General features: G+C 45.7%; 2 protein-coding genes across 2 annotated transcripts; one reads left to right on the plus strand and one right to left on the minus strand.

The window, feature by feature from the left end:
• Positions 1-17,569: 17,569 nt before the first annotated feature.
• On the minus strand, positions 17,570-84,370 carry oprl1 (opiate receptor-like 1). The gene is made up of 5 exons (XM_085343876.1): positions 84,183-84,370; positions 35,951-36,038; positions 35,636-35,818; positions 35,087-35,171; positions 17,570-18,117 (listed from the first exon to the last, which is right to left on the minus strand). The coding sequence occupies exons 1-5, from the start codon at positions 84,368-84,370 to the stop codon at positions 17,570-17,572; spliced, it is 1,092 nt and encodes a 363-aa protein (XP_085200002.1).
• A 40,516-nt stretch (positions 84,371-124,886) lies between these two features.
• On the plus strand, positions 124,887-125,543 carry LOC146611496 (mitochondrial import inner membrane translocase subunit Tim22-like). The gene is made up of 2 exons (XM_085345189.1): positions 124,887-125,109; positions 125,335-125,543. Exons 1-2 carry the CDS (start codon positions 124,908-124,910, stop codon positions 125,541-125,543), a joined length of 411 nt encoding a protein of 136 aa, XP_085201315.1. The 5' UTR covers positions 124,887-124,907.
• The last annotated feature ends 18,636 nt before the right edge of the window (positions 125,544-144,179 follow it).

The following is a 144,179-nucleotide window of genomic DNA, read 5'->3' on the forward strand; positions in this document are numbered from 1 at the left end:
TAAGGAAGACCTGAGGACCTTGCAGTGTGAGTGCAGGCCGGCACATTACACCTCTTCTCTGGTCTGAGTGCAGTCATGCTGTTTATTCTCGCAGTATGCACGGGCCTCCCAGCTGCTCCTCCTGCTGTTTGCGACTCTGAGCTCTAAGTTTCTTCAGTGCAGATCCATATTTGTGTGTGAGAGCTATTTTTCCCTCTGTTGGCTTAAAGATTATCAATCTGCTGCTGTTTTCTTTACACAGAGTTTTCTTGTATTGTGTAGCGCTGTTTTTGGTTGTGTTGCTTTATCTGTTTAATACTTCATGTTTAGTATTGGGAGCTGCTCTGATGTTTCTCATTTATCACATATCAGTTAGATAACTAACAGACATGGACCAGGAACACCTGGATCAGCACTGCGGTATGGTCCATGCTACACATCGAGTCCAGCAGGTTGCAGAGGTCTTTAAAAGGTAAACCTAAGCAAACTTGTTTGTTTGTGGGCCTTTCTGTCTGACTCCAAGCAGTGAAACGCTCAGTTGGGCTAAGATCAGCTGACTGACTTGGCCCTTGAAGAATCTCCCACTCCTTTGCTTGAATAAACTCCTGGCTGTGTGTTTCGGGTCATCTGTATTATGAAACACACTGACACACACACACAGACATATATACACATGCAGATGTACACTCATCCCCCCTCCAAACGCCTTCGACGCTTATTCCCCTCCAATGCTGAGAGATTAAGAGTGTTTTCATGTGCAGAGGTGTTTTTTCTGTTCTCAAACTGATCTCCCTGTTGGAGCTCAGTCTGGGGGGAGTTATTTTTTTCTCCTTATCTTTCCTCATGTGGTGCATTTCCCATTGTTATACCTCTCTGACCTGTCTTCCCCATGTGATGTTTGTGTAATGTATGTGTGGTCGGAGGGTAAGATGGCGCCGCCATTGCGTGCAATAGGTCGGCAGCCTTATGAAATTTCCAAATTGTGGGACTAATAAAGGTATATCTCATCTTATCTTATCTTAACACCTCAGAGTTCGTTCTGCTGCTTCGGTCACATCATCATAAACACTCATGTCTAGGGATGGGTATTGATAAGATTTTCACGATTCCGATTCCATTTTCGATTCTGTTTAACGATTCGATTCTTTATCGATTCTTTTTAAAAAGGAGGACACTAAGGTCGACTAGCTTAGAACTTTGTTTTATATCTTCTCTTTGAACAAGATAGAAATTTAGGAGTAACATGGCCTTACAAACCCAACAGTGAGATCTTAAGAGATCCAGCCTGCGGCTCTTCAATGGGGTGTCACAGGGTCCCCAGGAAAAAACATTGTAAATGTGAAATAATAAAATAAATATTCTTCTGTAGCAATAACAAAGTTTAACATAAATTATTCTGTAGCAATTACACAAGAATATCCAGTAATGTCCCTGCCTACAATTACACACATTCACTTACTGAAAATCATCTGCTGTGGCAAACGGGTGCAAGCCTTTGACCACAAACTGAGTCACTGCTCGGTGACGTTCGTCTATCCTGGCCTGAAAGGAGACGCTACCGGCAGACTGCAGCGAGAACTGCCAGCATCTGAGCCAGACTCTGTCTCTCATCATGGTCACTAAATGCACAGTAATGGCAGGTTTGTAATAAGGCAGATCGCGCTAACATAATATGCACTGTTAGTTGATTATTTACCTGCCGCATTAACGGGAGAGGACGTGCAAACGTTACCGCTGCTGCTGGTTGAGATTCACGAGTCCAGAATTAAAAACACGACATTCATTTAAGGTCATCACGTGTTTTGTGAGCAAATGCTTTTGCATATTCGTAGTGTTTCCTCCCTTAAATGAAATATTTACTTTGCAAGTATTGCAAGTTGCCCTGTCGTCATCCGTTCTCGTAAAGTATAACCAAACTTTTGACCGTTTGAGCCGCCGTGTTTCCTGCCAGGTAAATGACGCTCCACAACGTGGTGACGTCATTCGGGGCGACTGGAATCGATAAGGGAATCGTTTGCAAAAATGGCAAACTATTCCAAGGAACTGAAACAGTGGGAACCGGTTCTCAACAAGAACCGGGTTTCGATACCCATCCCTACTCGTATCCCAGTGCCACTGGCAGCCATGCACGTCCAAACCATCACACTACCTCCACCGTGTGTTACAGATGATGCTGTATGCTTTGGATCACGAGCTGTTCCACGCCTTCTCCATACTTTTCTCTTGATCTTGGCCTCATCTGTCCAAAGAATGTTTTCCCAGAGCTGTGCCGGCGTTTTTAGACGTTTGTAGCCGATCGAGCCTTTCTATTCTCGGGGCTTATGAATGGTTGCACCCTGCAGTGAACCCTCTGTGCTTTCTGTCATACAGTCTGCTCTTTATGCTGCACTTGGGTATCGACACGCCTTCCTCCTGGAGAGTGTTGTTCCCTTGGCTGACGTTGTGAAGAGGTTTCTCTGCACCGTGATTCTGCAAGCATCCACCACTGTTGTCTTCCATGGACGTCCAGGTCTTTTTGCCTTGCTGAGTTCACCAGTGCTCGCTTTCTTTCTCAGGATGATTTTGTCACTCCTAATATTGCAGCAATTTCTCAGACGGTTTGTCTTTGTTTGTTTCAGAGCTGCATTGACTGCATGATGTCTGTTCACAGCAAAATCTTCCAAATGCAAGAACCAAACATCAAATCAAATCTTTAATCTTCTTCACTGATGATGACATGACGAAGGAATTGCCCACACCATCAAACAGCCTTTCAGTCGATTGTCCAATTACTTTTGGTCCCGTTAAATAGAGGGCGGCACATGTTAAAGAGCAGAAACTCTTAAATCCTTCAAGTTTCAAGTTGTATTGTCATGTACAGATAAACAGTGTAGCCACGTTTACCCATAATGAAATTCATTAGTGCTCCTCAGCTTTACATGAGCATATAGAATTTTGGTGATTTTAACATCCATGTAGATGCTAAAAATGACAGCCTCAACATGGCATTTAATCTGTTATTAGACTCAATTGGTTTCTCTCAAAATGTAAAAGAACCCACCCACCACTTTAATCACACTCTAGATCTTGTTTTAACATATGGCATAGAAACTGAACATTTAACAGTGTTTCCTGAAAACCCTCTGCTGTCTGATCATTTCCTGATAACATTTACATTTACAATAATTGATTACACAGCAGTGGAGAGTAGACTTTATCAAAGTAGATGTCTTTCTGAAAGTGCTGTAACTAAGTTTAAGAATGTAATCCACCCACTGTTATCATCTTCAATGCACTGTACCAACATAGAGCAGAGCAGCTATCTGAACGCTACTCCAACAAAGGTCGATTATCTTGTTAATAATTTCACCTCCTCACTACGTACGACTCTGGATACTGTAGCTCCAGTGAAAACTAAGGTCTCTAATCAGAAGTACCTGACTCCGTGGTATAATTCTCAAACACGTAGCCTAAAGCAGATGACTCGTAATCTGGAGAGGAAATGGCGTGTCACAAATTTAGAGGATCATCATTTAGCCTGGAGAAATAGTTTGCTGCTTTATAAGAAAGCCCTCCACAAAGCCAGAACATCTTACTACTCATCACTGATTGAAGAAAATAAGAACAACCCCAGGTTTCTCTTCAGCTCTGTAGCCAGGCTGACAAACAGTCAGAGCTCTGTTGAGCCAACCATCCCTTTAACGTTAACTAGTAATGACTTCATGAACTTCTTCACAGATAAAATTTTTATCATTAGAGAAAAAATTACCAGTAATCGTCCCACAGATGTAATATTATCTACAGCTACTCTTAGTACCATTGATGTTAAGTTAGACTCTTTTTCTCTAATTGATCTTTCTGAGTTAACTTCAATAATTACTTCCTCCAAACCATCAACGTGTCTTTTAGACCCCATTCCTACAAAACTGCTCAAAGAAGTCCTGCCATTAATTAATGCTTCGATCTTAAATATGATCAACCTATCTCTAATGATCGGCTATGTACCACAGGCCTTCAAGCTGGCTGTAGTTAAACCTTTACTCAAAAAGCATCTCTAGACCCAGCAGTCTTAGCTAATTATAGGCCAATCTCCAACCTTCCTTTCATATCAAACATCCTTGAAAGAGTAGTTGTCGAACAGCTAACAGATCATCTGCAGAGGTTTATTTGAAGAGTTTCAGTCAGGTTTCAGAGCTCAGCACAGCACAGAAACAGCTTTAGTGAAGGTTACAAATGATCTTCTTATGGCCTCTGACAGTGGACTCATCTCTGTGCTTGTCCTGCTAGACCTCAGTGCAGCGTTCGATACTGTCGACCATAATATCCTATTAGAGCGATTAGAACATGCTGTAGGTATTACAGGTACTGCACTCCAGTGTTTTGTATCATATCTATCTAATAGACTCCAGTTTGTGCATGTAAATGGAGAGTCCTCTTCACACACTGAGGTTAATTATGGAGTTCCACAGGGTTCAGTGCTAGGACCAATTCTGTTTACATTATACATGCTTCCCTTAGGCAGCATCATTAGAAGACATAGCATACATTTACACTGCTATGCTGATGACACCAGCTCTATCTGTCCATGAAGCCAGATAACACACACCAATGAGTTAAACTGCAGGAATGTCTTAAAGACATAAAGACCTGGATGGCCGCTAACTTTCTGCTTCTTAATTCAGATAAAACTGAGGTTATTGTACTCGACCCTGAAAAGCTTAGAAATATGGTATCTAACCAGATTCTTACTCTGGATGGCATTACCTTGGCCTCCAGTAACACTGTGAGGAACCTTGGAGTCATTTTTGACCAGGACATGTCCTTCAAAGCACATATTAAACAAATATGTAAGACTGCGTTCTTCCATTTGCGCAACATCTCTAAAATTAGAAATATCCTGTCTCAGTGTGACGCTGAAAAACTAGTTCATGCATTTATTACTTCCAGGCTGGACGACTGTAATTCATTGTTATCAGGATCTCCAAAAAACTCACTGAAAAGCCTTCAGCTAATCCAAAATGCTGCAGCAAGAGTCCTGACAGGGACTAGAAAGAGAGAGCATATTTCTCCGGTTTTGGCTTCCCTTCATTGGCTTCCTGTTAAATCCAGAATTGAATTCAAAATCCTGCTCCTCACATACAAGGTCTTAAATAATCAGGCCCCATCTTATCTTAATGACCTTGTAGTACCATATCACCCTATTAGAGCACTTCGCTCTCGCTCTGCAGGCCTACTTGTTGTTCCTAGAGTATTTAAAAGTAGAATGGGAGGCAGAGCCTTCAGTTTTCAGGCCCCTCTTCTGTGGAACCAGCTTCCAGTTTGGATTCAGGAGACAGACACTATCTCTACTTTCAAGATTAGGCTTCAAACTTTCCTTTTTGCTAAAGCATATAGTTAGGGCTGGACCAGGTGACCCTGAATCCTCCCTTAGTTATGCTGCAATAGACGTAGGCTGCCGGGGGATTCCCATGATGCATTGAGTTTTTCCTTTCCAGTCACCTTCTTCACTCACTATGTATTAACAGACCTCTCTGCATTGAATCATATCTGTTATTAACCTCTGTCTCTCTTCCACAGCATGTCTTTTATCCGGTCTTCCTTCTCTCACCCCACCCCCAAGCAGATGGCCCCGCCCCTCCCTGAGCCTGGTTCTGCCGGAGGTTTCTTCCTGTTAAAAGGGAGTTTTTCCTTCCCACTTTTGCCAAAGTGCTTGCTCATAGGGGGTCATATGATTGTTGGGTTTTTCTCTGTATCTATGAAGCGCCTTGAGGCGACTTATGTTGTGATTTGGCGCTATATAAATAAAATTGAATTGAATTGAATAGAAGTGTGCAGTTAAATTAGGAAGACAATAACAGAAAATTGCAGCAATAATAATGATAAAGAGAAAAAAGACAAAAAGTATTGAATATTTCGAGAATTTAAGACTAGTATTCATAGTTTGTGCAAGAGTATTTATTATTTTTCATCCAGTTTGAATGTAGATACCCTCGAATGACAGCTGAGAGTGTGCACATGTATATGGAGCTAACAGAGAGACAGGGGTGGAGAGGAGGAAACCTCAGCTGGTCTAACAACACTCACAGCAGAGGCTGCTCCTCCTACGATTCCTGAGCACATCTGGCACATCACCAAAGACCTCAATCATTTTTACGGAGCCTTGTGTGGAAGCTGCAATGTTCAGAATCCACCGGGGTCATCATGAGGGCCCGTGGCACACACCCACAGCACCACCTGTTCACACCCCTGTCCTCAGGCGAAAACTGTCTGAATCACAGACAAAAATGAGCCTCAAACAGCTTCACAGGCCATCAGACTCCCGAATCAGAGACTCCCGAATTCTCCTGAACATCAGGACCATTACGGCTGCTGTGCAAATACTAGGTCACTTCTCCCAGTGGGGACAAAACGGCCCACTGGAGACATAATCCTCAGACATCGGAAAGTCATTCTTTCATGAGCTTTGCACTGGGTGGCAGTGCTTACGGAAGATGCATCGTTTGAGTGTCATAATAAGTCAGTGAGACACCCTGATGTCCCTGCGGATGCCTCGGTCTCAGGTCCTGTTGGTTTACAGTAAATATTTGCAGACGTGTGCTGCAGAGGAATGAACAGACTGAAGGCCAGCAGATGATTGGGTCCATTATTGAAAGCCCACACACAGAAACACAATCAGCAGGTAGCAGAAATGTCATTTGGGTAAAGGTCAGCAGGCTTTTTCCTCGGCGGCAGCTCTTTGTTTGTCTCTTTTCATCTTGTTGTTCTGACTGCACACCAATGAAGACCCTCATTAAGATTCCCCGGGTAGCGATCAAACAGAGGAAACAGTGCTCACTCGGCAGCTCCACCCACACTGGGATGGATTCATTGTGAGAAACAGACATGAAGCTCTGCACGTATCTGCTGCTGGTTTCTCTCTGAATGCTGATGAAGGTAATGCTCAAGCCCGTTCCTCCTCACGCTGACCCTCCACCTGCCTGGAAATGATGTTGGTGTAATTGTTGTGCACTTATTATCTGGTGGTGTCAGGCTGCGGTTTCCATTATGGATGGTTTTTGATCTGTGCTGGCAAACACGCACACACGACAGACCGGCAGGACCCAGGGTTCAAAGACTTCCAAGACACAACAAGATTTTTAAAGAAGAGTTTAAAACACAAGGAAACCAGGAAGGTGAAGACAGGCGAGACAATCCTTCACAGGAAAGGAAAACAGAAATGTGTGCTTAGACACTGGGAATCATGACAATGTGTTCACCTTCCTCATCTGCCTTTGTCGTTGCAGCATATGTCATCGTCTAAAAGGATGTGTTTCCTGATTGGATGTATGAGGGTGGTGGGCGGGGCGCATGGCGGCGTCCTCCCACAGATTTGTGCTCAGGATTCTTTGAGCGTCTCCTGCGTTCAGCCTGTGATTATATGAAAGACACAGATTGAACCTTTCCACAGTGTCTGCAGCAGCAGTGCTGCGACGTTCGACGCACACCGAGGACGCTGAAAGGTTCGTCACTGTCTCGTCATAAAGTCATGGCTGGCAGCGTTTCACACGATCCTCCATCGTGCTGTCACGGCGGGGATAAGAAAAGATTTCCTGCCCCAGAGTCGCTCCCCCGCTGCAGTGATTGAATGAGGCTGTTACCGAGTGGACGTCCGTGTCATAAATCAGTGGCGAGTACACAGTGCTGCTGGCTCACAAAGGCCCATCTCAGTCACTGATCCGTCCAAGGCTTATTTCTGGTTTGTAAACTGATTCATGGGACTAATTTTATTTTAAAGGTTCAAACTCGAGCAGAGCGGCCACACAAAACTGCAGCTTCTTCAGCCCGTAGACACGAACCACGTCAGGGCTGGTGCTGTCCAACTCTTCATGCTGGAGACACTTTAATGTTTGCCTCAGTGATGCTGATCAGATCCTGTTGGTCTGGTCTTAGCTCCACTAGCCCCTGAGCATTGTTGTCCTCTGTTGCGTCTTTCCCCATATGCTCTTCCAGTATTCCTCCACCTGCGGTCTTGGTGGGGCTGTTCTCACGTTGTTCCCGTGTCACTAAGAGTACATGTTGGATGGTTCAGTGCAGAACATCCTGTTTATCTTTGTGCAGTGGCTCCCGGCTTGCTGTCCTGTCCCTGCTCTGGTTCCTGATGTGATCTCAGTTCAATAAATCACCTTTAGCTGTCGTCAGTTCCGTGGACCCTGACGATGCTCTTCTTATTCCACTGTACTACAGTCTATTAATCAATTCATTTATTTTAAGATCAAAGAAAATTAACCAGCAAAATGTTTTGATAATCAATGAGCTATCTTCCAATTTAACAAATGCACGATGTTACGACCTTTCCAGGAGAACACAGGAAGGATCAGATCTGAAACTTGGGTTCAAAAACCGAATGAACAACTTTTCAGTGTGTGCAGGACGGATGATCGTCCTTTAACAGTCATTCAGCACACGGCAGTCACTCACTTATACACCCGTCAGCACAAACACACCCGTCAGCACAAACGTGCTCATCAGCCTTCAGCTCCGGAGCGAAACAGACTCCTGGGTGAGAAATGCTGAAGGCCAAGAAAGAGGCCAAGCGGATCATCATGGCCTTGCCATATTGGTCCATTTGATTGGCCTTTATTATAATTATGTATTTATTTTATTTTATTTTCAGTTGTTACAGACGGGACAGACATGACTGGGAGAAAGAATGTAAGAAAGAGACGGAGAGAAAGAACAACAGAGGGGAGAAGAGAGTGAGAAAGGGGGAAGAAAACAAACAAAAACAAACAAAAGTAGCAGAGACATATTTTAATAAAAAGCCACCTTCTCAGGGCTGGACTCGTCTTTGTGGTTCTGGTCATATCCACCCATCAGCAGGCAAATAGGTGAGGAGGTCAAAGGTCTTAGCTGACTTAGTCACAGAGTCAAAAACTGTCAGCCTCTTTGACCTCTCTGAAGGTCGGAGGTCAGCATGTCATGGAAGCAAATAAATATGATGGAACTTAAGCATGGGGGGAGGGGCACAGGTGGTGTGAGCTGATAACGACCTTTAGTTCACACTTATCGGCACGACCTTCCCCCATCAGGTCCATCGGCTCTCAGCCACTCGCTTGGTAACGTTAGGCTGCTTTTCTCAGCTAATGTTAGCTTGTGTTGCTAACTGCTGATGCTGGGAGCCGAAGGAGGCACCGAGGTCCAAAGAGCTCAACCAGAGGAATCAGCCCATGGGTTGTTAGAGGGATGCTGGGATTGTCACTGTTTAACTGCAGAGAGTTTTTCGCTGCAGCATCTTTGACCTTCCTCCACGTGAGCAGAGCACAGCGGAGCAGCCTGCACATACATGCTGGATATACGAACTCTTCTCACCTAAGAGGCATATGCACTATGCGTAACCTAAGCAGCGGGTCGATGAAAGCAGATGCAGGTCAGAGTGCAGATAGGATGAGGGTGAAAGACGAGCTGAGTGGTCTGAGGGCAGGAAGAAGAGGATGAAAGCAAGCCCACATGCACACACACAGACGTCACACTCTGCACAGGTGAAGTGACGTCTGAAACAGATTCTCTAACACGTGCCTGACGTTTCCTTTGCCGTTTATCTCTCCTCAGCGGCGAGCTGGAAATCAGAGATCAGTGAATTTATCAGCAGAGTGAAATCTCTTCGATTCCACGTCTTTCCTTTCTGTTTGGAAACCAGAGTGGGATCATAATGCGATTTATTTTTCTGTGAGTGTTTCCAGCAGTGTGACACGAGCACGGATCAGCGACTGCTCCGACACGAAGGTGACGAACGCTCTGAGAGAGGCTGCCGCTCGTGCACACGGAGGCCGTCGTGCTCGGTGACCTGCTGCTGCTCGCTGCGCCTGCCACACTACAACAATGTGTGAAAGAGAAGAAGTCTTTTGTAGTTCATGTATATTCAGCTCCAGTGAAATCATTTAACACAGTGCAGTGGGCTGAATATAAACCCAGCACAGACATTCTGGAAGTTTGTATTTGGATGATTTCCTTGTTGTAACGATGCTTCTTGGCAATAAATCTCACAATGTTGGAAAGGCTGTTTATTCCCCCATAAAAGGCGGCACATTTGTAAGGAAAAAATGGGCTGTGCATGACAAACTTGCCAAATCTTCTCTGCCAACAGCTTTTTCTGCTACTGCTAATCGAGTGCAGCATTATTTGGAGTGAGCCCCAGTTTCCTTTTCAGATAGAAGGCCAAGTTTCATATAACGATGTCAGAGACAGGCTGTGAAGTAGATGACAGCACAAGAAGACCGTTTCCTGGGCAGCCTTTAGTGCAAAGAAACTGTTACATCGAAGAAATCATTCAAACACAACTTCCTTTGCTCTTTGAGCCACGTTTATAATTTATGGTGATAAAGGAAGAAGGGAAAACTCTGCACGTCCATTTGCTGGGCAGACCTCTGATTATCCACGTGCTCGTTACTGATTGACTTTATTTCAGAGCTTCTGTCTGCAGAGCTGCTTTGAAAACATGTCCGATGTGTTTCTATTAACATTTCCCACTGATGGATTATGGAGGTGTTTGGGGGAAGGGCTTCTTACTGCTCCAGTGAGGTCCTCATCACCTGCCAGTGTGCAGCGATGAAGGCCGAGAGTTCACGCTCTAAGCATTTACTGACGAGCTGAATAAGAAAGGAGTGCACGCCGTAGGCTCGGAGCTCATCCAGCTAACTTCAGTTTCAACTTGCTGTTCTCACTGATATCAAAGTGTTGCACTTCTTAGCAGGCTATGTTGCCATGGTAACTGTTGCTTTGGAGCAGGTTATGCTCCTGATAGGAAATCAGCAGGGATGAAATCACTGCTGACTGACCAATTAGATCACTGGAAAACAGCAGACGCTCAGACAGTCACAGGGTCTGAAGGTTCGTCTTTATCTGGGGAGCCAGGAGTACCCTTCAGAGAGAGCTGGAGACTGCTGCAATCACAGCATTGTAAGAGGGTGTAACGTTATCCTTCTTCTATCCTGGATCGCCCCGAGTCTTCCCAGCTTTGACAAATATCCTGGGGTACCTGCATTTACTCAGAGCCTCTCTGATATGTAAATGTAGTGTTTGTAACGTGGGGAAACCTGAGAGACAAGATGTTTAACCCACCGAGAACACAATGTCCAGATGAATAGGACTTCCTTACCTGGATGAGCAACTTTTATCTTCCTTTAGAAAATGTTGTCACTATATGTCCATGTCTCTGATTGGTCAGCAGCTGCAAACTCTGTTATGTCAGTGTGCCATAGCTGGACTGATAAACCAAGTTGATAACAACCTTTATGTGACCTGTTAGCCTCACTGATGATGTCTGACAAGCCAGATAAACAGAAGATATCCTGGATAAATATATGGATATGTTGAAGTGGACTGAGATGAAAGGAACCGGCCCCAACGAGGCGTTCATTATTGAATGAAACTGAACCGAGATCAGCAGCTGCCTGTTTAAATCTGAACCTGCACTGTGACTGCTTCCTGAACGATGAGCTGACAGAATGATGAGCTCAGACCAACTTAATCATCATATCTTTATTCATTTAATAAGCACTGAAAATATACAGTTTAAAATTCAAGCTGAAGCAGAAGGTCTGTCTGCACTGACGACAAGCGAGCGAGCGTAAAGTTCGGTCTGTGAGTGCAGAACGCTAATATGGCTGCAGCCTGGGTCACATGACTCAAACCGCTCCAACGTATTTACGATATGACCAAATATGTGCGATTAAAGCACAGCATCGTCATCATCAGGACGTTTTTCCTGCAGCTGTGTCGTGTGAGCGGCGTGGGGCGGTGTGGGTCAGTCACTCGGGTGCTGAGCTAAGTGCAGTCCACAGTAAAACACAGAGTACATTTATAGATATCTATATATATATATATATAACAGACTCTGCCCACCCCACACATTAGAAAGAGTAACAACAGAAACAACAGAAACACCAATGAAACACTTTTTTCCTCTGTTCATAAAGATATAGAAGAACAACAGCAACACGTTAGTTTTCTCTTTGTCAGGTCAAACATTCATGTGGTCTGTAAATGTAAACTAACACGAACTGTTACAGCTGGTGACGAAGAACAACCAGAGAGGTCACATGATCGTGTTTTACATGTTCAAACAGAAAGCTGTACACGCTCCTCTCTACGTGCTACGAAAGAACGGCGAACAGGAGGAGAACGTCACGGACAAAGAGCTCGCGGCAGCGTTAAAGCTCCAGAAACGGAGCCCTCGATGCTCCTACACACAGTCTGCTAGGTTTGTACGAAAGGTGACCTGTGCTCAGAAACCACCTGAGAGCAGCACACGTCCACGGAGAATGCTTTCAACCACGCCTCAGACAGACGTTTACGCCGATGACTCTGGGTCCTGCTTTGGACCTCCAAACCAGCCTTCAGCTGGAAGGAGTCCTGGAGGTGCTACTGCATTACAGTCACACTGATGCAGCATGTTAAATACACTTCACATTCTGATTCATGCTGTGGACCTGACTTCATGATGGAGATGTTTGGAAAACAGCAAACAAACTCGCTTCAGTTTGAGCTGTGGGTGGAGGTCACAGACTACCTTCATCAGTCCAGAGTAGCAGGTATACAACCACCTGTGGCTGAAGGCACCGCTGCAACCGTTCTCTGAAGGCTGATCAGTGTTCTGCATCGGCACCGGGGCCACGAAGGCAGACATGAAGCCTCATTTCTTGTCATACCAGAAGACACTTTTATCCAGTTTACTGATGACCTGAATCGTGCTGCTTAAAACCAGACAGCTTTGTTGACATAAAGCAGTTCGACACATTGCTCCCTGAGCCCGGATGTGCGAGAAGTTTCTTCTTGTTAAAAGGGAGGTTTTCCTTCCCACGGTTACCAAGTGCCTGCTCAGAGGCAGTCGTCTGATTGTTGCTGCTGTTGTTGTGATTTTGAAATGAATATTTGTGAGTAAACCGGTGTACCGTGTGTGCATCACAAACATTATTGTAAGTTTCATTGCATATTATGTATTTGGATGATATGGGGCAGGAATTACTCTGTTTTTCCATCACGTCTGGTTTTATCATGTGATCTGAGACAGTGAATCCAGATGCACAGGGCTCAATAATGAATGTAAGACTACATATTGTGTAGAACTGGAAATTTTTCATAAATATTAAGTATTAGTACTAAATATGTGATTTAAATGTACTGAAAAAAATCTAAACTGGATTGAGATCCACATATTTTCAGTTTCTTACACTGGTTTCAGGATCGACCTGTTATACAAATAAGAAAAGATATTCGTCTCCCTTCAGATGAGAGATTGGCCATTTCTGAAGATGTCATATCTTCCGCGAGAACGAGTGCTGTCCACAGACGGTTTCAGAGTACAGGTCTGAACTAGTATAACTAAGAGCAAAGCACCATAAAACACATTGAATCCAGCCAGAGAGCGAGGTTTAGTGACAGACTTCACTTCGTATTTAAGGCAATGTAAGTTAATTGAAATGTTTCTCTCATAACGAAAGCAAAAGTAAACCAACAGAAGCAATTAAGGTGCTGCTAAGAGTGGCTGCACCTAACGAAACCAGGCAAAACCAAACTGTCATGCTCGTTCTGAAAAACCTGTCTATGAAAAGCGCTTAATAAATAAGCTTTACTTTACTTTACTTAAACAGACCTGTTTTAGTCTTAACGAAACGAGCAAACCCAACTTCATAGAGAGACACAAATATAAAAGCAAAGAGGATACTGAGGCGCGAACAGAACACGCAAGTTCTCAAAGGCCGCACAGTTTACAGAACAACCAGCATCCAGCTAAACGTAGAACCCATCTCATACAGATGAGTCTCAACGTCTCTGATTCATCCTCGCACTTCTGTTAGATAAACTTCAGGAGACCAAGGACCCTTTAATCAGATTTAGTGACAGCGAATAGAAATGAAAGTTCGATTTAAAGCATCACAGTAACACTGATCAGAGTACAAACACCAACCGATGAGCGTTTCATAGGGTTTGTTCTGTTTTTGTCAGTGGTACCCGAACGTCACACCAACATGCTCTGTGCAGTCCAGTGCTGTCTGAAACTGTGCAGGATGGTAGGAATGCTCATGTGTTCCTGTTTCACAGCTAGTTTCCTCTTTAAGAGACCAAGAAGAAAGAGAGAGAGAGCCCCTTTGTCCCTTGGATTGGGGTCGGGGCACTGCAACCCTGTCCCCATGCTCCGCCCCTGTGGGGCTGGTAACACCCCCATTGTTTAAAGACCCACAGTTCAACTCTCCCGAACCCGACCTGCCTCTATATCCAAAAACCTGACAGCAGTTGCAGTTCAGTGTCCAGAGGTGGCATTTCCTGAACATCTGGGGTCATCTGACCCCTGTCAGGCCCACTCTGATTGCACCTGTGAGGTGTTTGAAGAGGACTGCTTTTGTGAGGGGGCGCTATTTTATGGCTTCAGTAAAACTACGTTTTCCCTGTTTCCACCTCGGTCCGTATGTACAAGGACGGCTGTAGCTCAAAGTCTGAAAAATGAAGCCAGCGCTGAAGTACCTCAAACCTGCATTGCCTTTAAAGTCCAGCAGGGGTTGACTGTTTGGTCTATAAAAGTCTATGAGAAAATGAACATCTTGTTCAGTTGATCTCTGAGCTCAGTGAACTCTTTAGTGATGAGTTTATGGTCTCAGTCGCTACTCAGGTCTGACTAGATAAAGCACAATGTTCGTTTTGGGAATAGCGGCCCCAGTAGAGTCACGAAGAACCGGGACATCGGGGTTGGGCTGCTACTCTGAGTGACCAGTGTACCTGGTGTTCAGAGTCAGATCCAACCCTCGCTCATGACTTCGTCTCAGAATGAAGAAAGATAATGAAAAGTCAAGATTGATCTTCACATCATCCATCTTTTATATTAAATCTGTGACCAGTGGCACAGGGTTAGATTTACTGAGCTGCAGAACTCAGGGGCACACACAAACGTTTACAGGGATCATTTTCAGTGTTTATGAAACAGAACCTTTACCTTTTAACTTTTGTCCTTGTGTTGTGAGGTATCATATGCCTAACCCTTAGAGATCGAAGTCGTTGTTGCCGATTACCCTCATTAACCCTACATTAGCAAAACATGTCATTAAAAAAATGTTCCTCTAAGTCTTGGCTGAAGACAAGAAAATAATTCAACTTTTTTTCAAGTTTTTTTCTTTTTTCTAAAACACAGGGTAAGTGTAGGAGTCGGGGTCATGGATGGAGTCGGGGGCAGGGTAGGAGTCGAGGGCAGGTTAGCAGTCGAGGTCAGGGTAGGAGTCGGGGGCAGGGTAGCAGTCGGGGGGAAGGGTAGGAGTCAGGGTAGGAGTCAGGGGAAGGGTAGCAGTCGAGGTCAGGGTAGGAGTCAGGGGCAGGGTAGCAGTCGGGGGAAGGGTAGGAGTCGGGGCAGGCTAGGAGTCGAGGTCAGGGTAGGAGTCGGGGGCAGGGCAGGAGTCTGGGGCAGGGTAGGAGTCGAGGGCAGGGTAGCAGTTGGGGTCAGGGTAGCAGTCGGGGGCAGGGTAGCAGTCGGGGGCAGGGTAGGAGTCGGGGGCAGGTTAGCAGTCGGGGCAGGGTAGGAGTCAGGGTAGGATTTGGGGGCAGGGTAGCAGTTGGGGTCAGGGTAGGAGTCGGGGGCACGGTAGGAGTCAGGGGAAGGGTAGCAGTCGAGGTCAGGGTAGGAGTCGGGGGCAGGGTAGCAGTCGGGGGAAGGGTAGGAGTCGGGGCAGGCTAGGAGTCGAGGTCAGGGTAGGAGTCGGGGGAAGGGCAGGAGTCTGGGGCAGGGTAGGAGTCGGGGGCAGGATAGCAGTCGGGGGCAGGGCAGGAGTAGCAGTCGAGATAAGGGTAGGAGTCGGGGGGAGGGCAGGAGTAGGGGGCAGGGTAGGAGTCTGGGGCAGGGTAGGGGTCAGGGTAGGATTTGGGGGCAGGGTAGCAGTCGGGGCAGGGTAGGAGTAGCAGTCGAGATAAGGGTAGGAGTCGGGGGGAGGGCAGGAGTAGCAGTCGAGATAAGGGTAGGAGTCGGGGGGAGGGCAGGAGTAGGGGGCAGGGTAGGAGTCTGGGGCAGGGTAGGGGTCAGGGTAGGATTTGGGGGCAGGGTAGCAGTCGGGGTCAGGGTAGGAGTAGGGGCAGGGTAGGAGATGGTGTCAGGGCCAGAGTCGGGGGCAGGAGTTGGTGCCAGGGCAGGAGTCGGGGGAAGGGTAGGAGTTGGGGTTAGGATTGAGATTATTTAGACCTCACACTGTTGAAGTGTTGAAACAGCATTCACAGATGCTCAGGTAAGGCTGTTTATGTCCCACTTCAAGTGTGAGCTGCAGTTTTGAGTCTTTAACCTCAGATCAAACAGGTATGTATTTCACTTTATATCTGCCAGTAAAAGTCCATCTGAAAGGCAGCGTTGTCTGAACGCTGAATCTCAGTTGTGATTTTTTTCCATCGGGAGCCAAACAAAGTCATTTTGTCAAAGCTGCTGGTGAGTCTGTTACACACATGTTGTCCTTTGGTTTCCAACTCCTGATTTTCATCACAAAGGCTCACGAGTCTGGTGGACACATTTTAATCTAAACCACAGTCAACAATCCTAAACCAAAATGATTTTTAGCGCCTAAACACTGAACAAAATGAACAAATGGCATCTCCGAACACAAAAGGTCATTAAACCTCGACGCGTTTCTCCACCACAGATCCCAAACAACACCTTATCTAACTGTGAGATGCATCTGGCAACACGGTGCAGTGTAAACCCCCAACCCCCCCGCACACAAGCACCATGTAGAAAGTCAAAGGAAACGTGTCCTTCCATGGGTGTCTTAGGTTTGTTGAGTCTCAGCTGAGAAATGTCACTCAAATAAGAAATGACATTCACCTGACCCCCATATTTAACAGAATCTCGTCTTGCTCTTTTACTTCTACAAGCTGCAGATTTCACATCAGTCCAGTCACACTTCTGGCCCAGTAAAATGCTGGCAGCAGCATATTACATTATGTGGCCTCCATTTACCAAAACCATCACAGCAAAAATGTCCTAGTTCTCCAGACTGAAAGCATTTCAAACTTTAGGAATGATCTGCTCCTTCTCTGCATGTCTTCGTGGTCCAGAGTTTCCGATGTTCTATTTATTTATTGTAAAAGCATCAGAGTTTCTGATTTGGCATCGGCAGCTCCTGTTTAACTCCTCCTGATTTTCATACATTCACTTCACCTCCTGCCTTCTCGTCACAGAGTCATCTCTCCAGGGACGCCACAGATCCAGTTTCTTTTCACAAGGCTGTTGTTTTGGAGCTCGAATGAATATTCATCAGCTCTCTTGAAGCTGGATGAGAGTTTTTCCAGAGGCATTTTAGTATTTTATGTGTCCGTCTTATCGCATAAAGTTTCAAAACACGAGTCTGGGCATCGGACATCTCTGCTACTCTTCACTCTAAACTTGTCCCCACATCCCCTCTTTCCATCCCTAAATCCTTTTCCTTTCAAACTCATCCTCCTTGTCGCCCTCCCCCCCGCCCCAGGCCAGTCTCCTCATTGGGGGGCGGGAGGGCTCGTGCCGCTAGAGAGCTGTAATCTGAGTCAATTCTGTGTTGGAGTTCCCAGTTCCATGGGTCTCTCCCCTCTGTGGGGGGTCCACCCCCACCAAGGGGAGCTCCACGCCTAGTCATGCTGGATTCGGCATCCCTCCCCCTAGCCCCCCGCCGTCTCCGGCTTTGCAGCTGTAGGCAGCCGCCACCTCCCTGGCGATGCTCCTCATTCTGCCAGACTGCTGGGGGTCGAGGCGGAATGGAGACGGGTGGCAGAACTCTCGGAAGCAGCGCTTGAAGTTTTCATCGAGGAAGGCATATAGCACGGGATTCAAGCTGCTGTTGACGTAGCCTAGTGCGATGCAGAAGTGCATGAGGACCACTGTGAATAGGCTACTCAGGTTGAAGCCCAGAAACTGAGCCAGGACCATGATTTGGATCGGGGTCCAACACACCACAAATGCCGCCACCACGACCAGAACCATCCTGGTGATGCGCCGCAGGTTTCGGTCCTTTTCCTTGGAGCCAGACAGGATGCGGACGCTGCGCAGGCGTTTGACCATCAGGCTGTAGCAGATGCTGATGATGGCCACAGGAATGAGGAAGGAGAAGACGAAGACACAGGTACCAAAGACGGGATCCCAGTGGCTCTTTGGCTCGGGCAGAGCCACTATGCACTCCGAACCTATAAGTTCAAAAGAGAAATAAAGAAGAAGTATTAAATACGGGAGAAAAAGGGGGAGGGCAGGGGGAGATGTAGGTTGGTCGGTGTATGTGTTGTTGGCATGAATGTCAAGGACAGCGGCTGATGTTCTATTAAAGGTGGAATATGTTAGTGTGACGAGTTACACTTTCAAACAGAGAAGTACGCGGCAGGGTTTGTTTTGAATAACGTGATTTTATGAGTTCACAGTGAGAGATCTGCTCTTGCTCTTGACGAAGGCGGTCGCACTTTTCTCCTCCTCCTCCTCTCCCTTAGCTTCCCTGCTTAGCCTCTTATGTCCTTGTCTAGTCTCGTGTTTTTTGTATTACTTTCCCTGGAACACTCTCTCACAGTCTGTACTCTAAAACCTAAAAGAGAATTATGGAATGGATCAACTGGTCCCTAAATGCAATTGACACCCCTTTCTCAATGAGAAGTCTGGGCTTGAGTGAGCCTGAGTGCTGAAGATATCTACCTATTCGGAACCATGATAACAGGGTTCTGGCTGATCGGAGCTGGCTTGGCCCTGACTTATCGAAGAATTAAGGAAGCGGAACCGGCTGTTCAAACCCCCACAAGGCTGCCCGCTGGGATTGAAATGATGGGACGAGGCGTGAGTTTCTCAAAATGGGCTCATTGAGTGCAGCACGGAGAAGATCTTGGAGAACGCACGGCTGCCGTGAATACTCAGAACAAGACCTCTGAGTGAAAAACTGGATTACATCTGGGGCTAGCTCGAACAACAACTGTGAGCGCAAATTCGATCACATCTTGGGGGAGTGTACTGTGGTCGTGAGTTCTCAGAACCTGCTCTTAGAGCAAAAAGGACGACAACATCACGGAACGTAAGTTTGGATAACATCATAGAAAGCTCACGGCTCTCCAACGGCAGATTGAGCGACCAGTGTTGGACTGTAGAACTGCTTTGAAATTTATATGAGTTGTTCGCACTAAAGTACAGGGAGTGCAGAATTATTAGGCAAGTTGTATTTTTGAGGAATAATTTTATTATTGAATAACAACCATGTTCTCAATGAACCCAAAAAACTCATTAATATCAAAGCTGAATGTCTTTGGAAGTAGTTTTTAGTTTGTTTTTAGTTTTAGCTATTTTAGGGGGATATCTGTGTGTGAAGGTGACTATTACTGTGCATAATTATTAGGCAACTTAGGCAACAACAAAAAACAAATATATACCCATTTCAATTATTTATTTTTACCAGTGAAACCAATATAACATCTCCACATTCACAAATATACATTTCTGACATTCAAAAACAAAACAAAAACAAATCAGCGACCAATATAGCCACCTTTCTTTGCAAGGACACTCAAAAGCCTGCCATCCATGGATTCTGTCAGTGTTTTGATCTGTTCACCATCAACATTGCGTGCAGCAGCAACCACAGCCTCCCAGACACTGTTCAGAGAGGTGTACTGTTTTCCCTCCTTGTAAATCTCACATTTGATGATGGACCACAGGTTCTCAATGGGGTTCAGATCAGGTGAACAAGGAGGCCATGTCATTAGTTTTTCTTCTTTTATACCCTTTCTTGCAGCCACGCTGTGGAGTACTTGGACGCGTGTGATGGAGCATTGTCCTGCATGAAAATCATGTTTTTCTTGAAGGATGCAGACTTCTTCCTGTACCACTGCTTGAAGAAGGTGTCTTCCAGAAACTGGCAGTAGGACTGGGAGTTGAGCTTGACTCCATCCTCAACCCGAAAAGGCCCCACAAGCTCATCTTTGATGATACCAGCCCAAACCAGTACTCCACCTCCACCTTGCTGGCGTCTGAGTCGGACTGGAGCTCTCTGCCCTTTACCAATCCAGCCACGGGCCCATCCATCTGGCCCATCAAGACTCACTCTCATTTCATCAGTCCATAAAACCTTAGAAAAACCAGTCTTGAGATATTTCTTGGCCCAGTCTTGACGTTTCAGCTTGCGTGTCTTGTTCAGTGGTGGTCGTCTTTCAGCCTTTCTTACCTTGGCCATGTCTCTGAGTATTGCACACCTTGTGCTTTTGGGCACTCCAGTGATGTTGCAGCTCTGAAATATGGCCAAACTGGTGGCAAGTGGCATCTTGGCAGCTGCACGCTTGACTTTTCTCAGTTCATGGGCAGTTATTTTGCGCCTTGGTTTTTCCACACGCTTCTTGCGACCCTGTTGACTATTTTGAATGAGACTGCTGCATCCCTCTGCAAGATATCTCACTATTTTTGACTTTTCTGAGCCTGTCAAGTCCTTCTTTTGACCTATTTTGCCAAAGGAAAGGACGTTGCCTAATAATTATGCACACCTGATATAGGGTGTTGATGTCATTAGACCACACCCCTTCTCATTACAGCGATGCACATCACCTAATATGCTTAATTGGTAGTAGGCTTTCCAGCCTATACAGCTTGGAGTAAGACAACATGCATGAAGAGGATGATGTGGACAAAATACTCATTTGCCTAATAATTCTGCACTCCCTGTAAAAACCACCATCACTTCATGCGGATACCCTCTCGGCGCCAGCTGTGGTCTCAAGGCTGGAGCCGAACAACAACACCCTGATAACGACTGTGTTTAGTCTGTCCCTTCCCATTCATGCAAGGCCACCTGGGTTGGCTGGAAGACTGTTTACTTAGCCTAGCAGGGTGAAGGAGACTGTCTCAGCTGAACTCTGGACACACACACACATACATATTCTGATATACACACACTCATCCCCCCTCCCTTTCCAAACGCCTTCGACGTTTATTCCCCTCCGATGCTGACGGTGGATCAAGGAGACCAGCGCACGCACGCCTGGATGTGCTGTCTAAATCGGCTGTCTCTCACCCTTTACCCCCCTGCTGCTTGTCATGTGTTTCTTTGGTGTATTTAGAGTTTTTTCATGTGCAGAGGTGTTTTTTCTGTTCTCAAACTGATCTCCCTGTTGGAGCTCAGTCTGGGGGGAGTTATTTTTTTCTCCTTATCTTTCCTCATGTGGTGCATCTTCCATTGTTATACCTCTCTGACCTGTCTTCCCCATGTGATGTTTGTGTAATGTATGTATGGTCAGAAGGGTAAGTCGGCGCTGGCAAACGTCGGCAGCCTTAACCCAATTTCCTTCGGGGTCAACCTTCAGGATCAATAAAGTTTTATTGAATTGAATTGACGTCGAGTGTACGGCAGCGCTTTGTCCTCATGAGTTCCTGGTGGAGAATCGTGTGTGTTAGACTGCTTTTGATTGGATGTATGCTCCAGTTTTAGTTCAAGGATCCACAGTCCTGCACTCAGAGAGGAGTAAACCTCCAGCTACTCATTTGCAATGCAGCCGGCAGGATGGAAGAGAACCTACAGGGAACAACGTCCCTGATATCTGCATATTAATGTGCTTATTAAAAATGCTAATTAGTATGCTAATAACAGAAACAGGCACATAAAAGCGAAAAGAAAAATGGGAGGTGCAAAGGATAAAAGGTATGAATGTATGAATGAGCAGTGACAGGAGAGTCAGCTGGTTTAATCAGTTTAATCATAATACAGTCTGCAGCTGGAGAAGGCAGACAGGAAGATAAATGTGTCTGAGCCCATGGAGAGATAAGAAAGTAATGACTGCAGAGTTATGCCACAACCCAACGGAGGAGACACCAGAAGGAAAAAGAACAAAAGTTCACCGCAAACACCTGGAAATCCAAAACCAACACACTTCCAAATCAAACACAGGCATGTCAGTGGGACATCACAGCGAGAAACAGCCACGGTTCACAACTGCACCTTAAAACAGCTCCGACCTTCTTCAGCAGGTCAGATACCTGATTGCAGCGCACCCTCATCAGTTCACCTTCATCACCTGCATTCACTAAATAACTGAAAACTGCACCTTAAAGACTCAACTTAGACCTGAGCTCACATACTAGTCTTTTAAGTCCAGCACTGAGAACGATGACCACAGCTCATCCTTCATTTGGAGGAAGAGCCCAAACTCACAAAGATCGGAAAAAATTCCTTCCAGAAACGCAACGTTTCATACCGGAATCGAGTCATGTGACCCCAGTTACCAATCAACCTCGATTAACTGACCTGTCCATTAAATAAAGGTCCACCTTCATCCTCCACCCTCCCTCCTCCACACATGTGCAAACCATCTCAGCCTCTCTGAGCTGTTCCTCTGATGGACTCGTCCTACTCGCACCCTGTGAAGGTCTTTACTGAGATTAAGATGCTCAGACCAACGGTCATGTTCATCTAGAACTTTGACAGGGTTTAGTGTTAAAGTGCTGGGAGGAGTCAGGGGCAGCGCCTGACTCTGTTCCTGCTCAGACGAGCTCCGAGCCTGCCATCGATTCGCCAAAGACGCCACAAACGGGCCTAAAAATGATTGATTACCTGTTGGCAGGTAAGTTTGCTGACATTAGCTGGATTTGATGTTTTATTAATATGCTTGAAGAATGCAGATTACAGGCAGATCTTTTTATTCCTGAGGCCTGAGTGCAGGAGCACGAGCCACGGCCGAGCTCTGCACCAATCAGACGGGTCCTGATCCAACAAGTGTGTTTGTAATGAATTAAGAGCATTTTACAGTCCGCGGAGACTTCACACTAATTACAGCCTACTTTTAACTACAGGGTCAGCACTTTGTTTCTAATTTCTAACCATTTTCACACTGCACAGTTAGCACAAACACTTCCTGTCACCATTAATTCAGCCTTCCCTGAGAAAATGTCCTATGAAAAAGTCACAGCAAACTCTGCAAAGCCATGACAGCGATTCAGCCAGCGAGAGCAATAACCACACACACTTCCAAATATGTCCCACTGCAGCCTCTGCTTAACCGTCTACATGATGTTAAAGCTGTTAACACAGAGTTTTCTCACCCTAAACAAAAACCAGACTGAACTGATTGTTTTTGGAGGCCACGCCCCTTTGGATGAGCTAACTCAGAGCCTCGGTCCTCTCGCTTGTCATCATTCTCAGACTGTTAGAAACCTCAGAGTGTCTTTAGTCGGATCTTTAAATGAGAGAACCAAGCTGTGAAAAACAGTTTTCATCAGTTCGGTGAAATTGCCAAAGCGATGTCTCATCTTCCTCCTAAAGACCTGGACAAACGTATCGATCACCACTAGACTGGACTACTGCAGTTCTCTCTGTTTGGGTCTCCAACACTCGTCTCTCCGTCGCCTGCAGTTAGTCCAAAATGTTGCTGCACGTCTTTTAACAGGTGTTAGAAGACAAACTTACACCAGCTCCCTGTCCATTATCGTGTTGGTTTTAAGATTTTTAAAGTGTTAAATGGTGGCAACCTCCTCCACATATTTAACCTGAAAACAGCACTGAGATCATCCAACAGATGCTCTTAGTACAGCCGAGGTTAAAGCGTAGAGGAGATTGGGCCTGGACTCTGGAGTAACTTGATATTCGTACTTCAGAGTCTGTGTTTTACATTTAGTTTGACTACTATCAGGTTTTTTATCAAAGTATCTGCTTCTTCATTTCTAAACCCGACGTGAATGTGTCTCAGTAAAAATGAAGCGCTGCAGTGAGCAGAGGAGAGCACTGATCACTTACACAGGTGTGTGAGTTCTGCACACAGGAAAAGGTTTAAACGACGGAGGGTCAAAGTTCATTCACACTGGAAGACCATAAATTAATGACCACGTCCTCACGCACGAGGACAGTGCAGCCTTAGAGACCCACGACTGGGGCACTACACAGGGATGATTTTCCATCATGCCCACATCTGTGAGTCTCCCAGATGTGTGTGTCAGTTACTAAGACAACGTGCCAACAGTAGTGCAGAACAAGCCGAGTGTGCTCAGAGGTCATGTGACGGTGGACAGATCTACTTTTCAGTCTGTGATTGGTGGAAATCAGAGACACCGCTGCAGTGTGTCGCAGTTCTGGAAAAGGTCAGCCTGCACTCACTCAGTAACGGCTCTTTGTTACTAAGTGACGGATCTTTGGACACGTCTCACATTTTTACAGTAAATGTGACGTAGTGGGTTGACCCCGCCCACCCCAGTTTGGACCTCAAGAGACGGAGACAGAAGATTGACTCTGAGGTGCTTTAGAGTAGAGAGGGTCTGCGTCTGCTCGAGCGTTCACCCATCAGTGCATCACACAACAGTCTCAGCACTTTATGTCGCTGACAAGACTATGGAGATTTTTAACCCTATATAATGCTGAGTTTAAACACACCACTCTAGCTCCGCCCACAAACCACCCTACAATCTCCTTCACGTCACCTCTTCTGTTTCTGTCTGCAGCGCCTCACGTCTGATCCTGATTCTTTCACTATTTCTGTCAATTTTAATTTAAGAGATATATTGATATCGTCGTGACAACCGCTGATTGTCTCTCGCTCAGAGTGAAAAAGCCTTCCTCATCGCTTTCTCCTTTCTTTGTTACACAGTACGGGACGTGTAGCTTTGCTGTGATTGGCTCTTGATGTGCTGCCACCTGAACACGCGAGGGCAGTTAAATTCCCACCTGTGCAGCTCGGTCCAAACCTCCGCGTGTCGATGTTTGACAGGTGGAAGCTTGATCACTGTTCAGTCTTTGGTCCAAACCTGCCACGTGTTAGGACTCAGATAATTCCACGTCATCCCAGTTTTTCTCCTTTAGTGCCGTAAAAAAGCAAAAGTCAGGTTAAACTATCAAAGTGGAAAGCTGTGATCTTCATAGAGAGCAGCATCAGTGTCAGGTCTGAAGATCCAGATGTTGCGATCTGTTTGTCTCTCTACTCTGTACCAGATACAGATCTGCAGGTAGCACGTCCTCAGTAAACCCTCTCCACTGGTCACGTTGGGTCTGCAACATCATCACACGGTCACTTCTATTTATGCTCGCTGTTAAGGTGCTGCAGTATTCTCCTGAACCACAGGTGTCGCCATTCAGTCACAACCGCAGCCAATACTTGCTCAAGTTTTCTCGTCTTTCATCGGGACCGCGGTCCTCCTCAGGAGACGAACAAATGTGCCGTGATGTTTCGTATCATCCATGTCATAGAAACTTGTTGGTTGGTTTCCGGAAAACAACGCCACGCAGAAGCACCTCTGCCAAAATCCTATCTGATGGCCACCAGATGGCGATAAGTCTTCCTGTAGAAGTGTATGTGAAACAGAACCTCCGTAATCAGTGCTGATGACTTCACGCTCAGTCATCATGGATTGGCGGTATGAAACTGCATGCTGATTGGCTAACACCGTGTTGCTCTTTTCGTATCTGAACCAAGATGGTGGCAGCAGTAAAACATCACAAACCAGCGGGGCATGTCACTGAAGCTCCACCCACCTTTCTGTGCTTGTGGATGCTGCGATAACTCCACCCTCTGAAGAGTCTGCAGCACCTGTCGCCGTGTTGTTTTGGACAGATCGGTCTGACAGCAGGGAGCTGCTGATTCTGGCCTCCATCCTGCCGCCCTGTCCTTGTGCAAGGCTTTTGACCCCAATTACTGTGAGCAGCGAGCTGTGACGGTGCCTGCAGCCGTCAGCTTTGAGGCTGCTCGACCCTTTGTTTGTTTGGAGGAGACAGAAGAGGAAGAGGAGCACAGCGAAGCTCCAAGAGCAGGTCAACGAGGTGGAATTACACAGGAAGAAGGAGAGCAGATGGAGAAGGAGGATGGGAACGAAGATGTGAGACAGGAGGAGTTTGAAATTAAATGCAGCAGGGGATAAAGACAAAGCTCTAAACTGGAAGTAAAACTAAACAGATGAGAATAAAGAAGAATAAACTCACGAGAGATGAAAGAGAGACGGGAAGGAGAAATGTGTAGTGATTGAAGCCGACAGGTGAGGAAGAGGATGAAAAGAGGACGAAAACAAATCAGAGCAAAGCTGAACAGAGGAGGAGAAACAGGCAATGAAGAGGAGAAGGAGGCAGCAGAGGAGGCGGTGCACATGTAGCTTAGACTAATAAAAGCGATGATGGGATTAGGCCGTCGCTGCAGGCCGATCAATAAGGAGCTGCCGCACTCCGGATCTCTCTGCTGCAGCACATCGCTCCATTCAGCAGCTAATAAGTGTGCTGCGTGCGGCCACGTGTCCCAACGATTAGTTCAGCGCAGAAATAAATGTCAGAAAAGTTCCAGCATCGATTCGAATCAGCGAGTCACGGCGAACAAAGAGAGCGGCGTGCACAGAAACTGTTTTAAGGATGGATTTTATGAGGCTGAACGCCTTTCATCAGCTCACCCTGCAAACACGCCAAAACCAACTGCAGAAAAATCCATTTTTGGGGGGGAGGGGCAACCTCGCTCTCACCTGTAACCACGAGCTTTGGGCAGCGATCTGGGAGCAGAAATCCTGAATGGGGACAGCACCTCCTCAGACAGCACACTGTGTCTGAGGAGGATGTGCGGAGGTGCTTCAGGAAGGTGAACGCACGCAAAGCTACTGGTCCGGACGGGATTCCCGGCCGCGTCCTCAAGTCATGCGCGGCTCAGCTGGCTGGAGTGTTCACGCACATCTTCAACCTTTCCCTCTCTCTGTCTGTAGTCCCAGCCTGCTTCAAAATGGCCACCATCGTCCCTGTACCCAAATCCTCCACCACCTCCTCATTGAACGACTGGCGACCTGTAGCCCTGACCCCCATCGTGAGCAAATGCTTCGAGAAGCTGGTCAGGGACTTCATCTGCTCTGCACTACCCGACTCACTGGTCACCCCAGCCATAAACTGTTCAGACTGCTTCCATCAGGAAGGAGGTTCTGCAGCATCCGGTCCCGTACCAGCAGACTGAGAGACAGCTTCTTCCACCAGGCCATCAGACTGCTGAACACGTCATAGACACCTCAGCTTCACTACTGGAACTTTAACATTATGCACTCCATACTGTACAGTAATGCCACTGTTTTGCACATGTATCAACTCTGTATATTTTTATATATTTTATTTATTGTTTACTCTATTTAATCTGTAAAATATGTGTACACACACACACACACACACACACACACACACACACACACAGGTAGAAAAATATTTAGTATACACATCCAGAAATGCATATACTATTATATATTGTACATATATTTATTAGTTTCAGATGTAGCCATTCTTGTATTTTGCTTGTTTACGTTCTTGTATTTTGCACAACTCTGTTGCTTGTGAAGCTCGCACACAAGAATTTCACTCACATGTGCTGTACCAATGTACCTGCACATGTGATGTGACAATAAAAGTGATTTGATTTGATTTGATTTGATTTGATGTTATCGACATGGAACACAAACAGGAAGTGAAAGACACACAGGTGAGTACAGGTGAGCCGAAAGAGTCTGTGTGAGTCTGTGTGTCTGTGTGAGTCTCTGTTGGTCTGTGTGAGTCTGTGTTGGACTCTGTGAGTCTGTGTTGGACTCTGTGAGTCTGTGTGAGTCTGTGTTGGTCTCTGTTGGTCTCTGTTGGTCTGTGTGAGTCTGTGTTGGTCTGTGTGAGTCTCTGTTGGTCTGTGTGGGTCTCTGTTGGTCTGTGTGAGTATGTGTGAGTCTATGTGAGTCTGTGTTGGTCTGTGTGAGTCTGTGTTGGACTCTGTGAGTCTGTGTGAGTCTGTGTTGATCTCTGTTGGTCTCTGTTGGTCTGTGTGAGTCTGTGTTGGTCTGTGTGGGTCTCTGTTGGTCTGTGTGAGTATGTGTGAGTCTATGTGAGTCAGTGTTGGTCTCTGTTGGTCTGTGTGAGTCTGTGTGAGTCGTGTTGGTCTGTGTTGGTCTGTGTTGGTCTGTGTTGGTCTGTGTGAGTCTGTGTTGGTCTGTGTGAGTCTGTGTTTGTCTGTGTGAGTCTGTGTTGGTCTCTGTGAGTCTGTGTGAGTATGTGTTGGTCTGTGTGAGTCTGTGTTGGTCTGTGTGAGTCTGTGTTGGTCTGTGTTGGTCTGTGTGAGTCTGTGTTGGTCTGTGTTGGTCTGTGTGAGTCTGTGTGAGTATGTGTTGGTCTGTGTGAGTCTGTGTGAGTATGTGTTGGTCTGTGTGAGTCTGTGTTGGTCTGTGTGAGTCTGTGTTGGTCTGTGTGAGTCTGTGTGAGTCTGGGTTGGTCTGAGTGAGTCTGTGATGGTCTGTGTTGCTCTCTGTTGGTCTGTGTGAGTCTGTGTTGGTCTGTGTTGGTCTGTGTGAGTCTGTGTTGGTCTGTGTGAGTCTGTGTGAGTCTGTGTTGGTCTGTGTTGGTCTCTGTGAGTCTGTGTGAGTCTGTGTTTGTCTGTGTTGGTCTGTGTTGGTCTGTGTGAGTAGGGTTGATCTGTGTTGGTCTGTGTGAGGCTGTGTTGGTCTCTGTGAGTCTGTGTTTGTCTGTGTGAGTCAGTGTTGGTCTGTGTTGGTCTGTGTTGGTCTGTGTGAGTCTGTGTTGGTCTGTGTGAATCTGTGTTGGTCTGTGTTGGTCTGTGTGAGTCTGTGTTGGTCTGTGTTGGTCTGTGTGGGTCTGTGTTGGTCTGTGTTGGTCTGTGTGAGTCTGTGTTGGTCTGTGCTGGTCTGTGTGAGTCTGTGTTGGTCTGTGTGAGTCTCTGTGAATCTGTGTGAGTCTGTGTTGGTCTGTGTTGGTCTGTGTGAATCTGTGTGAGTCTGTTTTGGTCTGTGTGAATCTGTGTGAGTCTGTGTTGGTCTGTGTGAGTCTGTGTTGGTCTGTGTTGGTCTGTGTGAGTCTGTGTTGGTCTGTGCTGGTCTGTGTGAGTCTGTGTGAGTCTGTGTTCGTCTGTGTTGGTCTGTGTGAGTCTCTGTGAATCTGTGTGAGTCTGTGTTTGTCTGTGTTTTAGTCTGTGTGAATCTGTGTGAGTCTGTGTTGGTCTGTGTGAGTCTGTGTTGGTCTGTGCTGGTCTGTGTGAGTCTGTGTGAGTCTGTGTTGGTCTGTGTGAGTCTCTTTGAATCTGTGTGAGTCTGTGTTGGTCTGTTTTGGTCTGTGTGAATCTGTGTGAGTCTGTGTTGGTCTGTTCTGGTCTGTGTGAATCTGTGCGAGTCTGTGTTGGTCAGTGTTGGTCTGTGTTGGTCTGTGTGAGTCTGTGTTGGTCTGTGTTGGTCTGTGTGAGTAGGGTTGGTCTGTGTTGGTCTGTGTGAGTCTGTGTTGGTCTGTGTAAGTCTGTGTTGGTCTGTGCTGGTCTGTGTGAGTCTGTGTGAGTCTGTGTTGGTCTGTGTGAGTCTCTGTGAATCTGTGTGAGTCTGTGTTGGTCTGTGTGAGTAGGGTTGGTCTGTGTTGGTCTGTGTTGGTCTGTGTGAGTCTGTGTTGGTCTGTGTAAGTCTGTGTTGGTCTGTGTGAGTCTGTGTGAGTCTGTGTTGGTCTGTTTTGGTCTGTGTGAATCTGTGTGAGTCTGTGTTGGTCTGTGTTGGTCTGTGTGAGTCTGTGTTGGTCTGTGTTGGTCTGTGTGAGTCTGTGTTGGTCTGTGCTGGTCTGTGTGAGTCTGTGTGAGTCTGTGTTGGTCTGTGTTGGTCTGTGTGAGTCTCTGTGAATCTGTGTGAGTCTGTGTTGGTCTGTGTTGGTCTGTGTTGGTCTGTGTGAGTCTGTGTTGGTCTGTGCTGGTCTGTGTGAGTCTCTGTGAATCTGTGTGAGTCTGTGTTGGTCTGTGTTGGTCTGCGTTCAGGGTTGGTGTGTAGATGCCTTTAGATGGAGAAAAGCTTCTTTTTGTGCGTGCGACTGAACTGAGCAGCATTCTCTGGATATTTTGACCTTTTTAGGAGACAAACGTTTATGTTTGAGCTTCAGCTCCACTCTTCCCTCTCACACAGGCCTGCAGGGTTGTTCATTTATATGAGTTCATAAATATCAACGCGTGTGACTTACATCACCAGATATGAGTGCCTGAGTGGGCTCAGAGTGCAGAGAAGGAGCAGGTGGAGGCATTTAGCAGAAACCGCCGGGTCTATACGGAGAGGAATGAAGAGCAGCGTCTGAGAGCAGATGTGGCAAACACGTAAACTTTCCAACCATTTCATACCTTTGAACATCTGGAGCAGAAACAAGGCTTCATGTCCTGGTTTGTGATTCAAAGCCAGGACCTGCTGACAAGAACAGAAAGGTTGACGACGATGTTTTAACTGTGCTACAGGCTGCTTCAGCGGCGGCCCGTTGGCGCTCTGCTGTAAATGGGTAAATGGAGTCTGTGCACCAATAAGAGCAGAGCTCTGTCCTCTAGCACGTGCTCAGTGGCTCTTGTTGCACTTTTTCAGCTCATTTGCAGAATCTGTTCACACCCCAGTCACCTTTCTCACTCACTATGTGTTAACAGACCTCTCTGCATTGAATCATATCTGTTATTAATCTCTGTCTCTCTTCCACAGCATGTCTTTATCTGGTCTTCATTCTCTCACCACAACTGGTCACAGCAGATGGCCCCGCCCTGAACCGGAGGTTTCTTCCTGTTAAAAGGGAGTTTTTCCTTCCCACTGTCGCCAAAGTGCTTGCTCATAGGGGGTCATATGACTGTTGGGTTTTTCTCTGTATCTATGAAGCACCTTGAGGTGACTGCTGTTGTGATTTGGTGCTATATAAATAAAATTGAATTGAATCGCTCACGCTCAGCCAGAGCCTCTGATCAGAATTCCTGCCATCAGACTGGGATTTCCTTTAAAGCTTTCCAACGAGCTGTTTTAGAGTTCACACAATAAACATAAATAAAGTAAATGCTCATTCAACGCTTTCTGCATTTGTTTGGATGTTTGCAAGACTCAGAGGTAACTCATCAGCCCAGTAACCAATCAACCTGCGGTTTGAATTCATGTCATTTTAATATAAACCGTCGCCTGTTTCTAAGACTGTCTCACAAGTTTTTATGATGAAACAAATCAACAGGAATCATTAGCCCGACACATCAACCCTCCAGAACTTCCAGAACTTCTCTTCTTGCACACATGAATGAGCTAATATGTCATGAACTGTGTGTGGAGCAGGCAGGATTGGACCCAAATGTCAGGCAGGACTTGACACAAACACACAACTTTATTGTTGGAACGTCAAAGAAAAACAAAATTAACCTAAACTAACCCAAATGGAGACAGAAACCTAAACAGCAGTGACGTTTGTGGGTTACTGAAGTTGGGCTAGCTGGTATATAATGATGTGCTACGTGGTAGCTAGCTACACAGCTATGTTAGCATAGCATATACACAGTGAAGCTGGAGTATGAACGCTAACTTTTTTCCACTTGATAAAAGTTAACGTGAAGGTTCCTGATGGTTAAACAAATGCAATCGCATAGCAGGATGCTGTAAACGGACCAAACTTCAGTCAGGAGAACAACTGAGATAATCCATCCACAATACAAGGTTAGTCATTAACAGTGTTGGGCAAGTTACTTTGAAAAAGTAATTAATTATAGTTACTATTTACTAGAGGGCCCGGTGGCGCCAGTGTCCGGCAGCCTCGCCTCTGTCAGTGCGCCCCAGGGTGGCTGTGGCTACAAATACAGGCCATTTATTCCCATTAGTGGTCATTAATATACTGCAACAACACGGGAACAGAGCAGCTGTGAGAGAATTCAACATTATTGAATCAATGTTACGGAAGTGGAGGAAGCGCAGTTTTTGGCTTTCCCCATATTCCAAAACGTGCTTCGTCTCTTCACTGTTACTGTCGCGCAACATAATTTGCAGATGATGTTGTTTAACCCTAACCCCTAATGCTTTTGACCAAGACAAACAAACCATCAATATGCGCTATCGTGGTAGAGCGGTACAGTCAAAATCTCTACTGTTGGCCAATTTCATACCGTTTCTATTGCCCACCCCTACTTAGACATAAACCATAATACAAAATGACATCAAAACAGTGGGTCAACTGACCCAGGACATGACAAAATATGAGACTAGATTCAAAATAATTGTGTTCATGTCCAGAAAAACAAATAAATTCAGTTTCATGAACATTTTAAAACCTTTGCTGAAGGCTCCCTACAGAGAGCATGTCAGATGTCACCAAACGAGCCGTGTTAGTGATTAAAGTCCGTCTGAGCCTCACCAGTGCCCAACATTTGCAATTTGTTGCTTGTGTTTTTGGGAGGGGATCAGAGCTCTTCTGACAGATCCTGCCGATATGTTGGAGTGCTGTTGTGTGCTCCAGGTCTTTACGCCAGACGATAAATAATGATGAGAATTTCCATCGAAGCTTAAGCAGCCAGTCAAAACGCCAAACGCTGAAGGACAAAGTGAGGTAAACGCCGCTGAAACACATTATTAATGACGAGCAGCAGAGAGCAGGTTAAAGAGCACAGACATGCTCAGCATCAACAAAGAGGCTTCAGAGTACGTCCTGGGAGCGAGCGCAGTGGGTTTCATAATTACGGATGTTTGTGCACAGACTTCAGAGAGAGACACAGCCAAGCAAAAACAGCTGAGAAAAGTGAAACAAAGTTTGTTTTACCAGCCCAGTCGGGCCTTCACACCAGGTCAGCACTCATCAACACTCCAGTCATGAGGAAACGGCAAGCCTGATAACATCCCGCTTTGCTCGGCCATTCGCTGTCTGAAGACTCACCTCAGCAGTCCTGAGACGTCTCACGCAGAGAGACGAATTTGAGTTGACTCTAACGCGCCTGCAGTTGATCTGCAGCCATGCCTCAGCTTTTAATAAAATGGCCTGCATTTGTATAGCGCTTTACACTACATCCAGTCATCCACCCATTCACACACTGGTGATGGCAGCTACACTGTAGCCACAGTCACCCTGGGGCGCACTGACAGAGGCGAGGCTGCCGGACACTGGTGCCACCGGGCCCTCTGACCACCACCTGTAGGCAAACGTGGGGTTACTTTCTTGCCCAAGGATATTTGGCATGCAGCCAGCAGGCAGCCTGGGATCGAACCACCGACCTTCTGATTGGTGGCTGACCGGCTCTGCCACCTGAGCTACAGCCAAAATGAAAAGCTTGTCAGGGCTGAGCTCAGCACAGTTGACGGGAACAGAACCTGATCCGGCCTGACTGAAGCAAAGCCGTGCACGTGGCTTCCCGCAGTGCTGCGACGAAGCAGGTTTATGGTCTCGCTCCCAGCCCGTCACAGGTGGATGCTCTATTGACGATGGCGAGCCGCGCTGACCCAGACAGACCTAAAGCAGCACGCGGCCACATGTTCCTGATGGAGTGAGTTCTAATGCTAAACACAGCGTTCAACTCCCTTCTTGGAAAGTTTAACACGTCTGCAGACAGGCTGCACTGATCTGCACACCTTATTGCTCAGAGTCTAACAAGTTCCTCCTCTGGGAGTGATCGCTGATTAGTCTGTGCTGATTGGTTGAGGGTAAACTCTTCAGAGATGCTGCTGAATCTTCTTGCAGCCCGGTGAGCATCAAAAACTTGCTCCTGCTCGATGTGTACATAGCAGGGCCGTGCACCAGCTTCCTTCTTCTTATCCAAAGCGAAGTTGTACTGGCAACAGGGTAGGCTGGGCTCCTCCCGTGCAGTATTTTCCACTATCCAGGTTTTTACAGCCAGACAAGACAGAGATGAGGTCTCTCCAGTGAGTTCTGGGTCTGCTTAGAAAACTTCTAAGAGGAGGCGTCCAAGAGGCCTTCCTGAGCACCCGCCTCCCTTTGAAGGGGCGCAGTAATGGCTCTGGCACCTGTATCCTCAGTCTGCTGGTGTCCTGCCAGAGCTCGCGGTGACGTTAGGACCACAGTCTGCCTGAAAAGCTACTCCTGTCTTCAATGTCTTCTATTATACTATTACAGTGATCATCTGAGGATGAAATTATTATATAACCTGGTGAATTTTAAGAGTTTAGGTATAAAAACTTAGTGGAATCCCTGTGACTGTGAAAAGCAACCACAAAGCTCCGTGGGCCTCCCGGCTGACAAACCTGTGATTAATGAGTTTACCCCAAGATGCAGGGCTGTGGTGCAGAGCTGCTGCTGCAGTGCATTCATGAATAAAACACGATGCAGCGTCTTTCGTGATCTGCACCGGTACGGCGACACTGACCTGCACGTGTGCAGGCTCCTTTTAAATGAAAGCCTCGTGTCACTTTAGTTTAGTTCTGCATTATTTGCTTTATTATTCAGTCAAAGTGGTGATAAAGACATGCTGACATTGGTTAACAGCATTAGTCAGACAGCGCGCAGTGACAGCAGTAAGGAGCAGATACTGATCAGCTGCACGTTACTGTATTTAATTAGGGTTTCATCTTTATGGAAGTATCTGAAGGTGCAGTCTGTGCAGGGACGCTCTGTGTTGAAGGTTCAGATCAGTGCACGGCCACGTCTCGCTGCGAAGTACAGCCTTCTAATTCAGCCTCTGCCTCACTTCAGGTTCTTCTTTGTTCCACCCACTAACGTGTCCTCAGGAGAGATAAGAGACTGAGGATCTTTACGCTCCAAGGAGGCGGGACATGCTTAGGGTAATAGCTAACCCGATCGTGCCTCAAGAGTTGGCAGTTTGTCTTGTAATCAGAAGGTTGCCGGTTCGAGCCCCAGTCTCGCTCGTTGTGTCCTTGGGCAAGACACTTCACCCGTTGCCTACTGGTGGTGGTCAGAGGGCCCGGTGGCGCCAGTGTCCGGCAGCCTCGCCTCTGTCAGTGCGCCCCAGGGTGGCTGTGGCTACAAGGTAGCTGCCATTACCAGTGTGTGAATGGGTGGATGACTGGATGTGTAAAGCGCTTTGGGGTCCTTAGGGACGAGTAAAGCGCTATACAGATACATTATAACAGCAGTCTGCATGTTCTAGCGTTAAAGTCTGTCTATCTGCTGTAAGCAGGAAACAGACATCACAGAGTCAGAGCTTCTCACTGGAACAGAGAGGAGTGAGGGCGCTGTGCTACAGCGTTAACAGCCATGTTTCACTCGTAGTTGTCATTAGGATTAAATTCCCCTACAGCCCGAAGCTGTGATTAAATTCAATGCTCTACGGTGCAGGCAGATGAAGTGCTCGTGGGAACAGGTCGCTGCAGCTGATGATGATAATGGTTTTATGTAGACGTGGAGCTGTGCAGGACGTACACGTCAGATCTGCAGCCTGTGGTCCTCGGTGACACTGAGATGTGTGCGTGCGCGTGCGTGCGTGTGTGTGTGTGCGCGTGGCGTACTGTTCTCGTGCTCTTCCACATTTCCCAGGAACGTCGCTGGAACTCCGAAGGCGGACGCCAGCACCCACACACAGATGTTCACCACCTGAACACATGAAGACATGAACAGTTTAATGTTTTTAAGGCTTCCACATCATCATTTTTACACAAATTAAGAGTCATACACGGAAATTAAAATTTGAAAACAAATTTGTCAGATGGATCAATAAACTCTCCATTTCGAGAAAACTGGAATTTTATATTTCAGCCTTTAAGGGGTTTACAGCCAATCAGGGCTTTATATTTTAAGGTCCTGATACGTCTATAAAAAGAGTCAAAATAACGTAGAAAACCTCTGAAAAGTTCTTTAAACCTGCATTCTACACAATGACCAGCAGGAGGCAACTCCTCTGGCTGAAGACAGCTTATTGTCAGAAAGGTCAGGGAAGCTGCTCACTGGTTCATAACGTTTCACTAATTTAGACTAAACAAACACAAGGTTTCCCTCTGATAGGAGCGAGACGGTGATGTCACAGCGGCGGCTTTTTATGACAGCAGGATAAAACGTACCTTGGCCTTGTGAGGAGTCCTCATGTCCAGCGCTTTGACAGGGTGGCACACAGCCACGTACCTGTCCATGCTCATCACCGTCAGCGTGAAGGTGCTGGTGAACATGTTGTAGTAGTCGATGGACACCATCACTTTGCACAGAGTGTTCCCGAATGGCCAGAAGCCCAGATACAAATCAGTGCCCTGGAAACATCCAGAAAGCAGAGTCTGAGCGTGAATCACACAACTTATCCTGCTCAGGGTCACAGAGCCGGAGCTCCTAGAGGAACAGGTGGTTAACCTACAGAGTTTGCACGCGTGCAGATGATGTCGTACCTGGAAAGGTAGCGTAGCCAGAAAGAGCGAGTCGGCCAGTGCCAGGTTAAAGATGTAGATGTTGGTGGCTGTTTTCATCTTGGTGTACCTGAGCGAGAAGAATCAGTTCAGTCAGACACACAAACACACACCTCAGTGAAGCACCTGACAACAGCAGATAACCACCGGCCCCGCTGACCACTCTCAGTTCATCACTGTCACCAACCAATCAAAATCAAGAAGGGGAGGGACTTGTGGCAAATTTGTAAAAACATTTTTTTTAGTTTGTTTGATTTTTATTGTGGCAGATGAGGAGGAGCACTCGTTCCAGCTGTTCAGCAACCAGACTGCAAGAGGCACGCGTAGCCCTGTGACCTCCCACGGAGGCCGCGTGAACGCGAGCTTCAGTTTCAATGCGACATTTTCAAACTTGAACCGTCACGTGACGCACTTTAGTCACGTATGTGATTTTAGAGACAGCAGGAGGCGCTGTCAACACAGCCACGCCTAGAAGACAGGTTTGTAACCTAGCAACCCGCCTGAGCCTGTAAACAGCGCCCGCCGTAAGCCTGAGCCGAGCCTAAATCTAAAACCAGGTCTAAGGCGGCAGAAGAAGCAGTCGGGTGAGGAGCAAGCTCTGCTTTTTTAACCTTAATTTAGGAACCACGGGGAGGATGGCAGACATCTGGGGTGTAGAAGGAAACACGAACAGAAGCACGCAGCGGAGAGTCATGTGACCTGCGTCTTATCCGAGCGCATCGGCTGCTGCAACTTTGAACCAAGTGTAGAAAACGCAGTGCAGTCAAACCTCCTCCCTGCCCCCAGCCGGTTTCACCCTCGCTCTCTCTCCTCAGCACATCCCCTTCTTTCTTCCACTCTTCCTCTCGTCTCCTCCTCTGCCTCCTTTCCTCTTCAGTCCTCTTATTGTTTCTCCAGCTTCGGTTTTATGTTCCTCGCTTCCTTTACATCCCAACATCTGTGTCTTTCACTCTTTTATGCTTTCGTGCCTCTCGTTGCCTCCCTCTGATGTATCCCTGCTGTACTCAGCCCTCTGACTCCGTCTCCACCTGCAGCTCACAGGAAGCCGCCTTTATTAAGTTAAAATCAGGTCTTAAAGGTCAAAACTGAGAGATGAAGATTCATAGAGAGCGGCTGAGAGAGGCAAAGGAGCGGCGACGTTCAGCCGTCACAATATTAATCCAGGGAAATCTTAATTTCTATTTATGTGCTTCTGAATTATTTCACCCTAAAAAAATGAATTTACTGCTCCACTTAAACACCGGCAGCCTCCGCAGCCAGAGAGGTGGAGGAAGCAGCTGCAGGTGCGTCAGGCAGGAGGTCAAACTTCCTGTTTTTGACTCTCACCATGGTCACGTTCGGTCTGCTATTATCATTATCATTTATTTTCTCCTCCACCTTTCCACTCTTGCTGCTCTTCACTGCTCCACCTCCCAGCTCCAATCAGCTGCTTTCATCTCTCGCCCGGTTCTTTCCTTCCTTCGGTCCTTCCTTTCTGTCTTTCCTTGCTGCCTCCTTCCCTGTGCATGCTGGAGTCTTGCCGGGAGCTCGGGAGTCTTCACACAGAATATTTTATGGTGTTCAGCTGAGCTCTCCGCCCATTTTCACATCGGGACCACATCTCCCCTCCTCTCCACCTCCACCTCCTCTCTCTTCTGTTGCTCTGTTGCTGTAGTTAAAAAACCCTGAAATGCTGATTATGAGTTCAGTGCTCGTGGGCACAAAGGAAGAGGAGAGTGACCGGTGAGGCCGGAGCTCAGAGAAGCGTCGGGCAGTCGTGTCTTCTCACAAACACACACGAACCTTTTTACAGCGTTTGCACCGAGTTTCATCAGCTCTGCTGCTTTGATGATTTACCGCAGGATTGTGTGCTTCACTGCAAAAGCACGCCGACAGTAAGAAACACAAGCACTGAAGACAAACGAGTCCTTCGTGCAGCGGATGCTTAAAGAGCGTCCCAAGACAAGATCCTCAGGAAGAAACAGATCCATCCTCTGCGTGCTGCGCAGAAATGATTCTTCATGAAAACCCTTCAGAATCAGGATGAAGGACAAAGATCATCATTCAGTCAGTCTGCCTGTCAGCAACACAACAAACTGCATCTCTCCATCACAGCTGGAAACTGACCAGAATTCCTCCCGGTTTCTCTTCATTTCTTTTGGTGCGTACATCTGAAGGTACCGGACGTCTGTAAAGGGATCCAAGCCCGACCCCTGAGGACGTCTCTGATGTGTTTAACAGTAATCCTGCTAACATCATGGTCCCGCGTCTGCCGGCCGGCCCTGCAAGGCTACATGTGTTTTTGATTACGCTCTCCCCCTTTTTCTCGCCACTCCGCCTGGGTGGAGCTTACTGCTCCCGCCCTTGGCCCACACACCTGTTGGCCTGCATTTAAGGCTGGGACGCAGGCAGTCTCATCGCTGGATGATTGTGCGACTGAGTGAGCCTTCAGTGAAGTTTTCTTGTGTTAATCTGTGCTTCTGTGTAACCGATGTCTTTTGTGTATAGTTTTCCCGGACCTGTGACCTACCGCCGTGTGGACGTGTGTTAGTTGTAGTGTGAAGTTGAGAGTGAGTGTGAGAGAGCTTCCCCTACCTGGATTTCCACCACCGTATATATTCTGCACCTGGTGACTGTGTAAATAAACTGTGGAACTGAACCCTGCTCTGCGCTTGAGTCCCTGCCATCACTTGTGACAACACAGCGACACACAGTCAGGTCAAATAAAGACCTGAAGAGGGTGAACACGAACCCTGCGACCTCAGTCGCTATCATCCATGACTGCTAATCTCTCACATCTAATTTGTCTATATGATACCGAAAAACGGTGAAAAGCTGTGACATTTCCACGAACCTGTCTTCAGTCCAAAAGCGTGACCCTGCTTTACGTGAAGCCTGTGCAGCAGCAAATGTGCAGCAGCCTCCTCGCCATGACGGCGCCCTTCTCCTGCCTCTCTGAGGTCCAGCTGAAGCTTCTGTGTGATAAATGAAGCGCTCACACAGACACTGCTGCTGTGTGTATCCCTCATAATCCTGAAACGAACACTTGATCCTGTTAGCGTTCTCTGTGCGTCTGCACTTAAGGAATCTCCAAAACAAGCATGAAATATTTAAGCATCCATCACCAGAGGTGGGACCAAGTCATTGTTTTGCAAGTCTCAAGTAAGTCTCAAGTCTTTATCCTCAAGTCTCAAGTCAAGTCTCAAGTAATGTCAGGCAAGTCAGAGTCGAGTCTCAAGTCACTGGTGTAAAAGTCCGAGTCAAGTCACAAGTCTGAAACTTTGAATTTCAAGTCCTTTCGAGTCTTTAAAAAAACCCCGAAAAAAATAATGTTGCAGTTATGCTAAATGTAAATATTAGACCATGTAATTTTTTAATCTGTGTTTTTCTCAACACATGACAAAATAGTGAACTTAGAAAATATACACAAATTGTGAAATTGCACCTCTTTAAAATGCAGCTCAATTAAACTTAGCTCCAAGAATAATTTTCACCGACAGTTCTGAGATAAGCTGCATGTTATTCTTGGATGCGGTTGTAGGACCGGCTTTGAAATCGCATGACAAAAATATCATACATAAATAAATGATATTTTTTTTTAAAATATCATTTAAAAAAAAAACTGCATCACCAACGTAGCCTGGAAAACATTTGCTAGTTAGATGAAGTCAGCTATCTCATCGTAGCATATTTATATGCATATTTATAATCATACGGTTCTTGGAGTGAGTGCATACACTCATGAAGTTTAGTAACTTCCGGTCACTGCAACAAGCCCAGGTACAGTTTACCGACGGATGGGTGCAGGACCTTGAAATGCACGTGTAGAACGAAAGACCATCGTACACATCATAAGTTTACCAGTCTCACAAATCGTCGTCATAAATACACATTCGTTAACCGTTTATTAATAGGACCTTTGAGCTCAACGGTAATTAATTAGTAGTGGAAATAATTTCTGGTAGCATCACAGAAATGTAGCAGTGACAATAATATTGTATGCTGTAATCGTACTGGGCAATTAGTGATACAAAAAACCTGTTTTATCCTGTGAATAAAAGTATATGTTTTTGTCAATGTACCATAATAACAGAAGCGAAACGCAATATTGTGTCAGGACAATTCACTATTTATGCACAATAAATAAAGGAGCATAGCGCGACAATTTCTGTTCAGCGCCAGACTTGCTTGTAACCTATATCACCAATTATGTTATGAAAATGACGTATTAACTACAACAGCAGACTGACCTTCGTGTAAATGCTTGGAGCAGACTAACCTGTGAGCTGGAGTGTTCTGGGACGTTATATTTGATCTTTGAATGGCTGCAATCCAGGCCACCCGTCGCGTCTTTGTCACTTCGGAAACATGGCTCGAACAATTTCTCTTCAACGACGTAATCCGATAACAACCGATCTCTTTACCCGTCGGCTTCCCGTGGCTGTCATGCGACCGGCTATTGCAGTTAATCATACAACAGCTTCTTGACATTTTTGTGTTTCTTTTTATCGCTGTGTGACTGATTTCAATTGAAAGCCTGCGTGCGCTAGTACCTCTTGCCACGAGTTCCCAGAATCCTTTGCGGTTCTACCCGTGAATGACGTCACATTTTCAATCTCTATATAATATGCATGTTAAATTTTATATTTGGGGTAAAATATCAAGTCTTTTCAAGTAAACCGGTTCAAGTCCAATTCAAGTCCCAAGTCATTGGTGTAAAAGTCCAAGTCAAGTCACAAGTCTTAGAACATTTTTTCAAGTCAAGTCTAAAGTCATAAAATTAATGACTCGAGTCTGACTCGAGTCCAAGTCATGTGACTCGAGTCCACACCTCTGTCCATCACAGAGGCTTTACTGCCTCACGCCTCCTCTCAGCTAATTCCTCAGCTCTCACTCTAATTGTCTCCTCACCACTTCTGTGCTCCTCGGAGCCAAGCTAATCCAGCACGCCGCCTCTCACAGCTCCGACCGCGGAGGTCACTCAGGGCGGGTTGGATTCCTGCTGCACGCCCATCCACCACCCCAAACTCCACCTCCTGACTGGAGGTGGAGTTTGGATGCAAACTAGAGAAATGCATTTAAATAAACGATCTGACACTTCTGTTAGGAAATTACCTCATTTGTGCTTTATCGATGATTACACATCTGTGTTGTTTAAACTTCTCCCCAACTCTTTAACTGGTCACGTCCTGTTTGTGCCACTTTTTTTTAATCGGCAGCTTTTCTTTGTCTCGACTACTGGGCAGAGGGAGGTCTTTGGTACTGACCTTCAACCGTTTAATACATTTTGAACATTTATAATGTGAGTTTGTGTATCTTCTGTGCTGGTGACCCACCTTCTTTCTCTACGACAGCTACGAGCACAGGCAGAGGCTCTCTCAGCTTTCTGCAGACGATATGTCTGCAATGGTTTATCCAGTGATCCAGATCAGCATTCAGCCGAGAGTGAAGCACCACAGATGAGAACTAACACCTCCAATCATGGTGACGGCTCCATCACAGTTCATGAAAAAGGGGTCAGGAGGAGTGGGCGAGTTCAGGTATCTCAGGTTAATGAGCGAGAGGAAAGAGAGGTGTCTGCTTAGACCACTGAGGCAGAAGATGGATGAGAAAGTGCCAACTCAGGGTGGGATCACACCTGAACGCTTCCTTATAAACATTCAAAGCTTCTCTTAGGCTACACTAATCCGAATACATTTGAAAACAGCGTTTTCATCTAAAAACGCTCCACACTATTGTTTTTAATCATTTCCAAACACTTGTTCATCCACAATGAAACGGTCGAAAACGTTGCAGTCCTGCGCATGCGTACAACGCAAGAAGATTCGGCCTGCCTCATTTCTGTCTGCCGCTTATTTACTTTCCGGCTCGTTGAAACGTCGCGGAAGAAAATTGAGGAAAAGCACCGAGTTTGTTAAATGGACTAACGATGAGGTGGAGTCGTTGCTGCGAGTAACACAAAAGTACAAAGTTGCAAAAGCGAGTGAGAATTAAAGAATTTGACAAAGAGCTGTCTGCAGCACGTACAGACTGCCCTATTAATCTTTAATAGGGCTGTCAAACAAAACAACTGCTGTGTAATGCCATCTTAGTTTAATTGGTCACATGACTGCATCACATGATAAAATGTGTTATCGTTTCCATTTCAAAAGTATCTGCTTTCCTTGACCGAAAACGCCGTCTCAGTGTGGACGGAAGACATGGCCTTATCCAGAGGGTGGGGGGTACACCTGGACAGGTCACCAGCAGCAGACACAGAAAACCATTCACCTCTATGTTTTTTAAATGTCACTGAATGAAACTGTGGCCTCGGTGCTGTGATTGATGACAGTCTTTCCTTTAAGTCACCAGCTATTAAACTGAGGCTGAAGTTCATCATGTTTCTCTTTCACTTCAACAAAAGACTCGTTGCTGCCACTTTTTGACCTTTCCTGGATCGCGGTGACATCATTTACACGAAAGCCTATTTCTGGTTGACTGCCCTCTGATTTATCAGAGTACATGTCACACAGTTTGGTGACAGAGTGCACTCTCAAGACATCATCACGTTCGTCGTTCCATCGGTTCGTGCAGAGCTCAGGAAGAAGGCGTTGTCCTTCTCTGCTCCGTCTTCATGGAAGACGTTACAGAAGCACCTGAAGCTCCTCGATTTCACAGACTTCCAACGACGTACAAATGTTTTTGTGAAAAACTTGTCTTTGATACGACTGTGTACATTTTATTGTTGTCTGTTTGTGTGGAACAAGTCTCTCTGGTACATGACACACTGAGTCTCAATGGGACTCAGTTAAGCTAACCCCATTAAGTGCATGTGTTTGGACAGTGGGAGGAGCCTGGTGTACCTGAAGAGAACATAAACTCCACCCAGAAAGCCAAGATGGAGGACGACCAACAGTACTAACCACCGCGGTTAAACCACGTGGTTAGTACGTGCTGTTGGCTGACTTGTGACTGGACGATAATCAGTGATCAGCTTTGGTTTTCAGGTGTTCTTTAGACTGCCCCAGTCTGTTCTTCATTGTGCTGAAGACCGCCAGGCGGAGGGACCCGCCTCCTCGCTCCTGTTGCTTTGGCTGCTCATTGTTGTACTAATAATAAAGGAGACTTCTTCTGCGGTGCCATCGGAGACAGAAAACATCACACAGCCATAAAGCTGATGGAAGTGTGACGAGCATCCTGCCTTCTGCTCTATTAATAATTCACGTCGAGTCAAATTAGAGCAGCTGGAATAATTCAAACCTCTGTGTTTTTGTTGGTTTCCTCTCTTTGATTGCTCGGTTCTCTCTCGCTGCTCACCTTCATATTTCCTCTTCACCTTTCTCCTTTATTTGCATGAGCCCATTATCTTATAATTAATAAATGCAATTAGACCTGTGAACCTTTCAGCAGACACACTCGCAGCAGATAATGAAATGTGCTGCTGCGCGGCGAATAAATGACGACGATGATCGGATCTGCACACAGAAGATGGAGCCCGACCTGTCGTGGTGCGAGACGCTCTTCCTGTAGATGTCCCTGCGGTGGTTCAGCTGGAGGACGAGGCTTTGCCCGAAGCTCCGATTCAAAGCCTCGGCCAGCTGAGGGTTGATGGTACTCAACCCCAGTCTGCTTCACCTCCACTCCCATCATGAGTCACGAGTGCACGCAGACACGAAGGGCTGCAGTGAGTCATCGAGCAATTCCAATAATTCAATTAGAAAACACAAATTCTTTGCTTCGTTTAACACGCGGCTCTGTAGCGCTACTGTCACCGTGGAAACGTGAGCGTTTCACAGACTGACCTGCAGAGAAATGTTTTCAGGAGCAGTGCACGCATGAAACGATTACGCCCACGCACACCGGCGCGTTAGCATGGAGGCAAAGAGGCGGAGCATCCCCATGACGCTTAGCTCAAGTTCCTGTGACCAACATTAAACCTTCACTGCGGTAAAGCTAGCAGGAGTCAGCAAACTGTGCCGTGAAAAAAAGCAAACTCTGTGGCTCCGCCTCTAAGGTTGGCTGATAGTAAACACTTTCCAACCGACGACAGGCGATATATTCACACAGGTGACTTTTTGATGGGCGGGGCGATGTAATCATGCACGGACTGATTTGTGCGTTTAAAATTTATACATTTTGTTTGGAGGGAATTTTTGACCTTCTTTTCTTGTTTGTTTCCATAGTGATGTAGATACTTACTGGATTATTTATTTATTTATTTGAGATGTGAAAAACATAACTTTAAATCAGAGGGTTTTTTTATGTTCGCCCGAAGATACATTTTGATTTTTAACTGAATTTTTGTTGAATTGTGTATTTGTTCTTTGGTTGAGTGTGTAAGACAAACACAGTTAGAGTGGAAATAAGAAGCCAGTTTCTCTTTGCCTCCCTCCACATCACTGTGGGTTTTTATCCAAATCAAATGCAGCCCTAATTTCATCACGTAAAGGCACCGTCTAGACCTTAGACTCAACAACACTCTGACCCAGTGACAGTCAGCAACAGCACTTGGACCTAATGATAGTCGGACCTTCATCATGTTTGCTTCCTGTTTCTGAAACTTGCTTCTGGGCAGGAGGACATTGATTTATTGATTTTATTGATTAACATTCAAATTCAAATCTCAGTGAAAACAGTGAAAAAAAAACAACAACAAACAAACAGTGAAAACAGAACAAAAATCTACCATAAAGAAAGAAAGCATGAGACAAGGCTAATCAAAAGGTATTGGCTGAAGCATTTGCTTATTACGCCAACCCTTTTCACAAAATATTCTTTTTGTATGCAGCTCCTGTACACAGGGCTTGAAGAAAATAATAAAACAAAGCAAAAACCAAACAAACAAACAAAACAAAAAAAAAAAAAAAAAACAAAGAAAAAAAAAAACTTTCCACCTTAGATAAGTAACTACATCAAAGCAAAAGAATCAAGAGGTTGGTTTTTTTTCTCCTTTTTGCTCTTTTCATTCTTGATTTCTATATTTTTCTATTACTCTATTTTTAAACATGTTTTTAAACAAGGAAAATGAACTACACCTTTTTAAATCACTGTCATAACTATTCCACAGGTTAACTCCTCTAACAGAAACACATATCTGCTTTATATTTGTCCTTATCTTGTTTTTTTTAAAGAAATCTGTTCCCCTTAAGTCATATTGACTCTCTCTGACTTTGAACAGCTTCTGAGTACTGGGGCAAAGCAAGTTATTTTGTGCTTTATAATTATCTGTGCCATTTTATATTCAACTAAATCATAAAATTTCAGGGTATTCAGATTAATAAACAAAATGTTAGTTGGTTCTATATAGTTTGATTGGTTTATAATTCTTATAGCTTTTTTTTGTAACTTGAAAATATGAAGAGTGTTCGTTTTATATGCATTACCCCATATCTCCAGACAGTAAGTCATATATGGAAGCAACAGAGAACAATAAAGTGTGTATAATGATTTTTTGTTCAGGACATGCTTTGTTTTATAGAGGATATCGATGGTTTTTGACATTTTTGTTTTCACGTGGTTTATATGAGACTTCCAACTCAGCTTATCATCAATTATCACTCCAAGAAATTTATTTTCGTACACTCTTTCAATTTCAATTCCATTAACCCTTATTTTAGATACATTTTTCATTTGTCTAGTGCCAAAAATAATCAATTTTGTTTTCTTTATATTTAATGATAACTTATTTACATCAAACCAGTTTTTTAATATATTTAACTCCTTTTCCGCTGTAGTCAGAAGCTGTTCTAAGTTTTTACCTGAGCAGTACAGAGTGGTATCATCAGCAAACAATACACATTTTAACAGTTTGGAAACACTACATATGTCATTTATATATAATATAAATAATTTAGGGCCCAGCACAGAGCCCTGAGGAACACCACAAGTTACCTTCAACTGCTTAGATTTTACATTATTGAATTCGACATATTGATATCTTTCATCCAGGTAACTTTTCATCCACTTGTATGCTATCCCTCTTATGCCATATCTCTCTAGTTTATTCATTAATATAGAATGATCAATTGTATCAAACGCCTTTTTTAAGTCTATAAAAACACCAACAGTATATTCCTTATTATCTATTGCATTAGATATCCCTTCAACAAGTTCCATCACTGCCATTGAAGTGGACCTTTTCACTCTAAAGCCATATTGGTTACCACTTAGGAGATTATGCTTCTCAATATATTTATCAAGTCTATTAACAAATAACTTTTCTAAAATTTTTGAGAACTGTGGGAGTAGTGATATTGGCCTATAATTGGTAAACTGACATCTCTCTCCGTTTTTATGGATTGGAATAACTTTTGCTATTTTCATTTGTGAGGGAAACACACCAGTTTGAAAGGACAGATTACAAATGTATGCGAAAGGTTGCACTATATATTCTATAATATATAGTGCGACTTCTACTGCCGTTTTGACGAGCCATCAGGCAGCCTTCACACCTCCAACGGCCCCAACAATAGAGGCACTTTGGACACTAATTCCCCCACCTCTCCCCCCTCCATAGAGCCATCACCACCTTCAAACCGTTCACCTACAACACCCCCCTCCTCACCCCACACAAAAGAGGATTTCACACCACCTCCTCCCACCACAACTCTTCATATTCATGAAGCAGATGTGAGGAAGCAGTTTAAGAGTCTGAATGCTCGGAAAGCTCCCGGCCCAGACGGTGTGTCTCCTGCCACCCTCAGACACTGTGCAAACGAGCTGGCCCCAGTGTTTTCTGGCATTTTCAACTCCTCACTGCAGGCATGTCATGTGCCTGCCTGCTTCAAGTCCTCTACCATAATCCCTGTCCCCAAGAAACCTAGGATCACTGGACTAAATGACTACAGACCCGTGGCTCTGACATCTGTGGTCATGAAGTCTTTTGAGCGCCTAGTTCTCTCCCATCTCAGGACCCTCACGGCCCCCCTCCTGGACCCCCTGCAGTTTGCATATAGAGCCAACAGGTCTGTAGACGACGCCATCAACATGGCCCTACACTTCATCCTGCAGCATCTGGACTCCCCAGGAACCTACGCCAGGATCCTGTTTGTGGACTTCAGCTCTGCCTTCAACACCATCCTTCCAGACCATCTCCGAGGCAAGCTTTCCCAGATGAATGTGCCTGATCCCATCTGCCGGTGGATCACTGACTTCCTGACGGACAGGAAGCAGCATGTGAGGCTGGGAAAGAATGTCTCGGACTCCCGGACCATCAGCACCGGCTCCCCTCAGGGCTGTGTTCTTTCTCCTCTGCTCTTCTCCCTGTACACCAACTGCTGCACCTCCACCCACCAGTCTGTCAAGCTAATCAAGTTTGCAGATGACACCACCGTTATTGGACTCATCTCGGACGGGGACGAGTCTGCCTACAGGAGGGAGGTTGAACGTCTGGTGTCTTGGTGCAGCCACAACAACCTGGTGCTGAATGCCCAGAAGACAGTGGAGATTATTGTGGACTTCAGGAAGCACACGGCCCCACTCCCCCCCATCATCCTGACTGACACCCCCATCACCTCTGTGGACTCATTCTGCTTCCTGGGTACCACTATCACCCAGGACCTGAAGTGGGAGCCCACCATCACCTCCGTCATCAAGAAAGCCCAGCAGAGGATGTACTTCCTGAGGCAGCTGAAGAAATTCAACCTGCCAACACGGACGATGATGCAATTCTACACTGCAATCATCGAGTCCATCCTCACCTCCTCCATCACCGTGTGGTACGCTGGAGCCACTATCAGGGACAAACAGAGACTGCAGCGTGTTGTGCGCTCTGCTGGGAAGGTGATTGGCTGCAGACTCCCATCTTTGCAGGACCTGTACACCTCCAGGACACTGGGGCGTGCAGCTCGGATCTCAGCTGACCCTTCTCACCCTGGACACAGTCTGTTTGACCTGCTCCCCTCAGGCAGGAGGCTCCGGTCCATTCGCACCAGAACCTCTCGCCATAAGAACAGTTTCTTCCCCTCTGCTGTTGGACACATGAACAATAACCATATGACTGTCCCCGCCACTAACACATGACCCTACGCTGTGTCACTGCATCATTTCATGTCTGGCACTGATCACCACCTGCACTCATGTATATATCTTTCTACGTAGCACTCTTAATTCTTATTCTCATGTATATATCTCATGTATATCTCATGCACATATCTTTCCACGTAGCACTTTTAATTCTTATCCCTACTTTTATTTTTTTCCATGTCTATTTAAGTGCTATTTATGACACTATGTTTGCACTGAAGCACCGCAGCAATTTCCTAATGTTGTAAACCTGCTCAACATTTGGCAATAAACCCCATTCTGATTCTGATTCTGATTCTGATAATACTTTTAACTAATATCATGTCAATACCAAAACAGTCAGTGGACTTTTTATTTTTAAATGTCTTCACAATGTTAATTATTTCTCTATGAGTTACAGCACCAATAAATATGGAGGACACATTCTGAGTAATATGTTTATTTAGGTCGTTATTATTTCTTGACTCTGGAATTTCTTTTGCTAAATTAAAGCCAACATTTACAAAGAAATCATTAAATTCATTTGCAATGTCTTTAGTTTTATCAAGCACAATATCTTTATCTTTTTTAAAATAATCTGGATAATTCTTATTTTTTGAGCCCTTTTTGATTATACTGTTTAATATCCTCCATGTTTCTTGTGTGTTACTTCTACTTTGCTCCAATAATTTGTGGTAATATTCTTTCTTACTTGTTCTTATAATATTTACTAATCTATTTTTATATAACTTGTACTTTATTTCAGCATCTTTTGTCCTCTGTTTTATGAATCTCTTATATAGATTATTTTTCTTTTTACATGCATCTTCTATCCCCTTTGTGATCCATGGCTTATTTGATCTGTGATGCTTTCTAGTGATTTTCATTAAAGGACAATGTTTTTCATATAGTGAAATTACAGTTGATAAGAATGCATCATATGCACTATTTGAATCTTCATTTGCAAAAACCTCATTCCAATTGTGTTCCTTTAAGTCCACCTGGAGGGCAGCAATGGCTCTTGTTGCTCTATGTCGTATCATATCAAATATTTGATTCTTTTGTTTAGTTTTAATCCCAAAATAATTTTGAAAAATTGCAAAAACAGGAAGATGATCGCTTATATCAGTTATAAGAAGTCCACCTACTATTTCATGGTCAATTTTATTTGTGAATATATTATCTATCAATGTAGCTGTATCAATTGTTATTCTACTTGGTTTTATAATTACAGGGGAAAGGGAGTTACTATACATTGTATTTATGAAATCTGTTGTTTTCTGATGTCCATTTGGGTTTAGCAAATCTATATTAAAATCACCACAAATTATTTGCACTTTTTTATCATTTAGGTTGCTAAACATAGCAGCAAGTTTTTCATTGAATATCTCAAGGCATGAACCTGGTGTCCTATAGATGCAACTTATAATTATATTGTTAGCCTTTTCAACATGGATTTCAATAGTGACACATTCCAATATGTTATCTATGGTGCTTGACATACATTCAATCAGACTACATTTCAAAACTTTATCTACATATAAAGCAACACCGCCTCCTTTTTTATTCACCCTGTTCATTGTAAATAATTCGTATCCTTCCAGTCCCATTTCACTAACTTTCTCATTATCGAGCCATGTTTCTGATATTGCAATTATATTAAACTTTTTTAACTTACTTAAACATTCTGTAATTTTAGAAATTTTTTTATACAGGCTTCTACTATTGAAATGTATGACCGACAATGCATTTGCCATTTTAATATTCACATTGAATTGGTCATCTGTATAGTACTCACAAGTATTATTGGTGTTATTGTAGAAGTGGGTATCTGGGTCAATGTTACTTTCAGGGTCATGCATGTTGTGCTCTGCATAGTTAAACGTTTTGAAGTTCGTTTTCTCAGCGTGTGTGGCAAAATAACCACCTTGACAGTCCTTTTCATAATCAAATTCTTTCTCTTCAATATCTCCGAATGGAAACCTATAATCTGTGTCCAAACTTGTCATTTATGTGTTTTTGTTTTTGTTGTTGTTGTTTCCATTGTTTTTGAGCCATAAGGCCAGAAACACTTTCCATACCCATTGTTCATTATCCAATCGTCACTTTTCCAATAGATTCCATAGCAGATTCCTGATTATTTATATTGCTCTAAGTCTTTGAGTTCTCTTATCATCACAACTTTCGCTTCTTCGGGATTGCCATTTAGTCTTATCATTACTTTGCAGTTCCTCGTCCATGTCGCTTGTATCTTATTTTGTTTTCTCAGGCTGCGTGCCTGTCTTGCAATTTCAGCAGTCTTTTTCGTTAAATGTTCATTTAAATACACACCAGTCCCTTTTAGCTTCTTACCCTGTTTCAGTAACTCAATCTTTGTTTTGCGACTCACAAACCGAAGAATGATTGCTGGCTTTGTTTTACTGTCTTTTCTGGGAAGCGTGTGGCATGCTGCAATATGATGGCTCTGAATACTTACATTCTTCGTTTGAAGGAATTTTATCACTTGCTGTTCAAGCGTTTGCAGCTCCTCTACCGGGGCATCTTCACCGTCTTTACCTCCGCCAGCTGTTACTCTGGCGTAGGTTCGGTGTTGCGTCTCCAGACCACTTATGACTAAATCATCCATTCTTGTGTATTGTTCAAGGTCCTCGATTCGCCGTTCCAAGTCGTCTATTTTCTTGTCCTTGTCCTTTATGAGGTTTTTTAGTTGTTTTCTTTCATCCATTAGGTCATGTAGCATACCTTGTTGTTTAGCCACTTTGCTCAGTTCATCAGACATGAAATTAAGCGATTTCCTAATCTCCTCCAACTCCTCTTCAACTCCTGGGTTAGCTTTTTTAGGTGGCATTTTGAAAATGGTGAGATTAGTATTTCCTTGTGATGGCCCGTTGAAGTCACTGTTGATTTACTTGTTGGTGCCTTGCTAGAGGAGCCTGGGCCCAGTGGCTGCTGGAGGATCCTGGGCCTGGTGGAGCAGGAGGATCCTGGGCCTAGTGACTGCTGGAAGAGCCTGGGCCTGGTGGCTGCTGGAGGATCCTGGGCCTGGTGGCTGCTGGAGGATCCTGGGCCTGGTGGCTGCTGGAAGAGCCTGGGCCTGGTGGCTGCTGGAGGATCCTGGGCCTGGTGGCTGCTGGAAGAGCCTGGGCCTGGTGGCTGCTGGAGGATCCTGGGCCTGGTGGCTGCTGGAAGAGCCTGGGCCTGGTGGCTGCTGCAGGATCCTGGGCCTGGTGGCTGCTGGAGGATCCTGGGCCTGGTGGCTGCTGGAAGAGCCTGGGCCTGTGGCTGCTGGAGGATCCTGGGCCTGGTGGCTGCTGGAAGAGCCTGGGCCTGGTGGCTGCTGCAGGATCCTGGGCCTGGTGGCTGCTGGAAGAGCCTGGGCCTGGTGGCTGCTGGAAGAGCCTGGGCCTGGTGGCTGCTGCAGGATCCTGGGCCTGGTGGCTGCTGGAGGATCCTGGGCCTGGTGGCTGCTGGAAGAGCCTGGGCATTGATGCTAGTCTTTGGTTAAAGTCCACCATCAAAGCTTTCTGACTGAAGGCTGAGCAGCTGATGGCCCGAGCTCTGCTGATGGTGAGTGGCCAGTGAAGCAGCAGCTCTTAATGTATGACAGGACGATTCAAAGTGATTTGATGTTTGAACAAGTAAAGGTAAACGGAAACAATGAACGGTTTGATGGTGCTTGTTCTTCGAAGGCTGTCCTCGTCTCTGTGGTTCTCTCAGACTTCATTTCTCTCTCTGCTTCCTCTGATGATTCTTTAATCCACTGAGCCGTTTGGCTTCAAATATTAATAATCACTGAATTATTCACACTACCACTGTGTGTGTGCACAGCAAATCCAGCATGTCCAAATTAACACTGTCGGATTTGATTTCAACACTATTAAAGTGTCTATATGGGTCCACACCAGAGAGTGTTAATTTAACTCTTTTTGGAGAGTTGGTACGTTAACTCTCATTTAGTGCTAAACACCAAATCTGTCTGGAGTTGATAATTTAACACTTGGTGTTAAGAGTTTATATATTAACTCTCAAAGAGTATTTTAGTTTAACTACATAAGAGTTATCTTCTAATTCATTCTAAAAAGCGGGAATTTTACTGTTCTGAACTTCTAGAAATTTCTTTTGGAAATAAACATTTACTAAAAAGATGCAATGGTTTTTGAAAAACATTTATTCTGAACTGTGCACCAAGATTTCAAAACATTTTCTGAAAGATGTAACAGTATACATGTTCTCACTTTCATTAGAATTTTGTTTATCAAAAGGTCTGACATGGTAAATGCAAATAACAGCATTCTCATCACTTATTTCTTCAATACAATATGCATGTCCTTCATTCATCACTTTGTGGAACTGCAACGCACTTCTGCTCTCCCCCATATTCCATCTTCACAAGCATATCCTGTGTGGAGATTGAATAAAAATTAGTTGACACTAATTAATGGCACAAATAATCCAGTAAACAATTGCAGCACAGTAAAAAAAAAAAAAAAGGAATCCTCTTTGAGCCATTACTTGTGTAAAGTATTTTCCCAAAAGACAAAGACACAGGCAACAGGTAATACTGAACTAAATGTAAAACCTCAACCTTTTTCATTTTTACCTAAACCGTGTGCACAAAACTCTGGAGGGATCTATGCTAACGTAGAATCCAGTCAGGACGTCTGCTACTGCTGTTTGCTCGCTTTTTTTTTAAATTTTTTTTATGGGCGATCGTTTTCAGGCTTCAAGTAGCACCATTATACCAACATTTCACATTCTACACATTGTTTTAGGTGTATTTGACCAAAAGTTTGACTGAAAATTCACATGCAAGCCTTTTTTCAAGGCTGTGGTATTTGCCCGCAAACAATACCTTTCAGCTAGCTAAAACAGAATATTATGCTATCAGCGAGCAACATGGCTAATGCCTTTCACACAGCTTTGTCTCAACTCCAAAGAGCCACAGAAGTAAAAGCTCATAATAATAATTGAAACAATCTTTGAAAGAATGACTTACCAAGCATGGCAAACAACTCAAATATGTAGAGCAAAATGTTCTGAAACGGCTTCACTTCAGCTTCGATTGGAGCCGTGCTGGGGGCGGAGTCTGTGAATTTACTCTGTTGGTGTCATAGCCCCTCTAGGAGTTCAGAGTTAAGAGGTCAAGAGTTAATGTTTCCATTGTAACACCTCCAGATTTGACAGAGAAACACTCATTTTTAACACTCGATTTTAACTACTATCATTTTACACCTCAGAGTTACATTAAAAGAATGTGACTCTGCTTAGAGTAAAATTAACTCTACTTTTGCAAGAAGACCATTAACACCAAAACATTTAACACTTTTGAATTTGCTGTGTGTGTGTGTGTGTGAGGAAACCACAGAGACTGAAACGCTCTTGAAGAAACTTTGATTCTAAATGTTTTGTGAGTTTTTCTCTCTGTTCTCAGCTGCTCAGACTCCACCAGCAGGTGTTCCAGTTATCAGTCATGGATGTGATTACATATGATCACAAATCATTCTTCCAATACTCACATGGCATGCTCCACTTCTGTTTCCTTTGGATAAAAGTAAGGAAAGAAAGCAGCACTCTTACATTTATCTTCTATTGACAAACTCAGGGTTACGGACTGGAGGAGGGTGTAGTTAACATCCACCTGCTTCTAAAGAAAGGAGACCTGTCAACAGTACAGCCTCCCCGTCACCCCAAGTGCTGGCCTGGTGGTGTCACCCACCGGTGGTGTCACCTGGTTCTGACTTGGTGGTGTCACTCGGTGGTGTCACGCGGTGGTGTTACCCACCCGGTGGTGTCACCTGGTGCTGACTTGGTGGTGTCACCCGGTGGTGTCACGTGGTGGTGTTACCCACCCGGTGGTGTCACCTGGTGCTGACTTGGTGGTGTCACGCGGTGGTGTCACCCACCTGGTTGTGTTACTTTGACACGTTGTGACTCACCCGGTGGTATCACCCGATGGTCTCACTCCGTGGTGTCACCCAGTGGTGTCACGCGGTGGTGTTACCCACCCGGTGGTGTCACCTGGTTCTGACTTGGTGGTGTCACCCGGTGGTGTCACCTGGTTCTGACTTGGTGGTGTCACTCGGTGGTGTCACGCGGTGGTGTTACCCACCCGGTGGTGTCACCTGGTTCTGACTTGGTGGTGTCACTCGGTGGTGTCACGCGGTGGTGTTACCCACCCGGTGGTGTCACCTGGTGCTGACTTGGTGGTGTCACCCGGTGGTGTCACTCGGTGGTGTTACCCACCCGGTGGTGTCACCTGGTTCTGACTTGGTGGTGTCACCCACCCGGTGGTGTCACCCGGTTACAGCACATTCTGTTGCATTTGTGCCGATGGCTCTGTGCCGACGAGCCGCTCTCACACATTGTGCCGTGTGCTGAAGCAAGCCTGAGGCTGATCCACGCTCACAGGAACAAAGTGCTCACGTTCAGAGGAGTTTACAGGAGGTAACGCTGCCTCCGAGAAGCTGCTGCATAAACAGCACTGTGCAGTCTCTGCTTTAATAGCACAGCTCATAAAGACACATTTATCTGCGCCCTGACTCACTCGAAGCTTTTTTATATGCCTGTGTATCTTCAGAGGAAAGAGCTGTTGAAGGAAAGCCTCTCTCAGCGACAATCACAGCCTAATTCACTGCTGGCAGCTGCTGCAGAGGTTCGCAGTATTATCATCCCTCTTCTCGGGTCACAGCATCACCAGCCATGTTCTCAAAGAAAGCCATGCAAAGCATCTACAATTATCTCCACCCTGCTGGATGGAGAGAGAGGGATTACTGAAGCATGTCCCACAGCAGAGGAAGGCTTTTCCTTGTACTCTGAGGATTACACTGCTCCTTTTGAGACTTTAGGACCTCTCCCACTCATTTCTACACAGCTGCTCTCTGTGCAAAACACTAATAGTATTAGACCAAGCAGCCAGCGTGCATCACAGTGACATAAAACAGATGCCTTTAATGCCTCTCAACACTCTCTGCTTGTAGCAGCACAAACATTTTATCCATCCTCACAATGTTCCCGATGGATTCAGCGATCCCAGGTCGTACACGGCCTCTCCACAGACCTCTGGATCTGCTCCTGTTGGCCTGTCCAGAAGAACACACGTGTCCTCTCAGGGTGGAGGAGCTCCTGCCTGAGCCAGGACACCCGTCAGAGGAAACTCCTTCCTGTCACTCTCATTCCTTCTGCCCTGCCCACAGCTGTGCTCACAGCACAGGGGTGAATGAAGACGGCTCAGTAACTCCACAGCTGAAGGCCACAACCTGCTGAGGCCAGCAGCTGTATCGCGTGCAGGAAATGAGGAGGAGACGGGCTCCTCGCAAATCCTGCAATATTACAGATTTTAATATGGAAACTTCTTCACACGAGTTTACCTGTGAAACCTGCGTCTGAGCTCAGAAGCGAGGTGAGTAGTGATGTCTCGGTCGCGAACGAAACGGCTCTTAGAGCCGGGTCTTTGAAGTGAACGACGCGAGCCGGCTCCTTATTGGGAGCCATGGTTTGTTTTCTTTCTCTCGCCCTCTCTCTCGCACTTTTTCCCCTTTTATTATTGTTAATAATAAATTAATTAAAGCAACAAAACAACCTGAAGAGCTGGTTGGGTCTTTTTAGTGAGCTGAGCCGAAAGAGCCAGTTCTCTAAAAAGAGCCGGAAATCCCATCACTAGAGGTGAGTGTGGCGTGACTCCAGAGGTCCTGCCATTTTTAAAAATGTCCACTCACCCGTGAACTCCACAGTGGTGATGGGAATTCTGGCTCTTTTTAGAGAACCGGCTCTTTCGGCTCCCAACCGGCTCTTCAGGTTGTTTTGTTGCTTTAATTAATTTATTATCAACAACAATATAAAATTATGCAATGTAAAAAAAAAATTGGTTTTATTTATATATGTTTATATATAAATATATGCGGTGGCCGCTAGAGACAAAGCACGTGCAAACTAAAACACATTGCTAGCGTTAAGTGAACTTCAAAACAGCAGCATGTGCAGCATGCTGAAGCAGTGTGTCTTCTGTCTGCCATCAGGCGTCAAACTGCAGCTCTTAGTGCACATTTATACCGTGGACACATCTCTACAAGCCGACAGTCCACTGTTATAACAGTTCATGTGACCACAGTTAGTCTCACTGAGTATTTATCACAGTTGTGTCTTTGTATAATGTGGTGAAAATTGTACTTTTTAACAATAATATGGAGACTTCACATTCAGCACGTTCTGGTAAAAGTGGGACGTTCTTCCAGCGCCGACGCCTGAGCAACAAAGTTGGACGAACCCTGAATCACTGTTCATTACCATCGTCTTTTTTCAAATGAAATTCATCTCTCTCACTGCCACAAAATGTGCAAGCTGCAATGGGCACCATGTTCAGAAGAAAGCTAGGGTGTTTTGTTAACCACGCCCCCACAAATGCGGTATCACCAGAAAGGCCAAACAGATGCTCGACGTACAGGTCTCAGACTGGTGGATAAGAGAGAACGTAACGCTTTACTAACCGAACAAGAGGAGGTGAAAGGAAAATGATCCCGAGCTGAACCTGCAAGGCGCAGACCAGAGGAAATGCCAGCAGACTCTCAGACACACACACGTCCCAGCTGAGTGTGAGAAGAGGTCCTTATCTCTGATCGTGATGATGTCGTCACTAAGCTAACGTTGTTAACTCACAGGGAATATGACGTGTTTACTTACACAGAGAAAAAAGAGTAATCAGACTTCTTCAGACGGTCTGACTTCTGTTTCTGTTGCAGATGAGCAAACCTGCTAAATATTCCTGATGCACACAGTATCGCAAACACTGGCTGCTCTGAGGTGTTGTGTAGATTTTCTGCCTGCAGAGGTGCAAACGGTGATTTTGGTTCATTTCCATTCAGACTTGGTTGTTTCCCATGAGCGCGATGAGCTCAGACTCCATCTGTCAAACGTCTGTTCTGTCTGATCAGGGCTGGTTTTTTTCACATTCAGCCGTAAGTTCCACCGCTCGAGGGCCGGATATTTGACCTCATCAGTTTAATGCCCGTCTGGTAGACACAGGCTGTCCTCTCTAGGGTTTAAAACAACGATGTTCACATCAGGGTTGGAGATGTGTACTTTTGCTTTGCATCACCATTGGCAGCAGCAGCCCTGAAAGCTGCACCACCAAAGCTCATTCTGCTTTGACAAGATGAGAACAGGCTGTCTCTGCTCATTATCAGTACCACAGTGGAGGACGACAGAGCGACTCGAGCAGGCTGAAGGACGGGAAAATGCACAAAGTGTTTCTGTGCAAAATAAAACGCTCTTCGTAAAGAGAATTTCTCCTTGAAGAAGCATTTACCCTTTGCACACACACAAAGTCTAAAAGACCTGAAAGCATCTGTGTCGGAGGCAGGCATCAAACACATCACGACATCAGTCCACAGAAGGTGGAAAAGCTTCGGTGATGAGATTCTCACAGACCACAATCCAACACACACGGCTCGGACAGAAAATCAGTGGGTTAATGATCCATCAGGGTTAAACCATCTGCTCCCTTCACACTTCTCCTCAGAAAAACATAAAGGAACGAACTGAAAACTGCAGAATTTATTTTAAAATCTAGTTCACACGACGATATCAGCATTACAGCAGCGGCACGAACAGCTCAACATGCTTTCAACATCTTTCGCCTGCAGGTTCTAAATTCATCCGTCAGCAGACCTGAATCTGCTCACCCTGTTTAACATGTCAAAGGCAGGCACGGAGCACACGTGCTTCCCTCTGCAGAGGCTGCAGAAGGTAATTCAGCTGCAAATTAGCCACAAATCACAGGCTGAGAGGATGTGCTTTAACCTTTTAATGTGTCCTCGAGTCAGCGTGTTACGCAACAACAAATTTAAGAAGTCATTTACCTGTTTCATTGCTGCTTTTATCCAGAGAGCATGCAGACTTAATGGCAGTCTTTTAAGAGCCACTCAGGAAATTAAAACTACGACGATGACAACCCGAGGACTCACCTGCCACTAAAGGAGACGCAGGTGAAGTCGGCTACACGGCGAGCGCTTCAGCATAACTGCCAACCATGAAACAGCAACAGTGGAGCGAAGGCTCCGAATGATTTACATCATCTCACTGAACACATGGAAGGTCGACCAAACCGTACGCGAGTTTGTGACGGTTTCAGACCTCACCGTGTTTGTAGCATCATACGATTATAAACTTGACAGAAACCGACTGCACGCCGCCCTCTGACCAATCGGGCCTGCGTCCTTCACCACATCTGTGATGTCATCACGAAGGTAACCATTTCCAGGAAAGCACGCAAGCTGGGACTCGAAGCCATGTGACTGTTAGTGACACTGGTCCTGCGCAACGCAACCTCTTTAGTTTACTGCCAGAAACCTCTGGCAGAAGGCGGGACAAAGACACAGCGTGTCTGCAAAAACAACAACAAAAAAAGATCTGCGCTGTGTCACATGAAGCCAGAACAGGGCAGAGCCGGAGGCAGCTGTGGACTTCAACATGCGTCCTTCCTCCCGTTTCCTCACAGCTCAAAGGCTTCCTGTGCTTAGTCCTGACCCGAGCATGCACTCACAGTTGCATCTGCAGGAGTCGTCAACAGACCTGTATGAAGACCTGCAGACACGTGCAGAGCGCAGAGATGTGACGACGTGCGTTTGTCAGAGCCTCACAGCAGCGCTCACTCTGTACCTGCACCCTGAATAATGGATGTGGAAAAGGAAGTGCTGTGCGTGCTCAGACAGCCGACAGCTCTGCCATCACGCCGCCGGCCTCAGCATGGCCGACTGATGACAGACGCCGTCATAAAACCAGCTGACAGAGCTCATTCATCCTCTTTGGAGCTGCAGATGAGGAGCAGCTTCACTCGTGTTCCTTCATTCAGGTCCAGCTGAGCACTCAGATTAGCTTCATCCTTTTCTTCAGATTTCACTCCTCTGTCCTTTCTTCAGAGAGTCCTAGAAGTGATTTAGGAGCTGGGAAAAACTTAGCATAGATTTGCTTTTATCCATGATGTTTCCAGGAGACTACAAACTGCAGCGGTTCAATTACAGAGTCAGAGGGTGGAAGGAAATCCCACAATTGGCTCAGTTCGTGTATTTATTAGGTCTGAATAAACAGAAGTGAGAGGCGACCGGCACAGCAGCAGCACTCGGGCATCGAGTTTACTCATGCTTTGTGTTTGGAGGAAAGTTCAGCTTGGCTGTCGGTCCTGTTAGCATGTATGTGGTAAACAGCACCTGTCTAACAGTTTGAAGGATCACAACATTAATTACAAGTGTTTAATAAAGAGAAGCCAGCTGCCCCCCCAGAGCCGCCCGCAGCTTCTTCTTTAACCCGATCGTACGCTCGTCCATCACGGATGTAATCCTACCGCCTGCTGCCCGCTGCACTTGTATGATTCCCAAAGCAGGAAGACAAACAGAAAGCAGGTGAGTGTGTTTGCCTCACAGACTGCCTTTGTGCGAGCTGGCCGTGCGTCTAAACCAAACGTTGCCATCTCCTCTCCAAGATCATTGTCAAGAGGGCGCGGCCGTCATCATGTGTGAAATTAGTTTGGATGGGATTCGATGGGGCTCTGTGGGCACATTCAAAGCTGCTCTAATTAGCATGTGGAGCAGCAGAGGAGATAACCGAGGCTGAGCAGGAAACCGTCGGATGCACATTTACTGCACGTCCTGCAGACTCGGGGACTGATCTGTGCTGTTGGGATTTACGAAAGCCAGTCACAGGCGAGGGCACGTCTGACTGCGAATGTGGGAGCTTCTGTTATTTCAGTGAATCCCAAAAACGCCTGTTCACCACCCTGTTACCCTCAGCCGTCTCTCTGGGGGACTGCAGCGGTGGGTGTAGTAACACGTTCTGGCGTAGCTCAGGCCCAGACTTCCGAGTGGATTTACGGATGTAAAATCGAGGCTACTTTAATCTGGAGAGCACAGTCGGAGACTCTTCATTCCCTCCATCAGATCCTGTGATGAAACATCTCACACCTCCCTCCTCTTATTGTAGTTCTTTGCTCCTCTTCATCATTCCTTCACCATCCTCCAGTCTCAGCCCTGCTTTCTGGTTCCTGCTTTAGTCCTTCTTCATCATCAACGCGTTTCTTCATCAAACCAATCAAATTTATTGATCGGTGCACACAGGCAAGAATCGATCGAGGTCTCCTCGATTTAAAGGGCCAGCACTCCAACTGTGGAGGCCGGAGTCCTACAGTAAACCCACCACTCTGCTGCCTTAGTTTTAGGTAAGCAGCAGCACCGTCCTCGGTTACCAGGTGAGCGGCCTCGGCGCCGAGCTGTAGCTTTCGTTGTTGGGGCTGAAACAGGGCAGTGTTTTCTTCTGCATGTGCTGCGAGCTGTGCCGTGACAGAAATCACGTACTCGACAAATAGATCCCATTTTCAGGTTTGTCCACGATGCCGGAGGATCTGCCCGACACTCTTCCTCTTTTTAAATACAAATTGATTTCATAATAGCTTTCTTGATAAACATCACAGTGCTCTTCTTCTTCCTCTCGTCTTCCTCTTCACATCACCCTCCACCTGTCCCTTAACTTTTCTGTTTCTGTTTTTTTCTTCAGTAAGTGCTGTAAATGCAGGTTTTAGAGGCACATCACTCATTTTTACCTCTAAATGGCCTAGAGCTCTTCATGCTCCTCTTCTTCCCCCCTCCCTCCCGCCTCCACCCACTCTCCTCCTTAATTAACAATTCAATTCCCAGCATGCTTCATGGGCACATTCCTGCTTTCTCAGCCCATCTTTTCATTTTCCTCTCTGACTGTTATCTACATATGAATCCACATTTGCTCTGCTGTTCATGGGGCTCACACACACATACGAGAGGATAACCTGCTGGCCAAAAACCTCGTCTGCGCTTTATTAACAACAGCTCAGCTGTGAACATGACCTGTGCTGCTCTTTGTTAACACTGCACATGATTTATTTTAGGGATCTATGTGATTCTTTGATGGCTGCAATCAATACAACAATAAGTCCCAGAAAAGCCATGTGTGATGACACCAAGTTAAATACAGCTTATTAAAAAAGAGGAATATTTATGACCTGCAGCTTGTGATGGAACAGACACAGAGCTCAATAACAGTCAGATTACTGCGCTCGTTTAGAAGCTGCTGCGATGCGTTCACTGTACGCTCACACATAATGGGTTTGCTTTCTGCAGTCTTCTCTGCCTCTCACACCAACTGCTTTTAAGCACACACTCACACACACACCATTAATTATTAATTAATCAGCTCGTTTTCATTCAGCAACAGAGCCGGCGCGCACACGTAGGTGAGGAGGAGAAAGATAGAACAGACTAAACGTTTCAGAAGTGCACACTACCTTTATTTATACTGAACAAAGGGAAAACAAATGCAAACTGCATCCAGGGCAAAAACATCTGCATTACACTGCTAACATCTGCAAGACAGCATGCTAATGCTAAGCTAGTCAAGAATGTTAAAGCTGAGTGTGCAGACTCCAGCCCAGCAGCCAGAGCCTGAACTCCAACAGGTAACAAACTGAAGAGCAATCGGGCTGTTTCTACCTGTTCATGTTTCTATAGCAGCATCACCTTGACGACCGTAAATACTGCGAGAACATTCATGTGTGTCATCATTAGGGACAGCGATTTGTGTTGGTGTGTGTGTGAAAGTAGCCTCAGGTTTATATGTTAATTGTAATTATGTAACAGTGTTTCAGGTCATTTTACACAGTGATGCCACAAATTACTCCCTTTGGCAAGTAATTAAGTAACATATTTTTAACAAAAGTAATGTGTAATAGATTACTTATTTTGAGTAATGACACCACCACACTTTCACAGCCTCTCTCTCTTCAGGATTAATTTCTCTTTCTCACCGTTCTCGTCAAACACGCTACTGCAGGTCTGACCCAAAAGCCGCACAATTAACTCAGCTTATCCTCCTCTGCCTCCTCCTCCTCCGCCTTGCTCTGTCGTCTTTGCTTCCTTCAGGATTACACTGCATGGCAGTGACAGACACACAAACACAGTGATGGGACTTTAATGGATTGTGGTGTTTTAAAATTGCTCTCAGTACCGCAGTTCTGCAGAGAAACTTGAAATGAGGTGGACCTGTGAGGGTGTTTCAGACTCAAACGTGTGACAAAGGCTTTATTTGAACAATATTCGGACCAAATCGAGGCTCTTTGGGTTTTATAAGGTCGCGCCATATCAGTTCGGCTGTGACGCTTAGAGCCTGCGATGGCGCCACTCAGCATGATGCGTTCACAGAAGTTGAAAAAAAAAAAATCACAGCTGTCCATTCACACTCCATCTGTCCGCACATTGCTTCCTACTGTAATGCAAATGAAGCACTCCCCGGTCAGAAATCATGCCGGCCCTGCATTGTTAGGAATCAGGAGCAGGTCCTGCAGATGTGGGGCCATGTTTGGGCAGAGCCGAGCACAAATTGGCCGTGCTGATGGTAAATGGCCTGGCTCTGCTTCACCATCTGAGGTCCTCATTAAGGGAAATGCCTCGCAGAGGTCCAGAGTGGGGATGATTGCACACGTCATTAACCAGCCAACACCATGCAGTCTGTGTGTGTGTGCGCGCCTGTGAGTGTGTGTTTTTGAGTCTGTGTGCGTGCAGAGACAATCTCGTGGCGTAGAGAGGAAATGATATGACTGAGCCAAGCTGCATGTTCAACACCAGACGAGCCACCTGCGTTTGGCTAGACGCTGCCACCTTCTCACTTCAGCCTCCATGTCTGCTGAAACTATGAACTCGTTTCTCCACAGATGAAAGAAAACAGCGCCCTTTAGAACAGCACGCAGCAACACTACATATGAGCGGGCGTAGGGAGGTTTGGGGTCTTCACTCACCCCCGTTCTGTTAGCCGTCAGGGCGGGGGGGCTGGGAGGAGGTGCTGGCCGTCGGATTGGGGTCTGGGATGCGGGGCTCCCTGCTACTGCAGATAAGGAGGTGGTCTGGTTTCCTCCACCCCAGAGAGAAGGGTTACATCTCCTGGGTCCGGGTACGGTTTCCCCCTCTGGGGGCGGGGTTACCTGGACCTGGGGTATAGAGTATGTTTGGGGAGTGTGATTGTGTAACAGTGTCTATTTGTGTCTGTCTCCAAGTCGGGTGAGTGCCGAGTGTTTGTTTGTGTATATGGGGGTGGGAATGCACGTTTGTGTCTGCGTGCGCCTGTTCATCGGTGTCTATATGTCAGGTTGGGTCTTAGACTCCACCTCTCTGGGAACATCTCAAGCTCTCCAAAGGCCTATCTCCCCTCACCACACTCCCTGCCAGTGGCCGATGCCCTCAGACGTTGGTGTGTTGGTGATTCTTGGTGTCTGGGGCTGGGCGCTCATGTATGTACCGACTCACTCCTGGTGGCCGATTGGCGGGGCCTGGCGCCTGTGGGCCGGCTGGGACCCTTCCTGGGGGTGGGGTGCCGGCCCGGTCCTCTCTGGCACAGCTGGCAGAGCCGCGGGCACGTCACTGCAGCCCCCTCTGGCCTCTGCTCCGTGGCTGCTGGGTGACCTCTCGTTTGGGGCTCTCCTCAGCTCTTCCCAGGAGGGTGGCACGGTTCCCCCCCTTTGGTGGTCCTCCTTGGGTCCTTGTATTCTGGGGCCTCTGGATGTCTGGAGCCTGGATCTCCTCCATACCTGCTTCATGCCCTGGGGGGCGGGGCTATGGCTCCCCACACCCTCTAGCAGATCATTACATGAAGGAACCTTTTAAATACAAGCATGCTGATCCACACAGGTGTGCCCACAGGTGTACACAGACACAAACTACAGCTTTCTTGGCTGCTGCCTCAAAGCACATTGTGCGCTGTCTATCTTGCGTGCTGCACAATATCGTTTATTATTTAGTATCTACTGATATCTACTGCTAGCTAGTTTATTGTGATGGTGCTGTTTTTTTTATTATGTTGCTCTTTGTTGTTTGCTTTCTCTTCTGTTTTTTTCTCCATACAGGTGATCCAGGTGTTTTGTTTGTTTTTCTTTCTTTCTTCCCCCCCTTTCTCACCATCTCTTCTCCCCTCTATTTTTCTTTCTCTCACTCTCTTTCATTCTTTCTCCCTGTCCTATCCCCCAGTCATGTTAATGGCTGGTTGAGCCAATCTTAGCAGCAACAAGTGCAATCAAGCATTTGTGATAACTGGCAATGAGCCTGTTTCAGCACCATGGAGGAAGTTCGGCCCACTCTTCTTTGCAGAATTGTTTTGGATCATTGTCCTGCTGCAGAACCCAACCGTGCTTCAACTCGAACAGATGGCCGGATGTTTTGGTAGACGGCAAAATTCATGGTTCCATTTACCACAGCAAGTCTTCCAAATCATGAGGCAGCAAAACAGCTCCAGACCATCACTCTACTACCAACACACTTTACTGCTGGTATGATGTTGCTTTTCAGAAAGTCTGTGTCCTATTACATGTGGCTGGGACACACACCATTACAAGTTCAACGTTTGTCTCGTCAGTCCACAGAGTACTTTCCCTAAAGTCTTGGAGCTCATCGAGACCATTCCAGGCAGACTCTTTGTTCCTTCTGCTCAGCAGTGGTTTTCTCCTTGAACCACGGACCCCATTGTTGCCCAGTCTCTTTCTTGTGGTGGAGTCATGAACACCAACCTTGACTGAGGCAAGTGAGGCCTGCGGTCCTTTGGATGTTGTTCTGGGGTCTTTTGTGACCTCTTGGGATTATTTTGGTCAGCCGGGCATTCTTAACCCTATTTCACTCACATGTGCTGCACCAGTGTACCAGTAATGTCATGTGACGATAAAAGTGATTAGATTTGATTATTTTGTTTGTCATTTGTTTATCTCAGTTTTTCCTCCTTAATAATAAACACCTTCATCTAAAAACTATATTTTGTTTTTAATTGTGTTATCTTTGTCTAATGTTTAAGTTTGTTTGATGATCTGAAACATTTAAATGTGACAAACATAGAAAAAAATAGAAAATCAAGAAGGGTACAAACACTTTTTCACACACCTGTATCATCAGGTGACCCTGAATCCTCCCTTAGTTATGCTGCAATAGACGTAGGCTGTTTTCCTTTCCAGTCACCTTTCTCACTCACTATGTGTTAACAGACCTCTCTGCATTGAATCATATCTGTTATTAACCTCTGTCTCTCTTCCACAGCATGTCTTTATCCTGTCTTCCTTCTCTCATCCCAACCAATCACAGCAGATGGCCCCGCCCCTCCCTGAGCCTGGTTCTGCTGGAGGTTTCTTCCTGTTAAAAGGGAGTTTTTCCTTCCCACTGTCGCCAAAGTGCTGCTCATAGGGGGTCATATGATTGTTGGGCTTTTCTCTGTATCTATTATTGTACGATCTACTGTACAATATAAAGCGCCTTGAGGCGACTGTTGTTGTCATGGCTGTGTGAAGGTAGGCAGGAATGGTGGACCCAAGAGCTGGACTTGCAGAGGCAAAGTGAACTCAAAACATGCGGTGTTATTGTGGGGTAGCAGACAGAACAGAAAACTAGCTAAACTGGGAAAGAAAAAAATAACAGGCAGGCTGGCAAACAGAACACACAGTGAAGTATGAGGGACAATGCGACAACGAGCTGGGGCAGACACTAAATACAAGAGGTGACAGGACTGAGAAGAAACAGCTGGGAGACACGGACGAGACAGGGAGAGTACAAAACTGAAGGCACTGACCTACAAAGTAAAACAGGAAGTACACGACAGACACAGCGATCCAGACGAGACACAGAACTTAACAGACGCCGACTCATGAGCAGACATAACAACATCATGGACAGACAGAGGGAACAGAGAGAAGTGGGACCAGGGCAGCACAGAAGCCTAACAAATGGCAAATCATAATGGAAAACACAATCAGAATAAACAAGAACATAAAATACGATAAAACAACACAAAACCCTGAGTCGTCAGACTCAGGACCACGACAGTTGTCATTTGGCACTGTATAAATAAAACTGAAATTGAATTAAAAGTCGGGTCCATGCCAGGAAACCAACAAATTTAAACCAACAAACGGGGAGAGTCATGATAAATCCAACAGAAAACAAACCTGAGAAGGACTGCACTTTGCATCTTTCAAAATAAACCACAAAGTATCGAACGGTCACAGGAGGCACCCAAAGACAGACGGATTCGTCCCCGAATCTCAGATAACGACCGTCGTTTGTTCTTCAGAGCTCTCTGTTCGGATCCAGCTCATTAAATGAATATGAAGAAAAAACGGGAGCAGACAGATGATGAAGATAATCAGAGATGAAAGCATAAAAACAGATAATGAGGGACACAAGCAGAAGAAAGGACCGAGGGCTTCTCCTGCCTCTCCTCGTCCTTTTCTTCTCACTTCTTCAGCTGCTCCGTGATTGAAATGTTCGGCTGATTGGCTGTTCAAAGCCACTCTTCTTCTTCTTTGACAGTGAGAGATGAGCACAAAGTGCACAGATACCAGACATGAAGCAAAGGGAAGAAGAACCAGAGGAAATTAATATTTAACATAAACACAAACATAAAACTAACCTGATGGTACTTCAATTAAAAGCCAGTGTAAAAAAGTGACACCGTATAGAGTGTTGGAGACCCAAACAGAGAGAACTGCAGTAGTCCAGTCTAGTGGTGATCGATACGTTTGTCCAGGTCTTTAGGAGGAAGATGAGACATCGCTTTGGCAATTTCACCGAACTGATGAAAACTGTTTTTCACAGCTTGGTTCTCTCATTTAAAGATCCGACTAAAGACACTCTGAGGTTTCTAACAGTCTGAGAATGATGACAAGCGAGAGGACCGAGGCTCTGAGTTAGCTCATCCAAAGGGGCGTGGCCTCCAAAAACAATCAGTTCAGCCTGGTTTTTGTTTAGGGTGAGAAAACTCTGTGTTAACAGCTTTAACATCATGTAGACGGTTAAGCAGAGGCTGCAGTGGGACAGAGACGTCCAGTTTCAAGGGGAAGTACATTTGGATGTCATCAGCATAACAGTGTTTTCTGAAAATAGATCCCAAAGACAGCATGTATAAGGAGAAGAGACTTGGACTGAAAACAGACCCCTGTGTCACACCACAACTAACAGCGGCAGAGGAAGAGGAGTGTTTCCCAGAAACATACCTCTGTGACGGCTATGAGTTAAACCATGATAAAACTGAGCCTCTGAGACCAACAATGTGTTCAAGTCTGGATGAAAAATGTTCTGATCAAAGGTGGCAGTCAAATCTAAAAGGACTAAAACAGCAGAACAACCCGAGTCGACAGTTAAAAGAAGAAGATTAAAAAGCGTCGTCTCAGCACTGTGACGAGATTCAAAACCAGACCGGAACACTTCACGAACGCTTTGAGGGTCTAAAAATCTCTGAAGGTGCTTAAACACAACTATTTGGACATATAACAGAGTTTAGAGGCCGGCCTGTAGTTAGAATTTGGATCTTTGTTTTTAATAATGGGCTGCACAACTGCATGTTTGAAAGCAGCTGGTACACAACCTGATGACAAGGAAGCATTTAATAAAAATGAAACACTAGGCCCAATAACATGAAGAGCGTTCTTTCGGCTCCCAACCGGCTCTTCAGGTTGTTTTGTTGCTTTAATTAATTTATTATCAACAACAATATAAAATTATGCACAAAAGAAATTACTAATGTAAAAAAAACCGGGGTTTTAATTATATATGTTTATATATAAAAATATGCGGTGGCCCCTAGAGACAAAGCACGTACAAACTCCAAAACACATTTCTAGCATTAACTGAACTTCAAAACAGAGCTACTAGATCACTTAAATTACACAATTGAAAGCATGTGTGTATTGTTTGTGTATTTATACACAAGCACTCATATATATTTAAATAATTTAAAAAAAATGTTCATTTACCTGTTACTGCCACACAACAAATCTGGTCGTTGGTACTTCCTGGCTTGTGTAGCCACTCGGTAACAAAAGCTCAACACTGCCCCCTAGCATCCTGGAGCACTTCTGTTGTGTTTTGTACGTGTTTTGGAGTTTGTACGTGTTTTTTCTCTAGGGGCCACCGTAAATATACTTTTATTTACTCACTCCACATAAAATGTATTAAATAAATCATATGATACAAAAAACAAAAGCTTTAAAAGCTTTTCACAAAGTGCAGAGGAAGCCTCCATAGAAACGGTGGCAAAGGGGTTAATCACACAATGAGAAATATTCAAAAAAACTCGGGGTTTGTGACTGATGACGCTGGACAGAAAAGCAAATTTTGCAGCTCTAACAGTGGTCTATAGTAGGACGCCCAAAGACACCTGGAGTTTGTCCTTTTTCCACTTTGTCTCTGCACGTCGACATTTGCATCTGAGAGCACGAGTGGTTTCATGCAGCCAAGGGTGACGTGAAGATTTAGCGTTTAGTCCTGACATCAGCGACAGAGTACCAGAGCATGTAGAGTTAAAAAGGTCAGCCGGACCTTTAACAGACAGTTCCACGCTGAGGTCGGCATCGTAGAGGACAGAGTTTGGAAAAGTGGAGGCAAAGTGAATTTCTCATAAATGAAAAAACACTGAAGTGTCAAAGTTTAAAGATGGGCACATGCTAGGTCTCTCTAAAAACACAGTATCAATACACACTGTGCTAAGTCATTACTGTGTTTCTGTCAAACATGCCGACACAGTGCTCATTACATGAGTGTCATTTATAGGTTAAAGGTTTTGCTAACACTGTTGCTTCACAGCACTCGAGTCCAACCTCACAACTTTCAATGTGCACAATGTAACAAAAGCCCTGACATAAATATAGCCCAGTACAGCCACTGCACTTCTTTCACTCAACCTGAGCTCAGTCTCCACCTCTTTGCTGTCCCTGTGTGTAAACAGACTCCGCCTCCACTGCTTGGAGGCGTGGGCTTGATGTGGTCAGACTTTTGATTCGCATGTACTGCAGGTATGTGTTCAGTCGAAACGCTTGTGTTTACATCGTTTGAAACATCGGCGTGTATTAAACGAAGCATCGATGCACAAAGAATCTGAGTAGACAAATCTAATCTAATCTAATAGTTCGAGTTACTTGATGAACGGTTGCGGCCCTGGTTCAGTCTTTTCCCTCTCAGCAGGGGAGCTTCAGCCGCTCGCCTGGCTCTCCTCCTCTGTTAGACATGCACAGGTGATACCTTCAGGTGATTTCTCTTCAGTGTTTCCTCTCACTGCAGCCTCACATTTGCATTATTGTATAGTTTCGTGTTCCCAAGCGCACTGCGGGCTCCTGTAGCTGGTTAGGTTTAGACTTCAGCGTGTTGGAACAAGCGTGCAAAGTCTGGTTGATGGGAACAGATCCAGGACGGTAAAACATTTTGTTTGATTTAGGAGACTTCTGGCCAAAAGAACGCTGGCAATAAAAAAGCTGAGCCAGAGTGAGCGCAGCGTGGATGACTGATGAGCTTTGGTTGAAGTGCAGACGTGGAGCATCAGTCATTGGTCCTATGGCTCAGTTTAACCTCATCACTGCTCTCCTATAAAAGAAATACCTCCAGAGCGCCCAGGCCGGCCTGCAGACGTCAGACTCTGAGGGGAAAACAGCGAGCGTGAAGCCAAACAGCTTCTGTCCCTCTGAGAGTCAGTCGGTCAGAACCAAGCCTCCTCCACAAAAACAGACAGCACTGATGGTCTGGACGCCTCATGGGTGGCGTTTAGCCGTCACCATCTTGTTTTCCTGGCACCACTAGTAACTATATGTTATCAGCTGATGCTAACTACCTATGTTATCAGACTGTATGGGAGCATCGCACAGACTCAGACACCTGGAAATCAGTATCATCCAATCAAAACAATAGAATTTTACTCATTAAACCTGGAGCTCCACTTTCTTGGATGCTCTGTTAATACAGTGACCTCACAGCAGCCATGTTATTGGTCACATGATCCAGCTCAGCCTAGCAGACAGCTAGCAGCTTCATCTGCCTGTGTCACCATCCACCTGTCAGTCAAAGAGGCAGCACCCCTATTATTGCAAACAGGTGAGATCTAAAACCATCATCCCTCCACACATGTGCTATGAAGGGCCAGAATACTAACGGAGACCAGACAGTTTATTTCTGCAGGTGTAAAGATGAACGACCCACCTCTTCCTCCCACAGTACAAGAATAATAATTCACACTGTCCTGTCACCTGGACATTTGACACAGAGACCATCAATAACAGGTTCATGCAAAGCTCCAGTTAATAACACAGACAGGTTATACACATCAGGCTTTGCTGGGAGCCCAGTAAAACTGAGGGTGAAGAAAGGACGGCCGTCTGAGTTTAAAAACATGTAATGTTTATTATAAACTGACACACACAGACACAGACGTCTCCTTCCTCTTCAGCTGTCTTTCTGTCATTCACTCTGGAAACCTGTGAGCCGGTGTTAGACGGGCAGACAGGAACACTGACAGCGTTTTCAGTGCTGTGTGTTTCGTCTGCAGTCAGTACTGTGTTACTGCTGCTGAGAACCACGAACACTCAGTTTACAGTGTTTCTGTTCATGCAAGTGAGAACAGGGGCAGGGACCTGCTTCTGTTTAATAATCAGCTGTGCACAGCAGCTGAAGAAGAGTCTGGCCTGCTCCTCGCACAGTATGATACCGATCATGACCGTACGGACACAGTCAAGGACACTGTCACGGACACGGTCACTGACACGGTCATGGACACAGTCACGGACACAGTCACTGACACGGTTATGGACATGGTCACGGTCACTGACACGGTCACTGACACGATCACGGACACAGTCACGGACACAGTCACTGACATGGTCATTGACACGGTCACTGACACGGACACAGCCACTGACACGGTCACTGACACGGTTATGGACACGGTCACGGTCACTGACACGATCACGGACACAGTCACGGACACAGTCACTGACACGGTCACTGACACGGTCACTGACACGGACACAGTCACTGACACGGTCACTGACACGGTCACGGACACAGTCACTGACACGGACACAGTCACTGACACGGACACAGTCACGGACACAGTCACTGACACGGTTATGGACACGGTCACGGACACGGTCACGGACACGGTCACTGACACGGTCACGGACACAGTCACTGACACGGTTATGGACACGGTCACGGACACGGTCACGGACACGGTCACTGACACAGTCACGGACACAGTCACTGACACGGTTATGGACACGGTCACGGACACAGTCACTGACACGGACACAGTCACTGACACGGACACAGTCACGGTCACTGACACGGACACAGCCACTGACACGGTCACTGACACGGTTATGGACACGGTCACGGTCACTGACACAGTCACGGACACAGTCACGGACACAGTCACTGACACGGTCACTGACACGGTCACTGACACGGACACAGTCACTGACACGGTCACTGACACGGTCACGGACACAGTCACTGACACGGACACAGTCACTGACACGGACACAGTCACGGACACAGTCACTGACACGGTTATGGACACGGTCACGGACACGGTCACGGACACGGTCACTGACACGGTCACGGACACAGTCACTGACACGGTTATGGACACGGTCACGGACACGGTCACGGACACGGTCACTGACACAGTCACGGACACAGTCACTGACACGGTTATGGACACGGTCACGGACACAGTCACTGACACGGACACAGTCACTGACACGGACACAGTCACGGTCACTGACACGGACACAGCCACTGACACGGTCACTGACACGGTTATGGACACGGTCACGGTCACTGACACAGTCATGGACACAGTCACGGACACAGTCACTGACACGGTCACTGACACGGTCACTGACACGGACACAGTCACTGACACGGTCACTGACACGGTCACGGACACAGTCACTGACACGGACACAGTCACTGACACGGACACAGTCACGGACACAGTCACTGACACGGTTATGGACACGGTCACGGACACGGTCACGGACACGGTCACTGACACGGTCACGGACACAGTCACTGACACGGTTATGGACACGGTCACGGACACGGTCACGGACACGGTCACTGACACAGTCACGGACACAGTCACTGACACGGTTATGGACACGGTCACGGACACAGTCACTGACACGGACACAGTCACTGACACGGACACAGTCACGGACACAGTCACTGACACGGTTATGGACACGGTCACGGTCACGGACACGGTCACGGACACGGTCACTGACACAGTCACGGACACAGTCACTGACACGGTTATGGACACGGTCATGGACACGGTCACGGACACGGTCACTGACACAGTCACGGACACAGTCACTGACACGGTTATGGACACGGTCACGGACACAGTCACGGACACGGTCACTGACACGGTCACGGACACAGTCACTGACACGGACACAGTCACAGACACAGTCACTGACACGGTTATGGACACGGTCACGGACACGGTCACGGTCACTGACACGGTCACTGACACGGTTATGGACACGGTCACGGTCACTGACACGGTCACGGACACGGTCATGGACACAGTCACTGACACGGACACAGTCACTGACACGGTTATGGACACGGTCACTGACACGGTCACTGACACGGTCATGGACACAGTCACCGACACAGTCATGGACAGTCACTGACACAGTCACCGACAGTCACTGGCACAGTCATGGACAGTCACTGACACAGTCACCGACAGTCACTGGCACAGTCATGGACAGTCACCGGCACAGTCACCGACAGTCACTGACACAGTCATGGACAGTCATGTCAGTGAGCAAGCAGGCAGCAGTACCTGCTGCACACCTGACGTCTGAACCGTAGCACCGACTTTATCGAACATTCAAACACAACAGAGCGATTTCTTATTCAAGGTGAATTAATTCATGTGCACTGATTATTCTCTAAGAGGAAAACATCACAGCCACCAAAAACCACACTGCTTATCTTAGCTTAGAAAGTTCATTACTTTTAGCAATTAATCAGCATAGAAATTGCAAATCTTTACATTTCTAATAGAAGCAGTGCGGTGAGTCCAGGTTAGAGCGCATCACACTGGCACTTTGAAACTGGTCGGTCGAGGTTTTGTAAGTGCCGGAACTCCTCCCAGCGTCTCTGCTTTATCTGTCACACCTGAACAGAGACACGCAAGTTTCTCTGCAGCAGCCATCAAAGGCGTCACTGTGATGTCACTTCACACAGCAGCAAGTTAGTAATTCAAATCAAACTTCTGAGAAAGCAAACCACTGGCCTGTCTTTTCTAGCCTGAATCCCCCCTCCCCCCGCCCCCCCACCAACAGGAAGGGGGCTGGTTTATGAGCCGAGTGCAGCCAGACACCTGGGGGTAATACACCAGAATCCGATACACCAGGGCGCAATGTCCGGTCATCCGTGTTTTCTACACTCACTGCTGGAGCCTCATGTGGACATTAGAGGAACTGCAGCTTATGGTGCTTCAGTGTTTTTCAGTGAATCCAAATAAAAAAGTGGAATGAATAAACAGATTTCATGAACAAAGGTAGATTACGTGTCCTTCATTGTGTGGAGGAGAGCAAGCCATCCTGTAATGCAGCATTACAGATTTCCTAAACTTTCCTCTTTGTGCTTTTTCCTGTTTCAGTCTATTTTCTGTAAAAACTTCAAAAAAACAGCCGTGAGCTTGACCTCCACCTCCACACACCACCATCCCACTGCTGCACAGACTTTCCCTCAGATGATTGAAAACACAGACAAAGTGTTGGTTTTGGCCTTTGTGATGATAACGGTGAATGTAATCTGACAGAATGAAGCGCCGACTAATGGAGGTCAGACTCGACACAATGCGTGTGAATGCGTTTTCGTTTTTCTACGACTCTCAACGCAGAAAATCACACTTGGACCATCTGTGTGTAATTATCTATTCAGTCGGCTCCAAGCCTCCGAGCCAAAGCACGAACGTTTGATGTCTCTCTCCCTGCACGGACACTTTTGGATGTTATCCACAAACCACCAACCGACAGACACCTGCAGCCTGAAACCTTTCCAATCGTGGCTCACGATGAGTCTTTCTTCATTCGAATCACCTTTTCTTAGCTCACATTGTTTAATGGGTTTCCGTGAAGATGCTTAAACAGTTGTTAACACTGTTACAGATTGCATCGTCTGATCATTGCAGATGTACGAACCTCTGCTGGGCGTCAGGTCAGCTGAGAGAGCAACAATTATTCTCCATACCTGAGGCGACACATGCTGTGTAGGTGGTTACAACTAGCCCGCTAACTTACTCTGTGTTGGCTGGTACTGCAGAAAGTGAGCTCCTCATCTTTGCTCTGTGCCAGTGGAGGATTTACTGATGGATGGTTTCGCAGGAAGTTTGTATGGACTGTTGATACACAGACATTTTCAGAGCTTCAGGATTAACTGGACAAGAAGCAGATAACAGAAACGGTGTTGAACTGTTCAGCTTGTATTTGGCTGCCCATGACCACACTCAGCATGGAAACTAGAAGACCGTCCGAACAACACACACACACACACACACACACACACACACACACACACACACACACACACACACACACACACACACACACACACACACATAGCAAGAGGTCCAAAGAGATGTAAGTAATGGCGGCCATCATTAGGCTGAAAACAAAAATAAGCCAATCAGAGCGGAGAAAGTTTAAAAGTGTCCAGATCATTGTTAAAAAGACGGGCCGCACTGAGCCGACCACAGAAGATATGATGTGCTTCTAAGTGAAGTCAGCTCTCACTCATACAGCAGCTGGACCTGTAGCTAGCAACACACTGTGCACACACTCAGACTGTGTGTTTGCTGGAGTTTGCTGAGCTAACAGAGACATCCTTGCTCACTAAGACTGGCTGTAGGGACATGGAACATCACTTCTCTGTTGGGAAAGGAGCCAAAGCTACTGCAGACCACAGAAGACGGCCATGAAAACAAACTTCACAGCAGCTAACTAGGTCAGAGACAGCCAGATCACTGTAAACATCTACGATCCAGAGTCGCCCTCATAGATGGAGATACAGAGCGTTTACAACCAAGTGCAAACCTCTGGTTACACTCCAGGATGGAACGCCTTGCAGAGGCTCGAGGAACCGAGGGGATGAATGACCCGACACGACCGTCTCACATACAGATGTGTTCAACAAGCGCAAAAGGATACAAGGTTCCAGTTATGATCTGGGAATCACTTCGAAGCCTGACTGCGTGTTCATCTGGGCGGTCTGGATCCATCAGCGCAGCTCAACCTACAGACTGGGACTAATCAGAGTCTGTGGTACCAAAGGCTCAGTCCACCACAGCAGACGAGCTGACAGACTGACCGCATGCTTTGTAAAGCTGGCTGGTAAATTCTTTCCACTTACACAAACGAAGGAGATCCACGATCCATTAGAATAATTATGGGTGCTCCACACCAACTGTGCAGGAATAAATAACTAACAGTAGAAATACATACGAAACAACAAAGAACAAAGGACCTGGTCTGAGTAGCCCTCACTCACATATGGACCCTACTCAGACCGCGCCTCAGGTTGGTGGACGTGGGTGTGGGGGGTAGTGTTTGGGGGAAGAAGCCCTAACCCCTGTGAGACAGGAGGATGTGGCGATGGCCTCCAGGGGTATCCTGGGTGGTGTTAATGACCTCTGTGCAGTACCAAACACCATAGCATGCTCTCCTCCACCCTGTGAGGATTCTCTCCTGTAAGTTTTCTGGAAATAAAACTGCAGTCTTGTAAAGTCTGACTGCAGACTGAGTAATGCCAGCGTTGTGTGTGGGCTCAAAGGAAAAGCAGCAGCAGGCTGACTCTTTGCACATAGTTAGGCTGGTGAGCCTCAATCCTCCATTACTGCAGGATCACTGTTAACGTTGCTGTAATTTGATGTATAAATAAAATTGAACTGAACTGTCTTTAAACCTGAAACAATACTGAAATACTTTGATTACATGAAATGTGTTCTGTCATCACACCCACTACAGTAAAGCTCCCACAGACACTGAAAACATCTCATTATGTTCCTTTGAACACATCGTCCTGCGTTCAGGGTGCTGTCAGAGTGAAAACATGTCACAGCACTCCCCCGGAGCAGCTCCGTCACCATGAAGGCAGCACACACACATGCGCTGGAAATGACTCTACATGAAGTTATTGGAATAAATGTTTGAGAACGAGGAGCGAGGTTCTGTTCATGGTTATCAGACCAGCCTGAGCGATTCTCTGCCTGTGGCGCTCAGTCACTGCTGTCATGGCATTTAGCGATTTTCTACACTTTTTCTTACGTCTCGTCTCATGTTCAGCCGTAACGCACAGCAGCACGTTTGAAGGAAACCAGATGGCTCATACCACCTGTCAGCACGCGGATGACGTGAGGGGACCACCGACTCCTCTGTGTACCAAAGTGAAAGAAAAGACTCTGCTGCAACGGTCAGAGCGCAGAGCTGAGCCAACAAAAGGACCGTCCAGCTGGAGCTACAGGACTGCAGAAGCACTGCTTCTAAATGATGGTTTCACTTTTCATGAATAAACAGTGACATAGTGCTTCTTTTACCTGATTATAAGAATAGGCATCGTTTTAAGTGACAAATTTCAGTGTGGCGTCCTTCATCGTCTTTGTTAGTTTTGTGTCTGATGGTCAGCTTTCGTCTGAAAGCACGCCGCAATCTGGAGCTCTGATAGGAGGTTTGGTGCTTCTGGGTCACCTGACACCTGCGAAGCCCGTACCTTCCTTCAGACTGACAGTCCTCTCATCGTTTGAGGTTTCCTCCGAGGAGCATCGCCACGCTTACGTCTCTGAAGTGATGCAGCGGGCCGACAATGTCCTCGCTGTACAACACAGATCGGCCTGTTGTTATGGAAACAGGCTTCTTTTTTCCTACTAAAATCCCTTCGGGTAACACACAAGTAAAGAATAAAAGTGTTTGGTGTGAACACAGCTCCAGCCTGTCATCGCCAGGCTCCCTCTGCTCTCTGTCTGCAGGCAGGACGCCTTCCCTGCGGTCCTCTGCCTTTTCAGGCTGTGCAGCCAGCAGATGCTCGCAGGAATCTCTGCTCGTGGCCAAAAACACGTCTGACGCTGGAGTTAAAGCTCTGTTTCCACCTTTGTCTGACAGCACAGAGGGCTCAAAACAAAAAGCACCGTTTCCCGACAGACACAAAAGCTCATTTAATGCTGCTCGACGGCTCTTCCTCTGTGCCTTTTATCCTTTTATGTTTTTGTTTACAAGGAAGAGCTAAATTAGATGCCGCTGGCTGCTTCCATCTGTCATTAACCCCACCATTTAAATGATCAAATGTTAGCTTTTTCTTCCACCTCCTTGCCATTAAAAAGGTTGCTGTTGGAGCAAACCTCCACCTCTCTATTACATCTGCATATCACATATTCCTCACACAGTTTTAGGTTTTCTCTGACTCTGATCAGAGACAGATCCTTAAGTAGAGCAACCTTGGTTTATTTGCTACTGCCAAAGGACAAGGATCAGCACCAGACCTGATGACAGACAAATAAATATTCAGCAGATGAGTTTGGATGTCCTTGACTTGGTAAAAGGCAGCACAGGGCTGCTGCTCTTATTTCTGTAGTGTTCATGTGCACAAAACCCAGAAGACCTCAAATTCAGTATATTCAGCATTCAGACAGGAAGCCTTAACTGTTCTGATTTTTTAAATATTTCTAAAATGAACAGGGAGCCAATAACGAGAGGTTATAAAGACTTTAACTGATCAAGCACACACATCCATACATATGCAATAATACTAAGTGCAATAATCCTTTCTGTCATCGTTGTATTTTTACTCAGTTGTATATAGTATTTGTATTTGTATTCTATTTTTATCTTATTGTATATTTATTTTATTTTATTCTACTGTATATAGTATTTTATTTTATTCTATTCTGTACAGCTGTGTACTGTATTTATTCTTATTGTATTCTAATTTTTGCCTCATAACTTTTGCACTGTCCACTTCCTGCTGTGACAAAACAAATTTCCCACGTGTGGGACTAATAAAGGTTATCTTATCTTATCTTATTTACAGGAATGATGTCATTCGAGCATCGAGCCTTATCAGCAGACTCTGTTTTCACTGATATCCAATCAGCTTGAGCCTGGTTTCCTGAGACACACTGTGTCCTTTATACAAACAAACGGACATCTGAGGCCATTAACGCTCGGACAGGAGGCAATATCAATGGCTGCCATGTGAGTTTTATAAAAAGATTCCATGTTGGTCCTCCTTTCTTCTCGAGGTGTTCCAGCAAAAACACTCCTCATTGATCTCGCTGCTCACTGACGTTTCATGTTCACAAAGTATTTATATTTCTCTAACAAAGTCCTTTCTGCTCGTCTCTGACCCACGGGGTGAGGCTGGTAACCTCCTGGAGTTCATGCACACATGACTAACTTTGTTACCTCAAGGTCAAAGTGAAGACTGGCTTTTAATTTCAAAATAAATCTTCACTTTTAATGCATATTGTGGAAGGTCCAAAACTAATCATGCAGATATTGGATTTATAGAGGCGTGCATATTTTATGAATATGCCAACATAGCATCCATTTTCTAAAGCTCTCTGGGTCAGGGCAGCAGTCAAAGCACAGACCTCCCTCTCTCCGGGTACCTACTCCACCTCTTCCCAAGTCATCTAATATAATAGTGTGCTCAGGGTATGCCCTGGGGCTCCTCACAGTAAATATCCCTGAAACACTTCCTGGTCAGATGCCTGAACCACCTCTGCTGGCTCCTGTCAATGTGGAGGAGTAGTGGCTCCACTTTGAGCTTGAGCTCCTCACCCCATCTCTGACCTAGACTACCAGCAGAGGAACCTCACGCCTGCAGTTTCTACCATCAGCTAATTCTTCAGACACTACCCACAGGAAAGGGTGGGAATGCAGGTCAACTGGAAAAGCAATCTTTCACACCCGGCTTTCACACACAGCTCTTTGGAGAAGAGTGCCTGGTTAAAGAACACAGGGTTGTTGCTGTAGACCAGGGGTGTCAAACCCCAGCCCTCGAGGGCCGTTGTTCTGGACCTTTTACATGTGTCCCTGCTGCAACACACCTGGTTACAATTAGTAGGTCATTAGCAAGACCTGACTGCATACTGAGGTGCCAAACCCTACCCATACACGAGTAAACTTGGAAAAATGTAACTAAATGTAAGTGTTCTGAAAAAAAGAGTACTTTTATTGGACCATGCTGATTGTGAGCTGCTGTAACATGAATCAAATGGCAGCCACCTCGGCATGCAGTCAGGTCTTGCTGAAGCAGCAGGGACACATAGAAAAGTTTCAGGACACCGGCCCTCGAGGACACTCCTGCTGTAGAAGATCAGTGCTCTGCAGGTCAGGCAGCAGTCAACCCTCGCTTAGTAGAACTGGCTTTAGGGATGTGCATGAGGTCCCCAGTAGATATAATTGGAACCAGTCTTCTGGAGAGGACATGGACTATCCAGAAGACTGGTTCCACTCTGGAGTTACCCTCGGAGAGTATCCCTATGGCTCTGTGTCAGTATGTCGGGGTTTTCCCACAGTGGACGAGAGGATGGCCTTTGTTCAGAGTGCCCAGACTTCTTGGAGTCCCTGAGTGGGTCCTGGAAAAAGCCCCATAAGGCAATGGCACCAGGACACTCAGGTGAAGATAGGAGCAGAGCTGATCACCACCTGGTGGTGACACTTGGTACACCCATAAATCAAAGGCATCACCTCCAACCAGCTGCAGGCTGGTTGTGCTGGACATTTCTTCCTGCTAAGAGGGAGTTTTTCCCTCCTCACTGTCACCGAGTGTTTACTCACAGGGGCTCATATAATTGTTATTTTTTCTGTACTACTGTAGGGTCTGTAAACAAAAATAAGCTGTGATAAGCTCTTGATATATAAATAAAACTGAAGTGGATGTGATTGTTTGTCATTGTTGTCCATTGTTGGTTTTTCACTGCTGCATTTTGTATTTGTTGTGTTTAAATCTGTTGCAGGCAGAGAGGGTACAAATCCACAGTTTGGAGGTGTCTCTAGTAAACCACCTCTTTGTGTTTTCAGTACTGATGTCGGTTCTGCCTTTGGAGCTTCGATTTCCTTTATCTGTAGCGGTGGGGTTGCTCCAGCTGATGGAATCCATCTGTCTCTCTCTGTTTGGGAATAAATAACAAAGGGAGCAACACACAGTACAAATCCCCCTGACCCCCCACCCACACCCCCACAGCCGCCCTGTTTCAAAAACCTACCGTTCATCAGCGGGGAGACTGTGGACCATTGGCTGGTCAAACTGCTCAGTTAGGTTATAGAGTAGGTTTGAGAGTAATGGTCTTTTAGCTTAATACAGAACAGTAACCCTCATCAGTCTTGTTTGGGAGTGATGAACTCTACTCACCGATGCCATAAACCGGGCACGGACGCCAAACGACATCTCGAGCATAAACGAGCAATGCGACTGATGCCCCAGGCAGAAAACGAGCCAGAGGATCGGAACGTCTCTGCACATGCCTTAAACAATGTCAAAGGTATGAACTGCCACCACCTCAAGGGAGACAACAGAAACTAAGGCTACGTCCACACGTACATGGGTTTTCCGTTTTCGTTTTAAAAAATAATCCCGTCCACACGTAAACGCAGAAAAGAAGGAAAACGCTGCTAGGAACATGCCAAAGCAACAGGTGGCAATATATTCCTAACCGTGTAGAAATGTTGGCCAATCAGAAGTCTAGAAGCCTTGGTGGGAAATAGTAAACAAGGATGGGGCATAGAAGCAGAACCGAGTCGTATGTGTGGAGGGACAGTAACTGTGTGTATATGTAAGCATTTAAACACTGCAGAGAGAACAATTAACAGTAACAGTATTGTAGAAATTCATTTCACCGAAACAACGTGGCGCACAGTGTGACCTCAAAAAAGGCGCACATATTTGACGCTGCGTTTTCTCCGTTTTCTCGTCCACACGTAAATGCAAAAACTGAGTTTTCAAAAATATCCACCCTGGCCGGAGTTTTTAAAAATCTCCGTTTTCAGTGACCCAAAACGCCATTTACGTGTGGACGGGAGGTGCAAACGCATAGAAAAATCTGCGTTTTCAAAAATACCCGGGTACGTGTGGAAGTAGCCCAAGTTTTGCTGTTTTTATCTTCACTGCAGATCCAATGAGCCCCCTGAAATGTTGTCCATTTCCTGGATCAGGTGCTGCTTTGCGTCCTCCAGTGAAACCAGTGTAAGGAAAAGCATGTGGGAGCACAACACCAGAGGACTGGGATCCACGTCTGTTTACACCAGCAACCTAAAAGATTACTGATCCACAAAGAACTCCTCCAATGCTAACCCGTCCTCAGTATCAGAGCACCACCTTCAGGGGAAGCAGGGACAGCAGGTCCAAACCTGGACCAGAACGGGACTGCACGTGGATCATCTCCAGGCAGGAGTGGAAGAAACTACCTGCAGTGGTGCTTTACAGCATTTACAGCCTGCTCATCATTAATGTTTTGTAATTCATCTTATTTTCAATTACATGAAATTATTTTTCAAATGTTTTGTTTTTCCTCATGTTTGAAACGTGAAACGCATGACAGGAAACTCTGTGGTAAATAACCCGGATTATTTTCTCTCATCAATTACACAACTTCATACATGAGTGCTGCTTTGCTGCAGGGTAAACTTGCACACACACATCAGAAACACAAACAAACAGCAGCTGCCCGGTGGGCAGATACGCCAACCGTCAGAACGTCTGTGAGTCCACCTACGCCACATTCAGTCAAATCACACACACACACACACACAGTGCATGCTGATAGTGCAGATTAGGGCTAGGAGCGATATGGCCTAAAATCCATATCGCGGTATAATTTCAAGCACGTGCGGTAACAATATACATCACGATATATTCCTTTCTTCTGTCTACTGTAAGGCACACTTAAAATCCTTTAATTTTCTCAAAAATCGAGAGTGTGCCTTATGTATGAATTCTGGTTGTGCTTACTGACCTCGAACCGATTTGGGCAGAAATCTGTTAAAAATGTTTTGGTACAACTTTGGTAAGCCACACTGCTTGATGGATTGTCAGAGCATTACGGCTGCCGTAGGGAGGAGCTTCGCGGAGTAATCTGGGTCCGAAACTCCGTCCACTTCAGGTCCCAAAGTCAAACGAACACAGAGTTAAAAACGGTCTAAATTCTTTCATCTTTAATAAAATCATCAGCGTTGCTGCTTTATCGGGTGTAACAATTAAGTTTAACATCCATGAAAACAGAATTTATTAAATTTAACGGAGTTAGAAGTTAACAGGAAGTTAGCAAGCTAGCTTCCACCTAAACATTTCATACCATGTTCTGACTGGCTGTAGCTCAGGTGGCAGAGCAGGTCAGCCACTAATCAGAAGGTCGGTGGTTCGATCCCAGGCTGCCTCCTGGCTGCATGCCAAATATCCTTGGGCAAGATACTAACCCCATGTTTGCCTACTGGTGGTGGTCAGAGGGCCCGGTGGCGCCAGTGTCCGGCAGCCTCGCCTCTGTCAGTGCGCCCCAGGGCAGCTGTGGCTACAATGTAGCTTGCCATCGCCAGTGTGTGAATGTGTGTGTGAATGGGTGAATGACTGAATGTAGTGTAAAGCGCTTTGGGGTCCTATGGACTAGAAAAGCGCTATACAAATGCAGGCCATTTACCATTTACCATTTCTGAAACTAATTCAAACGTACAGCTCTGTTATCACTTCCAACATAAATGAAGACAGAAAACTAAACAGCAGTGGCGTATGCAGGGTTACTGAAGTTGGGCTAGCTGGTACATAATGTTGTGCTACGTGATTGCTAGCGACACAGCTATGTTAGCATAACATTAGCACAGTGAAGCTGGAGGATGAACACTAACTTTTTTTTCCACTTGATAAAAGTTAACGTGAGGGATTCTGGTGGTTAAGGACAAATGCAATCGCATAGCAGGATGCTATACACGGGCCAAACTTCAGTCAGGAGAACAACTGAGATTATTCATCCACAATACGAGGTTAGTTATTAATATACTGCAACAACATGGGAATAGAGCAGCTGCGAGAGAATTCAACATTAATGAATCAATGTTACCTAAGTGGAGGAAGCGCAGTTTTTGGCTTTCCCCATATTTCAAAAGTGCTTCAAGTCTTTGCTGTGACTGTCGCCCGCCATAATTTGCAGATGATAATGGTTGTAGCCGCTGAGATGCTTTCGATCAAAACAGGCGCAGCTTGATGACATCATCAACATGCGGTAGAGCGGTAGAGTCAAAATCTCTATCGTTGGCCAAATTTATATAGTTTCTATCGTATATCGTTTATATCGCCCACCCCTAGTGCAGATCTCCTGCAGCAGTTCAGTGTGATGCTTCTAAATGACTGTAATCTCTGGTTACCCAGTTATGCTCAGTCACTCACAGAAAACAAGGCCTGATTGGAGCTTTAGAGGTACAGCAGCCTCAGAGGATCTACGGTTGTGCCTCTGACAGGAACTACTCACGTCACAGAGGCCGGTCTGAACCTTGGCTTTACTGCTTTAATACAAAACTGGAGAAAAAGTGCAAAATGAAGTAGAGTCTGATGCTGGTGTAGGACGTCATTAAACACAGCATGGTGTTACGGAGCGCTCAGAGCTTTTATCTATGTCGTGTTTGCTCCTTGGGCTAACTCAGAGACTGATACTGAGACTGGATCCAGATCAGTTAGTGACTCTTTATTGGAGACGTCGAGATGAGCCTTTTATAATTTCATGATACGGTGGTGTTTTTATTTGTCACACTGAAATGTTTCAGCTCATCCAACAAATTCAAATATTCGACAAAGATAACACAAGGGAACACAAAATGCAGTTTCTAAATAAAGATATTTATTATTGAAGGAAAACACATCCAAACCTACACAGCCCTGTGTGAAAACGTACATAGTCCTACACCTAATGAGTGGTTGAGACGCCCTTATCAGCAATCACAGCTGGATGTGTCATGTAAACCTGTCCAGATCACCAACAAAGCGAGCCAATCATCTCCACGGCAGTGAAGCCAAAGGAAAAGACAGCTCTTACTTTATAAACCTGCCTTTTAAATCTCTCATCATGTAAAAGTATTCTCTAATAAAAACTGTTTTAGCTTATCTGCGCAGCTTTGTAGTACTCGGGTCCAAAAGTTTCTCAAAAGTACGAAGGACTCCAGCTCAGAAAGGATGAAAGAGATTTTATTAAATGAGTGTTAAAACTGAAAATGAATAAAACATCTCCCAGCCAGCACACTGATGAATAACCCTCGAGGACAACCTTTTCTTTGTTGAAGCTGAATTATTTCTGTCAAAGCATCAGATCATAGAAGAAGTATCTGACTGCACTGCTATAGAGTCATATCCACCACAGCTTCAGTGTGAGGAGGTGTGTATCTTACCTTATGATGACATACATGACGAGGAAGTTTCCCACCAGACCAATGATGCACACGATCATGTAGACGACCACGATGGTGACCTTCACCCCCATTGGCAGGTAGTCGGTGTCATTTTGAGGGTAACTGAAGTTGTTCAGAAAGAATGATAAATTGTATGGCGGCAGCGCGAAGTCTTCAGGGTAGTCCATGTTTAGCTGAGATCGAAGAAATTTTTACGCTCACTGTAAAGGAAAAAAGAAATGTGGTTAAACACTGTAACATACAAAAATGTGATGGAGCATTTTTACGAGCTCTCACTTTTTAAGTTTACTCAAAAACGCCAAAACAATCATTAAAAAATGTGTTTGCCGGTCCTGTACAAAGGTTTGTAGTTACTGATTTATAAAATCAATAGATCAATCGCCCCATTTTAATTTGATTTCGAAGTGGGGTGACACGTGTGGTTGGAAAAAGACATTGATTGGCCATTTCAACCAGTCGTGTACACTAAAAAGTGTATTGTTCCTCTGCCCACTCTATCGAGGATGCAGCAGGTGGTGCCAAGGATCCCAGAGAAAATGGCCTGTATTTGTATAGCGCTTTACTAGTCCTTACAGACCCCAAAGCGCTTTACACAACCAGTCATCCACACATTCACACACTGATGATGGCAGCCACATTGCAGGCACAGCCACCCTGGGGCGCACTGACAGAGGCGAGAACAGGTGTTTGCGTCACAAAATAAATGCAGGTTTTTACGCAGGAATCTAGTGGATCTATCAACATACTGCCTTCCTGCAAAAGAGCACCATTGCTGGCCTAGATTCTGGTCTCAGTGAAGATTAAAGATAAGAAATACTTTCCAATGTTTACTTTAAGTCAGTGTTTTGTTTGTTATGGAGCAAATTGGCTGAGATTTCAAACTGAGCTTCATTATTTTATTTCACTTTAATGTTTTGCTCTATCCGTTGATAGACGTGAAAATAAACGTTTATTACAATCATGACCCCCTATGAGCAAGCACGTTGGCGACAGTGGGAAGGAAAAACTCCCTTTTAACAAGAAGAAACCTCCAGCAGAAACAGGCTCAGGGAGGGGCAGGACCATCTGCTGCGAGCCGGGTGAGAGAACATGAAGGCACTGAAATGTGAGAAAGGGCGTGGCAGTAAGGCAAAGATGGATGAACCAGAGGGCGAAGACATCGATCTTTCTGGATCAGTGCAGTGGCAAGAGAAAGCAGAGGTTTCTACTGCAGTTCTACAGGAGAACGGGTTTCTGCATTTACGGGAAAAGTCGATGTTGTTCTGTAGTGTTTAAAAACCCATGCACCCACGCAGACATCCTGTCTTCTCCACAACGCCCCCCCTGTTGAAACAGCTCACCTCGGAGGGTCCAGCAGGGAAGCGGTCTTGCTCAGCCGGCTCCTTTTGAAGTCTGCCACTTAAGGCACAAACAAAGATGATCCTCAGCAGAGAGTTTCTGGGCTAATTAGCACGATTCGTCTCAACTTTTATCCTCATCAGATGATGATGATGATGACGTATGGTCCTTGATCCCACTTCTAACTGATCTAACAGCAGGTATGTGGTAAGCAGCGATTACTTAGAGCGCCACCAGACTGACTTTGCCTCGCCTCTGTCAGTGCACCCCAGGGCAGCTGTGGCTACAATGTAGCTTGCTATCACCAGTGTGTGAATGTGTGTGTGAATGGGTGAATGACTGAATGTAGTGTAAAGCGCTTTGGGGTCCTATGGACTAGAAAAGCGCTATACAAATGCAGGCCATTTACCATTTACTTTGAGCTGTTGAGCTGAGCACAGGGCATTCGCTGCTTCATCAAACTGAGACTGCAGCGACGCAGCTGCAGGCCTAAAGGTCTGAGGCTGCAACCCGGAGAGCCGCTCCGCCTGGTCTGGGAGAAAAATCGCTGATGGCGGCCTTTGGTGCTGAGCAGTGAGTCGCTACATGTAACGGAAATATACCTGCATGCACACGGACAGCTGAAACACCCACTTGGGCTTCAAACCTCGCGGCGCTGTGGAGCGCAGCGATAGGGGACCTCTGTTAACTGCCTTCATACTAACTTTCTAATATGATCCGAATATGACAACAATTACCTCCAAATGTATGTTTGAATCTTCAGCGACAGGCTGTTCAACCCACAGCTGAACATCACACTGCTGCAATACAATCTGTTACTTATCAAGAATGTAGGTTTATATGCAAATCAATCTCTATAAGAAAAAACTATCAAATGATCAAAGTGAGTTTAAGGCTCTCCATAATTCAGTTTGCATTTGTCCTGCTGTGTTGTGTTGCAGCCTTTATGGTGATCATGAATGACATCTATGAGCCAGTCCACAGGAAGCCTGAATGACAGAGGACTCATCTCTGCAGCAACGAGACCAAAGATCAGTGAAAGTGAGTGTTTTATAAAGTATGAGCCAGCTCTTTGTCCACATGTGAGTTTGCTTTAACATTTGTGATGAGGTCAAGTAACACAGGATGATACTGTTTTAGTCCACCATCACATTATGACTGTTAGGATGGGTGCAGAGGAGGGCACAAATCTGCATGTGTGCAACAATGAAAACAGGAAATACGACACAATCATGTAACAAGGTTGGAGGGAAAAAAGACCAAGTATACACAAGAACATGTCTCAACTCTGTATATTTTTATATATTTTTATTTATTGCTTACTCTATTTAATTTGTAAAATATGTGTACACACACACACACACACACACGTAGAAAAATATTTAGTATACACATCCAGGAATGCATATACCATTATATATTGGACATATATTTATTAGTTTCAGATGTAGCCATTCTTGTATTTTGCTTGTTTACATTATTGTATTTTGCACAACTCTGTTGCTTGTGAAGCTCGCACACAAGAATTTCACTCACATGTGCTGTACCAATGTACCTGCACATGTGATGTGACAATAAAAGTGATTTGATTTGATTTGAATGTGTATGAAACACTAAAAACCTAAAAACCTTAGAAATAGGAACCATCTTATCTTAATGACCTTGTAGTACCATATCACCCTATTAGAGCACTTCGCTCTCGCTCTGCAGGCCTACTTGTTGTTCCTAGAGTATTTAAAAGTAGAATGGGAGGCAGAGCCTTCAGTTTTCAGGCCCCTCTTCTGTGGAACCAGCTTCCAGTTTGGATTCAGGAGACAGACACTATCTCTACTTTCAAGATCAGGCTTCAAACTTTCCTTTTTGCTAAAGCATATAGTTAGGGCTGGACCAGGTGGGTCACCAGGTCCAGCCCTAACTATATGCTCCCTTAGTTATGCTGCAATAGACAGAGGCTGCCGGGGGTTTCCCATGATGCATTGTGTTTTTCCTTTCCAGTCACCTTTCTCACTCTCTAAGGTTACGTTCACGCTGCAGGTCTTAATGCTCAATTCCAATTTTTTAATCAAATCTGATTTTTTTGTCTGCTCGTTCACACTACAAATAAAATGCGACAGCAAACGCGCTCTAGTGTGAACGCTCAAAGCGGCCGCATGCGCAAAAGAAGACGTCACACACAACGCGCTCTGTTTAGACCCAGACCAACAGTATTGTTTGACTGATGGCCCTTAATATAAAGACTTAGGACTTTACATTTCCCAATTTTTGCTTTAAGTTATTTTGTTATTTACATAATAATGTAAATAACCTAAAAATGATCCTTACTGCTGTTTTAGAGGAGCGGTGCTTCAAAGGATAGCTGCAGATTTCTGTCAGAATCTGCAGATTATACAGCACAAAGAAAATGTTCATGTTGTCTTCCCAACAGTTTCACTGACATCTACACTGGATGGCCAGGAAGCGTTCACGATGTCTTCTTGGGCGCTTCTCCGGCGCTGATAATTGGCGTCTGTCTTGTGTCAGTGACGTAAAAGACAGATTTAATGCGACGTGACCATCAAACAGCAGTCGCTTTCTAAAACATCAGATATGTATAGGATTCAGGACCACATACGAAAGTGACCCAGGTCGGATTTGAAAATATCGGATTTGTGCCGTTCACACTGTCAGACCGTGATCGGATATGGGTCGCAGAGGGTCAAAAAAGTCGGATTTGATGCACTTTCGCCTGCAGTGTGAACGTAGCCTATGTGTTAACAGACCTCTCTGCATTGAATCATATCTGTTATTAATCTTTGTCTCTCTTCCACAGCATGTCTTTATCCTGTCTTCCTTCTCTCATCCCAACCAATCACAGCAGATGGCCCCGCCCCTCCCTGAGCCTGGTTCTGCTGGAGGTTTCTTCCTGTTAAAAGGGAGTTTTTCCTTCCCACTGTCGCCAAAGTGCTTGCTCATAGGGGGTCATATGATTGTTGGGTTTGTCTCTGTATCTATTATTGTACGATCTACTGTACAATATAAAGCGCCTTGAGGTCACTGTTGTTGTGATTTGATGCTGTATAAATAAGGCTACGTCCACACGTACACGGGTATTTTTGAAAACGGAGATTTTCCGTTTTCCTTTTTTTAAATCCCGTCCACATGTAAACGCTAAAAATGAAATGTTGGCCAATCAGAAGTCTAGAAGCCTGGCAGGGAAAGACTAAACAGGGTTTTGTACCCTCACAAAACATGAAGTACTTCTGAAAGTTTGTGTTTTTCTGGAAAGGCAGATAATTTTGTGTTACTTCTCAGGTGCCTTCATCATTTCCAACGTTAATAACTTAAGACAGTATTTTGGACTCACAACTTAGGAAAGAACAAAGTGCATACAGCATGCATAAATCTAAACTTTAAATTAAAAAGTTAATCTATTCAAATATTTGGGTTGTGTCTGTTGAATGAAAGCTCACTCTGACGCCTCTGTCTGTGTAAATGGAGGGACAGTAAGTGTGTAAGAGCTGCAGACAGTCAGATTAACAGCAACAGTATTTTGTCTCTATCCACCATTGTAGAAATCTCATGTAAACAATAACGTGGCGCACAGCGTGACGTCAAAAACGGCGCACACCTTTGAGGTTGCGTGAATAAATCTGTTTTCCTCGTCCACACGTAAACGCAAAAACTGAGTTTTCAAAAATCTCAGTTTTCAGTGATGGAAAAAGGTGCAAACACATAGAAAAATCTGTGTTTTCAAAAATACCGTGTACATGTGAGCGTAGCCTAAAGCTGAAATGAAATGAAAACGCACACAGAGGACACAAGATTCTGTATACATGTAAGATGCAGGAAGGAGGAGCTGAAGCAGATAATCACAAGAAAAGAAAAACAAAAACAGAAATGACAGAAACCAACAAACCAAAAGCACACAGGTCCTGAAAATCCAACAGAGCTGTGTCCTGTGGAGGTAACAGGAAGGACCGGAGGACGCCACCAGACACATCCTGGACTCAGAAGGCCTCATCGTCTGCTCTGACACAGGCTGCAATCCAACACATACATATAGAGAGAGCTGGGATGTGTGTGTGGGGCGTAAACACAGTGTCCACCATAATAAAGCAACACGTGTGTTACACGTCCACCGTGGCGTTACTGTACAGGCTGCTTCACCGCAACACGCCGGCATGCAGTTGCAGCAGCAATACATCACACTGCCGCCATAAAGCGGCGCCTGTCTCTGCATACTCATGAATATTCATCGAATCCCCGCAGCAGCAACTCGCCGCGGCTCCCCGAGGGTCCTGCCAGCCTTCATATACGGGCCTCCATCTGCAGAGCGTGTGTGCCATAGCTGTGATTAATAAGCAGTTAAAGTTGAAGTCCGCAGTGTGTCCATGTAAGGCTGCGATGCCACACTGGGTGGGCCACTCTGTGCCACAAACAGCACAAGTGAGCACATCGAGGAGCTGTAATGAAAGGAACGAGGCACTGAACACATCTATGTATGTGGTACTTATTTAAAACAGGAGCTAACTGGTGGAGATGTGGATGGTGGTCCGGTTCCATCAGCAAACCGAGCTCCACGGGAATGAGAATCGAGAAGGAGTGGCGGTTCAGTCTTAGGCTGCTCCAGACTGCATGCCAGATATCTTTGGGCAGGACACTAAGCCTGAGTTGATTTCAGATGCTAGATCAAATGTTAGATAAAAAAGCACTTGTACAAAGTGCTTTGACTGCTTAGGTAAAGCAGAAATATACGTCCATGTACCATTAGCTAACATTGGCACACGGCTTGGTCCAGTTTTAGAAAGCTTCAGTTTAGAGCGAATAATGAGAAGGTCACTGCACCTTTAAATCTTGATTCCTTTCAGTCTACTTTTAGTGCATAAGAGCCCAGTGTTTTTTTCATGCCTCTGTGTGTTTATTTGGAGAAAGTGAGGCCCGAGACTAAATATGACGGGAAAGCTCGAAGAAGGACGGGTGGATTGTGAAAATGTAAACAGACAGAAGAAGGCAGCTTCCTCTAAATCTCAGAGGAAACAGGTAACACAAACAGCTGTTAATACGTCCAAACAGGTGAGGCGAACTGTGGAGGAAGAGGAGACGCACCCCTGCAGAACACACAAAGAGCTGCGGTCCTTCAGCAATGAGCCCGCACGTGTGCGCCACACAGGCTGATATCCAGCTGCAGATCTGCTGCTTTCCTTTAAAGGTCTGCAGGCGGGGAGCGTGCTCGCGCAGACGTACAGCTGCACGCAGAGACGGCAGGTCTACGGCTGCTGAGCAGGTCCGACTGCAAACACGCCGTTCGGTTACTGTTTGGATCCGAGCGATGATTCATTACTCCACACATCTCTGCACCGCCGTGTGCTAAACATGCTTCATCTTTATCAGCATTAAAGCCTCAGCTCATCCCATCCAGCAAAGAGGCACAGATGACACTGAACAACAGCTTCTCTGAATTCAGAGGAGTGATCCAAACGCTCCGAGGAGCTTAAAAGTTTGGCCTGTCTCCAGTTCAGGAATATCTCATTGTGCACCTCTGGACAGTTTCCGATTTTTTCAGACCTCTCAGAGGATTTACTGTAGTCCGTGTGCTCGTCCTTTCTGTGGTGTGCTGGGATCAGTTTTCATGTTCAGAAAGTGGACGAAAAGGTTTCCTGCACACACTTCGTGCTGTTACAGGAAAACACCCGATGGGATTTGTGGCGCGCTGCCTTCAGGTTCCAGAGGGGATCCTTCACCTAACATTTAGTTTAAGATGTAAAATCTCAGCGTTCAGACTGACATGGAGAGCTCTGCCATCTCATGTAACCATGGTGACTGAGCTTGGTCTGTGTTCAGTCACTGAACGCTGCATTAATTCTAAGTTTGTGGTTAATCTCAGACGTGGCTGCTTTAACTGCACAGGACCAGGACCCCTGACCTGAGTTTATGTCCATGTGAGGATTTTCATTCTAAAAAGCTTTAAAAGAAAACCAGCAGGACTGCTTTGAGTTTCTTAATCCAGGCTTTAAGTTATGACGTATGAATCCTGCTTCCGGGTCCAAACTATCCATCCATCCATCCATTTCCTTTCGCTTATCCGGGGCCGGGTCACAGGGGCAGCAGCCCAAGCAGAGAAGCCCAGACCTCCCTCTCCCCAGCCACCTCCTCCAGCTTATCCGAGGGAATGCCAAGGCGTTCCTTGGTCTACCGTTCCAGGGTTACCGGGGCCCCGCCCTGGAGCCAAGCCCGGGGAGGGTGCCCGAGGGCGAGGTCTGGTGGCTGGGCCTTAGTCCATGGGGCCCGGCCGGGCACAGCCCGAAAAAGGGACATGGACCCATCTTCCTGCAGGCCCACCACCCGCAGGAGGCACCGTAGGGGTCGGGCGCAATGTGAGTCGGGCGGCGGCCAGGAGTGGGTCCAACCTGCTCTGCGTTTATTAAGGCTGTTGTGTTTTTTAACATGTTTTAATGTTTTGTAAGTTGTTCTATTTAATCTCCACAAGCCCCTAAAAACAGTCAATGATTACTGTCGGCCTCTCTCAGTTTTTATTACCACTGTTTATTTTAAAGCTCAGTTTTTAAGACCCTCCACTGTAACTACACATCATTATATAGCAGCTAGCCCAACTTCAGTAACCCTACAAACTTCACTGCTGTTTAGTTTTGTGTCTTCATTTATGTTGGAAGTGATAGCAGAGCTGTACGTTTGAATTTTTCAGAAATCTCTCAGTCAGAACATGCTATATCATGTTTAGGTGAAAGCTAGCGAGCTAACTTCCTGCTAACTTCTAACTCTGTTAAATATAATAAATCCTGTTTTCATGGATGCCTGGATGTTAAACTTCATTGTTACACCTGGTAAAGCAGCAACACTGACCATTTTATTAAAGAATGATGCCGCAGTGTTCGTTTGACTTTGGGACCTGAAGCGGAATTTGGACCCAGACGTGGTTAATGACGTCAGACTTAAAGACCGGATACGTTTCATCCCAGAGAGTCTCAGATTTAAGCCCTGTTGGGACTCCTCTCTTTGGGACGTGGATCAAGCTGCGCCTCATCACATGAGCCATGGTGTGAAAACAGGTGTTGATCACTATCAGCAGAGGTTTCAGGTGAACCCATTGTGATGGCTTGCCTCACCCTATCATGTGACCTAATGAGGTCAGCTGACACAAGATGTGAGGGGGTTTGAGGCGCCTGGGAAGGATTACATATGGCTGGTGTCGTAAGCCCCGCCCTCTGTCCAGTCACTGGAGTACCATGACCTGAATGATCGGGAACCTAAACGTCGTTGATTCAAAGCATTTATTTATTGAACTACCTTTCACTGAACGCCAAACTTTAGTCCAAACAGACGTCAAAGTTCAGCTTTATGAAACTGATGTGAGAGCAGACTGACTGCTTTAAGATGAAAATAGGACTTTTACTTTGAAAATCAATGTTTACAGAGCTCGTTTCCTTCAGGATTTCTCTCTTAAACAGCTGCAACAGTTCGTGCATGCCTTCCTCAGGTCTGAACACGATGCTAGCTAACATTACTGCCGTCATCGTTTTATTTCTCTTATTTCATCAAACGCAGCCGCTCTCTGCGCAGGATCGACTGACACGATTAAACTGAAGTCACTTCCTGTTTTTAACCTTGACTTATTACTGCAGGTACTTTCAGTTTTTTGACTGGTTTTGTTTTTAAATTTTCTAGAAATGGGGTCTTAAAGTCAGGCGGTGACCCCCTAATGGGCCCTGGAGGTACTGCAGGAGGGCACTGTGATGACCACGTGACCATGTGTGTTCTCTGTGATAGGCTGGACTGAACATGAGCACATGAAGAGCAGAAGGGCGGAAGTTAGGAAGAACCGGTCCAAAGTTCGGGACTGCAGCTGTGCAGGAACCCGCCCTGCTTCAGCGCACGCACGTGGACGAGCCGAGCACCCAAATGCAGCACCGGGACAGGCCCGTCACGGGTCCGAGTGTACCTTAACGCGCGACACACCGGGCGCGCGTGCACGCACTCACGCATACACCTTAGAACCACTGCGTCGCGCACGCGCGGTGTTCGCTGACATGCACACGAAACAAAGACGGACACGCGCATCACGCACATGTCGGCGAGTACACGGATGACTGCAGCAGGCTGCGCGCACTCACCTCCAAGTTGTTGTTCGTCTCCGCGTCGATGCGCGCTCACGGCTCCGGTCCTCCGAGCTGAGTCCGAGCTCCGGCAGCGCGAACACTCCGAACCGAACCTCCAGAACCTCCAGGATCCACGCGGATCCACGCGAACTGCAGCGGGACAAAGAGCCGAGACAGAAGCTTCACCTCCAGCATCCGCGGCACCAACAAGAGGAGGAGGAGGAGAGGAGGAGGGGTCTGAGAGATGAAGATACTGCCTCTCTCTCTGTGATCGATCAGGGTGTGATTACCCCCCCCCCCCCCCCCCCCAACACAGACACACAAACAGGCACATACACACGGACTTCTTTTGCACATTTGAAACACCAGTAAAATCTGTGTGTGAGTGTATGTGTGTGTCTGTCTGTGTGTGTGTGTGTGTGTGTGTGTGTGTGTGTGTGTGCGTGCGTGTGTCTGTCTGTCTGTGTGTGTAAGTCTCTGTCTGAGTGTGTGTGTGAGTGTGTGTGTGAGTGTGCACGTCTGTCTGTGTGTGTGTGAGTGTCTGTCTGTATGTGTGTGAGTGTGCACGTCTGTCTGTGAGTGTGTGTGTCTGTCTGTATGTGTGTGAGTGTGCACGTCTGTCTGTGAGTGTGTGTGTGTGTGTGAGTGTCTGTCTGTGTGTGTGAGAGTGTGTGTGTGTCTGTATGTGTGTGTAAGTCTCTGTCTGAGTGTGTGTGTGAGTGTGCACGTCTGTCTGTGAGTGTGTATGTGTGTGTCTGTCTGTATGTGTGTGAGTGTCTGTCTGTATGTGTGTGAGTGTCTGTCTGTCTGTGTGTGTTTGTCTGTCTGTGAGTGTGTGTGTGTCTGTCTGTCTGTATGTGTGTGTGTGTGTGTGTGTGTGTGTGTGTGTGTGTGTGTGTGTGCGTGTGTCTGTCTGTCTGTGCACGTGTGTCTGTCTGTGTGTGTGTGAGTGCCTGTCTGTCTGTGTGTGTTTGTCTGTCTGTGAGTGTGTGTGTGTCTGTCTGTCTGTCTGTGCACGTGTGTCTGTCTGTGTGTGTGTGAGTGTGTGTGTGTGTGTGTGTGTGTGTGTGTGTGTCTGTCTGTATGTGTGTGTAAGTCTCTGTCTGAGTGTGTGTGTGAGTGTGTGTGTGAGTGTGCACGTCTGTCTGTGTGTGTGTGTGAGTGTCTGTCTGTATGTGTGTGAGTGTGCACGTCTGTCTGTGAGTGTGTGTGAGTGTGTGTGTGAGTGTGCACGTCTGTCTGTGAGTGTGTGTGTGTGTCTGTCTGTATGTGTGTGAGTGTCTGTCTGTATGTGTGTGAGTGTGTGTGTCTGTCTGTATGTGTGTGAGTGTGCACGTCTGTCTGTGAGTGTGTGTGTGTGTCTGTCTGTATGTGTGTGAGTGTTTGTCTGTATGTGTGTGTGTGTGTGTCTGTCTGTCTGTGTTTGTCTGTCTGTGAGTGTGTGTGTGTCTGTCTGTATGTGTGTGTGTGTGTGTGTCTGTCTGTCTGTGTGTGTTTGTCTGTCTGTCTGTCTGTGCACGTGTGTCTGTCTGTGTGTGTGTGAGTGTCTGTCTGTGAGTGTGTGTGTCTGTATGTGTGTGAGTGTGCACGTCTGTCTGTGAGTGTGTGTGTCTGTATGTGTGTGAGTGTGCACGTCTGTCTGTGAGTGTGTGTGTCTGTCTGTATGTGTGTGAGTGTCTGTCTGTATGTGTGTGAGTGTGCACGTCTGTGTGAGTGTGTATGTGTGTGTCTGTCTGTATGTGTGTGAGTGTCTGTCTGTATGTGTGTGTGTGTGTGTCTGTGTGAGTGTGTCTGTCTGTGTGTGTTTGTCTGTCTGTGTGTGCTCGTGTGTCTGTCTGTCTGTGCACGTGTGTCTGTCTGTGTGTGTGTGAGTGTGTGTGTGTGTGTCTGTCTGTATGTGTGTGTAAGTCTCTGTCTGAGTGTGTGTGTGAGTGTGCACGTCTGTCTGTGAGTGTGTGTGTCTGTCTGTATGTGTGTGAGTGTGTGTGTGTGTGAGTGTGTCTGTGTGAGTGTGTCTGTCTGTGTGTGTTTGTCTGTCTGTGAGTGTGTGTGTGTCTGTCTGTATGTGTGTGAGTGTGTCTGTGTGAGTGTGTCTGTGAGTGTGTGTGTGTGTGTCTGTCTGTATGTGTGTGAGTGTGTCTGTGTGAGTGTGTCTGTGAGTGTGTGTAAGTCTCTGTCTGAGTGTGTGTGTGAGTGTGTGTGTGAGTGTGCACGTCTGTCTGTGAGTGTGTGTGTCTGTCTGTATGTGTGTGTGTCTGTCTGTATGTGTGTGAGTGTGAGTGTGTGTGTGAGTGTGCACGTCTGTCTGTGAGTGTGTGTGTCTGTCTGTGAGTGTGTGTGTCTGTCTGTATGTGTGTGAGTGTGTGTGTGTGTGTGTGTGTGTCTGTATGTGTGTGTAAGTCTCTGTCTGAGTGTGTGTGTGAGTGTGTGTGTGAGTGTGCACGTCTGTCTGTGAGTGTGTGTGTCTGTCTGTATGTGTGTGAGTGTCTGTCTGTATGTGTGTGAGTGTGTGTGTGTGTGTGTGTGTGTGTCTGTATGTGTGTGTAAGTCTCTGTCTGAGTGTGTGTGTGAGTGTGTGTGTGAGTGTGCACGTCTGTCTGTGAGTGTGTGTGTCTGTCTGTATGTGTGTGAGTGTCTGTCTGTATGTGTGTGAGTGTCTGTCTGTATGTGTGTGTGAGTGTGTCTGTGTGAGTGTGTCTGTGAGTGTGTGTGTGTGTGAGTGTGTCTGTGTGAGTGTGTCTGTCTGTGTGTGTTTGTCTGTCTGTATGTGTGTGAGTGTGTGTGTGTGTCTGTCTGTGTGTGTGTGAGTGTGTGTGTGTGTGAGTGTGTCTGTGTGAGTGTGTCTGTCTGTGTGTGTTTGTCTGTCTGTATGTGTGTGAGTGTGTGTGTGTGTGTGTGAGTGTGTGTGTGAGTGTGTGTGTGTGTGTGAGTGTGTCTGTCTGTGTGTGTTTGTCTGTCTGTGAGTGTGTGTGTGTCTGTCTGTGTGTGTGTGTGAGTGTGTGTGAGTGTGTCTGTGTGAGTGTGTCTGTGAGTGTGTGTGTGTCTGTCTGTGTGTGTGTGAGTGTCTGTCTGTATGTGTGTGAGTGTGTGTGTGTGTGAGTGTGTCTGTGTGAGTGTGTCTGTCTGTGTGTGTTTGTCTGTCTGTGAGTGTGTGAGTGTCTGTCTGTATGTGTGTGAGTGTGTGTGTGTGTGTGTCTGTCTGTGTGTGTTTGTCTGTCTGTGTGTGTGTGAGTGTCTGTCTGTATGTGTGTGAGTCTGTGTGAGTGTGTCTGTATGTGTGTGAGTGTCTGTCTGTGAGTGTGTGTGTGAGTGTGTCTGTCTGTATGTGTGTGAGTGAGTGTCTGTCTGTATGTGTGTGTGAGTGTGTCTGTCTGTCTGTGTGTGTGTGTCTGTCTGTGTGAGTGTGTTTGTCTGTCTGTGAGTGTGTGAGTGTCTGTCTGTATGTGTGTGAGTGTCTGTCTGTATGTGTGTGAGTGTGTGTGTGTGTGAGTGTGTCTGTGTGAGTGTGTCTGTGTGAGTGTGTCTGTCTGTCTGTGTGTGTTTGTCTGTCTGTGAGTGTGTGTGTGTCTGTCTGTATGTGTGTGAGTGTCTGTCTGTATGTGTGTGAGTGTGTGTGTGTGTGAGTGTGTCTGTGTGAGTGTGTCTGTCTGTGTGTGTTTGTCTGTCTGTGAGTGTGTGAGTGTCTGTCTGTATGTGTGTGAGTGTGTGTGTGTGTGTCTGTCTGTGTGTGTTTGTCTGTCTGTGAGTGTGTGAGTGTCTGTCTGTATGTGTGTGAGTCTGTGTGAGTGTGTCTGTCTGTGTGTGTTTGTCTGTCTGTGAGTGTGTGTGTGTGTCTGTCTGTATGTGTGTGAGTGTCTGTCTGTATGTGTGTGAGTGTCTGTCTGTATGTGTGTGTGTGTCTGTCTGTATGTGTGTGTGAGTGTGTCTGTGTGAGTGTGTCTGTGTGAGTGTGTCTGTCTGTCTGTGTGTGTTTGTCTGTCTGTGTGTGTGTGTCTGTCTGTATGTGTGTGTGAGTGTGTCTGTGTGAGTGTGTCTGTCTGTCTGTGTGTGTTTGTCTGTCTGTGAGTGTGTGTGTGTGTGTGTGTCTGTCTGTGAGTGTGTGTCTGTCTGTGAGTGTGTGTTTGTCTGTCTGTGAGTGTGTGTGTGTCTGTCTGTATGTGTGTGTGAGTGTGTCTGTGTGAGTGTGTCTGTGAGTGTGTGTGTGTCTGTCTGTATGTGTGTGTAAGTCTCTGTCTGTATGTGTGTGAGAGTGTGTGTGTCCTGAGCTCGTGGTTTTCCTGCTGTTCCTAAACTCCTGTCTGACTGTATTCCTGCTTCTATGTCACAATGTTTGGGAAAATTCAACTGTGGAAGTCTGAAGGTCCACAGTCGTCCACATGATGATGAGATCACATGATCAGAGCAGCTCCTCAGTGCTGCTGCTGCTTGTAACGGTTTTGTTGTTGCTCAGCCGTGACCCGGACACGTCAGGCTGATCGTTTGATTGTAGAACGGTTCAGATGTCGTGTTAAAGCACAAACACACAGCATCCCTGTGACAGCCGTGCTGCGGCGCATTAAAAGCACGTTATTTTCAGAAATTAACGAATCTTTATTAAAGCCCAGAATGGCAATGTTAATCATACGAAATCATGCTGCAGATTCTGAGAGGCAGCTTTTCCACGGAGGTGTCACAGGAAGCTTGCACTTTCCTGTGACCTGTGGGGGGGTGCAAGGCTGGGGTGGGGGCCTGATGTTTCTGTTCCAAGGCCCAGATAAGCTGCCACAGTGGCGTATGACAGCTACCTGGTTACCGCCCTGCAAACGCTGCCCCTAAACGCTGACCTGCTCTGCCACCTGAGCTACAGCCACCCCTGGGTTAATGTGACAGGAAGAAGATGCTGAAAATGGAGCAAACTTCAGCCCGCAGCCCGAGGGCGGCGATTAATCTGCTCTTGCTGGTGCGATTACTCCTGATCTTCAGCTCCACACTGGGAGGGATTCTTCTCTGAAGCCCTCACATGGCTGCAGTTTTAAAATCTAAACGTTCACAGGAAGCCAGTTATCGAATTGCTAAATTAACCCAGCGTTTAATCTGCATGAAGGGGCGGGGCTGGCAGCCTCTGAACACGGGGCCTTTCACAGATTATGTGATTTTTCTTCCACAGGAAATGAGCCCTGAGTGTCACCCACTCCAAAGGCACAGGGTGATTAAAATCTATAGAGGTAGAAGATAAAAGACAAAATGCATCATTGTTGTAAAAAGCATGAGAAACTACATGGTGATTTTAGCACAGAGCCGTAAAACATACACAGTTTGTGTCTGAGCGCGCTCAGTGCTGCTGTTTGTTTCTAAGGCGACGCACATTTCATTTATTTATTTATTCCACACATGGTTCAACAGTGTTTCATTTCCTTCATATAAATCCTCCTTCCCACATCAGAGGCTTTAAACTGGATCCATGAAGCCTGATGAAGGAGGCGTGGGAATCAGAGCAGAGGGAATGAATGTGATTGGCTGAACAGGTATCCAGGTGTATCCTGTGTTTGAAGCAGTGTGACAGACTCCGCAGCAGAGCTGAGGAGAACAACGTTAAGACAGGAGAGGCTCATTAATACATGGATATTACCGTGAGCGTGCGACACACAGCCCCCGCCTCATTCAGCTGCACGTCTGAAACATTCCCCCCAGCAGAGAATCTCCTGAAAACAGGTTGCAATAAAGGAATCAGTGAACTCCAGACCAGTGAAACTTCTCTCAGCTGCAAACTCGCTGCTGTTTAAGAGACTGACAGCAAACATTAAACACAAAAACACAATTCAAAGTGTATATGAGGCAGTGTAGGTGTGTCACGGTCCTGAGTGTGATGACTCAGTGTTTTTGTGTTAGTTAACGTGTTTCTGTTTTCTGCTGAGATTTCTAGTTCTTAGTTTTTGGTTCCCATGTTCTCGCCGTTTCAAAGGCAGTCATGTCTCAGGGTGAAGTCTGAGTCTGTGTCTTTGCATGTGTGTCGTGTTTCCTGTTTTACTTTGAAGGTTCATGTCTTATGTCAGTGTATTCTGTTTTGCTTCCTCCCTGTCTCATCATGTTCAGTTAGGTTCAGTTGTGTCTCCCCCCACGTGCCATTTCCTCATTTCCCTCTGTGTATATTTACTGTGATGTCCTTTGCCCTTCGTCATGCCCCGTGTCACCCCTCCTCTCGGTCTCCTCACGCTTCCAGGTTTTCAGGTCTCTAGTTCCAGGTTCGTGTTCAGTTTTAGGTTCTGTTCGCTCCACGCCAGTCATTTCCTGTTTTGCTCGTATGTCACAACTGTAAATAAAAGCTCAGTCTCAGCAAAGTCTGTGCCTGCACTTGGGTCCTTTCTCTCATCTGTTCACCAGTAAAGGGACTAACGCGTTATTAAGTAATGCATTACAGTAACTACGTTATTATTGTGGTAACGAGCACGGTAACTAATTATTATGCCAAAATCAGAATAAAATGTGAACAGGCAGGACTGAGGCCTCAGTGTGTAGCTGTCCATACCTCAACGTTACAAAAGCACAACCACTGTCCACACCTCACAGTAAATGATCATTTCCATTTTAAGCATTTCCAAATGATCATTTTCCATACTGCCAGTATAAATATACACAGTATACGGCATCACTACAATATAGATGTTTTACACACTCCTTTTGTTGTTGACATTTACTGGCTGTGTACAAAAGGCCACACTTTTCAAATTCATGCCAACTAATATTTTTACGTCCAGTAGGTGTCCTACTAGAGCAAATGAAGCTTCAAGACGCTTTGCGCTGGGGTGAACCAATTGGATGAAAAGCTTCAGTGCTTCATGAAGCTTCATCTGCCCATCACTATGTAAAGGTGAAGAGATAAGGGGACTGGCCATCCTACCTGTGTCAGATAAGAGCCGAAGTTAGAGCTGCTTACATTTAATCATTGTCGGTAACCTAAACATATGTTATGTTCTGGACATTTTCCAGTCTGGTTTCCGCAAATTGCATTCCACTGAAACCGCTTTGCTTAAAGTGTCTAGTGACATTCTGATGGCAGCAGACTCTGGAGAGTACACTGTTCTGGTTATGTTGGATCTCAGCTCTGCTTTTGATACTGTTGATCACAGCATCATGATAAATAGGCTGAAGGACTTGTTTGGGATTACTGGTGTTGTTTTAAAATGGTTTATGTCGTATCTATCTGAGAGATCCTTTACTGTCTGTATAAATCATGTGCTGTCGGAAACATCAGTTCTGCCTTCTGGGGTACCTCAAGGATCTGTTTTAGGTCCTATTCTCTTTTTGCTGTATATCCTCCCTCTAGGCCACATTATCAGACATTACAATAATATTTCTTATCATCTCTATGCTGATGACATTCAGTTGTACTGTTCTTTCAAAGCTTCTGAGTTGTATAAATTGTCTTATTTAAATAATTGTCTGTCAGAAATCAAACAATGGTTAAATGACAGTTTCCTTCAGATAAATGCAGATAAAACAGAAACTTTGATTATTGCACCTGATCACATGCTCTCAGAAATTAGGCAGCATATCAGTTTTTTAGACCCTTCATTTCAGTCGAGTCTCAGAAACTTAGGTGTTATATTTGACAGTTCGATGTCTCTTGAGAAACACTCTAAACAACTTGTCCGGAACTGTTTTTATCATCTAAGAAACATTTCTAAACTCAGGCTACTGGTGTCAAAGGCAGAACTTGAGGTGATGATTCATGCTTTTCTCTCTTCTCGTTTGGATTATTGTAACGGTCTTTTTACGTGTCTCAACAAACCAGCTCTGGATCGCCTTCAGTCTGTACAGAATGCAGCGGCAAGACTTTTAACTGGTACAAACAAGAGGTCACACATTGCTCCAGTTTTGGCTTCTCTCCATTGGTTGCCTGGAAATTTTAGGGTTCATTTTAAAATTTTAGTTGTAACTTTTAGAGCTCTGCACGGTGAAGCTCCCCAGTATATCTCTGACCTGTTGAAACCTCATGCTTCATCCCGAGCACTCAGGTCTTCCAGTCAGAGGCTACTGGTGGTCCCACGTACCAGGTTTAAAACACGTGGGGATCGGGCTTTTCAGGCACCGAGGCTGTGGGACTCTCTGCCGTTGTCTTTACGCTGTCTAGACTCTACTGACTCCTTTAAAAAGCAGCTGAAGACATTTTTATACAAACGGGCTTTTAATTAATTTTAACTTGTATGTCTGATATTATTGTAAAGCACTTTGTGATTTTTATCTGTGAAATATGCTATATAAATAAATTTTACTTACTTAACATATGTGAAACGACAATTTGTGAAAGTACTCACCTGTCCTGGTTGCTTCTTTTCTTTCTTTCTTTTCTTTCTTACAGTTGTATTGGCGGTTGGCAAACAATTGAAAGGTGCATTACCGCCACCAACTGGTATGGAGTATGGTCTGGAACGACGCTCAAAAAAAAAAAAAATCCTCAAATCCTTCCAAACAGGTTCCCCTCTTTTAAAAACTGAAATAAGGCCTGATAACTTTTACTTACCGATTCCTTTCACAACAAATCAACCAGATCCAGTTTGATTTTTAGGTTACTAAGATTTTGAATCAAATGTCTCCTCTCAACCTGATACCTCGGACACTGAAACATAACATGTTCCACAGTTTCCTCTACCCCACAGTAATCACATTTTCCGGTACTATGTCCTGGTTGCTTCTTGCAGGGTGTGAAGCAAAAGAGTGGAAGCAGCTCAATCACCTGCTGATGAGCTCCTGGAGCAGACCAGTGTGCCAGGTTATGGGAGTGTGGTTAAGAAGGGCTTTAATTTAGATAGTAATGGTTGAAGCTGATGTTATTGATGTGTTTATAGTATGTGTTGGAAATATGTATATGTTTGTTATGTGCTCCAATGTTATTGTATGTTTGTTTGTGTGGAAGGTTATGTTTTCATTTTGAGTAGTTAACCCCCATACCTGGGCTAGTCCGGATGCTCACCTGAATGGTAGAGTATAAAGGAAGCCATTTTGTTTTTAGTGGGTTGTTGGTAGTGATGGCCAAATGAAGCTTTCCGAAGCACTGAAGCTTGTATTGAAAAACGGTTCATTACTCGAAGCTTTTCAACACAGTCCTCTCCGGTGACATCTGGTGGCGAATATTTTGAAGAGCAGCTTGAATCTGCAAAATAAAACGGACTGCTCAATCATCGCTGCTCACTCAAGAGTGGAGTTCTCTCTGATATTGGGCCACCGTTCCATTGCTTTGAACATGTAATTGGTTTTGTTTTCTCGATTGGGGGGCTGACAAAAATGTAATGCGTATTTGCGTAATACATTTTGATCAATAAACTTTCCCTATTTAAACATGCACTATGGTGTGGCCTTTCTTTGCTCATAACTCCTTTATGTTGGTAAATACAATAAGTGAGCAATATATACAATATACATATGATAACGCACAGCACATTATGGAGTATGCCCCTGCTGTGGAGTCCTGCCTCCATCTACTTGTCATTTAATCACTGGACAGCTGGACAGGTTCATACAAAATATTAGATGAGGCCAATTGTCCTACACATATTTTTGACATAGGGGGGAGACTGATTGTGAACTGGAAAGGGAAAATGCTTAGGGGGCTGAGTACGGCTGCATCGTCACTGATTTGTAGAATCATTTTTGATTCGATACAGGATCCGATTCAATTTGATTGGAATCTTGAAAGTTTTGCCTCAGTCAGAAATATTACAATTCTGATCATTTAACAGTATATATCCATAATTTCGTATCTATTAAAAGAAAGCTGACACATGTGAGACTTAATTAGAGATGTAAACAGAGAGTTATGAAACCTGCAGCTGCAGAAGCCAGCGAAGAAAAAAGAGGCAAACACAGCGCGGACCCGCCGACACATCAAAATCTGACTCTGACGCGTCGGGTCCGCGCTCTGTGTTCACGTTTGTATGCAGAATCCGTAAACCTGCTCCCAGTTACTGTTTTAGCTGCATGGTGTTTGACGACATGTTGTGAGGTTTAACCTGAGATGCTGGCGTTTCAGGCATAATAACGTTAATTTACAAATCGACACGGGATTTTAATGAATCAATATCACTTTATTCAATTTAGCATGGATTGTAATCAGAAAGGCGATAATCAAAACCCACCCCTAATCAAGAACTTGCAAAGTAAGAACATGATCTATGTCAGGTAGCCCTTTTGTTATTTACATTTAAAAAGAGGATTAGTGTTACTGTGCGCTGGCTGAGTCTGTTTCTTTTCTTAGAAATAGTTTCTCCTGCCCTGGAGAAAATCCACTTGCATGGAACAGAAGAGGCTGTGGAGTGCAGGAACTACACTGCAAGTTGGTAGATATGCAGGTATTCCTGGGTCCTGCAGACTATCACCTAACAACAATAAACAAAATGATTTTCTAAACTGTAGCAATGTAATGTACGTATAGTGTCAAATACATTGTTGTAGTCTTCATTAGCTTTAATTCACATGGAAGTGTTCCTAAAGTCATATGCTGTAATGATATTTACATTATGAAAACATGATTTTGGGCATTTCAAGTTTTTCACTTCGGCAGATAAAATGAATTGAGCAAAATCAACTCAAAATATTCCCACACGCCAGAACGTCCTCTCTTCCTCGCTCATATCTGTCAGTGGAATGATCACCTCTTCGCTCTCTGTCACCATCAACACACTCCACGAATCCCGTGGATGATTCACTTCCTTATATCTGTTTGAATCAGGTACCGAAGCAGTTACGTGCGTAATGAAGCTTCGGACGTCACTGGTCACGTGACTTTTGCCAAACGAAGCAAGCCTCGACACAGTGCTTCTGAACCAGTGTGTTGTTTTTTTCGACACACGCTCCGGAGCGTCAGCTTCAAGCGGGCCATCACTAGTTGTTGGTGTTTGTGCTATTAACATGTGCCTTCTTTAATAAAGTGCCAGTCCATGGATATATTTTATTCCAGTCTCACGTCATATTATTGGAAGGAACCTATGACCGCCAGCCAAAACTGACAAGTGGTGTCAGGACTGCTGCCTCTAATAAATGAGGTAAACATGATGATGAGAAGTGGAAGGCAAAATGACTTTAATGAGCTGGCAGAGGATGGTGAAGGTGCTACAGCTGATGCAGTGGCTAAACCAGGAGCTAAACCAGGCGATAGACTGGATGAACTGACAGATCTGGTTGATGCAGTCTCAAGCAACAAGAGACCAGAGAACGGACAAAGAATCAGCCCGACAGGAGCAAAGATGGAAAAGTATGCAACACCAGTTTCAGCAAATTCAACCTCAGGTGAAAATGAGGAGGGAGGTGAACCTGATGGGGGCCTGGTCTGACTGGTCAGCAGATGTGGTCTCTGCCAAGACAGGAACCATTTCACTAGAGAGATCCCAAGTTGTTGCCACTCACTCCAGATGATGACATTGAGCATTTTCTCACAACCTTTGAGAGAATGGCTCAAGTCTGCCATTGGCCGAGAGAAGAATGGGCTGTTCGACTCGTACCTCTGCTCACAGGTAAAGCACGCAGTGCTTATGTGCATATGGACATTGCTGATTCGGAAGTCTATGATAAAGTAAAGGATGCCATTCTTGCTCAATATGAAATAACTGCTGACACATACAGAAGAAGGTTTCGAGCCCTGGATATTCACCCAGGTGAAACTCCAAGAGAACTTTGTGTGCGATTAAACGATATGTTTTACAAATGAAAAATCTACAGTGAAAGACATTTCTGAACTGATGATCTTGGAGCAGTTTCTGAGGATTGTCCACCCAGATCTGGAGGTGTGGATCAGGGAACGTGCCCCCAAATCTGCAGAGGAGGCTTCACAGCTAGCGGAAATCTTCATCTCTGCCAGAACAGGATCGAGAGGAACCGCCTTTGGCCGGGACAGCTTCGTGACTGGACAAAGTAAGTCTGATGGGGGTGTAAGGAGTGGTGGTATAGACCAGAGTAGAAGTTATCCTGCAAGCAGACATTTTGTTTCTGGTAAAAGTAAGAACACTAAAAAGTCACATTCAGGTTCAAAATCAGATGTTAGATGTTATCACTGTAACCTTCACAGCAACAACACATATGGCCCACCCTGGAGAACTGGTGCCAGAGGAACAACCTCCTTCTAAACGTCAGTAAGACAAAGGAGCTGATAGTGGACTTCAGCACTAAGCAGGAGAGGAACTACCAGACCCCCGTCATCAACGAGTGCCCAGTGGAGAGAGTGGACAGCTTCAAATACCTCGGAGTTCACATCACGCAGGACCTGTCATGGTCCTGTCACATCAACACCGTGGTGAAAAAGGCCCGACAGCGTCTCTACCACCTCAGACGCTTGAGAGACTTCCAACTGCCCTCCAAGGTGCTCAGGAACTTTTACTCGTGCACCATAGAGAGCATCCTGGCGGGAAACATCTTAACCTGGTTCGGGAACAGCACCATGCAGGACAGACGAGCTCTACAGAGGGTTGTGCGGTCAGCTGAGCGCACCATCCGCTCCGAGCTCCCTGACCTGCACTCAATCTACAGCAGGCGGTGCTGGACCAAGGCCAGGAAGATCGTGAAGGACCTCAGCCATCCCAACAACAGACTGTTCTCTCTGTTGAGGTCAGGAAAGCGATTCCGCTCCCTGAAGACCAACACAGAGAGACTGAGGAGGAGCTTCTTCCCGCAGGCGATACGGTCTCTCAATCACACCACCACACAGTACTGACCCACACATACAGTTCTTACACACACTGGACATTCTGGACATTTGTTTACACTAGTGGCTGCTGCACAACTACATTGCATGGTCATGTAATCTAATCACTTTATCACAAGTCACTGAAATAAATCACTTTAAGCATATTTGCACTGCACAAGACACTTACACATGTGGATTACACAACCCTGGACATTATATTCTTCATTTCCAGTTAATACTTGTACAGCTGCTGTTATTGTGTATATATTTATTTATATTTCTTCATACATTCTTATATAGTTCTATATTGTGTATTTTGTTGTACAGTTATTTTATTTTCAACTTTAATTTATATATTTTATCTTATTCCTTCCTAGTTAAATTTACCCTTTTTAATTTTTCATATTTATTTCCTATCTTATTCATAGCCTTTTCCTTTTTTGTTTTCTTTAGGTCACGAGCAGTTGTCCAAGCATTTCACTACATATCGTACTGTGTATGACTGTGTACGTGACAAATAAAATTTGAATTTGATTTTATATGGATACACCGTAACAACATGGGAATGGTTGGTGATATTAAAGTCCTGTTTGTGGCACATTAGTATATGTGAGGGGGCAAACTCCTCCAGATGGGTGGTGACCATGGTGGCTATTTAGAAGTCGGCCATCTTGGATACAACTTTTGTTTTTTCAGTAAGAAGAGGGCCATGTGACACATCAAGCTTATTGGTAATGTCACAAGAACAACAATGGTGTGCTTGGTTTCAACGTAACTTTATTCTTTCATGAGTTATTTACAAGTTTCTGACCACTTATAAAATGTGTTCAATGTGCTGCCCATTGTGTTGGATTGTCAATGCAACCCTCTTCTCCCACTCTTCACACACTGATAGCAACACCGCAGGAGAAATGCCAGCACAGGCATCCAGTATCCGTAATTTCAGGTGCTGCACATCTCGTATCTTCACACCATAGACAATTGCCTTCAGATGACCCCAAAGATAAAAGTCTAAGGGGGTCAGATCGGGAGACCTTGTGGGCCATTTAACTGGCCCACAATCACCAATCCACTTTCCAGGAAACTGTTCATCTAGGAATGCTCGGACCTGGCACCCATAATGTGGTGGTGCACCATCTTGCTGGAAAAACTCAGGGAACGTGCCAGCTTCAGTGCATAAAGAGGGAAACACATCATCATGTAGCAATTTCAAATATCCAGCAGCCTTGAGGTTTCCATTGATGAAGAATAGACCCACTATCGTTGTGCCCCATATACCACACCAAACCATCACTTTTGTTGTTCCAACAGTCTTGGACGGATCCATCCAATGTGGGTTAGTGTCAGTCCAATAGCGGTGGTTTTGTTTGTTCACCATTCACATAAAAGTTTGCCTCATCACTGAACAAAATCTTCTGCATGAACTGAGGGTCCTGTTCCAATTTTTGTTTTGCCCATTCTGCAAATGCTGTGGCCGATCTGGGTCATCCTCCTTGAGATGCTGCAGTAGCTGGAGTTTGTAAGGGTGCCATTTGTGAGTAGCTAATATCCGCCGAAGGGAAGTTCGACTAATGCCACTCTCCAGTGACATGCGGCGAGTGCTACGCTGTGGGCATCCCACCCCCTTCCGGGCGGTGGGATGCCCTCGGGCCTCTGGCCTCTGGGCCTGAAGCTTGGTCCTCTCTGGCACAGCTGGCTGCCGGCAGAGCCCGCGGGCACGCCACTGCAACCCCCTCTGGCCTCTGCTCCATAGCTGCGGGGTGACCTCTCCTTTGGGGCTCTACTCAGCTCTTCCCAGGAGGGTGGCACGGTTCCCCTGCCTTTGGTGGTCCTCCTCGGGTCCTCGTACTCTGGGGCCTCTGGATACCTGGGGCCTGGATCTCCTCCATACCTGCTTCATACCCTGGTGGACGGGGCTGTGGCCCCCCCACACCCTCTAGCAGATCGTTACATGGAGAAACCTTTGGAATGCAAGCATGCTGATCCACACAGGTATGCACACAGGTGTACACACGGGTACTCACAGACGCGGACTACAGCTTTCTTGGCTGCTGCCTCAAAGCACATTGTGCGCTGTCTATCTTGCGTGCTGCACAATATCGTTTATTATTTAGTATCTACTGATATCTACTGCTAGCTAGTTTATTGTGATGGTGCCGTTTTTTTTATTATGTTGCTCTTTGTTGTTTGCTTTCTCTTCTGTTTTTTTCTCCATACAGGTGATCCAGGTGTTTTGTTTGTTTTTCTTTCTCTCTTCCCCCCCTTCTCACCGTCTCTTCTCCCCTTTGGTTTTCTTTCTCTCCCTCTCTTTCTTTCATTCTTTCTCCCTGTCCTATCCCACAGTCATGTCTGTCCCGTTTGTAGCAACTGAAAATAAAATAAATTCATAATTATAATAAAGGTCAATCAAATGGACCAATATGGCAAGGCCATGATGATCCACTTGGTAAAATAAATCCGCTTGGCATCTTTCTTGGCCTTAAGACAACAATTCTGATGGCTAAAGATCCAAACGGGACACAAAAAAAAAAAGGAAAAAAAAGTTTTTAACCGTCTAATGAGGTCACATATGACAGCACTGTAGTTTCTCTCAGCACCTCTCATTCCTGAAGTAATCTCAGTCCAGGTGTTACCTGGAGCAATGGAGCTGGTTCATCTGGATGATACACACAGGAAGTAGATCTGTTTTCATTTTTTATTCTCTTCTAATCTCCAGCACTAAGTCTCTGCGGCTAAAAGCACTTTACATAATAACCGGAGACAGAAAAGACATTCGAGAGTTTTGTTTTTCTGAACCCCACTGTAGCCCTGACCTTTCTGCATGGACTGTAAATACAGAGAAAGGCGTCATCATCGCAGGTTTGGAAGCCTCGAGCTGATTTGATGCCTGACTGAGACTCCAACAGGTGCTGCATGCTTACCTGTCGAGCAGAAGGTAACCTGCTCTAAATCCAGTCTCTAAAAATAAATAAACATTCACATCTTAAAAGTGAAGCCAATACAGACATGTCTGCTTTCTCTCTAGAGTCCATGAGAAAATGAGCCTGCTGGTCAACTGATCTGGTCTGACTGGTCCCGTTAGAGCCACAGAGGAACAGGAAGCGGGGCAATGTGAGGCTACCTTCGTTTGTCACGTTAGTCTGTGGATGTTTAGCCTTGATTCTGATTGTGTAGAATAGTTTGAGCAGTTTCCTTGTTTGTTCTCACAGCTGAATGCATTTTAATATGTTCATCACCATATCCACACATTAGGGCTTCAGCAGGAGGGGAACGCGTCACAGTTCGCAGTCTGCCTCAGCCTCATTTTGTGTTATCGGATTCACATTGTTCCTGTGATACGGGGGTCTTTAAATACACTTTGAATGAGAAAATAGCACAGTGAGTCAGCAGCACATCACCAGGGAGAAGCTCCACTGCTAAAACCCTCTGGTTCAATCAGTGACAGCGTTGAGAGCGAGTCATTCATCCATGTGCTCGACACCTATGCTCTAAAGGGTCTGTCAGTTACTCCGTAATATAGTTCACAGCAGCCATGTCAGGTACACTGTGAAAGATCCACGACAGACCAACCGTGGCTTCATGCTTTTGCTGTTTACACTGTCACGGCTGCAGCTTTTCAGTTGCCAGCCGAACACACCAACAACAACAACATTATTCAGGACCCCGTGCAGACTTTAGGCTGGCGAGGCATGATTGCGGATGCCGTCCAGGTGCGTTCACCTCCCTTGCAGCATTACGCCCCACACAGGAGGGGGAGGGAATCAGCTCTGACCATCAGTACCCCCAGTCCCTGGCCCAGCGACAGGGAGGTGTTGGTTTCGGTGGCTGCCCGCACATCCAGCGGCGGCGGTGACAAGGTGGGTCCGGGTCCCCCGAGCTGGTCCAGGGGCCACCTGTGTGGCAATTAAACAATACTGCGCAAGTACAGCTGGTTTAAAGTGTTTCAAGCTGAAATGATTTTCTCTCTATAAAGGACTGCACCTGCCCACCACCTGTTTGACCTGCTGACTGCAGACTCACTAACAGCTTCTTCCCCCCCCCCACCAATCCGAGCCATGGTCTGAGTAACCTCCATCACTCAGGTCACTCAACCATGGACTCAATCCTCACACCAAGTCAACGTGTCCTCTAATGTGTTTCTATGTATTCCTGCTGTCTACTTTTTATATTCTTTTCTGCACAGTTGGTGTGGCTCACCCACAATATCGTTGTACATGTAGAGTGACAGTAAAGGGCTATTGTCAAGGTCTGCTGTGTGGCAGGCAGGATAGGACCCAAATGCATGAACTAAAAGAGGCAGCTTTATGTTGGTGGTAAACAACTTTGAATACAAAACAAACCAGGAACTGTGAACTAGGAAACAGCTAAGAACACGGAGGGAAAAACACAGCATGGTGAGGGTACGACACAACAAAGGGCAAAGGAAAACACAGGACTTAAATACACAAGGGTGTAAGGAGGGAATCGGAAACAGGAGGGAAACACAGCTGGGATTAATCTGACATAATGAGACAAAACTAGATACACTGAGACAGAGAGGCTGGGCGCTGTTAGAGTTGGAATTATTGTTTTTATTATTTTTCTATATACACTATGCAGTGTGCTGTTAACGTGCTGGCGCTCCGTGTCTGAGGGTCAAAGGTTTCGTCCGGCGCTATGTCTGGATTTGGGGGTGGCTCAGTGTTTCACACTTGGTCATGGTCTCATGGTTTAACTGATGAACATCGTGCTGTCAGGTCAGTTTGTTGATCATTCATGTGCAAATTGTCATGACATTGATCAACAACCACTGTTCAAAGTGGGACCTTTTGGGGATGAATGACATTGGTCTCAGCACAGAGCCCTGTGGAACTCCATAAATGACTTTGGTGAGTAAAGAAGACTTTTCATTTGTATGTGGACTCTATCAGACAGAATCCACACCAGCACAGCACGTTCTGTCTAACAAGAATTTATTTTCATCTGCATATTGAAGTGTTTTGAATGTATCCAGTGAGACGGAGATAAGTCCCCACTGTCTTAGGCTCTGAGTCACGTACAGCTCATTTACGAGTCACTCTTTAGATGCTGGGAGGTGAATGTTTCATCATTTCCTGGGCTAGTAATGCCAGTAGGTAGTCTTGTGTTAAGGCAGCATGACACCACGGGAGACGGACAAATATGGAACAAAGAAAGAAGAGAAATAAAACGTAAACATGGGGAAAGCTGCAACATTATTATTATTATTATTATTAGTAGTAGTAGTGTGACATCTTTGGCTCATTTCTGTTGCATGTGTGTGACTATTTTTGGTTATTTATTAATACCCACAGTTTTTTACTTTTATTGGCAGAAAAAAGATAAATTATTTTGTTTTTTAATTTTCTGTGATGTTGTGACGCAAAGATTTATATTAAACCATATGTGGGTTTCATTAGATTTACAATGAAAACTACTTTAGCAACCAGTTACAAACAATGTAAAGTCATTTTGTGTAGTATGACATGGATCATTTTTAAAGGACAGACACGGTGGGGAGTGGAGGGCATGCCCCAGGATGTGTCTCTGCTGCCTTGCAGCTCACACTGGGGTGGTTTACACATGAACTTGAAGTAGCCGTGACACTTCCACGTTTGAGGCCGTGGTTTGGGAACCAGAGCGTTGCTGGATCGAGTGTTAGACTGACAGACAAAATGGGCTAACATCCGATCACTGGTTGTAAATGTCTGTAAAACTGCCCTCTGTTGACAGTTTATTAGGTACAGCTGTCCAGGACTAATTGTAACAAACAGCAGACCTGTCTCCTAAGCCCAGCATGTGTTTCTATTGTGTTGTTCAACCTGCTTGTATTACTGGTGGTATTTTAATACTAATACTGCAATACCGTGGAACTGCTCCACGTAAACTTTCAGGGGACTCGGGCAGGATAGGAAATCTTTGTTCCTCCTCTCGGTTACCCTGAGCAACAGGATGTCCTGTTTTGGTCAGATGAAGCCGAATCAGTGCATGGTGGTGAAATGCAGCTGACCCTCGGAGCATCCCGTTGCTGCCTCATTACGCTGTCATAAGAGCTGTTTGTCTGAGTCGGCCGCAGGGCAGCTCGGAGGAAGGCTGCCTCATTACTTCAGCTGTCACTGCTCAGCATGCAACAGCCTCCGTGATTGGAGCAACAGGTACATGAATTCTGACTGATTGCTGTAGTGAGCATGATTATTGCAGCTCTCTGCATGCTGCCACGGTCACATACAATAACAGTAAAAGTGAAATGCTGTAACATTACGGATTTTATCTATAAATATTTTTCTTTTAAATTTAATCCTCCGAACTTTAATGACCCGTTAAAGTTTTGTATTGATTGGTGTCAGCCCGGTGTGTCATGGTCCTGGGTCATGTGACCCAGTGTGTCTGAGTTTCATGTTATTTTGTTATTTCATCTGTATTCCAGTTTCTTTTCAGTTATCTAGATATTCGGTCAGGCCTAGTTTGCAGTTTAGTTCATGGTTTATCAGGTTCCCCTTGTGCCATGTCTACGTCTCAATGTTTCCTGTTTTATTTTGAAAGAGTCCAGTGTTCTGTGTTCATTGTATTTAGTTTCACTTCCCCTGTCCTGTCATTAGGTTCGTGTGTGTCAGCCGTGCTCCCATGTGTGGCCACATCCCTTGATCATCCCTTATGTGTATTTAGTCTCTGTGTTTCATTCAGTCTGTCGCGTCGTCTGTGTAACCTTCCCAGTTATGTCTCGTCATAGTCATCACGGTTCTCATAGTCACAGTCATAGTATTAGTTTACATCACAGTTTCATAGTCTCGTATAGCGTTCAGTGTCATAGGATTTCATAGTCTGTTTTCCAGTTTAGTTGTCTTGTCTGCACTCGTTTTAGCTTTTGTTTTGCCTTCTGTCATCAGCCATAATAAAGGCTCGCCTTTTGTTAAGTCATATCGCGTCTCCTTGCCTATGTCTGCTCTTGGGCCCTGCTCTAACTAACACAGCGGCGCACCTCGCCGTGACACGGTGTCGTTCAGCAGCAGCATACGACATGTCTGTCACTCTACGCTCGTCACATGGTCGCTTGTAAACGACCCCTTGGCTTCACATTTAAACACATTTGGTAAGCATCCCTACGTCCTGCTGGGAACAAGCTGTTGTCTATGCAGGCTCCTTCATTTTGCAGACTTCTGTCTAAACACGACCAACCACGGTTTCTCCTCAAGACAGAGCAATTTATGCACAGGAGACGTGAGAGGAGCCATGTTTATCTGAACAGTGAATTACACGTGGTTCTTCCAATCCAGCTGAAACTCAAATGAAGAAAGGTTGAGTAGACATTGCACACCTTCACAAGTGCCATCTAGGACACTACTGCATATATAGATGGATCTATAGGCAGATGAATAACTAGAATGTAACATCCAAAAGTAAAACCAAATGTAAAAAATGTCCATTTATAAATAACTCAAATTCTACGCTCGAAAGGCAGTGGGGAGCGTGGCAGAGCAGATTATTTGCTACTCGGTAGGTTGGTGGTTCTATCCCCGACTGCTCCGGTCTGCAAGCCAAATATCCTTGGGCAAGACACTGACCCCAAGTTGCTCTCCAAGGTATCTGTCAGAGTATGAATGTTAGATAGAAAGCACTGCAAAAAAGTGCTGGTGTGAATGGTGAAACAGGCAAGTTGTATAAGTACTTTGAGTTCTCACATTGAGTAAAGTACTATATAAGCTCCAGTCCATGTATGTTGCTACCCCTCATTGCTGTCTAAGGAATAATTTCAGTATACGTGCACATTCATTCCTGACCATTCCCATGCAAACAAATCAAATTACACACACCTGTAGCCATAGATTCACTCACACCTGCACACTCTTTATAAAGGAGAGGAGTGATGAGCTAAGACTGACTACATGGTTAATGAGACTTGCCTTCCCTGGATCGCTGCCTCCTTTCTGCTCTGACCAGCAGAAACATCACACAGAGGCGAGTCTGAAACATCAGTGTCACAGCTGATCAGCTGTGTCTTGGAGACACGGATGCCGACAGGTACAGACTGCCAACAGGTGAGACATCGGAGCTTTATCTGATAAGATGATGTGGAGCAGCAAGGAGCTCCACCGAGGGCTGAGCTATCTCCAATCCTGCTCACTGTTTACAGCTTGAATATCAGAACAGCTTACTGAATGATGAGCTGCTGTTTCTTCTCTAACAGGTGTAAGTTCAATCTTCAGGCGAAGTGACGTGTTTTTGGTCAAGGTACGAGATCCCATCCTCAGGCTGAATGCTGGGTGTTAAATGGACGACAGCTGCTGCGTCTGATGTGTTTCCACTCCATTAGTCTGGCTGGGGAAGTGTTTCAGCCACAGGGCGCCTGAGAGCGATCTCGTCTGTCGGTGTCAGTCTCTCAGCTCAACAGGCGACAAGCGCTGCAGCAATAACACGACTGAATCCTGCTGATCCCTGCTAGAGGCCGTGGACCATCAATACCAACAATCACATGAGATTTTGTGTCAGATGACCAGTTTAACCAGTTTAAGTGGTGTTTATACACCTCTCTGCATTTAATCAGTACTTATTAGTAATCTCTGGCTCTTATCCACGGTGTGTCCTTGTCCTGTCGTCCTCCCCGCACCCCTACCGGTCGGTCACTGTAGCTGGCTGCTTCTCCCTGAGCCTGGTTCTCCAGGAGGTTTCTTCCTGTTAAAAGGTCGTCTTCCCTTCCCACTCTTGCCAAAGCACTTGTGCACAGCAGGTCATACGATTCTTGGAGTTTTCTCAGTATTATTGTAGGAGCTTTACTTTACATTATAAAGCACCTTTAGGCAACTGTTGTTGTGATTTGGTGCCATAAAAGTAAAACTGAAGCACTTAGGCTGGTGCTGGTGTGAATGGTGAAACAGGCAAGTATAAGTACTGAGTACTCAGAAAAGTAGAAGAACTTGCCATGCTTGGTGTAATGCTGATTCTTCTTAGTCTTACTAGTTTCATCCACACCATGGGGACCCTGACCACGAACATCTGCTGCTCGGTGGTGAGGTTACACTTTTTTCTTTTGCAATGCTCAGAAATGATTATAGAAGATAATTGCTTTGGGCCGGCACAGAGTCCTTTCATCTGATTCAGGAAATAAAGACAAAAAGAGGAACAGATCAGCATCTCTGCGGCTGATTACTCCAATAAACTACCTGCTGAGTGTACAATGCCTTTAATGCCGGTCTTTGAGTTCATTCCTCTCATCTAACTAACCGTTTAAAATCACCTCAGTGTTGGTTTGAGCTTAACTTTTGCTCAGTGTGCACAGAGTTACCTCTCTAACCTTTCCAGCTCGACTCTGCAGAACGTCGGAGCAGACCTGAAGGTGTCTTTGGATGTTTGAGATCGTTAAAAAATCATTTCTACCTGTACACCAGAAATATGGTTGAGATTAAAGACTTTCACCTCTGCTGATTCCTCCTTTGGCTCGAACGGGTCTAAAAAGCTTTGCATCACAAAAAGGTCAAAGTTGATTTTTCAGACATACATGACATATGAGAAGTTCACAGACAACCAGCTGAGATGAAGTGATTGGAGAGCTACCAGTGAGGTGAAGCAGGAAGTTCACAAACACAGAAATGACAAAGGAAAGAAGAAGGTGAAGTCAAGCCTTCAGAACAACAGTTAAAATCAACACTGGGTTCATTTGCTGCGGATATCACTGAGGCATTATGGGTATTTGAGTGCCTTTTCGTCAAACTGGCAGATAAAATAATGTATTCACTGCACACATGTATACTGTCCAGTAAACGTAACTGGTTTTACTGGTACTGTCTATTTAAGCGCACAGTAAGAGGCTGTTAGCTCCCTCAGGTCAGTGTGCAGCGCTGCAGTCTGGATTCACTGCAGTGACGTACGTTTGCTTCTGAATAATTAATGGAAGACAGAAACTGAACGACAGCAGGAAACCGATGAGGGGAGCTCTGAAAACTGGTCAGCTTAAAATAAAGATGGTGGGTGGGTGGCAGAGACTTTCTGGTACGTTCACTCTGTTCCCTGTCTCCATCTGAAGTCACATCTTAGTTTCCTCATTGCTTTTGTGCTGAGGTCAAACGTGTTAGAGTGGATTTCTTTCTTCTTCCACTGCATGTTAAAGAAATGTGCTATTTTTCTGGAAACAGCTGGCGGCTCACACTGAGAAATGTGAAGACGCTGCTAAACGGTCTCTCTGCTTAACTGGTGTTTGACATTAAAACTGTCACCATAAAGACTGAAACACGCTGCAGGAAAATCACCGAAATAGATCAGCAGTGAAAGACGAGGCAGAAGCTTTGTGAGGACGAGTGAGGACATACATCAGAGGGCTGGTGCCTCGTTCACTGATCACCACGAGGCAACATCCAAAGTGACCTCACTGGTATCCCTCTTGTCCGATAATCACACAAGCTTTTAAACTTAGATCGTGTGCGGTGCTTCCAGTTTAACCCAGCAACGGTTCCCCGTGCCCAATCCGCTCGTCTGCTGACGCCGACTCTGCAGGCAGCTGATGGGTTTCATGAATTCCTGTCTCATTCACAGGTCATTGTTAGTGATTGCTAATACATCACAAAGCTAACATCACCATCAGGTAATAGCTGACAGTCATCAGCTTGTTTCTGAGAAGAAAGTTTTGCTTCTGTCCTCTGAAAGCATTTCAACTATAACCTGAAACCACAGAAAGTGACTGCTGCCTGCAGACTGTTGATTCCCGTGTGCAGATATGTAACAGAGGTCTTACAGACCTGCAGAGGTGGTTGTTTCATCTGCTTGTGTGTTTGCTGTGAGACATAATATTGAACCCACTGTGCTGCATCATTTAATCAGATAAAACTCTTCCAACTTCTTGCAGTCTGCACATGTCTACATCCTGCACCTGTCTGCACCTGTCTGTGATGAGCCCGTTCTCACTCCCGAGGCGTAACATCCCGACGTTTTGTCACGTCCCGCGGCGTTCCTGAGGAACGCGAAAGGTGACCTTCCACGTTCTTATGGTACGCACCAGGTAATGGATTAAATCCAGTGGAATTACGCTCCCGCGGTAATAGACGTTCAAGCCCTGTATTGCAGCCCTAAACATAACCTTATCCCTAACCTTAACCACCACTTTAATGATGTGAAATAGTGTTTTCCCAAAGCGATTTTAAGGAAAAGAGCAAACGTGTAGATTGCGTCCAAACGGTTCTCATATGTCCTCAGTTTTCCGATGTCGTGATGTAGGAACGTGTTGGTGCCCGAAAACGTATGTTGACGATTTGTCACCTAGCGTAAAATGTTACGCTTTGGGAGTGAGAACGTGTTGCTGTGATCTGTCTGTGATGTGTCTGCGATCTGTCAATGACATTGGAGATGATGGAGGTATGACCCCCCTGTAGCATCTGTCTCAGTACCAGCTGCTGTATCATGTTTAATTCACTGGAGGAGATGTTTTAACCTGTGTTCTCATGTGAAATCAGTCTCTAAGTGCAGCAGGTCAGGATGAAGCTCTAATGTTAAATGGTCATCTTTTCCATTAAAGGATGGAAGAATTTGTGAACATGCGTTATGGAATTTCATTAAATTACACAAGGCAGACTGTGTGTTGGGTCTGTGTTTCCACAAGCCCCGCTAGTTTAGAGACTTATTCCTCATGAAGAACTAGAGATGGACCGATCCGATATTACGTATCGGTATCGGTCCGATACTGACCTAAATTACTGGATCGGATATCGGAGAAAAATAAAAAATGTAATCCATTAAATATCACGAAAGCACCTCACATAACTTGCAACACGCCGTAACTCACCTCAGAACGTTAGCACGTCGGAGCAGTATGCATCACGTGATAGAGCGGCTGTGGCATGCGGGACCTGTCGGTGGTCTGGATAGCATGTGGAGCTTTGCTAGCAACCCGGCATTTCATCTCCGACAAAGTTATCCCCGAGAGAAGTAAAGCAAGTGTGTAAGTCCATCTCTGAATGTAAAGCATTCCTGCGTTAAGCTTACCAAGCGATATATGGAGCGACTGCCTCTTCTTGCTGCTACTTCAATCATGAAACTGCTTAACGATCAGCTGATCGGCTTTTCTGTCGCGAGTCCGTGTCTCTTGTTTGTTTTTGGCCCACTTTGCACCAGAAAGAGGAAACCAGCGGCTGAACAACAGCAGCACGTTTAAGCTTGATCAGCTGTTGTTAGAATTTATTTAATATTACTTTCTACTCGAGGATCTTTTTCTACGTAGCTGACGTAACTGTGCAGGGGCGGATCTAGCAAAGTTTAGCCAGGGGGGGCCGATAGGGCATTAACAGGAAAAAGGGGGCACAAAGACATACTTTTCTTTCTTATTCTCATTTAAAATGTCGAGCTTTTAATAAATAATTATCTGACACCCAAAGTTTTAATTTGATGTAAAATGAATAGAAGTCCATTACTGTATATAGTGACTATTAAGTCTAATATACCCTAGTAAGCTATAGTACTTTTTCCTTTGGGACGGTACCATCTGTGCAGTCTGCAATTTTGTTGAAGAAAGATGTTGAATCTATTTAATATTTCTTGAAAAATAATTGATTTCTGTGCATTTGCATCTGGGTCCTCTGGATCCAGTGGAGGTGGTGAGTGACAGGAGAACGGTGGCTAAGCTGTCATCCCTGATGGACAACATCTCCCACCCCATGCAACAGACTGTGACAGCACTGAGCAGCTCCTTCAGTGGGAGACTGCGGCACCCACGGTGTGGGACGGAGAGATTTCGCAGGTCTTTCCTCCCCACTGCTGTCAGACTCCATAATAAAGACTTTAACTGATCAAGCACACACATCCATACATATGCAATAATACTAAGTGCAATAATCCTTTCTGTCATCGTTGTATTTTTACTCAGTTGTATATAGTATTTGTATTTGTATTCTATTTTTATCTTATTGTATATTTATTTTATTTTATTCTATTCTGTACAGTTGTGTACTGTATTTATTCTTATTGTATTCTAATTTTTGCCTCATAACTTTTGCACTGTCCACTTCCTGCTGTGACAAAACAAATTTCCCACGTGTGGGACTAATAAAGGTTATCTTATCTTATCTTATCTTATTTTTTTTCCACACTGCATCAAATTAAGGTTGATTACGTCGATTAAGCATCATGAGGTGGAGCGTGAGGGGTGGTTCCCTATTTTTTATTTATTTATTTTTGTTGTTGCTGGGAGTTGGAACCCTATTAGTTAGGTTGCTTAATATTTACGCTACTCTTTAAAATACCAGAATAGGGAGGATGGTGTAGGTTTAAGTTTATTAGATTGATCAGTATTGCTGAACTATGAAATTTTTTTTTGCATACAGGTATAACAGAATAGCTTTAGTGTAGTTGTTGTTTTAAACTTGAGTATGAACTTATACAAAATGCAGCAAGATATTTAAAAAAACAGTTTTGTTGATTAAAACACACTATATCTGTCACGGCTGCCGGCGTGAGCCGTGTGGTGTAGGAGGAAAAGGACCCAAAATGCAGGCAGTTGACTGGTGATGAGAATGAAGTTTTATTTGCAGAAGTGGAGCGACTGAACAGGTAGTGAGACAAGACGAATGACTGAAAAAACCTAGACTGGGAAAACTAAATAACAAACCTAAGCATGAAACGGGGAGCGGAGACTGCAGAGAGACGTAGTTACACCGAGAAACACAGACGATCCGACGATGAACAGAAGCCAACACACACTATAAATACACACTAGGTAATGAGGAGATGACATGCAGGGGTGGACACAGCTGACACTAATGGACATGATGAGAGGCAGACCTACAAAGTAAAACCGGAAACACCCAGACTGTTTTGCAACAAAAACACAGGAACCTGAACGGAGCACAGAGGGGAGACACAGGTAGGGATAATAAACACGACAACCAACCCAAAGAATTAATACAGAATCAGAATAAACACCAAACACAAGATGAACCCAAAAAGAAACACAAAACGCTGGGTCAACGACCCAGGATCACGACAATATCGGATTCATATCGGTATCGGCAGATATCCAAATTTATGATATCGGTATCGGACATAAAAAAGTGGTATCGTGCCATCTCTATGAAGAACACAAGACATAACAGAACACCTTCAACCGTTTTTTCACTCGCTAACGAGGAAGTGTTGGGTCAGAACCAGCTCTTGGAGCTCACACTCCTCACCTGACTCCAGCCCAAATCCTTCAAAGAGCAGCTTCCTCGCAGCTATTTATTGACAAACTGTTACAATGTCATGGTCTCCGTGCCTGCCCGTCGGGCTCCACAAGGATACATGTGTTGTTTGGTTCTCTCTCTCTCTCTGTCTCTCTCTCTGTCTCTCTCTCTGTCTCTCTCTCTGTCTCTCTCTCTCTCTGTCTCTTCCTACACCAAAAGCTTTCACTGGAGAAATTGATAAATGTGCTGGTTTCCTTACTAAATGTGCCCTACAGTTTTGCCAGCAACCGCAAGCCTTTTCTACTGATGGTGCAAAAATTGCTTATATTGTCCAGTTACTCCAAGATCGTGCTCTGACCTGGGCACAAGCTGTGCTTCAAGCAGATCCGGACATCACTTTCACTGACTTTCTTGTTAAGTTTAAAGGTGTGTTTGACAGAAAGGGCACAATTGCCACTCGCGCTCAAACAAGGTAAACGAAGCATGGCTGATTTTTCTATTGATTTTTCTACTTTGGCCGAACAGACGAAATGGGGGGAAGAGGCCCTTAAGAGTGCATTGCTTACTAATGTTAATGAGGAAATAAAGAATGAACTGATGCTTTGTGAACTACCTACCTCCCGAGATGCGCTTTTGGCTCTGTGTATTCGGGTGGACGACCAAGTGTGCGCACACCGGAGCGCACGCACACGTTCGGGGCATGGATTTCCACTGGATTTCTGTGGGACCTCTACTGCAGCCCGTGGGCCGCGTGACGCTGACACCTGGGTTGAGGAAGAACCCATGCAGCTTGGGCGCTCACGGCTGTTGCCTGCGGAGCGCCAGCGCCGCCTTGCCGCCGGTGAGTGCGTTTATTGCAGCCATAAGGGCCACTCTGTCTCTTGCTGCCCGACACTGGCAAAAGGGCGCGCTCACCAGTAATCGAGAGGGTGCTGGTGGGCGATCTGTCGAGTGAAAGCCCTCTCGCCAGACTTCTCTTACTGGCTAAACTACGCGTTCAATACGCATCGGGGACACTTTGAGTATCTCGTGATGCCGTTTGGGCTGACCAACAACCCCGCAGTGTTTCAGGCGATGGTTAATGATGTCCTTCGTGATTTTGTTAACCGTTGTCTGTTTGTGTACTTAGATGACATCCTGATCTTTTCTAAGACTCTCGAAGAAGACCTCCTGGAAAACCAGCTCTTTGTGAAGGGGGAGAAGTGCGACTTTCACGTGACTTCAGTGAGTTTTTTGGGCCACATCATCGAGAAGGGGGACTTGCGGACTGATCCGGAGAAGGTGCGGGCAGTGGTGGAATGGCCTGCACCTCCTGATCGCCGCCAATTGCAATGTTTTTTTGGGATTCGCTAACTTTTACAGACGGTTCATTCGCGATTTCAGCAGGATAGCTCTTCCTCTTACTGAACTCACCTCTCCCAAAGTTCCCTTCCAGTGGGATCCTGCCGCTCAGCGAGCCTTCGCCCTGCTCAAGGAGAGATTCACCACTGCACCCATATTCCGGCAACCGGACCTTACACAGCAGTTTGTTGTGGAGGTGGACGTGTCGGACTCTGGGGTGGGGGCGGTCCTGTCTCAACAGAAGGACGGTAAGCTGCACCCGTGTGCCTTTTATTCTCGCCGTCTCTCTCCAGCAGAATGTAACTATGACATCGAGGACCGGGAGCTTCTGGCCGTCAAGCTGGCCCTGGAGGAGTGGAGACATTGGTTGGAGGGAGCAGCACAATTATTCATCGTCTGGACGGATCACAAGAATCTGGAGTACTTGTGCTCGGCTAGACGTCCCAATTCCCGGCAAGCCAGGTGGGCGCTGTTTTTCTCTCGTTTTGACTTCACCAGAGAGGGGCAGTAACGCGTTACTTGTAATGCGTTACTGTAATCTGATTACTTTTTTCGAGTAACGAGTAAAGTAAGGGATTACTATTGCCAAAACGGTAATTAGATTACCGTTACTTTCCCGTAGGAACGCTGCGTTACTGCGTTACTAAAACCGTGATTCTTTGCGAGAATGTCTCACGACAGTGCGACGTTCGTGACAACAGCTGTGTGCAGATCAACAATGGATCATATATCGAGTGCAGAGAGAGTATGAGCGTGCAGCGTTTAAAGCGTGGAAGTACTGACCTTACTTTGAGTTTGATTCCATAAAAAGTGACAAAAACATTAGTGTCCGCTGTGCGTGGGAAGAAAACTTCTTTTTACAGCGAAAAAAACCCCTAAACTTCCAACAAGCACCGAGTAGCTACGACGTAATGGGAAACTCACAGAGAAACTCGCGGATTCTTCCACTGACCGCAGCACACCTGCACCAGGGTAAACCTCCGCCTGCCCCACTCCTGCTTTACAGGTGAAAATAGAGCAACAGGACCGCTGAGTCTTTGACTTTATTTATGTTCTGCTGTGTTTTACTTGCATCTATTTGAAAGACTGAGTGTAAACACACACAAAAAAATTATTTTATGTGCTGGAATGTGCAGAAAATAGGTTTAAATGTTAAACTAATTTCTTCCAGTCAGAGAATGTTGCAGATAATTAAATTTTTGCTTGATGCATAAAGTTAAAAGATTAAAACTAATAAAACAAGTTTTAAAAAGAGACTTTTTAATTACATTTTGTATGATGGATTATGTAGAAAAAGTAGAATTGGGCTGAAAGATCTATCGCTTTATCACCTCTTCAGGTTGTAAATCGTGTTTTTAAAAAGTAACTAAGTAACTAAGTAACTAAGTAATTAATTACTTTTGGAAATAAGTAATCAGTAAAGTAACGGGATTACTTTTTTGGGGAAGTAATCAGTAATTAGTTACTGATTACTTTTTTCAAGTAACTTGACCAACACTGGACTTCACTATCACCTACAGGCCAGGATCACGGAACGTAAAGCCAGACGCCCTGTCCAGGCAATTCTCCATCACTGGGGAGGACTCGGAACCCGAGCCTGTCCTCCTGGCCGCCTGTGTGATTGGAGCCATCTCATGGGAGATCGAGAGCCTCATCCAGGAGGCGCAGGAGACCGAACCGGATCCTGGAACCGGCCCGCCCGTTCTCCAATGGGCTCACACCGCCCGTTTTTCATGCCATCCTGGGGTCCTCCGCACCTTATCCTTCCTCCGACGCTACTTCTGGTGGCCCGCTATGGCTAAGGATGCCAAGGAGTATGTGTCAGCCTGTTCGACCTGCGCCCGACCATTTATTGGCCATTTTCCCATCTACGGCATTGTGAACTCTGTGTTCGTCCGTCTCAAACTGCCGCGCAACATGCGCATTCACAACGTCTTTCATGTGTCTCAGGTCAAGCCAGTGCTCTCCAGCCCGTTGTGAACGTGTGTGTGTGTGTGTGTGTGTGTGTGTGTGTGTGTGTGTGTGTGTGTGTGTGTGTGTGTGTGCATGTATGTGAGAGTGTGTGTGTCTCTCTGTATGCATGACCTCCTGCTTACCAAAAGAAGCATAAAAGAAGGAAGCAACATCACAAGAAACAGATCTTCCACATAGGATGTATCTGCAATAAAACCTCCCCCAGCACAGAGTGGCTGGAGAGGTGGTCAGAGACAAAGGAATGGCTTTGATCCTACTGCTTGAACCAAGACTATACAAATTTAAGAAACACAATGACAACATTCAACAATTAGACTTAAGACTGTGTGTACAGTGTAAAATGGTAGAAGTCCATGTTTGACTACATTATGATGGTTTTACATTTGATAGCATTAAATATTCCCCAGTGAGTGCAGGTACACTTCAGTCAGAGAGCATCTTTCCTGCCATGAAATCAGCATCACAGTCTCTCTGGTGACTCACAAACTCGCAGAGCTCAGATTCCTGATTTGTACTGGACATGTTAAGAGAAAAGAGAGGAAGAACGACCACCACCACCCTCCCCAGTCCAGACTCAACGACCTCCATCACACCTCTCACCCCCCTTTCCTCATCCCTGAAACTCAGAATACACACTCAGGATGTGAGCCGACTATTTCAGAAACAGAAGCCCAGGAAAGCCCCCAGAACAGACGGTGTTTCACCCTCCTGCCTCAAATCCTGTGCTGAACAGCTGGCTCCCATCTTTACCTGTATCTTCAACAGATCCCTGGAGCTGTGCGAAGTTCCTTTATGCTTCAAACGCTCCACCATCATCCCGGTCCCCACGAAACCCACCATCACAGGACTGAATGACTACAGACCTGTCACCCTGACGTCTGTGGTCATGAAATCCTTTGAAAGACTGGTGTTAGCCCATCTGAAGGACCACCAGCTGGACCCTCTGCAGTTTGCCTACCAGGCAAACAGGTCGGTGGATGATGCAGTGAACATGGGGCTGTATTATATCCTGCAACACCTCAACCACCCGGGAACTTATGCCAGGGTCCTGTTTGTGGACTTTAGTTCGGCTTTTAACACCATCGAGCCTGAACTTCTCTCCTCCATCTTATCGGTGACAAGAGGTCCGTGAAGGACCTGAACCTCGCCTCCGAAAAGCGACGAGCAGAAGATGATCGAGAGGGGAATGGAGAGCTGCGCCTTCAAGTCTTTGCTGGCCTGTGTGGGAGGGTTCGTCCTTGGAGGAGCTTTTGGTATTTTCACAGCTGGAATTGATACTAATGTTGGCATCGACCCCAAACACCCTTTGAGAACTCCAACAGCACGAGAGGTTCTAAAAGACATGGGCCAGAGGGAGATGTCCTATGCCAGGGGTGCCCAATCCCGGTCCTCGAGAGCTACTATCCTGCAGCTTTTAGATGCATCCCTACTCCAACACAGCTGAATCAAATGGTTTGATCTCTTCAGCATGCCATCATGTTTGGCAAAGGCCTGATAACAAGCCATTCATTTGATTCAGGTGTGTGGGAACAAGGATGCATCTAAAAGCTGCAGGACGGTAGCTCTCGAGGACCGGGATTGGGCACCCCTGTCCTAAGCCAAGAACTTTGCCATTGTGGGCGCCATGTTCTCCTGTACAGAGTGCATCATAGAATCACACAGAGGCAAATCTGACTGGAAGAATGCTGTGTACAGTGGTTGTGTGACTGGAGGAGCTATTGGCTTTCGCGCTGGTCTGAAGGCTGGTGTTCTGGGATGTAGAGGCTTTGCTGCATTCTCTGCTGCAATTGAATATTACTTGCGGTGAAGCTCTATGGAGTGACTCGATGGACAAAAACATAAATATTACACATGTGGACCAGAGAAAGAAGACTTGCGCTGTGAGCTTGCTAACCATGATGTTTCCTTGCACATCAAGGGTGGCTCAGCACCCCACAGTGTTATTGCCATCACCTGGCCAACAACACTCACAAGTGATCCAACAAAATAGCCATATTCCCCACAACACTAAAGGTCACAGCACAAAACACTCACCTCACAAGGATCTCATTAGCATCCATCAACACTGACATATGCACACACATGGTGTACACACAATGCCAACTTTAAAACAGCCTACCTGCCTCAGCTACAGACCATAATCATGAATGGTCTCAAACCTCCTACCAAGTTTGGTGCCACTGATTTACTATGTGCAACTCCCAGCCTAAAACACTAAAACCAACAAAACCCTAACTTTACCTACCCTAGTCTTCAGTGGTGTACCAGGCTCGAGGCAACTTTAAACGCGAACTCGAGAGCAGGCAGCAGACCAGAGATATAGTCTCCTACCAAACTCTGAAGCGTACCCCCACCCAGGATAGCCACCAAACACAATAAACTAAAACAACAAAGCAAAACAACAAACAAGTGCTTGGATGGAAGGGCAGCACAGCCACCCAGCTGAAACACACTTACTAAAGGGAGTTTGCTCAATTACAGTGAACACCATCACTCACCCACTTAAAAGCAAAACAAACTGACATTCAGTCTCCACTAAAATGTCCAAATATCCCGGACGAGCCGCCACTTATGTTACGACCCGGCTCAAAAGCCGCAACATAAAAACGGAGATGAATAACAGAGTGTTAGTGTGAAGAGGCTTTATCTTAAAACGGAAAACCAGGTTGGCTAAAATGGCTGATGCCACCAAGGCAAAGACAAGTGAGCTCTCTGGACGCTTGCCTCAGGTATGCTTTTATCCACACCTGACTAGGTGTGGCCAATTAGCACCAGCTGAACACACTGAGCAGATTAGAGGCTGCAGAGGGACATAACACTCTCCCAGCTCAGCGTGTCACCAGCTACCTGTCAGGGATCACCAGCTTCCTGACAGAAAGAAAGCAACAAGTGAGGCTGGGGGAGATCACCTCGGAAACCCGGTCCCTCAGTATTGGTGCCCCTTAAGGATGTGTCCTCTCACCACTACTGTTCTCCCTCTACACTAACGACTGCACCTCCAAGAACTCGGCTGTTACACTCCTAAAGTTTGCAGATGACACCACTGTCATTGGCCTCATTCAGGATGGTGATGAGTCTGCATACCGGCAGGAAGTTGAGCGGCTGGTACTCTGGTGCAGTCAGCACAATCTGGAGCTGAACACTCTTAAGACTGTAGAGATGACAGTGGACTTCAGGAGACATCCCTCAACTCTGCTCCCCCTCACCATATCAGACAGCCCTGTGTCGACTGTGAAGATCTTCAAGTTCCTGGGTACAACCATCTCCCAGGACCTGAAGTGGGAGACCAACATCAACTCCATCCTCAAAAAGACCCAGCAGAGGATGTACTTCCTGAGACAAATGGGGAAGTACAGTCTTCCACAGGAGCTGCTGATCCAGTTCTACACTGCGGTCATTGAGTCTGTCCTGTGCTCCTCCATCACAGTCTGGTATGGAGCAGCCACTAAACAGGACGCGCAGACTGCAGCGGACTGTACGGGCAGCAGAGAAGATCATCAGCACCCCCCTGCCCTCCATACAGGACCTGCGCATCTGAAGAACCAGGAACCAGGCAGGGAAAATCATCACAGACCCCTCACACCCTGGACACAGACTCTTTGACCTGCTGCCCTCTGGCAGACGGTACAGAAGCCTGCAGACCAGGACCACCCGACACAGGAACAGTTTCTTTCCCCTCGCCATCTCCCTCCTAAACAGTTGACCTGTCACACTGCTCCCACTGCCAGACTGCAGCTGCACCTTATGTACATTCTGTAGTATTCATTCCACCTCATTCATTTCTGTCGTCCTGTAGTTTATGTATATAAGATCTAGATCGGATATTTGTGGTTGGTTTACACAGCTTGTGTATGATTGTGTATGCATGTGTAGCTGTATATATCCACACGTGTGTGTGTGTGTGTGTGTGTGTGTGGGTGAATTGTGTTGCTTAGATTGTTGAGATATACATTGCTGTGCTTGAGAGTCACCATCTACCGGAACCAAATTCCTTGTATGTGTCTGTGCATATACATGGCCAATAAACGCGATTCTGATTCTGAAGAAGCAGAAATTGTCACGGCTCGGGGCAGCGGCCGTGTGAAGAGTGGAAGGAGGACTCAAACGCAGCACTATTTCAGACGTGAAGGGTGATTTATTGACAATACTGAACATAAAGTGGAGATGGCAAACAGAACTAAGGACGAACTAAACTGGGAGAAACTACACAAAGGAGTGGCAAACCTGAACATGAAGGGAGAACAGCAGGGAGAGCACGCAGGGAAATTCACCGGGTATGAACACAGACGACGCGACGAGGAACAGAGGCAAACACACACTATAAGTACACAGAGAGACACTGGGAAATCACACACAGGTGGGAGACACAGCTGGACCTGATTAACCTGACGAGACAGGGGAACACTAACACCAGGGACCAATAGAGGGAGCACAAACCCAAAACCCAGTATCTAAAATCCCAAAACACAAACCATCCCAAAACAGCCCAAGAATAATAAAGAGAATAATAACAATAAGGAACACAAACACAAAGTCACTGAGTCATGGCCGCAGGACCATGACAGAAATGGCTTTGGAAGAAGATATTCCAGGATTCCAACTTCAGACGAGGGAGTTTGTTTCTGTCAAACATCAACGAGAACAACAAGGACTCAGTCTGTTGAAGCCACTTGTACCTTCGTGTGTTCGTGCTGGAAAACTATTAAAGACATAAGAGATATGATTTTCCACATAGAAAACTGACTGAACTCTGGCTTCTGCTGAGAGAAAAACCACACAGCTGATTTGTTATAGCTGCAATCAAAGCAGGAGGATGATGAGGAAGAGCTCAAACAGGAGGAGTGTTTTTGAGAGAGGAAGATGGACGAGAGGACAACAGGAGAGCTTTTGATTTTTACTGCGTCTTAGATGGGATTATTTTGAAGTGGAAGGGAGATGTGTGTTTGCCTGTCCCCACGAGTCAAAGTGTCACAGAAATGAAAGCAGAAGAAAGATATTAGAAAATGATTTCCTGCTGCTAAAGCCAGATGGGTCTGTGCTGCTCAGAAAGAAGAAACAGGTTGGCGCTACTGGCAGCTGCTGTCATTTACACTGTGAGTCGGAGAGCTATCCAATTTCCTGAGATGAGTTCAGCCAGTCGCTGAAAGAGTGTAAAAATATCTGTGTCCATAAAGTCACACTCAGGAAGTGATAACCACACAGCAACGGGACTCCTCCTAAAATTAGGCTGAAGTCCGAGGACACGTAAAAACTCCTCGTGTTTCAGAAATCTGTTGTGTGAGCGTTTGTGTGCAGAGATCCGTCGAGTCCTCCCAGGTTTGAGGCATCGATCACTGGTGACATTTTCCTCCGGTGAGAACGCCACACAGGAACTTATAAATCAGTTTTATTCAGTTCAGTCTGAGTCTCCGGTGACGTGTTTGTACCTTAACCCTGAAAGGCCTAACGTATCACATTTCACACGTGAGTGTTGGAGACTTTTATTTAGCGGGCTGATTGTGTTTCCTCTAAAGAATTGCATAATGCAGCTTCAGCAACAAACCTGGATAATAAAGGACTGACCTGAACAGGCTCCTCGATTCAGAGATGGTCTTTCCCTTTTCACGAGGAGGGGCCTAAGGGTACATCTGTCGCCATCTTACAATGCTGCAGCCATTCCCCAACTCTCTGTGAATGGGACTCATGGCCATTGATCAGTGGGCTTTGGTCAGTGGTTGTTGATCAATGGTCATGAGAATTTGCATAATTACGATTAAGGAACTGACCTCCCAGCCCATTGTTCCTTCAGTGGGCTGGTTTCAGTCATTATGCAAATTTACTGAGACTGAAGAAGTCACTTGGATGAGTGACGAAACGTTTCTCCAAAAAAACGCTACGTCCAGATGAACAGAATCAACTTTTTGAGATTTACTTACCTGGATGATTGAGAATGCATCAAGACGACGTAATGACATGCATCGTGGTAAATGAACACGTTATGAGTGGAGGATGCGGACGAGAGGGGACCCAGGAGTCTACAGCAGCATGAAGCATGTTCTGAATGAAGCTTCAGCCCAGATCAAATAAATAATATTTGTTTCAGTCACTTTTCAGCAGCTCTCTGAGTCAGCCTGCCACAAAAGGAAAGTTGAAGCGAGGCCGGAGACAGTGAGGCAGAACAATAATCACTCATACAGAGGAAGATGTGAGATAGAGACATAACGAGGTAGAAACTGACCCGGGACTCGTCGCTGATTGTTTAAGACAGCTGTAAACATCTGTGTGCTTCGCTTTGCCTGCCCGTCACCTCTCCTTCCCCCTGTCTGACAGTTCAATTCAATTCAATTCAATTTTATTTATATAGCGCCAAATCACAGCAAAAGTCGCCTCAAGGTGCTTTATATTGTGCAGTAGATACAGAGAAAACCCAACAATCATATGACGCCCTATGAGCAAGCACTTTGGCGACAGTGGGAAGGAAAAACTCCCTTTTAACAGGAAGAAACCTCCAGCAGAACCAGACTCAGGGAGGGGCGGGGCCATCTGCTGTGATTGGTTGGGGTGAGAGAAGGAAGACAGGATAAAGACATGCTGTGGAAGAGAGACAGAGATTAATAACAGATATGATTCAATGCAGAGAGGTCTGTTACAGTTTTTGCCCGTTGCTTGAACACTATAAACCCATGCTCAGACTAAAGTAACACAACGTGAAGCTTTTGTTACCATACCTCAAACACATGTACCCATACCTTAAACAAAAGCGCTGCTTTGCACCCCAGTACCAATTATGCAACCCTCCTACTCCTTTATGCAACACACATGGTCCTGCATGCTACACTCTATTTCATACATAAGACACTTCGCTCACAAAATGAAATCTCAGGGTGCCATTCGGAAAACACATGTATCCAAAATACAAAACACATCGGATAATTGCAACCACTCAAATATACACCTGAAGGCACTTACTTGCAAAACTGAACACCAATTAGCCAACTACAAAAAGCCCTCAGCGTAGCCATTTCAAGAACTTTGCAAGCATGGATGGAGGGAGAGCAAGAGGAAGAGGAAGAGGTAGAGGAGGAGGAGGAAGAGGAGGAGAAGGCCGAAGAGGCCATGAACGGACCCATATTTCTGATGAAATAAGAGCAACTTTGGTGGACCATGTCATCAACCACGGCCTGACTATGAGGGAAGCTGGGCAGAGAGTCCACCCACATCTAAGCCGCTTCACAGTGGCATCTGTAATACGAACATTCCGACTAGAAAACAGGTCTGTCTTCACCTCCATACCTTCTGCTCTACTCAGATGGTTTCATAGCACTGTTCTACAGTATATCACATTACCATATCAAGTGTACGGGGTGCTAATGCTCCTTTTGCAGCCAAAGTGGCTGATTCCTTATATTGAAGTACAGTGTTGTACAGTGGATGACACAGTACATACAGTAAAGTACTGTAAGAAAAATAAGCAAACCGATGACAATATGTGGTTGTATTCCTCCAGAATGACTCGAAGACCTTCTGGGGGAGGACGGCAACGCCTGTTCACACAACAGCAGGAACTTGCCGTTGTGGACCTAGTGAGGGCAGACAATGCCATCCGTCTCCACCAGCTACGACGGAAAATACTTGCAGACAGGCGAGTGTTCAGCAACATAGACCATGTGAGCATCACCACCATCAGACGCATCTTGGGTAAACTCAGCATCACCATGAAGCAGCTCTACAGAGTCCCATTCGAGAGGAACAGTGACAGGGTCAAAGGACTTCGAGCTGAATATGTACAGGTACGTGTAACTGTCCCTTACATTTACAATAGAGTATTGGTGAAGTCCAGTAGCAGCTGAATATGTACCATATCAGTACCACATGGATCTATTCTGAGAGCTACACAGGTACCTGTGTGATGGGGTGAGGGTGCCGTATGTGTAGCACTGTAGTACAGTGACATGTTCCCCTTTTTTTCAGAGAATCTCGGCCATGGATGGAGCTGCACAGCCTCATGAATACATTTTCATTGATGAAGCTGGATTCGACCTGAGCAAAACAAGACGACGGGGTCGTAATGTAATTGGCCAAAGGGCAATTGTGCACGTCCCAGGGCAGCGCGGGGGAAACATCACATTATGTGCCGCCATATGCCTTCGAGGGCTTCTGCACCATCATGCAATACTAGGTCCATACAATAGCCAACACATACTCACATTTCTAGATGCTCTCCATGATATAGTTGTACAGAACAGAGCAGATCAGCCCAGGTTTGTGGTGATATGGGATCATGTCAGTTTCCATCGGGCTGCTCTGGTCCAGGCCTGGTTCTCCAACCACAATCAATTTGAAGTGGTATACTTGCCCCCTTACTCACCATTTTTAAACCCTATTGAGGGTTTTTTTAGGCTTGGAGATGGCGTGTATATGACCGCCAACCACATGCCCGCATGCCTCTTCTGCAGGCAATGGAACAGGCCTGCGGCGACATTCAGGTGACAGCAATCCATGGATGGTTTCGACATGCAAGAGGATATTTTCCCCGGTGCCCAGCGGGAGAGGACACTGCTTGCGATGTTGATGAGGTCCTGTGGCCAGACCCCAACAGACGGCGGGATCCATGAGCCCACTTATGCACAATTGTCATGGTTTTTTGTGTTTACAGTATAGTGTTTTTTCTATTGCAGTATTATTGTGTTGTGGTTTTTTTTTTTTTGCTTTATCTGAATTCATGGTACTGCGATGTACACTATTGAGTAGGTCTATTTGCGTTTTTGGTTGTTTGGAAATGTGTCTCCTGTAAATGTGCCTTCTGAATACACAATGGAAATCAAGGACTGCAGTGTTTTATGTAAAGAAGACTAGTGTGTTCCCCCTGATCTGTAAGTGTTTGCATATGATGCAAGTATGTGTCATTTTGTCAACAGAGTTACATTTTGACAAAGGAATGTTAGGTTTTGACAGCAGAGTTTAGGTTTTGGGAGTGGAGTTTCATTTTGGCACAGATGTGTATGGTATATTTCCCAGTGTTGTGTCGTGTTTACTTGTGTTTAGAGTTTTGGCACAATGAGCGACGTTTTGCCAAATGTGTTGAAGCAACGGGCAAAAACTGTAATACATAGTGAGTGAGAAAGGTGACTGGAAAGGAAAAACTCAATGCATCATGGGAGTCCCCCGGCAGCCTACATCTATTGCAGCATAACTAAGGGAGGATTCAGGGTCACCTGGTCCAGCCCTAACTATATGCTTTAGCAAAAAGGAAAGTTTTAAGCCTAATCTTGAAAGTAGAGATAGTGTCTGTCTCCTGAATCCAAACTGGAAGCTGGTTCCACAGAAGAGGGGCCTGAAAACTGAAGGCTCTGCCTCCCATTCTACTTTTAAATACTCTAGGAACAACAAGTAGGCCTGCAGAGCGAGAGCGAAGTGCTCTAATAGGGTGATATGGTACTACAAGGTCATTAAGATAAGATGGGGCCTGATTATTTAAGACCTTGTATGTGAGGAGCAGGATTTTGAATTCAATTCTGGATTTAACAGGAAGCCAATGAAGGGAAGCCAAAACAGGAGAAATATGCTCTCTCTTTCTAGTCCCTGTCAGGACTCTTGCTGCAGCATTTTGGATTAACTGAAGGCTTTTCAGGGAGTTTTTAGGACTTCCTGATAATAATGAATTACAGTCGTCCAGCCTGGAAGTAATAAATGCATGAACTAGTTTTTCAGCGTCACTCTGAGACAGGATATTTCTAACTTTAGAGATGTTGCGCAAATGGAAGAACGCAGTCTTACATATTTGTTTAATATGTGCGTTGAAGGACATGTCCTGGTCAAAAATGACTCCAAGGTTCCTCACAGCATTACTGGAGGCCAAGGTAATGCCATCCAGAGGAAGAATCTGCTTAGGTACCATATTTCAGATTTTCAGGGTCGAGTACAATAACCTCAGTTTGATCTGAATTAAGAAGCAGAAAGTTAGCGGCCATCCAGGTCTTTATGTCTTTAAGACATTCCTGCAGTTTAACTCATTGCCGTGTGGCTAGACCGTCCCATTTCACAGCCTCGCACTTTCGGCCTTCTCGGTCTTTGAAGGACCCGGCCCATGTAGACCGTGAAGGCCGGGTCCTTCACAGCTAGGGAGAGCAAAACTGAACACACAGACATAAGACGCAGACCTTCAAAGTAAAACAGGAAATGCACATTTATATACAACTTTTTGATGCTGTAATTACGGACCTTAGCCCAAACTGTCTTTTCTTTGTAACCAAACAGTGATGGGCCGTTCTCTCTGGCAGTGTGGACTCATTTTAGTTTCAGAACAATCTCATGAAGTGTTTCACTAAACTCTGATGTTCTGGTAAATGCAGTTCATTTTTTAGCATGTAGACAAACAATCATTAAAATGATAACGGTCAGCAGTGTTCCCCATACCAGGCGCATTGTGTTAAATGCAAATCCGGCCAGCATGAGAACAAATTAAACAGGAATAATATATACATATGAATAAAAACATAAACATTCAACAAGATGTAAATGTTGAATTATAGGTAGTGTTAAAGCAGCTTGTAGTTCACTGATGATGTGAATGTCCTTCCAAATCTCTTCAAACGGAGGTGTCATCATTCATTTTCACACACACCAGTTACATACAATTTATTTCAAACCAAGCAGAGCAGTTATATTAACAACATGTTAGCTTTAAGTGTTAAATCTGTTCATTTCTGTGTGTTTCACTCTGGTAGATGTTATATGGTGTCAGAGAGGTCATCATGCTGCAGGTTTTACACGTGTGACTAAATGACCTCAATGTCCTGAAGTTCTCCAGAAGCCTGGTAACAAACTCATCATCTGATTCAGGTGTGCTGACTCAGGGTGAGATCTAAAACCTGCAGGACACACAAGAGGGAGCACTGAAGCACCTGTGAGAACAAAAGCAGCTAAATACAAAGTAAAAGAGAGTAACAGAGACCTGAACAGACACGAAGCACCTGCACAAACGGTCGGGGCAGTGACCTCTGCAGGCCGACTGATGTGAGTCCACAGATGCAGGGCATTTGCCTTATTTGGGAAAAGACCAGCTCAAAGAACTTTATTATTTTCACATTCAGAGCAAGTGGTTGATCATCATTCATGTCACTGATGTTTGCTGTCTTTGGCACTGGAGGAGTAATGGCATGTAGGGAGCATTCCCAGAGTCGGCGAAACAGCAGAAACACTAAAGAACACCATCTGATTTCATTTATCGTTTCACTGAAGCTGAAAGGATCTTTTTAGCTCAGTGTTTGTTTCATTGTGTCTAATTTCAGATAAAAGAAGTGCAACCTGTACAAATCTGCTTCCATTCTTACACTGAATTCAGCTTCTCTCACATGACTTTGTGTTGATGATGATTAGATTGTGTGTGTTGGAGGGCACTGAATATGTAACCCCGGCTCCTTCATTTACAACCATGATTACCCAGCTTCCTCTTTGTTTCTCCCATTTCCAGCTGCACTGCAGCCTGTGGAGGAGGAAGAGGAGGGGCAGTGTAATTTTACTCTGACAGGAAACAACATGTTCACCCGAGAGGACAGAAAAAAGCTACAGCTCGTCCTCCTCACGTCACTGAGCTCAGTGTCCCTTTACCGTTCTGATATAAAAACAGCTGACTGGCTCACAAACAGTGAGAAGGGGCTGGTCTGGACTTTTCTTATGTATTGCAATAATGCTAAGTTCTTGTGCTATTATTTAGATTGGGTTTTGCTGTGTTCAGTCTAGTTTTCCAACCTCCAACTGAACACCACGAAAACTAAAGAACTTATCTTGGACTTCAGGAAGGGCAGAGCAGACCCGGCCCCACTTTACATTCACGGGAGCTGTGTGGAGAGGGTACACTCCATGAGGTTTCTGGGCGTGCAGATATCTGATGACCTCTCCTGGACTGCAAATACTACAGCGGTGGTTAAAAAGGCCCAGCAGCGTCTCCACTTTCTGAGAGTGCTCAGGAGGAACAACCTGGAGGAGAGGCTGCTGGTGACATTTTACAGAGCCACCATAGAGAGCATCCTAACGTACGGCATAACAACATGGTATGCAGGGTGCTCAGCTGCAGACAGGAAAGTACTGCAGAGGGTCATCAACACAGCCCAGAAGATCACTGGCTGCTCTCTGCCCAGCCTGGAGGTCACTGCAAACTCTCGGTACCTCAGCAGAGCTGGCAATATCATCAAGGACCACTCTCACCCCAGCAACCAACTGTTTGAACTATTACCGTCAGGCCGACGGTACAGGCCACATAAAACCAGGACAAACAGATTCAGGGATAGCTTCTTTCCCAGAGCTATCACCGTAGTAAATAAGCACAAAAACAATTGAACCTATTCCATACCGTCACTGTCATTATATTATGCTGCTATTCATACTGTCATTATATTAATGCTGCTATCCTGTATATATTGTACATACTATTGTTTGAGTACTTACGATTGTTTTTTTTGTACTTTTTATATTTTACATTTATATTTATTATTGAAACTTGCACCAAGGGAGTGGCACTCCAATTTCGTTGTACTCTGTACAATGACAATAAAGGCTATTCTATTCTATTTTCGGAGCTGTTTGTGATTAGCGATAGCAGCTACGGGATGGTGGTTACTGGCTTCGCTCTCTAACAATGAAAGCTTTCCTCCTGCTGCTGCTGTATTGTTGTTTTGAGGAGAACCAGTGTGAACTCCCTCGAGAACAAACAGACAAAGACATCTGCAAATAAACACACCAATCTGCCAACACGACACAAAACACACCCACACAAAGCTCTGCCTGTTGCTTCGGTCTGTGATGCTAATCACAGTTTTCCGCACGAGGGGGTGGAGAAGAAGACGGCAGGAGAGGAGGCAGTGAGAGGAGAAGAAAGGAGAAAATGAGTGATGATAAGGTAACTCTTACCTCCTCAAAATGATCTCTGTGTATTCCTAAAGCGGTGATCCAGCCATGGTGTGGTAGTGATGGTTGTCAGAGTGAAGGAACATGTGTGAATGGACTGAGCTCTAATTTGGCACTCATGTGTGATCAGAGGTGACTCCAGTGTGGGATAGTCTGCATGTTAATCAGTGTTGCCTCCCTGAGGAAGACGGGAAGGAGGAACACCAAAACCCTTTTTCTTTTTTAAAGTACCCACTTGGATCGGCTCGACGCCACTGCAGACCACACAACTTGGTCGGTCCGATGAAGAGCCTTCCAGACCGCTGCTACATGTTGTAGCTGTTCTCTGTCACTGGGGGGCAGCGTCACAAACATGTTCATGTTTGAGCTGTTGGCACTGCTTCAAGCTGAGCATGCAGACTGTCTGAGCTTCCAGTAGTTTTTTCACATTTCTTGCTCTTGTTGTGAGCTCAACTTTCAACCAATCAGGGTGCTACCTACGCATCGCTGTGATCCCCATCAGGCTTTGACAGCTGCATAGCAACGTGTCTGCGTAGGCTGCACATCCAAAAAGTGTGCTGCAGAGTAAACTAAGCTGGAATTCACCAGTCAGACTGTAACAGTCACAATGGTGTGGTGTCCCTTTAAGACACCCAAGTCGAGGGTTGATGGTGTCATCAGTTTGTGCCACTGCTCTCTCTCTCTGGGATTATGAGGACACGTGCCTGCACGCTTAACGAGGGACGGATTTATGTTTTCTTCTCCAGTTTTGTTTGCAACGCTTGGGTTGTATGAACGCTGGGCGTTATGTTGTTGAGCCGCAGCCATTCAGCTGGGCTTTTATATGGTTGTTGAAGAAGGCGTATTAAAGAACCACCGTGGATTGCCGATACCAGCGAGAGTGTGTGCTCTTCTGACTAGCCTGCTAGGTGTTTTGCCGCCTCCTCTCAACCACGCAACACAACACAACGTTACAAGACCAAACTTGTCAAACATTACTTTAAACGAGACTGTGAGGCTGTCTCAAAGGCTTGATGCTGTTTATCTGGACGTAGCATTTCCAGGGGAAGAACAAGAAAGCTCCAGGAAAGAAGGACAACCACTGCCTAAGTGAAAACCTGTAGTGATCCCGTACGTGTCGGGAGTATCAAGTGAGACACGTTTTTTCTAAACACCGGGTCTCTGTGGCTTTTAGACCCCAAAACACGCTGCGCCAAAAATTGGTCCACCCCGAGGATCGGGTGCCCCAACACAAACAGAGAAACATAGTGTACGCTGTTAAGTGCAGGAGGATTGCCAGGATTTATACATCGGGGAAACCAAACAACCTCTGGCTACAACACAGAAGAGCCACCTCGTCAGGCCAGGACTCTGCAGTCTATTCAATTCAATTCAATTCGATTTCTTTATTGTCCCACAAGGGGAAATTAGTTTAGCAGCAGGAGGATAAAAATAAACAGAACAATACTATAAAATAATAATAACAATAATAATGATAGAAAGTTCAAGGACAGTTATTTGCAATTAAGGAGACAAGATGCAGTAGGGATAAAAGAGACCTGGAGTCTTTTAGTCCTCCTCGGAGGTACTCTAAAACGGCGGCCGGAAGGCAACAACTCAAACTCACTGTGAAGTGGATGGTTCACACAGTTAATAATAGACTGAGCCTTTCTAAGCACATTTCTATTGTAAATGGCCAAAAGTCCATCTTGCCAGCGCCCTGAAATTTTGCTAGCAGTTTTTACCAGAAGTCCCAACCGATTCTTATTCTTCACCGTCAGGTTACCAAACCAGGCAGCGATACAAAAAGACATCACAGATTCGATAAAACTTCTATAAAACAAGGACAACATCTCAGATGAGACATTAAAAGATCTCATTTTCCTTAAAAAGAACAGCCTTTGTTGAACTTTTTTAGTAGTTGTCATGGTCCGCGGCCCGGCGTCTGAGGTGCTGATGGGATGCCCACTCCCGTGGGCGTGGCCGCTGACTCCACACCTGCATCCCATCCCAGGCGATCACCAGGTGGACCATTTAATCCTGCCCAGCCTGCTGCTCCACGCCAGTCCGTAATCGTCCTTCAGCGGTAACGCACACCTACGGGAAAGTCCTTAGGCAATCCTATCCGTGTGAACTAGTACTAACTCTGCCTTGTATACCCAGATCACTGCTCGGCGTGTTTTGAGTCACCAGCCTGTCCACCTGCCTGTCCAGAATTTGGATCACGATCAACCCCAGCCGCCTCGCCCTTTCTGGAGCTTCTCCCCACGGACCCTCACCCCTCCCTCCGGTTCCCTTGGCCCCGCTATCATCGTAAGACGCGTACACTACCTCCCCTCGTATGCTGCCGGTTTACCCGCACCCCAATAATCCTTTTTTCTTTTTCTGTTTCAGCCTCCCACGGTCCCGCTCTCGGCGTTTCCTGCGCGATTCTTCTCCCGGTCCCTCGGTTTCTCTGGTTCCGTGCGTTTTCTCCCTTCTACTCTCCCGGGACACTCTCAGTTATAATAAAGTTTATTTTTTCTCTCGTACCGCTGTGTGTGTGTTCTGCTCCTGGGTCCAGCTTGTGTGTTGAACTTCGGTTCTTGACAGTAGTGGCATCAGCATGAGATTCAAAACACAGTTTATGGTCGAGGTTCAAGGTTCAAGGTTCTTTATTTGTCACATGCATAGTTATACAAGTATAACACACAGTGAAATGTAGCCTGACACGCTCCTCGACATGTGCAAAAATTGGGGGGGGGGGGGGGGGGGGGGTGTAGAGGAAGAACATTATATATATATATATATACATACATATAGTATATACACTGGGTGAATGTGCAGTAGTAGCAGTACCACACCTAGATATTTATAACTCTCAACGATCCCAACATCGGCAGTTTTAATGATATTGGGTGATGAGCTATAAGAGGACTTCCTAAAATCTATAATCATGTCTTTAGTTTTTGACACGTTAAGTGAAAGGAAGGACTCATCACACCAATCCACAAAATCATCTACAACCTGCCCATGGCCTGACTCGTCCCCCACTAGAAGACTGACGATCACTGTGTCGTCAGCAAACTTCAGGATGTGTCTGTTTGTGAAATTGCTGCGACACTCATTTGTGTACAGAATGAACAGAAGGGGAGAGAGGAAGCAACCCTGGGGTGATGCAGTAGAGGAGGAGAGCACATCAGAAAAGACATGATTCACCCTCACACATTGTGACCTATTAGTCAGAAAGTCTGTCACCCAGCCGACCAGACTAGTGTCAAGCTTGAAATGATTGTAGAGCCTGTCAGCGAGTAAGAGGGGTTGAATTGTATTAAATGCAGATGAAAAGTCAGCAAATAATAATCTTGCGTGGGTGTGGGGAGCCTCAAGATGCTTATACAAGAGATGCAGGAGTGTGACAGCAGCATCCTCCACACCTCTCCCTGCTCTATAGGCAAACTGGAAGGGGTCAAGATGGTGTTCAACATGCATTAAAATCTCCTTCTTAATTATCTTCTCAAATGTCTTCATCACTAAAGAAGTCAGAGCCACAGGCCTAAAATCATTCAGTGCCTTAGGAGAACTGCCCTTAGCAACAGGAACAATGATTGCATGTTTCCAAATCTTAGGTACCGTCTGTAGCTCTAAAGAAAGTGAGAAGATATAGTGAAAAATCCCACTCAGCTGATCAGCACAAGTTCTCAGTACCTGTCCACAGATGTTGTCAGGTCCAGGACTCTTGCTTTTGGTGTGTCTAAAAAGATTAGCTACCCCCCTCTCATCAATACAAATAGATTGGGGAGTGATAGTCCTTTCCCTCAGTGTGCTGGTCTGCCTAGAACAGTCATAGTTCTCAAAACGAAGGTAAAAACTGTTAAGACTGTCTGCCAGATGTTTGTCAGAGGTAAACCCCTCTAAGGTAATGCTACTTTTACCTTTCGTGTGTAGCCCTGCCATTGTTTTCATACCAAGCCAAGCTCTTTTGAGGTTGTTACTGCTGAGTTCTGCCTCAATCTTATTTCTATACCTCATCTTGGCAATCTTTATTGCAGCCCTCACCTCCTTCCTCAATATTCTCATAGTGGGAACATCTCCCTCGTTAAAAGCAATTTTCCTTTTAAGAATCAGATCCTTAATATCTTTAGAGAGCCACGGTTTGTTATTAGGGGAAGTCTTAAATTCTCTGATTGGAACCACAGAGTCTTTGCAAAAAGAGATGTAGCTACACACCACATCAGTGAGTTCATCCAAATCAGAAGTGCTCTCTTGAAACAAGGACCAGTCAGTGCAATCAAAACACCCCTGAAGGGCAACACAACTGTCTTTTGTCCAGACATTAGTCCGCTTCACACAGGCCTTCTCCCTCCTAATCACACATCTGTCGCCATCTTACAATGCTGTGATTGCAGCCATTCCCCAACTCTCTGTGAATGGGACTCATGGCCATTGATCAGTGATCGTGACAATTTGCATATTAATGATCATGTAACTGATGATGATTGATCATGCATCAAGACTCTATGAAGGCTGGGCCTTTTCAAGAAATGACAATGAAGTAATGAGAAAGAGCTGCAAACAACCATAGCTGTCAAAGGACCACAGCTGAGACTCTTTATTATTTACAACAATTTGATATGTGTGCACTGGCAAGCTGAAGATTTCTGTTGAAGTCGTTTGTCTGCAGAGAGGGGCCCACATCCAGGTACCTGCATAGGGCCTCACCTGTTTGTGCAGCGATGCTGTGAAGAGGCCTTTATGGAGACAAGAAAGCTCAGCGACACCTAAGAATGTATATTTTTATGCCAATGGGACCACATAAAGAAAAATTAAAAGCTACTCTTTGTTTCATAATAATGAAACAGGAAACAGAAGGAAAATGATGAAGACAGGCGAGAGAGACAGAAGAAGAAAAGCTCAAAGCAGGAACAGAGAGGAAAGGTGAGCTGGATACCGCTGGGCCATGACTGTAAGGCACCAAACTATGTAAGAACCCTTAAAAACCTTGTATTGGTCCCTGTTTAAGAAGCGGGTGGAGGCGTGTTTCATCTTTAGGGCAATCACTTCCTTTGCCTCACTGGAAAGGTGTTTTCATTAGCTGCTTAGGAAATCCTAGGCTAACACTCATAGTTCACACTGCAGGCTGCAGACGGAGCACCTACAGAGCCTCCACCTCATGACTGCTGCCTCTCCATCCCCCAGCAGCCTTCACTCACTGTGTTACATGCACTGATGAAACACTGGGCTTGTTTTGTGCCAGCAACAAGAAGACATATGAGTCATGAGCTCTTTCCATCCTGCACAAATCTGATCACAACCTCCAGCCTCCATCAAGGAAGAAGAACTGGTCTGGTCAAGGATGAGAGAAAGGACCATCCTGACACATCTGTGTGGGGGGTGTTTGGTGATGCTCATGAGGAGGGCATCACCAGTCTCCCTCAAAGCTTTATGGACTAAGAAGCTTCTCCAACAAAAACCCTAGATCACTCCTGATGTCGAGGCTCTTCTCAAATAAACCAGGGAAGCTTTTAGGTCTGAGGAGGAAAATGTCAGAGCCTACTGCACCACCCTCCCCTGCAGCTGAGCCAGGGACCACACCTCCGCACAGTCACACTCTGGTTTCCTGCCCTCTTTCCACAGCCGTCACCTCCTCCCGCCTCCGAACTAAGAGTGGGCTGATACTGCAGATGAAAAACCAGCACTCACTTCATCACTTCTGACCAATATTATGTGAAACAAACTTCATGCCTACTTTTATTTTTCTCACTTCCTCTTTTTAATCATGTTGCACTGCTCAGTGTTTCCTTTTTGTATTTCAGTGTGGATTTATTAATGCTGCTGTTTATAAGCTGCACAGCAGGGAGATTAAAGGCTGATCTTAAAGATCCTTTCACGCAGACCTTCCCATGGCTCATTTAACTCTGAACCATCATTTCACTGAATGGTTCTGCAAACAGGAGACACCGACGGCTGTGCAAAGCTTTTATTCTGCACTTCCTTATTCTCTGTGGTCTGTAGGGCTGTCATTGGTTGGGTCAAAGGTCAAACTCACTGAGCTTTAACTGTGGGATGTTTTAGTCCATCTGCTTCTTATTCGGTGAGTGAGAAACTATTGTCCTGTTTTCTCTCAGTGGAATTTGTTTGAGCACATCGTTGCTGCAGATATCAGCCTGCTGCAGGAGGCCACGCTTCCACACTCCTGAGAGTGCTGCGCTGAACTCCCTGTGCAGTGACAGGAGTTGTTTTACATCAGGGCTAATTAGCCGGATATGAAGAAGCAGGCAGACAAATCCGATCAGCGAACTCTCCTGAGCTTTAAAGGTTTATCGGGTTTCAGAGTGAGAGCCACCGACGGGAGAATGGGGAGAGGAAGAAAGACAAAGATAATGAGCAGCTACAAACACACACTGAGGAGGAAACAAGCAGCAGGAATGCATTTTGGATTATTAGAAGAATTGCTCATGCTTTTCTGGACATTATGATTCCTTTCATTTTTGCTAATAATGAAACAGCAGCAGTTAAGTGAACTGCAGCCATTCTGCTACTGTGTGTGTGTTGTTTCAGTGCTCATCGGACTGATTTCATTCACTGCTGAATCAGAGAAACTGTGAGTGAATGAAGAGCTTCTGATTGTTGCGTCTGCAGTCTCTTCCTGTGTATGATGACCAAGAACTAGCTCAGCACTAATAATCCCCCAGAGGATGCAGACTAGTCACAGAGGTTCATCTCATCATTCGTTGAACAAAGTTCACTTCAGTCACCATAAACCTCTTCCGGAGGCTTTTCATGAGCTACCTCTCACAGCTGCACGTCACCACTTTTGAAGCAGGTTTTTCTGTTTTTGCTTTTCAGCTCATACATCATGAGAAGTCCTCCTTTAATCGCTGATATCAGGGCTGCACTCATTATTACACAGACTCAACATCCTAAAGTTTATTTCACAAATGAAATGAATGACATTTGTGTTCCTATCATACCCTCAATTACACAGTTACACAAGCTAAGGTGCAGTGTTGGGGCTGAGGATCACAGGTCCATAGGTGCCTTAGAAGGGATACTATAACTGTATACTAGTATACTAGACTGCAAGAATTATATGTTTACAACAGTGATTTTAAAAAAGCAAAGAAAATTAAAAATGAAGTTAGTTTAAAGCAGTGAGGACACACACACACAGACACACACTGTATTACTTTTATTGTTCACACATGAAGACGCAGTAAAGTTAAAACCAGTCAAAGAGACATCAGAGTGGTCGTCACAGTGATGCTGCTATAGAAACATGAACAGGTAGAAAGAGCCCGGCTGCTCATCAGCTTGTTACCTGTTGGAGGTCAGGCTCTGGCTGCTGGACTGGAGTCTGCACACTCAGCTTTAACATCACTCTGGGTTCTTGGCTAGCTTAGTGTTAGCATGCTGTCTGTACAGATGTTAGCAGTGTAATACAGATGTTTCTGTCCTGGCCTGGTTTGCCTTAGTGAGAACTTCTCTGAGTAATGACATAATTGTAACTATAATGTTATAACTGATTTTAGCACAGTACTATGTGTTACAGGCATGGCCCCTTAAGGATGAAACATCATGGGAAATGTATTTCGAGTAG

Source organism: Diplotaxodon limnothrissa, linkage group LG20 (genome assembly GCF_057381915.1).
Source record: "Diplotaxodon limnothrissa isolate DT_005_m linkage group LG20, D_limnothrissa_male_GT1.1, whole genome shotgun sequence".
Taxonomy (NCBI): Eukaryota; Metazoa; Chordata; class Actinopteri; order Cichliformes; family Cichlidae; genus Diplotaxodon; species Diplotaxodon limnothrissa.

Excerpts from the sequence above, each read along its gene's own strand:
- oprl1 (XM_085343876.1), bottom strand. The coding sequence starts at position 84,370 with ATGGACTACCCTGAAGACTTCGCGCTGCCGCCATACAATTTATCATTC. Across the intron at positions 36,039-84,182 it reads GTCATGTATGTCATCATAAG|GTACACCAAGATGAAAACAG; the intron begins GTAAGATACACA and ends CTTCTCGCTCAG. Across the intron at positions 35,172-35,635 it reads GGACTCCTCACAAGGCCAAG|GTGGTGAACATCTGTGTGTG; the intron begins GTACGTTTTATC and ends TCATGTGTTCAG.
- LOC146611496 (XM_085345189.1), top strand. The coding sequence starts at position 124,908 with ATGATCGAGAGGGGAATGGAGAGCTGCGCCTTCAAGTCTTTGCTGGCC. Across the intron at positions 125,110-125,334 it reads GGAGATGTCCTATGCCAGGG|CCAAGAACTTTGCCATTGTG; the intron begins GTGCCCAATCCC and ends CCCTGTCCTAAG.